Source organism: Gopherus flavomarginatus, chromosome 21, assembly GCF_025201925.1.
Source record: "Gopherus flavomarginatus isolate rGopFla2 chromosome 21, rGopFla2.mat.asm, whole genome shotgun sequence".
NCBI classification, from domain to species: domain Eukaryota; kingdom Metazoa; phylum Chordata; order Testudines; family Testudinidae; genus Gopherus; species Gopherus flavomarginatus.
The window spans coordinates 9366972-9488867 of NC_066637.1; the positions used below are offsets into that span (position 1 = coordinate 9366972).

At 52.5% G+C, this 121896-nt stretch overlaps 2 protein-coding genes across 8 annotated transcripts; one reads left to right on the forward strand and one right to left on the reverse strand.

Annotated features, from left to right (window-relative positions):
- Positions 1–2673: 2673 nt before the first annotated feature.
- On the reverse strand, positions 2674–39509 carry KLHL17 (kelch like family member 17). 5 transcript variants are annotated; one of them, XM_050931423.1, is made up of 14 exons: positions 39421–39509; positions 38268–38401; positions 35551–35706; positions 21574–21837; positions 20606–20727; positions 18557–18778; positions 14783–14899; positions 13056–13269; positions 12649–12793; positions 11699–11866; positions 10987–11075; positions 8124–8197; positions 6629–6810; positions 2674–5830 (listed from the first exon to the last, which is right to left on the reverse strand). In XM_050931423.1, exons 4-14 carry the CDS (start codon positions 21782–21784, stop codon positions 5602–5604), a joined length of 1773 nt encoding a protein of 590 aa, XP_050787380.1. In that variant the 5' UTR covers positions 21785–21837; positions 35551–35706; positions 38268–38401; positions 39421–39509; the 3' UTR covers positions 2674–5601. The 5 variants fall into 5 exon arrangements, with proteins under 5 accessions (XP_050787380.1, XP_050787382.1, XP_050787381.1 ...); XM_050931425.1 differs by lacking the exon at positions 39421–39509 and adding an exon at positions 38949–39100; XM_050931424.1 differs by lacking the exon at positions 39421–39509 and having other exon boundaries at positions 38268–38537.
- A 2081-nt stretch (positions 39510–41590) lies between these two features.
- On the forward strand, positions 41591–121102 carry NOC2L (NOC2 like nucleolar associated transcriptional repressor). Of its 3 annotated transcripts, none has more exons than XM_050931414.1 (19): positions 41591–41634; positions 43846–44025; positions 47195–47379; positions 48319–48422; positions 49960–50080; positions 51396–51486; positions 53306–53384; positions 55547–55657; positions 57258–57371; positions 58162–58350; positions 61877–62016; positions 71685–71796; positions 79107–79220; positions 79619–79720; positions 84979–85122; positions 94885–94998; positions 104259–104394; positions 118456–118557; positions 120647–121102. In XM_050931414.1, exons 1-19 carry the CDS (start codon positions 41615–41617, stop codon positions 120805–120807), a joined length of 2319 nt encoding a protein of 772 aa, XP_050787371.1. In that variant the 5' UTR covers positions 41591–41614; the 3' UTR covers positions 120808–121102. The 3 variants fall into 3 exon arrangements, with proteins under 3 accessions (XP_050787371.1, XP_050787373.1, XP_050787372.1); XM_050931416.1 differs by having other exon boundaries at positions 104259–104376; XM_050931415.1 differs by having other exon boundaries at positions 47195–47372; positions 48315–48422.
- Positions 121103–121896: the final 794 nt, after the last annotated feature.

Below are 121896 nucleotides of genomic sequence, written 5' to 3' on the forward strand. Positions count from 1 at the left end.
ACCTGCGAAGGTAATTAACCAGTCGAACAACTTCTCCAGGCTTGCTCCATCACTGACCGTTTTTAAAATCCAGAGCCAATGTTTTTCTAAAAGAGCTGCCCCAGTTCAGCCAGGAAGTAATGGAAGGCCGTCCTATGGGCTGTGCTATGCAGGAGATCAGACTACGTGATGATACTGGTCCCTTCTGGCTTTGTCATCTCGAAATCGTATATATTTAAATCAGTGCCATATTATCCTGCTATTCCAGAGCAGCCCTACAATAACAAACCAGCGTGTGCTGCCCATCCCTCAGGAGATATCCTCTACTAAAGCCCATCATTTTTTGGCAGGGCAGGTCCCGCAGCCGCAATATGTGCATTGTCAATTCCCTCAAACAAGGAACCCGTGTGCAAGCGTCGCATGGAAGGAAACAAAAATTGTGAGAAGGAAACAGGTTCCAGTTGTAGTCTTTTAGATGCAGCTATTCTTATAGTCAGGAAAGGGACTGTTCTCCTTAAAGGATATTGCTAATGGAAGAAAACAAAACCTACCCAATTTTTTTGTAGGTCCTGCAAATAAATATAGCCACGCTCACAGGGACGCAGCCAATGAATGGCTAATAAAGTGAACCTGTTGGAGCCTGCACTGAATGGGATGTGTCAAAGCAGCCCCTGCTATGGGATTGCTGCGTACATGTCATTTGGAGACCCCAACGTTTGTAGGACTGCAGGGCAGCCCCTTCCCCCCACCCCTGCTTACTCCACTCCCAGTAATAGGAGAGGCTGCACCAGGGTTGGGAGCAGACGGGTTCTGGGAAGCTTTATGCAACTGGCAGTTATTTATAGAAACCTGAGAGCGGGGTGAGGGCCTGGGCAGCAATGCAGAGCAGGTGGGAGGCCCTCGGAAATCGAATACCACAGCATACTCCAGCAGTACTTCTGTGTGGGGTGGTGGGCCCTTGCTGTAAGTGGCAAGAGGGGGAAAGGTTTCTCCTCTTGAGTCCTCACTGGGGGCAGTTACATCTCTCAGCCCCGCCCCCCCCACGAAAGGAGCTCAGCATTTCCCGCTAGGCTGCAAGGCGAGGGGAGCTCTGATCTGTAGCAGGCTTCCCCTGCTGCTCAACTGAGCCAACCGGCCCCTCCTGCCTCTAGGCAGGACCCCGAGACATTCCTAGGTGAAAGGGGGATGTTTCTCGTCTGCTTCTCATTTCCACCCTGGGGCAACAGCTGTCAGCAGCTCTGGGGATGGGGCCTCGCAGGGGGGCTAGCGCTCCCTTCAACCACAGGGAGAGGTGTAAATCAGCAGATTAAAGCCCTTGAGGTTGCACTACTTGGACCCAGTCGTGTTTTTCTGCACCTCTAGCCGACGCTCGTTGCCAGTCGCAGCACATCCCTCGTGGGACCTTGAGGAGGCAGGCGTGGTCACACCCTCTTCTGGGGCATGGGAAAGGGCCACTTTTAGACGATTACATCACAGCGGACTCATGCCAACCTGCCATCGTAAGCAGCCCACCAACAACCACTAGCTGAGGAGTGGGGCAAGGGGCAAGGACGACAACGAACAAGGGGTCTTGGGCCAGTCGAGCCGCTCCTTTAGCTCACCTGGACTCTGCGTACCAAGGTGCAAATACCATCAGGGCGGCCGCCCATGCCCTGGGCTCATGTGACTCCCACATCCCTGTGCACTGGCCGGCGAGGATGGATAGAGCGTCTTCTGGCTTAAGCTGAGTTCAGCTCACTGAGCAGGTGCAACACTGGCCCCGGCCCTGGGGTGGCATTTGCAATGGTGAGTCCAGGGCAGTCCTGGCTGCAGCCTCCCCATCGGCAGCCATCCCCAGCAGCAGTACTAGGCTCTGGTCACATTGCAGCCTGCGGGAGGGTCAAAGGGTGGCACGTTCTAAGCAGAGGCCCAGGAATTCCCAAGTTCTAGCCTCAGCTCCTCCAAAACCGGGCAACCTGCTCCACCTTGCCAAGCACTTGGGTGACTCACTTCCCTGCCTTGGTTTCCCCCCTTAGCAAAACCCAGCTGGGAATAGGTCGCCTACCTGAAGCAAGGTGAAGAAGAGCAATAAGTGGCTGATGGGGCAGGATCCAGTAGTCAAGAAAACCTCTTTATTTTACACACTGGCTTGTATTGCTTGTTCCTCCACCCCCACCCCCACCCCCCCACCCCCTGTAGTGCAAAAATCGAGAAAAAAACAAACAGAGAATCCCTCATAAATAAATCATAACTGACATAAATAAAAATGACATTTGGACAGGGGGGTGAATGAGTCGCCTTCAGCTAGGCCAAGCGTATCTCTTCACCAGGATGGGACTAGAGAATCCCCTTTGGGGCAGGCTCCCTGGGCGACACACGGCAACCCATGCTGCCGCTCAGCCTTGTACCTCCCCGGGGCCGTTGTCTTATTAACAATGCTGTGTGTTAGTCAGAGACCACGACGTAAAACGGGACGAGAAACAAAGAGTTAACAGCGCCCCTGCCCACTCAAATCTCTCTCTCACACACACACACAAGTTCCAGCCCTGGATTGTCACTCCTTGTGCCGGTGGCAGGCACCCTGCACCAGTGCCATGCAGCTGCGGGCACTGTCACCCCCTGCAGGCTGCTTTTTCAATCGGGGCCACGGCTTTTTCCAAGTACAGCAAAGACTCCACTGGGTCTGAATTGCATCACAACTCGGGTAGAGCAACTGCACCCTCCACACGAGGCACTGCTCCCTGCCCCGCCAGCCTATCCTCTCAGCTCCAAGCCCCCTGCCCCCGATTCAGATGAGTACAGTACTTAGCAGCAGCGTCCCCCTCACGCCGCAGTATTGCTAGAGCCAGCTGGAAGGGATGGGGCCATTGCTCTCAAACCAGCAGCGACTGGATTAACCGAGGTCCACTTCCCTCCCTCAGCAATGTCTTCCTGGCCCCTCCACTTCCCTTCCTCTGGCGCTAGCTGGTTCCCTCCCAGGGGTGGGGAAGAGACTGGCCTGTGGTGCCCTCACTCCCTCTGCCCTACTCATGGGCCACAGCAGAAACCCCAGGACTTCTGTCTGCAGCTCCAAAATGCCCATGGAGCTCTGGCTTTGCCTCTTGGGCTCCCTCCCTAGGATTCTCTTCTGCCTCCTTGGAAGAGGATCCTGAAGTCAGATGGGGTCCTGAGGGCGCAGGCTGACATGAGCTAGCTTGAAACCGGGAATCCTGCTGTCGCTTACAGGTACAGCTAGAAGGGAGCAAGAAGTGGTACAGACACACACACACAGACACAGACACACACACACAGGCGGCTCCAGACCCCAGCACGCCAAGCGCGTGCTTGGGGCGGCAAGCCGCGGGGGGCACTCTGCCAGTCTCCAGGAGGGTGGCAGGCAGCCAGCTTTCGGCGGCATGCCTGTGGAGGGTCCGCTGGTCCCTTGGCTTCGGTGGATCTCCCGCAGGCGTGCCTGCGGAGGGTCCTCTGGTCCCGCGGTTCCACCGAAGCACACCTGCTGGAGGTCCACTGGAGCCGTGGGACTGGCGACTGGCAGAGCACCCCCGCGGCATGCCGCCGTGCTTGGGGCAGCGAAATGTCTAGAGCCGCCCCTCCACACACACACACACACACACACACACATGCACCACTAGTTTAGGTGAGACAGCGTCTTGTGACCTAGTTAACCCAAAACAGTGGCCACAAAATAGGTCGATGCTCTGGCTGTGCTAACAGGGAGCTCATTTCAGTCACAGGCTCGGAGGGGTTAGGACGTCAAAAGGGCATCGTCGGCCGCATTCAGGAATGTGACAGCCGCTGAACTGTGGCTGGCTGCTTCAGGGACTTGGCATAGGAGAAAGGAATGAAAAGATTTAAAATAGATTTCAAATCTCTCAAAGCCTACTTAGGCCCGAAAAGCCCAGAACATGTCTTTGGGTACAGGGTGGGGAAAACAGCTGGTGATTTTGGGTGCCCAACTTCAGGCTCTGGAGCTGGGCCTGTTTAACATGCAAAGTATCCATCTTGGGGAAAAAACTGGCCCTTTCTAAAGCGTCTCAACCTGGGCACCAAAAAATCTCCAGTCACTTCCAGAGCTATAAGTCAGCGAGTGTTTTCACAAGTGGAATCTAAAGGATGATGAAGTGGGGAGGAGAGAGAATCAGGGGGAGAAAGAAAAGAAAAGAAAAGAAAGCAACAGTCACAGAACATCCTACCAGTGCTACTGAGGTATCAGTGGTTTAGCTGTTCCTACACACCATGGGGAACACCTGCTAACCTGTCTTCATGCAAACCACACACAGACCACGGCATATGAGTGAAACACATTTTAAGCCACCACTCAGGAGGTTCTATGGTACAGGTGGGTCTATACGGCCAACCGTGTGCATTACAGTACAAGATGATTCAGCCATTAGAGTGGTAGTTTAAGACAGGGATTTGCTAGTTGCAAATGGTCCCTGCTGTGCTGGTTTCACTGTACATATGGCCTCTCTCACACACTTACACTTACCATAGTCATTGTCCAAAGGATCATTTAAAAAAATGCCCCTTGCTCGTTCCTCTCATCCCTTCCCACGTCAGCGGAGAGAACGGGATGGGATAGGGAACACCAGAATAATTTAAAATAATGTTAATAAGAATTAAAATTAAAAGATTAGCATAATAAATACAAATGGCAGACACATTAAATAAATAACACAGTGCGACCCTGCGGCCTGTGCCACCTGCCGGGTCGCACTGTTATAGGGAACCAAGGGCCTGGCCCAAGCCTAGATCCTTCTTTGTGATCAGGGAAGCAACGTGGAGGCTGAACTGTTCCCAGCCGCCAGGTTAACACAATGACACAGACACGTGTGCAGAGGGCAGCAGCACAGTCATTTGTAACAGTGGGACGGTGACTGCCCCCGAGCCGGTGAGCTCATTAAATCCATCTGGGCAGCTCGGGAACCTCCGTAGCGATGGCAAATCCGGATTGACAGCGAGCGGGACGGGGTCAGCAGAGGACAGAAATGCCGGAGGGCTTGGGATGCTCCACACAGTTTTGGGGCCTTCTCCCCACCGCATCCCCCCGGCTGCGGTTTTTAAGGCATCGATCAGACACCCGTGCGCCGGTCATGGAGGCATTAACAGTGCGCTGGAGGCTAAACACAGAGAGTTTGGCTAAGGTAGCATTCTGAGGAGTGGTGGGACATTCAGCGGTTTCCTGGAGAAGCACCATATGCGTCAGTCATCCACCCCCGGCGCTCCCGTCTGCCTGGATCGTTCCTCGCGTGGCTGTCCAGTGTGCAGCACATGTTGGCGCGTGGTAAATCCTAAAAGCAGCAATGGTTTCGACTGGGCCTGGCCAGCCCCAAAAGTCAGTTGAGTCGTGGGCAGGTTTGTGGATGGAGCCAAGAGCTCCCCCCACCGTACACGCTGGCAGAGGGGACTCTCGAATGGAAAGTGCCATTCCAACTCTCAGCACGCTGATCTGAAGTGTGCACCAAGAGAGGCAGAGCCCCCGAGGGACCCACGGAATTGCTGTGGGCCGGGGCTGGAGGCAGCAGCTGGGACCCCCCCATTCCGGTCTACAGAGACTGGCTGCTACAGGGGTCAGGCCAGGGTGGCCTTGCGCTCCTCCATCCGCTGCTGCCCCCTGGAGGTAAGGTACGACTGGATTCTTTGTCAAAGGCTCGTCGAGGACACGGAGAGGGTGGGCGAGGAGGGGGGCGGGAAGTTGAGCAGTTCCAGCACCGCCACCCCCACGCTGCTCCGCCGCGTGAACATGCACGAGGCTGCCACCCACTTGTTGGTGCGGGGGTTGTACTTCTCGATGGAGTTGAGGCTGGAGCTGCCGTCGTTCCCGCCCACCGCATACAGCCACCCGTCCATGGCCACCAGGTCATGGGTGCTCCTGTAAGCGACAGCACAGAGGACGGTGTTAATGAGCCAGGCTTTGGACGTCCCTCGGCAGATCCCCGACCATGGTTGTGGGGGCTCGGCCCTCTGGAAGTCAGGCAGAAGTTGGGCACCCGAAAAGGGAAGCACCCAAATCAGTAGAGCCTTTTGGACTATGTGATTTGCCCAGTGTCTCATAGGGAGTCAGTGGGAAAACCAGAAATAGAACCCAGGAGTCCTGGTTCCCAGCCCCTGGTTCTAACCACAGTTTGGTCCATATTTTAGGCTCCTAAATTACATTATTTGAAGGTGATCCCTCTGCTAGCTTCAGGAAGTGCCAAACACCTGTGCTTAGAATGCTGAGATACTCCCCCAGTGACCATGTCAAAGGCCATGTGCTTCCTGTATTAGGGATTGGTTGGCGGTAAATCAAGAATCATGTAGGATTGTTAGGGCAGCAAAGCCTCTGCAGGCTGCCCCTGCTTGCTCATGCCTATGTGGTTCATGCAACAGGCACTGCTGATCGCGCAACGTTGACAGGTGAGCACACAGCATGGAGGTCCCTGACCTAGCAGCAGAGCTGCCCAGCTGTAGTGACAGCTGGCCAGCCTGCTCGGTTGGTCAAGCTAGGCCTGGTCATTGCTGCACCTTGATGACTGCAGAATGCCATGCTCCAGTGGGTGATGGTTCTCTCCAATCCAAGAAATCACCATGGCCGGTGTGACAGACTGGAGCACAGCCTGGGTCGTCCTCAGACCGGTCTCCCCAACTCCCCAGTTTAGAGGGGAGCTGGGGAACGGGGGGTGATCCCTACCTCCGAATGTTCATGGGGGCCACGCTCTCCCAGGTGTTGGTTTTCGGGTTGTAGCGCTCCACGGAGTTAAGGCAGCTGGTGCCGTCGTTGCCGCCGGCCACGTAGAGCATCCCTTCCAGCACGGCCACACCGGCGCTGCTGCGGCGGCTCAGCATGTTGGCGATTGGGGTCCATGTGTTGATCTGGGAGGAAAGGGGAGAAGCGCCCATGAAAGCACATCTGGGTTAGCGAGCGATACCCGGGGGGGATTATCCTCCCATCCCAGCCGTTCAATGGCCGGTCACACTCCAGATCTTGCTGTCTCTGCTCTGCTCCCCCTTTGCAGCTCTTAACCCGACAGCCCTCCAGGAGGAAGGACCCCCGTAGGACCCACCACCCACATTCCAGCAGGGGGCACCACAGAGTCGGCAGCTAAAGCAAGTTCCGATGACCCCGGCGGAAAATCTGACCTTGGTTGCAGCAGGTTAAATTAGTCAGCCGCCAGCCATCCTGCCTGCTGTTATCAGATAAAGGGCAGAGGTGATGGAGGAGGCTTCCAGAGTCCTGTGGAACAGGCTTTTGAGGGAACACAAAAGCCCCCGCAAGATGGCAGGAGGGGAGTTCTCCTGGAAATGGTTTTCTAGGTTGCACCGTTCCACCCCAGTGCAGCTAGATCCAGCAATTACATTTTGATTCACTAAGTAATGCATATGTCTCTCTCTGCCCCCCCGCATAAGAAACTTACAAACATAATCAGCCCAACTCTGTGCTCACTGTTTACGGACACCCTCCTTTCCTAAAGTATCAAACACAAAACTACTTTAAAATCAAGAAAAAAAAATGTTTAAAACCCAGAGAATTCACACCTCTATTTATTTTAAAGAGACCTCTGCCGGCAGGTTTAAGCAACTTCAGCTGTTAACAACAGGACTCTGGTCTCCAGGTCCCTAAAATCTGGCTTAACTATTGGGAGCTGGAGCTGCCCATCAGCTCCAGGACACAGCCCCAAAGTAGCCACGCATGTAGCTGTGTCTATTTCTACGGCTCTGTCGGGGAGTACCAGCAGCAGCCCCACAGTTAGGGGCTCCGTTCAGAACCTTGTTTCTGACCCCCTTTTTCCTGAGCCAAGCCTTTGCAGGGGAGCCTACCACATCTGTGAGCCCACAGCGATCCGCTGGAGCTTGTCAGCTTGCAATAATGGCCACAGTGCCCGTGCTGGGAAAGGGGGAGGGGTCCACAATGAGACCCCTACCCCAGGTGGAAGGGATCTAGAGAATTGAACAGAGAGTTGTTAACCAACCTACAGAATTCCATAGCAGGGCAATAGATAGCATGGATGGTTTAACCCCTCGCCCCCAAGAGGATCTCATGCTGTTAGGTTCTGTAGCATTTTAGAGTCATTTCAGTAGTCCCCCTGTTGTGTTTTCCTCTGTTCACTTTCTAGAGGCTTTGCCACAGGGTCCTTTTCGGAGAAGGGCCGGGAAGGAAAGCGTTAATTGCACTCGCTTGCCTTTACCTGCGGCTCGTACTTCTCCACCGTGGCTAAGTGGGATGAGCTGTCATATCCCCCGACGGCGTAGAGATTGCCATCTGCAAAACACAGTCATGTACAGAGTCTGCCACGGAGCCCTCCACAAGGGCCGTATTATCGGCAGGGATGGATCCCGGCCTTACGTGCCATGGGTCTGGGCAGCCAGGAACGCAAGGGAGTGGCAGAGCAGCCGACAGGCAAACCTACACCAAGCAGCAGGACCCTCCCCCCCAGGGGAGGATTTGCTCACAGAGCAGCTCATGCAGCTTCCCCCCCTCCCCCGCCAAGCCTCCGCTGTATGGGGGCCACATCTGGCGCAGGAAATCATTAAATATTCATCAGGCCATTTCTCTGCTGTGCAGCGAGGGCTCCCTGCCAAGAGAGCAGCCTGGGGAGCTTGCTCGCCTGCAGCTGCCCCCAACCAGCTCGTTAAGCTTTATTTTTAGCTGGCGAGGCAGCGGTGGAAGGAGCAGCAGGTTGCCGGGGGGGCTGATCCATAACGCAGCGCCAGGCAGAGAGCACACCGCAGGGGGAGAAGGAGCGAGCGCGTGCGAAGGAGCCACTGAGTCAGCAGGGAGCAAGCGAAAGAGCAGAGACAAGAGGGGATTAATGTACGTGCAGCCCAGAACCTAGCACAGCGAGGAGCTGCTCCCACAGCTGGTGCCATTGGCAGCACTGACACGCACCAGACTGATTTGTGCACGGGTGATTATCACCGCCCAGCTCACCCTGTATGGCGGTGCTCTCTGTTTATCCACAGAATAACCCTTAACTCTTACACAGATCATCCCTAGCTCTCAAAACGCTTTACAAAGGAGGACAATATGGGATTATCCCCATTTCATAGATGGGGAAAACTGAGGCACGGGGCAATGACATGACTTGCCCAAGGTCACCCAGCAGGCCAGGATAATAATACCATGGTCTCCCAAGCTCAGTCCAATGCTCCATCCTCTAGGCCAGTGCTTCTCAAAATTATTTGATCTTTGTGTCTATCGTCGTTTATCCCCCCTGGCCACACAGGTACATCTACTGATATATGCAATATCGGTGCTTCACTTGAATCAGTTTCAGCATCTCATTCGAGGTTTATTTTTTCTGTTGCACAAACGAGCCAACGAGCCATTGTAACGAGAGAAAAAGCAAAATGGCCATTGTGGTCCGGGCATCCAATGAAGTGTGTAACAAACGGATTAACGTATAGATGACAACTCCTTCGTATAATGCTAGGCAAGCTTCACAGAAATCCAACAAAATGCGCAGCGCCAGCTGAGGACGTGACATATCTGGAGGAATCAGTGTTGCTAGTTATTCCTTGCTGGGGGTAAAATGTGCACAGGAAGTTTATTTTTCCTAAAACTTCTCACGCCCCCCAAAAATATGTTCTGCACCCCCAGTTTGAGCACCTCTGCTCTAGGCCATTGTTTCTCAACCACCAGTCTGTGGACCGGCGCCGGTCCCCGAGATCTCCCTGACAGTTTAGGAAGGCAACAAGCTGGTCCCTGGTATCAAAAAGGTTGAGAAACTGCTTTAGGGCACATGCTGCCTCCCTACTGCCAGCTTCGCACATGGAGTGGTCCACTCAGGAAGCGAGGGGAACCAGCTGTGCCCACACGTCATTCCACACGGGTCACCGGCCAGCTGCCGGACTTCCCAGGCAGGATTGCTCTGGCCTGGAAGTGAAGCAAGGGGCAATGGGGTCCAGAGTGAAAGTCAGAGACTGGGCTGCATCCTCGATTGTGATGGGCTCTCGGGGTGACCCTGGGAAGTCATTTCCCGCCACCCCTCGGTGTCTCTGTTTACTCATCCATCAAATAGCGATTGTGATGCTTGTCTGCTTTTGCAAAGCGCTCAAATCTATGCTAGGTACGTGCAAAATGTTGATACTTATGACCTTGTGGGGAAAGGCCCAGTGTCCCATTACAAGGATCTCTGTGCCCACGGGGAGACATTTCAACGTAAAGGTACATATGATATCAGACCACTATTGTTATGTTATTTTGACCACTAAAAGCCGGCTGTATCCGGACAAGGGTTATTATTAAATTTATTTAGATCAACGATGCACCCACTCTAGAAAAATCAACTTTTTCCTAGGCTGCAGGGAGTGTTTTTGACAAAAACCTTCCAAACACAGCCAGTAACTGGTCTTTGCACCAGATGTTATTTTAAAGAGAACAATGCTACTTGCATTCAGTTGGGCCATCTGGTTTGGGCTATGCCATTTCACAGCCCCCGCTACACCTCCCCAACTCTCGCCATAGGCTGACACGAAGGCACAGCCCATGGACTCCAATGTTTCAAATATCCAGTGTCCCACCTTGAACCCAGAACCCCTAGGTGGATGCAGAGAGATGGCCTGACGCGGAGCAAGATCTGTAGCCCGTTACCATTATTAGAGTAACACCGACCTAGAGGCCCCAACCAAGAAACCTGTGGTAGTCCAATACATGCAGTAAGAGACAGTCCCTGCCCCAGATCATATGGTCTGCTTAGCTTATAAGTTAATTAAATGACTTTCCCTCAGTCACACAGAGGGTCTCTGACAGAGCTGGGAACTGACTCCCTTTCTCCGCAGTCCTGCTGCAGAGCATTAACTCCACCCTCCTTCCTGTGCATGGAGCCGAGCTGCAAACCTGCTCCATTCTGTGCCCGGTAGGCAGTGCTCTTTGGCTCCCAGCACGTGGTCAGTGGGGGTCCCAGCAAAGTGCAGTGGCCTGTCACAGGCAGCAGTCAGAGAGTGGGGCTGCAGCTGATAGGAAGCAACGTGCAGGACTAGGCAGAGGAAGGGGTGAGAGGTGACAGAGCCTGGGAGAGCCAGGCAGATTCCACCACACTAGTGACCTACCTAGTGTTGCCACCCGGACGTATCGCCTCCTGGTGCTCATGGCAGCGATCGAGGTCCAGGTGCCCGTCAGCGGGTCGTACCTCTCGGCGCTGCAGCAGGCAGAGACACAGGAACATTAGCAACACTGGAGTGCCCTTGGGGAAACCCTCTGATGCAGCCCTGAGAGGCGACCGAGGACACCAAGGGGCACCAGAGTGAGGCAAAGAGCTGCCATGGATCAGAAACCGACTCAGGGATGGGAGCCAGAGGGCAGGAACAAGGGGCCGTTTCCCCATCATGTCACAGGGTTAAGACCAGGGTCCACCGAGGGGCAGGGCCAGGACCAGTGGGGTTTGCGTCTCCACCAGGGATGGAGAAGAGGGGATCGTATTTGCAGCGGACACGTGATGTACTTGTCCAGACTGGACGAGGCTGCGTGGAGCTTCAGGAGGACCCAGGGGTGCCAGGTGAATGGGCCGATGGAGTTCATTGGCCAAAGGGCAGGTTGGTCTTTCCTGGAGGGCCAGGGAACTAGGATGGGGTCAGGGTTAGAGACACCCATGCAGGACCCTGTCGGCGGCCCCACAAGCCTTGAGTCCCTTTGGCTGCTGACAAGCCATCAGGCCTCTAGGAGGGCTAGGCTATGCATGGCCTGCCCCTCCGGAGCAGATCTTGGGGACAGCCGGGGTGTCTCAGCAGCCCAGGGGGACATGGACCCAGGAAATCCCCCTACCTGTTCAGACATGAGGCCCCGTCATATCCCCCCGCTGCATAGAGGAGCCCGTGAAGCGCCGCCACCCCCAGACAGCTGCGCCTGGTGCCCATGGACACCTCCGGCTGCCAGGAGTTGGTAACCGGGTCGTACGACTCCACTGTGGCCAGGTCGGAGGTCCCGTCGTAACTGCGGGGGGATGGAAGAGCGTTAGGAGGCTGGGGAAGCCAAGCGGCAGGGCTGGGAGCTGGGACTCCACCCCAGCCTTCGGGCTGAGCACAACTTAGCCTCAGGTCGGTGCCCAGTCCAGACGTGGGCCACGTTCTTCTCACAATCAGGCCCATGTAGAGCGTCAGCTAGTCGCTGCATTTCTGGCAGGTTCGATCCCCACATTCCAAACCCATTCCGCCCGCCTACCCTTCTCACCCCCTGCAGGCATGATGCAGCCCCCAGAGGGGCTCCCAGCCACTTAACCGAGTCTGTGTGAATTCACAGGAAAGGCTGAGAGGGCCGGGGGCCTGGGTCGCACCTGAGCCAGGTAGTTACTGTGCATTGAACATATCCCTGAGGTTGCATGACATTAGCAGGGCAAGCTTCCCTTGCCAGCTGCCTCAGCCCTAACTGAGCAGGGGGAGAAATGTACCCACAGGCGAGAGCAGCCTCCGTCCCCTCCGCTGGGGCCATGAACAAATGGTGTCAGTTCGCAGCCAGGCTGCCACTGCACAGAGACCCAGCGAACTCACTCCACTGAGCAGCAGTGGGGAGTGGAATGGCTTCCAGTCGTTGCTCCTCCGGGCTGGGTTTGAACCTGTGACGTTTCCCATTACCACTTCCAGAGCCCCGACACACAGCTGGGGGCAGAAATGTCCCGTGGGCCCAGCCTTTGTTCTCCGACCCCAATCCAGAGGGGCTCCACCCCAGTGCCAGCATCCCCCTCTCCGCCCAGCTCAGTGATCTGCTCTCCTCCTTACCCGCCCACAGCGTACAGCTTGTTTCCGATGGCAGCCACGCCCACCCTGGCCCTCCGGGTCGACATGGAGGCCACCATGTGCCACCGATCCGTCCGCGTGTCATAGGCTTCGCAGTCTCCATGGATGGCGAATAGGCTACCCCCACCTGCAGGGGGTGGTGTCACAAGCAGAACGAGTGAAGGGCAGGACCCCTGGGGTTTCCAGGGAGTCATTGGGCAGGGGGCAGCCATGGACATACCCCTCGCTGAGCCCCAGCTCTGCCCAGGAACCCAGTGACAGGCCCTACCTGCCGCCCCTTCCCCGAGGGTGGGACAGATGCCCCATGGGAGGGAGGTGATGGGACCCTCCCCCAGGCTGCACAGCAGGCTCCGTATTCAGACCCCCCCCCTGGCCTGTCTGTCCCTTACCCACGGCGAAGAGCACGGTACTAGCCCCCTCGCACCGCCGGGGCCGGGTCCTGCTGTTGCCGAGGACCCCTCTTTGCTCTGGCATGAGGTGGTACTTGAGGGCCTCGATCAGCAGGTCCTTGCACTCCGAGTGGTGCCGGACCAGGAGCTCCGTGTCCACATGGCTCATCAGGAAATCCCGGCTCAGCAGGGGCAACCGGACGCACTTCATGAGCTGCAGGGTGGAGGGAGGGGAGGGACAGTGCTGAGTCGGTGGAACAGAGACAGGTTGGGGCAAAGATTAGCGAGGGCTCCTTTACCAACCCCAAGAGCCTTGGGACCTTGACTGGACTCGATCCCCCTCCTGCCACCTCATCGTCCTCCTAGCGGAAGGGAGGGCAGGCTGCCCCCCAGCATATGCCTGGCAAGTGCATCTTGGGATGCATATACTCCTATCTGCATATCATTTCCCAGCATTTTCTGCAGGCTTGCAGCTAGTTTCTTAGCAGGCCTGGTAGCAAAGCTCCCAGAACAAACGGAAAGGTTGCCAGGGTACACACAGGTGCATTTTTCCCCGGGGTTTATTAATAAGTGCCAATATTCATACTTGCAAAGCCACAGGTATCCACAAGAGGGCAAGCAAGTCTCATGCAGAGCTAGGGATATTCTGGGAGAATCCCTGTAGGAAAAGGTTTTGTCTGTGGTTAATTTGCTCTAGTCACAGGCACAGAGATCAGAGCACTAGATAAAGGAAAATCCAGACTAAGCCGTTTCAGACTTGCCAAGTTTGGCTTTTCAGAGCAATCCTGAAAACGCAGCTCTGGAGAGCAAAGTCTACCGGACAGACCAGTCACCCTCCCAACAGCCCTGCTGCCCCACTGACGCCCGAGCTCTGCCACGGATTCCTCACATGACCGTGGACATGTCGCTGCCCCTCTGTGCCTCAGTCTGTAAAATGGGGTCATAGCACCGGCCCTATCACGGTGTAGGGGACTTTGTGGGGCCATATTTGGAGGTTTTAGAAATCTTCTGATGTGAGATGGGAACTAAAGAAACCCCAAGTATGATCACATTTCTCTACATATGGAGGAAGATAGTCTAATGACAGGGCACAGGACTGGGACTAAGGAGACCTAGGTTCTAATCCAGGCTCTGCTGCAGATTCCCCGTATGACCTCAGGCAGTCACTCAACCTACCTAGCTTCAGCTCCCCCGCTGTGAGATGGGGATAACACGTCCCAATCTCACAAGGCTGTCGGAAGGATACAATGTGAGTGTGAGGTGCTAGGGAAGCTAGGACATAGACATTCATGGGACTCGAGCCCCTGCCTTCTAGCTCAGCATGAGCCTCTATTTGCAATAGGGTACAATGCGTGCATTGGAAAGAGCCAGGTGCTATAACCTTGTGAACCCAAGCTCCTGTCAGACCAGACCTGGGCCAGTCCCTAATGGCAGCAAGGGCTTCCAGATCACACCATGCTGGGAAACAAACTCATCTCAGTCAAACGCCACCGGGGGGACAGAGCAGAATTTGGCCTTGAGGTGCCTGGATTTGAGACTTTTCTTTGGCTCCCCCCAACCCTGTCTGATCTCACAGCCTGCAGGCTGGAGTTCCCAAGGAGGGCAGGGGTGGGGGTCTCCAGCAGGCTTCAGACCAGGTCAAATCCACATCCATCCAGCTCTTACACTCAGAGCTGGTGAAAGCCCCCTCCCCAGCGATGATCTGCATTCCCAGCCAGCTCACCTACCCTTGGGACGTGCTGCCTCCTGCTATCCACATCGTGTTTGACCCAGCTCAGCACGGCCCGGTACACCTCTTCCTCGGATGGCACGTTGAGGCTGTCACTAGAGATGAGGTCTAGCACCTGCAGAGGCGAAAGGGAAGGCCAGCTCAGCTGTCACCCATCATGGGGAGGGAGTATGGCAGGGAACATGGACACACACACACACAGCCCTGAACCAGCAGAGCTGCACACTTGGAGCCTTACCACACCTCCACAGCCTGTGGGTAGCGCAAGGCTGGTGTGTGCATACTGGAACGGAGAGGTAGCAAGAGCAGAGAGTCAGGACTCCTGGGTTCTGTTCTTGGGTCTGCCTCTGACCTGCTGGGCGAGGCTGGCCAAGCCTGTGCCTCAGTTTCCACGTCTGTAAAGAGGGCAGAACGAGGCCAACCCGCCTCCCAACTGAACCCTAGCACTGACTGGCTAGGGCTTGCATGCGTGCCGATAGCAGGAGGGGCAATGGAAGCCCAGAGTGTCAGTGTAGGCACCGTGGCAAGGGGCAGGGCCTGATTCCCTGCTCCCCTACACTCGTGCAGCTCACACCAGTCACCCCTGAATTACGCTGTGCAAGAGGAGAACGAGCCCCCCGAGCTCTAACTGGTCCCTTCCCCTGGTGGATCTGCTGCGGCAGAGCCAGGATGTGCAGATGGCAGGGAACAATTGGCAAGTGCAGAACCAGGCTTTGGAAGGCAAGCTCTCTGCTGGGCTGCTTGCCTTGCTGCTGGCCGAGGAGGGCTTGGAGCGAGAACTTCTTCACCTTAGCCTCCAATGATAGAACAAGAAACAATGGGCTTAAACTGCAGCAAGGGAGATTTAGGTTGGACATTAGGAAAAAGTTCCTAACTGTCAGGGTAGTTAAACACTGGAATAGATTGCCTAGGGAAGTTGTGGAATCTCCATCTCTGGAGATATTTAAGAGTAGGTTAGATAAATGTCTATCAGGGATGGTCTAGACAGTATTTGGTCCTGCCATGAGGGCAGGGGACTGGACTCGATGACCTCTCGAGGTCCCTTCCAGTCCTAGAGTCTATGAGTCTATGAGTCTATGAGATGAGAGCTCCAGGAGGAAGCCCAGGCCATGCTGGGTGGTAAATAACCCAAGAAAGCAAAGCCGGAGACTGCACGGGCTGCTCAGCATTCCCTGGAGGGGCGTTTCTGAGCCTTTGTGACAGCAGGCTCTGCCTGGCGGAGGCTCCGAGAGCGCGTGCTCGGAGAAGGTGGGGGGAAGACACCTGTGAGGCTCTCTGGAGCAGTTGCTAGGAGACCAGTGAGGCAGGAAGAAGGGGAGGGATGGCCCCTGTTCGGGGGGCAGCCAGTGCAGGCTTTTTCCATCTCCAAGCCTCTCCGTTTCCTCCCCACCTGGCGGGAGACCCTGCTCCTCCTGGCTGCCCTGACCAGGTCTCACAGAGGAGATGCTGCTTTATCAGCCAACCCACCCCTCTTGGGCTCTTAGCCAGGCCAGCTTCCCTCACCCGCTGGACCCAGGGCCCAGCGGAACCTGTTCCCTGCAAACCATCCCCTCCGCCCACTCTCCCCACCCGGGCCATGCTCCCGCTCCCACCAGCCCCTCAGTGATGCACTGCAGGTGCCCTTTGCTGGCGCATCCCCGGGCCGGGCACTCCAGACAGCAGGGGCTGCAGATCTGCAATGGAATCAGGGGCAGAGGGCCAGGAGACCCAGTAGGTTCCCTTCAGTTCCTCCTCTGGGGGGAGCAGGGCTGGCCCCTACCGTGCAACATGTAGCCCTTTCTCCAGACTACATGGTGGAGGGGTAGGAGTTGGCTGCACGTAGGTGGCAGGAGATGGGGACAGGGATGTTTCCACACCTAGAGGTACCATCTCCCTGGGGTGTTCAGAGAGCACGATGGGGTCGTTGCTCATGGCATGGCTCCACTCCCCCACCATACGCAGAGGAAGATGGTGAGTGATCCTACAGGAGGTTCCCGGGGCCGGGCCAGGCCAGCAGCGATGAGACGTGGAAAGCATCTGAGTCACTGCAGACCTGTTCTGTGGCGTCCCCACTGGGACCCGCTTGGGCCCTTTTCTGCCTGCATCAGCCCTCCCCCAGCTCCAGGAACGGGTAGTGCCTGGTACAGATCCCTGCCCCGAAGTGGGGAGAGGGCAGAGAGAAACACAGAATGGCTCGGTCCCCCACCTCAGCCCCACAGTGACTGTCCTGGTGAGCAGGGTCCCACCAGATGCTTTGCTCACCCACAGAGCTCAGCTACCCCAGGGACTTTAAGGGGTTAAATCTGCATTGGGATCACTCCCCCACCCCACGCCACCCCCCCGGCCCCGGGAGGAGTTTGCCTTCCTGAAAGCTTTCACTGTAAAGCCGATATTAGGTGCTGCCAGACTAGTGGGCAAAGAGCAGGACTCGGGGCGGGCTAGAAACAGCCACACTACAAGGAACTAGGCCAAGCAGAATCTCCTTGTACCAGGGCCAGAAACGCCCCAGCAGCCTCCTGAGCTGCCCATCGGCTTGAATCTGAAGCTGCACCCCAGGGCCAGATGTTCCTCTCCCTCCTGTGCGCTTCACCCCCCCCCCCGTGTCCCCAGCTGTGGGAGGAGAGTGCTGAGGTGGCCAGCCCCCTCCCCGGGGGCAGCGACAGCCGGTTCTGATGAGCCTCAGCGAGCTCAGACAAGCCCGCCAGCCTTGCCCTTCAGTGTCACGGGAGGGAACCAGCAGCCCCAGCTGCTCCCAGCCACACAGCCTCCCTGCTGTGGGAGGGATATGAGTGTGCGCACACACGCTTGTGATCCACACGCTGAGCGAGAGGCAAAGGGGTGGCTAAGCAGCTGCTGGGAGGAACAGGGGCATGGTCTATCCTCCCTCCTTCCACTCTCACAAAGTCTGCTGCGCCGGCCCCATGCCAGGAGCCACAGGATCCATTAGCCAAACTGTAAATTAAACATTGTGGCTACCTGCCCTGAAAAGCAGCCCCTGCCTGCAGCAGCAACGGTTCGTAGGCAAGTTCCCCAGTGGCCACGCTGCTTTCTTCTCGGCCTGTATTTCCACAGAGTGGGCAGGCACTGGCTGCTCTGGAGATGCCTGCCGGGTAGACGGCAGCACCCGCCTTAACCCTTCTTGCTTTATGTCCCACTTCCTCCTCTCTTGGGGGTCACGCTCTCTTCCTGGCAGCAGCCCCGCAGAGTCCTGCAAGAGAGGCGGCTTGGGCACAGCCCCTTCCCTGCTCTCTGAGGCTGCTCCCTCCCAGCACCGGCTCCTGGGATTCCTGGAGACACACGTCATGCCTTCCTCCTGCGGAGAACAGCTCTGAGCCTCTCTTAGGGCCCAATCCGCAGACTCTCGCTGACCTCCGGGAGCGTTGGAGGAACTCGGGCAGTGCTGGGTGCCAGGCTGAGGCCTGGATGGAGTAACACAAACCAGCCCTCATCCCGCCTATACACACACCCTGGCCATCTCCTGCCAGCATGGCATCCCCTCCCTCCCCACAGCACTTGGCAGACCCTGTTCCATTGCGAGCAGCTCTGTGTGGGTTAGGGGCTGAAACAGAGAGTGTGCATGTGGGTGGGGGGCTGAAATGCATGATCCAGGTCCTACCTAGAGGGGATGAAGACACCACGGCAAAGCAGAGGTGACCTACCAAGGCTAGTGGGCAGGGTGGGACGCCCCAGCGTGCATGAAGCATCATGCCACGCTCTGCACCTTGAGAAGAAAGTCAGTGGGAGCAGCGCCACAGTGCAGACAAGAGACACGAGGCCTCGAGAGGTGTCTTACCTGCTTGAGCGGCAGCAGCATGAACTCCTCTGTCTTGGACACCTCCACAAAGTGCTGGAGGACGTACTTGTGGGCGGACTTGAGCAGGTCGCTGCAGGAGTGCGTGTCGGCGAAGCCCCGGATGCCCAGGCAGTTGGACGGGTCCAGCTGGCTTAGCAGGAACTTGCAGCAGGCGTCCCGCACGCCGTTGAGCTGGAGGAGGCTGGCGGCTGGAAGCAGCGTCTGTGGGCAGACAGAAAAGAGTCCAAGGCTGTAGCCCTTCCACCACCTCCATCACTGCTTCCCGCGGAGACAGCCCCAGCATCCCTTCCTCCTCAAGCAGGGACCTGTGCTTTCCCCACAGAGACAGGGCCAGCTATCAAGCGATGCCCTGGCCTGGGAGAGCCCTGGGATACAGGTACTAGGAGAAGAGCTACGATCTTGGATCCAGAGTACAGCCCATGGGCCAAGCACATCCCACAGAGAGTCCCACTTGCTCCCACTGACCCACTCTCGGACAGGTTCCTCTGTGGCTTTGCACCTGTATGTGGCTGTCTGGCTTTCTCAGATACAGAACGCAGGAGGGCCCTTCACCCCCCAGGGGACGAGAGGCAAAAGAGCCTACAGAAAGATTCCCATTAACCTCAATGGGCCTGGAACAGGCCTTACAAGAGGCAGGTGGAGTGGCAGCTCCCAAACACAGGGCTGAAGCACCCGCAGCTCTGCAATGGGTTCTCCAGTCCCCCCCCCAGCAGGCTCTGGGTGTCACAAAAAACAGCTCTATCCTTTCTCGCCAGCAGCTGGGTCCCTATAAAATGAATCAGCAGCCACAGAGCGGCTGCCGGCTATTTTAGCTGAGTGCCCCGAATTCTACTCTTCGTTCTGAGCTGGAGGGAGGCTGCATGACGGACGCCCCATCCCTCGCAGACCCTCACAAATATGGGATGGGATGGGGTAGAGGAGGGTCACGTCAGGCCAGCCCAGGGAGCAGAAATTGGAAACAAGCGAGAACAACAACAACAGGTTCCATGACCAGCTGTCTCGTTCTTTCCCGAGAAGGCCCCTGGGCTGTGTGATTCAGTTACAAAGAGCTGAAGACTCAGGGCCATGGGATCAGGGACCAGAGAGGAACCAGGAGTCTGAAAGAAAAGGCAAACTTGCTTGACTCTGATTTTCTCTGCTCCCCCTCCCCCAAATCAGTACAAATTTAATATAAAGCTTTTGCAAGTTTTTCATTCCAAAAGACAAACAGACTCTTTCCTGGCTGCAAAGATCCGTATGTTTTTGAACTGGGGGAAGAAGGAAAAGGACAGTCGTTTTGTTTGATTTCAAGGAGTAGCAAAATGTAAGGGGTCGCAGCCCCCTCCAGCTCCCATACACAGCTACAAAGGCTGGTGCAAGATTTCGTAGGAAACTAACTTTTCAGTTCTGCTTATGTAGGCCAGGCTGCACCTATGCTAGATGTCTTCAGTAAGGCACATCCCTCGCTCACGGTCAAAGCTGCTGATCTGACCTGAGCTGCACTTTATGATTCTGGGTGCCCAGAGTGGCCGGAGCATCAGTTCCAAGGCTGAGAACGACAACTGTCCTTCAGCCTCGTTGCTTTGTTATTTGGTTGCACAGGGCTACAGGATAATAGGATTTTTCCAGCCCTTGTAAAGAAACTCCCCCAAAGCGCCATCCAGAGGCAGAAGCTGAAACAGGCTCAGTTCCAGACCAAGCAGCTGGAGAGAGACCAAAGGGCAGATGATGAGGACAAGCACCTGCAGCTCACTCTGAAGTCAGTGACAGCTGTAAGCATTCAGTGCCTCTCAGTATTTGGTCCAGTTGTTGCAGAGCCCGTGGGGCAGCCGTTCCCAGCACGAGCGACACGCTGAAGCAATCGCAAGCGCTTTGCCTCTGGGCTCAGGGAAAGGAGGAACTCCATTCCCATCCACAACAGCCACAAGGCACTGTCTTGGTGCCAAAGTTTGAAGGTTACGAATCAGGTCCCTAAGGATGGGGCTTTAGTCCTCTCCAAAGGGCAGCAGGGCAGAGGGGTGGGTTGGGGGAGCGAGGGGCGACTCCTACCTGCACGTTCCCTTCACCCACCACGATCTCTGCAGTGTAGGCATACTGCACCAGCTGATCCAGAGCCTGCGGGTCTATGTCGTGCAGCGTCACATGGGTTTGGCGGCTTTCGCTCATCTCATCTGTGGGGACACATGTAAAACTCCCGTGAGGCCCAGCCAGACAGGCACGCGGCCTAAGGACCATCTCAGCCATGTGTGGAACAAGCCAATGATTCTGAACAGAGCAACAGTTTCCCCAGGTATATTACTGGGACCCCCAGACATCGATTCTTGGGGCTTCCCCCCACCTTTAACTGGGGATCTCTCGCTGATTACTTAGGGCTTCTCTGTGTCAGCTTTAACTGATGACCCCTGCTCACCGATTCCTTGGGGCGTCTCCCTTGCCTTTAAATCAGAGGTTCCTCCACCCCTCTCTCAGAATTTCCTCCTGGCATCTCTCGCTTGCCGTTAAGTGGAGTCCTCTCGCCACCTTGTCTTAAAACTAGACATTGAGCTGCAGACAGGCTATCGTCAGCTCTGACATTCCCCACCACCAATGCTCCTAGGTCATCAAAAACTAAAAAGCCTGGAGCTTAGTTAAAACCACGTGACGTCTAGATTAGACCCCAAGCCCTGTTCCCCTCTCCTCTCTGTTCACATCACTGGACTGACCACCATTTCCCCTTGGTGTCAGCAAGAGGGGCCCGGGGCCCGCAGCCTTCAGAAGATGTCTTTGGAATCCCAAACTTCCAGCCTTTTTATCTGTGGCAGGTTGGGGGCAGAAGGCCTGGTGAGGGAAGTGGGTTTGAATGGGGGAAGGGTTTGCTGCTGCTGCAGGAGGAGGAGGCGGTTGAGAGGTGTGGAGCAAGGCAGGTCCAAGAGTGCGAGAGAAGGAGAGGGTTTGCGGTCTGGAGCTCTGCAGGTCCGAAGGGAAGGACAAGAGGGAATGGGGAGAAGGTGGGCTCCTGGGAAGAGTCGGATACTTGCTTGTGAACATGGCGTGGAAGTAGGGGCTGCAGGAGGCCAGCACCACCTTGTGGGCCTTGATCTCCTTGGTGCCCACATGCAGCACGATGTCGCACAGCAGGCCCCGCTGCCGCATGCGATTCATGCACACAAAGGCGTCGTGGTAGTGCCGCTTGGAATTATGGGAGATGCTGTGGCCATCCCGGTTGAGGAGCTGCATGCCGCCCTCCATGGCTGCAGGGCAACGGCGGGCACTCGGTTCTCAGCTGGGCCCCTTCTGGGTCACTGCAGGGGAAAGCCAGGGAGGTCAGTGAAGGAGGAACGACTGAGGGTCAGCCACTTCCTCCAGGCCCTCACCAAGCCATACACTCCTCGGCTCCCTCGCAGAACAAGCCTGCTCCAAACCACCCTGGGAAAAGAGCTTCCCTCGTACTAGGTCCCCTGCAACGGGCCCCACAAGGAGGAAAACACCTTCCTGCCCCCAAACTTTGCAGTGAATTCTCATGAGCAAAAATCACCCTAGAGAAGCATCCAATGCCACGGAGGAACTGAGATGCCATGGGAGTGCCAAAAAGCTGTGGAAACCAGGGCAAAGACCCCATCACCTGCAATGGTCCAACTGAGGGCAGGACTTAGCTGTCTGGGTGTAATTAAAATCAGGGCAATATTCTGTTGGAGACCTGGCTAGAAACATACACAGGAGCTTTTCCTTGAAGTTATAGCCAGGTATCTTATCCAGGTCAGTTTAACAATGTACATTTCCAAGCTACACCAGCATAGGCTTTAATCGTAGATTGCTATCTTTTCCCTTTACCATAGCACGCCAGCTCTGCATTGGTCAAACAGAGCTTAATTAAAGACCCAGGATATTAAAACAAACACGAAGAAAAAACTGAATGATAAAATATATATATATATATATATATATATATATACACACACCCCATGTTCCCTGTATCATACTCAGTGTCCGTGTTGTAGATTATGAAACAGTCCATGGGACTCATTCCTGGCTCTGGGTGGCCTTCAACAAATCACTGCCTCTTCTGTGCCTCAGTTTTCCTCTCCATCAGTTGCCTCTTCAGAGTGTAAACTCTTTGGGGCAGGAGTTGTGTCTTACTACGTTTTTCTACAGCACCTTGCACAATGGGGACCCTGATCTATGGCAACAGAAATAATTCATCACCATGCAACTGGAGAAGAAGCTGCCACTCCATTCCCCTGATACAAGCTCTTTGCTCTTTTCAACCTATAGCACTAATACTAGTCAGTTGCAGTTTAAATAGTCAGTCTGCCCTTTTAGATCTCTGGTCACTTCTCACACAGAACCTGGGGCCATCCTACAACCCAGTTTGGGAAAGAAGCCCTCTCTCCTTTGAAGTCCTTCAGATTTCTTTGGAAAGAATAAAGACCAACGCTCTGTTTCCTTTAACACGTCATATGCTGTCTGTCCAATCAGTATAGTGCATGTCCAACCCCCACCCCAGAGCCCCCCAGCCTTTTCATATCCTGACATAGCTCTGCTGGGGATCAAACTGGGGTGCCCACACACTCAGATGTAGATTAGACCTATTGTTCCCACATGCGGCTGAAGAGGGGCTCCTTTGTACTCTGGCTAACATCCTTGGGTTACCTCTCTTTATATAGAGGATCCCATTTGGGATAACAATACAGCACATCAGTTAATCATATAGCCCATATAGATGTGGGAGAAGAATTTTCCCCTATGGTGGGTAATGCTTCCTGCATCGGCTTGATCTCGCTGGAGTGCCTGGGTCGTCAGAGACACTAAGCACTGATAGACTGACTTCATAGATTTGAACTCTCTCTCTCTCTCACACCCACACCCACACTTTCGCCCAGCCCAACTTGCTGTTTTGCTACAGCAGATCTAAGGAGATGGATCTCCTGGAGACCACCCAGAGCCTCAGTCAAGGTTTTGGAAATTCTCTTTGGCAAATAACTTTGGATTTTTTGCAGGCAGGGCGTGGGGATGGGGTGTCATGCCAAGCCTGCTTTACCCACACTCAGTAGTGTCTTTGACCAACATTGGTGTAGTTGCTTCACCAAGAAAAATCCCACCTGGATGGGGTCACAAGAGCACGCCACAGACATACCCTTTGAATTTCAAGAGTAAGTATTACATGTTGCACCACCCCTAATCCCCATCATCCCTAGTGAATCTCGAGGGGGAGGGGTTCCCTATTTGAGGGATGTGGGAAAGAAAGGTATTTGTTTCTGCTAAGACATTTCCTTCTTCAATTGCCATACTGATCAGGCCACATGTGTTTAAGCTGCCTGCCATGTTTTGAAAGGCATTTGACAGGCTTTTAGATTCTCACTGCAAGCAGCAGAAAAGAAAAAGAAAAAAAAAACCAAAACAGAGAGAGAGCGAGCCAAGAGGGGGAAGGAAAAAGGCAACTTTTAAAAATCATTAGCCACGTTCTGATCAATCTATCTGCCCCCGCATTCCTGCAGCGAGAGAGTCTCCCCAGCCTCTGTTTCCTGCACCACACCTACACGCCACCGACCGTAAGGAGTTTAAAAATAGAACTCCCCCATGCAGCAGTTGCTCAGCCTTGAAGACATCAATTTATTTATTTTTAGCAGCAAATAATGTACCAGGATTGGGGAGAGGGGTACATAACATGCAGGGGAGAAACCTGCAATGCCCTCTGGTACTTCGATTAATAGACACACACAGAGGAAGGAGAGAAATTTCAGACTCTCACCCCATCGTCTCTGGTGAAGGCTCACAGATATAGGACAAAAGCAAAAAAACAAAAACCAACCCCCCCCGATGTTTCCAGTGATGGGTGCGTGTGGCAGGAGTACAGGACACCATCATGCCCTTGAAAGGGGGAAATGCATCAGATGATCAAATAGACCTTCTCCATCGGTAGCTCCCGGGAGCCCAAACGCTGATCATGAGAGTCCTTAGTGAAGCTGCAATATGCATCATACGTGCCAGGCATGTTAATTAACGTGGGTAAAGCGCTGGGCTGAAAGGCGATGTGCTGAACGCGAGGTATAATTACTACCCCCTCAGGCTGGGATCAAGGGCTGTTTTATTGTATTGGACGGGCTCTGCAATAATTGCTTTATTCCCCTCCCCAGGTGCAATCTCCTGAAAACTAACCCCCAGGCTCCCTGGAGAGACCCCTGCGCCTCCTGAAGCTAGTTTACCTTCTTAATCTGCCACCAGACGCGCTTTTGCCCATTACGATTTTAGGCATGCTCCAGTTCTAATTGGAATCGCTCGCCTGCTCCTCCTCATCATCTCGCCAGCAGATGTGGTGGAGGAGGGGGTTACATGAAAAGAGAGAGATGTAGCAAGCAAGTGGACACAGATCTCTCCTTGCGCTCTCCTGAGCTTGCAGCAAGAGCCCTGTAGTGCCAGGCATGCTTTGGCTGAAATTGGAGGCTTGGGGGGGGGGGGTGTTTAGAATTTAGAAAACAGGTCTGGAAGTCCGGACTCCTGGGTTCCATTGCCAGCTCTGCCCCCGAGTCGCTGCACAGCCTTGGGGAAGTGACTTACCTGTCTGTAAAATGGGGAGAACGATACCCTCTTTGCAAAGAGCTTGGCGGTCGGATGACTGGAGGTGCTAGGCAAGTGCTAGGCGTTACCATGCACAGCTTTCCCTGCCTAGCGCTTGTGGAGCAACTGTATCCAAACACCCTCTAGGCACCTTCTGGGGGTGTTCACCCCACGCACTGCATCCAGCACACACAGCAAGGCACAAGCACACTAGATCCCTGGGAGATACCCCTCCCAGCTAGGATCCCAGCCTGGGGACAGAGGGCCAGTTCTCAGAGTATCATGTGTAGGGGCTAGTCCCTTCCCTGGGCTTCTCCCCCTTACAATTTATATGGGGGGTTCTGACTGGTGACTGAATTGCCAGCCTGCCTCAGAACACAGAGCCCTCTTTCTTTCCCAGAGGCAACATTAGCCATCAGTGATTGACAGGAACAGGGGGGCTGCCAGTTGACTGGGGAGGAGTCCCAGAGAAGCAGACCCAACAGTAGTCTTGTAATGCCATAAGGGGACATAGGTCATGGACAGGGCAGTGGAACATGCAGAGAGACCATAGAAGCAGCCAAAGGTGTCAACTCACCCCTCTCCCCGCACCCCATTCCTGCCGAGGAGGTGAAGCATGGGCAGCTAATGGACAATCAGACAAAAGGAAACCAGGTACTTTTTAAACTGCATTATTGAGATGCCCTGGAACCACAGGTTCAAACCTCCTCATGGCCAGTGGGAACTCCCAGCCCTCCCTCAGCAGAAAAACAGAGTTCAGTGCAGTTTACTAAGTGAGGTGTTTGGGGATGGGTCCTTAAAAACATCCTGTGGTCTTATCATGCCCTGGGGTCCTTGCACAAAACATCACTGTTGCCCTGTGTACCGTATATTGATTGCCACTCTCAGTATCACCAACTCCAGCTGCTTGGAAATGACTCAGCCCCTCCAGTAAGGAATTATTTTGGGTAAGTTCTCTGGCCTGTTCTATGCGGGAAATCTCAGGGATTGGCACAGGTTCATGGACTGCTCATTGAGAAACACTGGACTCTTCTGGGCTTGGAATCTATGTATCGAAAATCATGGTTTTTAAGCAAATCTCACAAGAGCGTTTTAGTTCCGTTTCTTTGCCTTCCGGAGGCTGAGCCTGCAGGGACACTCGACTCACAAGCTTCTCTGCAACCCTAAAAGCTCAAAACTTATATATATATATAAAAAAAGCAAGCTGAGATTCTCAGGATATAGCATAACTTCAGGAGCCGGGGCTTTAAGACAAAACACCAACCATCACAAGAGTAGGGATAAAATCAGGAGGGCTGGCAAACACTGCACTCTCCCCTCCATAGGCCACTGCATTTCACTGGCCTTGTACGTATATCACTGGTAGACTGGCTGGGGATCGTTCCTATATGCATGCAGAGTCACCCAGTCAGATTGCTATGGGGCTGTACGTTAGGCCAGGTTGCTTGCAACATGAGACAATGCACAGCATTCCCCACCAGCAGAGGTCAGGCTCTGAAGAAAGGAAACATGAAACACAGCATCACCTGGGGCAGGGCTGCTCAGGTGACCCAAATGGTTCCTGCAGAAGTTAGGTGTTTAGTGCAAGGGCTTGTCTGCATGGGGACACTCAGGGAAGTGACTTAGGGCAAATCAGCTGAAGGGGTGAAGTCAATGCCCATAAGTTAAAGCACATTATTCCCCCCTGCATGGATGCTCTGACCTCAGTTCATTGTAACTCAGTCCTCCAAGACAACCCTGGGAAAGCGGACAGGAACAGTGCTGTCTGTCCCGTCTCACCCAGCTGCCGGGCTAAACAACCGCTCCAGGGTGGGAGCCAACCCTTCCCTCTCAGGGGGGAATTGTCACTGGTCAACATTAAAATGTTAAGGCTGCTAAGTATCCCACAGCCGGTTGTTTGAGCACAGCCATTGGGATGGCAGGTGGAGCACCACCCCTGGCTGTAACTAACAATTAGAAATCTAGTTTTATCTGTTCTTTCTCAATCAGTCTCCAAGAAACCCACTGGGGGCTCACACATGGCTTAGTTTGTGCTGGCTGAGTGCATTAGACACCCCATCCCCAGGGGCTCCTTGCAGCCCTCCATACACTGGATGCCACCTCCCATCCCCATCTATTTCAGGGACTACCCACAACTGCCCCCTGCCAGTGGCTCTGTTCCTCCCATTCCTTGCGTATGAGGGTCCGGCTTTGTCCCTGCCATGCCAGTGGTTCTGTGTTCAAGGGCTTGTCTACATGGGGAAAGTTAATGGTGAATCAGCGGAAGGTGCGAAGCAACCGATCATCTCCCAGTATGGCCATGCCATCCCACATCGTCTGACGGTTAACACAGAAGGGGCCCTTAGAGATAGAGAAGGGATATCTAGACAGGTGTTCATACAAGGTCTGATGGAGAACAAAAACAAACCCTTGCCGGTCACCATGACGACAAGCTGAAGATGAGAAGCTGAAGATCAGAGGCCACTCTAATGGGCACTAATTGGGCCCCCTAGTTAGCAGTCTCAGTGGAGAGGCTAAAGAACAAAGGCCATAGAGATCGGGCTCCCCTATTCCTAGAGGTGGTAGCACCAAGTCAGAATTCATGCACACTGCACTGTCGCGCCTTGTGCTGCGGCTACAGGGCCCGATCCTGTTCGCACTGCTGCCCCTTTGCCTTCAATGGGTGTGGGTTCCCGTCCGTAGAGAGAGGCAGAGAAACAAGGGAATCTTCGCTCTGCCCCTGCTTGCGCTGCGGGCACAGAGGGGGATCCAGCTCCTGGCAGCACTCTTCGCCGAGGTGCCAGCACTAAAACCGTACAAGGGAAAACCTCACGCTCAGGAAGTGAAGGTCTGTCAGCCCCACTGAGAGGGAATGAACAGGGAACAGTGCCTGGACCAGGAGAGACAGCGAGCCAGTCTCCTGAAAAAACGGGGAGAAACAAGCCTGCTCTTGTTGACTGTGCTGATGTCAGCTCGCACGCATTCAGCGGCCAATGAATATTAATTTCTTAGGTTACGACCGGAAAAAAAAACAACAACAACAAAAAAACAGAGGGCGGCCATGCACAATGGCTCGGTTAATGAATGCAAATAATCCTGACCCAAAGGGAGGGCTCTTCTCTTGAACAAAAAGCATATTTTGGAGGGAGTGAATGGAAACACCCTGAGCTGTGAACAGGGCCCAGAGGGTAAGTCCCCCAGAAAAAGGCTCTGGGGTTGCCAGGGAGAACTGGCTTCTGTTGGCTCTGCAATCCTGGCTACCTTGCCAGCTGGGGGCTCTGAAACATTCTGCACAAGATGCCTCTTTGCAAGAACCAGGGTGTCGGGGGACTCCCGGGTGGCTGCTGGGTAGGTCACATTCCCTCCAGCTGATGTACCCGGCATTCAATTTTTGTGCTTCCTCAAGTAACCTGTCATATGGAGCGACGCTACGGCTGGGCCATACACAGATTTGAGTCTGCTACTGTTTTTGAGCGAATGGACTGAGATCTTTAGCTCATGGAGTAAAGGCTGGTGATCTCAGAGCCAGAGTTCCAGCCTCCCGCAGCATCTCTCCACTCGTATGTTGCCTTTGAATCAGTAGCATTTCACGGCACTGCTGGAAAAGACCATTGCTGGGTTTCACTTCCAGTGGGAAGCAGAAGGGTTAACAAAGGAGCTGCCAGGATGCACAATATACTAAAGTGGTGTCTTCTCACGGGCAGTACAGCTCCCTGTCCATCTCGACTTCCTGGCTCCAACTCACCAGTGAGAGTCTTACACTAGCCCTAAAAACCATGCATCAGATTTGTGGCTGACAAGAGGCCAAAACCCAAGGCCTCTTCTGCACCAGTGAAAGCACTGAAATTTCAGTATCCAGTCAGCTGCAATGAATGGGAGGAGCAGGTAAAAACCAGGCTGGGAGATCTGTGCATCCCGTAACACAGCTCACTGGCAGATATGGGACATGCCGAAGAGTCAGGAGTGCACGTCCTCTATTCGACCCCAAAGCCAGCAAGTGCCTGGGACGCTTCTAGGTGGGCGTGTGTATATACACACAGACAGGCGTAAGAATTTCCTTTTCAGGTCTCTGCATTGCACCTAGTTACCCCTTCTTGCACTGCACCGGTAATTCATCCCCATCCTTAGCTGCTGGCCTCATAGTGCCCTTAAAAATCTTTTCAGGACAGGTCCTGCTCCTACAGGGCCACCAAAGCACCCTGGACACAGCATGCTAGGGTGATCGGCAGCACCGGATCCCCACACAGGGCACCCAACAGAACAGCCATCAGAAGGGGAAGCTGGACTGGCTGTAACAGCCATGAAGACCAGAGGAGGCCTTGGGGAACGGGGCATGGAGGGAGCAGTGGATTTGGTTCAGCCTGGGGAGCACCCCTTTCTCCGTAATGCACTGCACCCCTGTAAGCCAGGCGTACTTAGCGCCAACACTCCTGTGCAAAGGGGAGCCAGATCTGCTTGGCAGGGTCTCTTTAACAGAACCCACTGGCCCAGTATCATCCTTGAGCCCTTCCCAGCATTTCCAGCGCAGAGAAGGGGCAAACTGAATCCTCATCAGCCTGACTTGGTCAGGTTCCCCCCTCCACTCACCGTGCATTGGTGTGAACAACTTCACAAGGGGCAGGGTAAATCTGGCCCTGACCCGGTGTCTATATCTGTACCGTTGCTATTAGCTAGTAGTGTTTTAAGGACACAAATGAACTCCCCTCACGGCCCTCACACACACCTCGTGCAGGGATTTTACCCCCTCAGGAATTGCTCACTGCCACCCGTGCTTATGAGCTGTTCAGAAAGAAGCCAGGCGAATATCACCAGGGCGAAGCAGGCATGGAGACTGCCCTCAGCACGGCGCTCCCCCGCTGGGGCAGCTGGCCAGCGTCTCATGCCACTCGAGAATTGGGATGACATGCAGGGCTGGTCCCCTGGGGGCAGCCAGCTCCTCAGTGAAGCCCCAGCTCCTAAGGCTCGGAGGCGATCCAGATGCATTTACAGAAAGGAGACCGGAAATGTGGCTGGCAGGCTGAGCTTCAAGGTGCAGCGGGGGCTAGACATCCAGTCGTTCCCATCCCCTCCCCAGCAGCTCCCCAAACACAGGCTGAGGAGAGGGAACAAGAGGAAGAGAAGAGAGCACGCAGGCACTGGAGGAAAGGGGCTCTCTCAGTGCTGCGTTCGGGAAGGTGATGGGTCTGTATTTTGTAGCAGTTTGCAGGCTATTACCTAGCAGTGATGGCCAAATCTAGCTAAAGGTACTTATATGCCCCTCCCCCTTCCATCACGGTCGTATTAAAGCACCTCAATCTTTATTGTATTCATCCACACACCACCCCTGGGAGGTAAGAGGGTGCTATTACCCTCATTGTACAGATGGGAAACTGAGGCACGGAGCAGCTAAATGGCTTGCCCAAGGTCACCCCGGAAGCCTGTGCCAGAGCAGGGACTTGAATTTGGGTCTCCCAAGTGCTAGGTTACGGGCCTGACCACTGGGCAGAGATACACACTACATATCAGGCACCATCTCCCACCTGTCTGCAGCAGGGTCCTACGGTGAGGCCGACTTTTGTTTCCCTTTCCCACCTACCTCACAAGGCTGTGCAACAGTTCCTGAAGGGGACTGCGGTCAGCCTGATTCCCCCTGCAGCATTAGGGATCTAGGGAGGTACGGAGGGGGCCTGTAGATCCTTCCCATTCCCGAGTCATGGGGTGGAGGATGGGGGTGGGAGGGACGAAGAAGTGGCAAGAGATCACGTGGCCTGTTCCCAGCCCCACCTCCCACAGCAATGAGGAACCTTTTCTGCTCACGCACTTAACGAGCTTGTCCTCCCCACATTTCACCACCTCGGTGTGACACTGCACCTGGTTTTCCAGCCAGTAGACGATAGGTTGCTCTGTGCTGCGCTGCTTGCACAGGACAGGTCTAATGAGTCTCCATAGAGGCTCGGATCTTGCCTTCTCGCCAGTGTCCTCGTGGTGCTCAGCACTGCAGAATGGGAGCGCACGCCCGTGCATAGCACATATGCAGGCAACACGACGCCATCGTGCTCTGGTGCACACGGAGGTTATGTGTGGGCACCAGCAAGGTCAAGCACTAGGTGCACCCTCCTGACCGAGATGCAGAGTCTCAAGCTTCTTCTACAGCTGCTTCCTCGCTTATAAGTGCATGGAGTAGCAAAAGGAGAGGACAGTTTGGGCAGAGAAGGAGGCATGGGCTCAGGCAAGCTCATTAGGTGCTTAGTTCTGGCCTCCCTCCTTTGGTCCCCTGTCTAGGAAACTTCCTTATGAGGGTGTGAGAGTGTGCCAGGCTCAGGTTCGGGCTCAGAGCTGTTCTGTGGACTCACCCTAGCAACCAGACCAAGTGGGTCTCATTAGCTCCAACTCAGGAGGATAAAAGGCGGACTCAATAGGGAGGATTTCTCCCCAGAGGAATGCTGCTCCTTAAGGCATCCCAGGAGGAAGCATAAAGTTTATGGCCTCGATCCTGCAATTGGATGCATGTCAGCAGACCTTGTACCCACAGAGACGGACTTGGGTTCTGATTCTGCCATCAGGTAAGCACAGTCCTGCTTTAAAGGGTTAATTAAATTAAGAACAGGAAAGAGGCATGTCTGGGCAAAAAACCTATGTGTTTGCATGAGCTGCAGTAGGATCAGGGCAGGAAACTCACCCATGTCCACAGGGCTCCACAGGTTGGGATTAAACGTACATGTAAACAGAAAGCTATTTGGTGCAGGGACCATGTTCTTCTTGTATGTGTGCAGTCCCTGTTATTGACTGGGGCACTGCTAGAAAATAGTAATGAAGCCCTGTTTTTTTTCCCCTCTTTAAACATTTTTTATATGTTGAATGCAGTTAAATGCTTTCCCCATTTCCTCTTTTAAAAAGACGCTAATCATTAGTCCTGTCCTAAGGACTTTTGGGGCATTTGTACTGTTCTAGGGAAAACTCAGTTCAAAATCCTCAATTTTCTGCACGTGTGTGTGTGTGTGAATTGCACACAAATGCCTTTTTTTTTTCTTTTTCAGGACATGGACAGGGTTAGAAGTTGTCCTCTGTGTCACACTGAGGCAGAACACAATAAAGGACACAGTACCCAGGAACAATCATGAGGCGTAAATCGCCCTGCTGACAGCATAAAAATAGGCTCTGTTGTGCTATTGCACAGCATTGCCAGAAATATAGCCTGTGCAAATACATCAATAAAACAAACCAGATACCTGGTGTGCCTGCAAATTCGCACTCCTCTCGCCTTCCGTTTGAAGAGCAGCACTGCCAAGAGGTTGCATCAAATTAACACAGGAGTCCGAGCTAGGGTGGTCACCTGTGCAGTATTTTAAGAGACGTCCCTCATTTTGTGCCCAATGTCCTAACGCATAGATCCAAGAAGGAGCTACTGAGGAATATGAGATCAGATGAGATGTTTGCAAGCAATAATAAATTCTAAGGCCCCTCCTCTTGGTGTTCCTGGGCCCCAAAGGACCAGACTCTGATATAAAGGGCTGGTTTTGAACCTTCACCAAGACACGATGAGATTCCGCCCCTTAAAAATAAGCATGATCCCAAACTTTTCACAGACTTATCCTTCGTATCCCTGGAATGCTGGTAGGCACCCTGGTGTATACAGCAGCTCAAATTCTCGCAGCCCCGCTATACAGGCAAAATGCATGAATAGTGGCCACAAACGTCCATGTGCCAGTATTCTGGCAGAGCTAGAGCGCAGCACAAGGGGCCTATGGGAAAAGGACATTTCCTGTGGAATTGCAACTCCCTATCCCCATTTCCTAGGGGCTTGTTGCACAGCTAACCTCCCAGCAAATCCGAGCTGTAACAGTCCATTGATTTCTTCAGATCAGCACAGCTAGAAGCCAGACGACTCAGCAGAGCGGCAGGAGAGAAGATCAAGGGTGCCTGGGAAGGTGGCACTTAAAAGGAAACCCCCGTTCTGCCCTGCAGATGCCATGGATTAGCACAGTTCCTTACTGACAGACGTAAATATGTCGGGACAAGAAGAGTCAATGTCGACTCCCGGAGGAAGGGGAGCTCAGCATCCCCATCTCCCGATTTTCCTCCTCACCCACAGCGAGGGAGGGCAGAAGGAGAAAGCACACAGCCCCTTTCCCGAGCCAGCCAGCAACAGAAGCCAAAAGACTAGAGTACATGTTGCATCTGTCATGGCCTCCTGCTGCCGAACAGCAGATCCCAGCACATAGATGCGTCCTCTGCAGCAAGACCCAGCGAGCTACCACCACGTGCACAAGCCTCTACTACAACCTGGCCTAAAACATCATTGAAAAAGGCCTCTTCTCTTGTGTACCTTTCCCCAAAGAGCATCCTCTATCTGCAGGCCACCAGGACCCAATCCACAGAGTATCTATAATTCTCCCCAAGATCTCTCTCTCTCTCACACACACACACCTATCCCTGCTGATCAGCAGCATTAATCAGCTCTTAGACTTGCCTAGTGTCAGTATGGGGTGCAACGGATAGAGATGACTCGCACTAGCAAGATGCACTAGCTCCCAGCTCTCCCGTTTTTATGAATTAGACATAACGACGCGCATTGAATCCTCCTGTCTAGACATCGGCAAGGCAGTGACAGGCTGCCAGGGAGTATGTGTAGCTTTGGGGGTGGAAAGCACACAATCACCAGGTCTGTAGCATGCAGAGATTGCAGTGGCTGCAGGCAAGGCATAGGGATTGGCACACTGGCTGTTTGCCCTGGGTCAGTATTATTGTTTTAACAACCTTCAGTGGGGCTTCGGGAGTCTGCTCTGGTGGGTGGGGAGGTTTGGTGCCTTTTTCTATTTAAAGTATTTCCTCTTGACATCCCTCCCCTGCACCTGCGTTTTTTAAAGAGGTGCTAATTTAGGGCAACCCCTTAAGGGGGGTGATGGGCGTGCCAGACAGAGCCTTAGCAGCATCTGCACCTCGGCTATGGAACTCTTGCTCCTGCGAGAGAGAAGGGGCTACGGGCCTCACCATGTTATGAGCTAAATGCAAAATCTGTGTCTTTGGCTTGATTTCCCCAGCCCTCCCCAGTACGTTCTTCACACAAACTACTCCAAATCCAGTTGTTTCACCTCCAGGCTAGGGAGAGGCTGTGTAAATACACTGGGGAGGCACTCAGCCCCTGTGGCAATGGGAGTCAGATGTACCCAACAGACAGGGTGCCTCCATGCCTGGATTTTCCCACCCTGTGCAGAAGTGAGGGGAGAGGGGGAGATCCTTCCTCTGATCTAGCCCTAAGCAAGCTAAGGACTGAGATCCAGTAACCAATTACCATGGCCACTCCTTATTGCAGCGGGGATGAAGCCCTCACAGTCCCATGTACCCATCTCAGGGAAGTATCAATTCCACGGAGGAAGACGTCACTCTCCTCCCCCAGGTGCAGTGCTGCCGGCTGTTCTGCTCCACGGCACTTAGTCTGCAGCAGTATTCCAATATCTCAAGGAGAGGATATGTCCATTGAGGATGGGTTCGAAAACCTCGTGTGTATGTTGTCATTACAAACGAAAGCCACAAAGCTGTGGCCTCAAGCACTGGACTAGAACTCAGAAGACTTGGCTTTTATTCCTGGCTTGGCCACTGGCCTGCTGGGTGACCTCGGGCAAGTCACTGTACCCCTCTGTGCCTCAGTTACCCCTCTGTAAAATGGGGATAATGATACTGCTCTCTTTTGTGAAGTGCTGGGTACAACCATGTCCACATGGAGTCCTGAGGCTCATACAGACATCCACATGCATGGATGCAGTTGCAAGCTTAGGGCTAATCCTGTAACAGTGGACTCTTGGGGCCAGATTTTCCGAAGGGCTCAGCCTACGGGGAGCACATTGGGTGCTGAGATCTTTTGAAAATCTAGCTCATAATGTTCAACATCAAACCAACCCATTAAAGGCCCAGAAATTAAACTAAACCTTTTCTCTCTACCTCTTTATGAAATGTCAATGTACCCAACACACAGGCTGTCAAATAACAGGACATGCTGATTAATGTACAAACCCAGAGGGTCAAGTTCTGCTTTCCCCTGCACTGGAAGGGATAGAGTGGGAGTATTTTTACCCAACTCTGTGCACCTGCCTGGAGGCAGCAGGAGTCCATCAACTGGAAGGCAAAGGGGAGCATTAGGGTAGGCAGAGGGCCTGCTCGGCTGCTTTCAGTGGTCCTGTCTTTCCTTCACTTCTGTCCAAGTGATGCAGTGTGGTGTTGGCTCTAGGATTATGCTATCCTTGCATAATAACATTGAGGACAGTAGCCTTGTGCGCAGTCCTCACCTGCCTCTGCTGGGACTATCTTTCACATGAGCCAGAGGAAGCATTAGCTTTAGTTTAAAATATTTGGTTTTTGTATAACAGCCGCCCCAGATGCCCTATCGCCCTGGGTGCTGTACAAACACAGGCAGTCCCAACCCCAAAGAGCTTTACAAACAAAACAGACACGACAAATGACAGGTGGGAGGAGAAAGAGAGGGCCAGGGAACTGAAGTGACTCACCCAAGGTCACACAGCAGCTCAGCAAGGAATAGAACTCTGATCTTCCGACTCCCAGCTTCACTCACAGCTCCCCAAGGTGGAGGACAAAATTAAGTGGGAAAAATGGACAGCCATGGGTTCCTTCTGAGCATCACAGTCTGGGTTACCAAGCTAGGCCTTTAAAAAGAGAGAGATGCTAAAATGGTCTTTTCCTGAACTGTTGTGATGACAAAAAGATATATTATTTACGCAGGAGGCTGTGTGACAGAGCTATCTATCCCAGAAATCTTTTGCAGGTCACGGATCACTCACCAGCCAGGATATAAGGAGTTTTTACACTTTCTTGGGCATAGTAGAAATGTTCATGAACCATTTTCAGCAACACAAAAAAATCCCCAAAGCTGCTCCACTAGTTCAGAAGCCTCAGCACCCTCCTCCACTGAATTACGCCTCCCTTTAAACGAATGTAGCAATGGGTGTTTGTAGTAAGGGCTGGTGCAGAGAGGAGACCTTGCGGCCCCCAGCAGCCAAAAGTGATGCAGAACACGATGGGCCATTAGTATTCCTGTGCTCTCAAAGCAATACCGGCTCCAGTAGGACCCATGGACTACAAACATAGATCCCCGAACAGAGGGTGCAGGCACCACTTCTGCCCGCTCCAAATGACTTTCCCTGCCAGTTCCTGACCAGGAGTAAGACATACCCACTTTGCTGTCACCTGGCTTCATAGTTTAGTCAGAAATCGGGACAGGAATAGTATCTTAGAATCTGCATTCAGTGACAGAGACAGAGCCTGGTGTCACCAATACGTGGACAAAGCAGCCCAAAAGTATTTCACAGCCTCTCCATGTTACTTCATATGCATGAAGGAGGGAAATTCATGAGAGCCTACATGCAAGAACCTTTAGAGAGGAGCAGCAGTTGTCCATCACTTCCTTCCAGGACATCATAAACCCATTGAAAGGTCATTCTGCTCACCCTCAATAGACTACACAGGCAAGTCAACACCTTGCAGACATCAAGGGTGGAAGTGGTGGATAGATCATATCAAATTAACGTGGATGTTTTAGCTGTGTCCATGACTAGAAGGGAATGTCACCCACCAATATCCATTGTCTCCATTCCATAGCCAGATGGGCGGAGATCACAGGCAACCCACGAAATCCAAGCAGAGCAATTCAGCCACAACCGTGTCTTTCCCTAGCAGCAATTGTTGATGCCCAGAGATGGTTTCTTGTGGAAGGATCTATCCACCACTCAAGAGCAGCTGGCAGATTATTTCTCATCGGAGAGGCATGAATGATCAATGTGGGCCCACAGTTTCTGCACTGGCCTTAACCTGCCAGAAAGGACACAGGTCTATTTTGCAAGTGGCTGACTGCCATACCTTCTGTCAACCCCACACCTTGGTGAGCAAGGCCATCCAGCAGCTACTGTGCATTTCTCCCCTCCAGCTCCCTCAGGAACAGCCTGGGTTCCGCCGACCTTATCTGAAAGCTGGCAGCTCCTCGGAGAAGGGATGCTCTACTCGGTTAGCGAGCTGAGGCAGTCTGGATGAATCAGACCGCCCGCTACTTGGGACTGGGTCTGCCAGTATAGATGTCACAGCTGCTACGGCGGTAGCGGGAGATTCTCTCCACCTCAAAGGCAGCCACAGCAGGGGAACAGGAAAATCCTCTTTGATGCAACTGATCGGGCTTGGCGGGTCTCCCCCCAGCAGTACTCCTACCTTTGCTGTTTCAACCGCTCGGCACAGTGGGGAATATCAAGACTGACATGATGGCAGATTTCATCTCTCACATTGTAGAGTTAACATGAATGGAACGGTAAGAACACCTAGAAAGTTGAAAACTTCCCCTCTGTGCCCCCAAATCTCATGAGGCTTCAGCTTAGGGTATTTTTTAAGGAGTTATATAAAAATGATGGAAAAATAAGTCCTATTTAGGACTGAGATGCTTAACTATAGCAGCACAGAGAAAGGCACTGCGATACTGATAGACAGCAATCAGAGACTGCTAAAGCAGATCAGCTAGTTAAAACCCAGGACTTTTTAAAATAACATGCCTGGATCAGCTATACACAGGGGAATAAAATGGATTTTAACCCCCAAAGCGTAAGTGTTAGGGTCCTGTTGGTAGTAAGTAAGAGACACAAAGGCAGGTTTAATCAGAACTTAATTTTCAATGTGTCCTTACAACATTTCACTGGACGAAAGGCATCACGTTACCTTAGGGCACTCCATATGTAATCCCAACCCTCTATCAACTTGCAAACAAATTCACTAGCTTTCTAGTGTGGAAGTTACATATTTTTGCTATATCAGTCCTAGGGCGAAACACAATCCTTTGAGAGGGACATCACACACACAGCAAATTCACTAGAGACTCTTCTGCTAGCCAGGAGAAAGTGCCTGGTTCATCAGAAGCTATGCATGGCCCTAATGTCGGCAGTGCTATGGGAAAGTGCGTTTCCCACTTATATAATTCAGAAAAAAAAATCATCCCACTTGGCACACAGCTCAGTTTTGCAACCAGAATTGATGACAGTAGTAAGACAGGGCACAACTTCTCAAGGAGAAATTGTGACACTATGCCCCCTTTAAAAAATATAATGCCATTGTTACTAACAGAATATGAGGGGCAGAAATGCATGGTAGGGTAAGAGAATGCTTTGGCATTATTTTTTTTTACATTTCCCTTTCCCGCCTTCATAGACTCTCTTTGCTCGGTCATACTTACAGATATAGGTGCAGGGAGATGGCTCATAACTAATCTCTAGCGCCCGGGGCTCCTACGAGGATGCTGTGTGTGTCTGTGCTGGCCCCAGCTGCTAATTCTTCAGGACCACCCAGCAGCCCCTCTCTCGCTCCAAGCTGTGCAACGGGAGGCAGCAGGTTTAAGATGGTCCGGGGGCCTCCAGCTCCCGATTCCTTTGTCCTGAGCCCCCCAAATTCTACAGGGCTGAAATTGACGCAAATGTAAACCAACCAGGTGCAGGCAAGACTTTTAAGGCCGCTCCGCCTACTTCCCCAGCAGAGAGTTGGGCACGACACGTTTGCCCCCTCTTTTAAAAGCACAGTCACAGCAATGGGCGTGATGCGCGATGTGTGCTGCCGGGGGGAGCGGTGAGCCTGCCCGTACCCATCCCAGGTGTGCACGGGCAGCTTCACGGTGGGAAAGAGGCGGAATCTGCCCCTGCTCGTGGGAGTTCCTCCTTAAAAAGCCGGTCTCCTGGAGGGTGCAGTACTGCAGGCTTTTAGCCACTGGAGTCGGGGGGGGAGGGCAGGGGAATTTTAAACTGCCCCCTCAAGGCTTTTGCAAACATGCAATATATTCAATATGCACAGGGCTTAAAATCCGGCAAGTCCCGATTTGAACCACGCCAGGTCGGAAAGCTGCAGCGCTCCACAAGGAAGTCACCTGAAATAACCCCGCCAAGCAGAGCCGCTCGTTCGATAACATGCAGATCCGCAAGAAATCAGGGTCTGTCCGTCCGCCTCGCCAACCAGAGCTCAGCCTTGCAGGCTCCACACCAGCCCTTGCCTTGGCTGACGCTTATCCCACAACCGCAGCTGCTCCAGCATCAGAGAAACAACGGTCTGCAAAAGTGATTGATGGTCCGGCTAGGTTGCAAGGCAAGATAATGGGGGACTGGGAGAGAGGGGAATCATAGCAGACAGGGGGGTTGCATTGCACTATTCCGCATCACCCTGCAAAAGGAGTTAATCGCAGGACACAGGCTGCATGCATGATGGAGACAGGAGACTGCAACAAGGATGTGTGGCTCTGCAGTGAGTCCACCTTAAATCTCCCTCCCCATTGCTCAGTCCCCAATGTCTCGCTCCCCTTCCGTGCAAAAAATAATAAAGAATCTTTCCCAGATCACACTCACCCAAGTGAAAGTTGTGGGGGACTAGGAGCTAGCAACGCTGGCTTGTTCAAACAGGACGGTATCCAAATGGCTTAGCTAAGCCATAGTTGCACTCAGTTCAAATCCCCTCTTCACCCTCCCCTTTGCCTATGTCACAAAGGGGCTTCCTTTTCTGCCTAGTGCACCTTTCTAAGCTGTGTCTGGAGCAATAACAGCTCTTTCCGTGTAAAGTCGCCGCCTGCTCCTGAATTGCAACCCTATATAGCAGGGCTGTATGGTCTAGCTCCAAACCCTTCCCTTTCATGGCTGTGTTGGAGACGTCGGTCGGCGTTCTTAAAAATCCTAACAGAAAAGTGGCACGTTCTTTAAAGAAAAAAAATCCTCTAAAATAATTAATATCAGGGCAGGCAAACTGGGAACAGGATGGATGAGGGTAATTCTTTTAACAAAGAGGTGAGATTTGAAAGGGTCCCATTGCAACAAACACATCACAACCCCCTTCACAATGAGGGAAGTACTTAAAAACAAAACACCAAAAAGCAGCCTGTAATATGGATCCAACATCATTGGAACCTTCCTCCACAGGAATGCAATTTGTCTGTAAGGCCCCAAGAGGGATAGACTCCTGCAGAACCTCATTGAATCCAACACACTCACCTGAATTGCTGCCTAAGGGATTAATATGAGTAAGTTTTTGCAGTATTGCAATCTTTATATATGTGTCTGTAAATACAGAGGGAAATAGATGTTAGCGTTATAAAATAGGTGTGAGAGAAATTTTAATAGTCAAGAACATACATTAAATATTAAACTATATGTGTTGTAGAAAGTGAGAGATAGATAGTAGTTTGGTATTAGATTATAAATATTCAATCTTGAAACATGTTTGCTCTGAGCACTTTTAAAAAACCCACCTTCCTACCAAAACAAAACACTCAATTGCCGCACTATTCTCTCCCTAGGTAGAGGGTAAGAGAGAGAAGGAACCACAAATGAGTGAAAGTTGCTCAGTGTATAAGAACTTATGTAGAATAGAATAGATCTCTTTGTGCAGATATGGTGATTGATACCCAGAGATATCATAGAGAGAGTTCTATAAAGATCAAGTCAACATTTTCCAAAGTAATTTGTTACTAGGGTGCCCAATTTGAGGCACTTTAAAGAGGCCTGATTTTCAGAAAGTGCTGACCACCAGGCCCCTAGGAGGAGTTTCAGGCTGGGCACCTACACATCCTAAATCACTAGTCACTTATGCAAATCCAGCCTATCACCTGATATCTTTAAAAAGCAATGTGCTTCAGGGTTTGGTGTTTGCTGTTTAAGACTGAAATCTCAGTCTCTATATCAGTAGAAACAACGAGGAGTCCGGTGGCACCTTAAAGTCTAACAGATTTATTTGGGCATAATAAATCTGTTAGTCTTTAAAGTGCCACCGGACTCCTTGTTGTTTTTGTGGATACAGACTAACACGGCTACCCCCTGATACTTGACACTATATCAGCAGAGAGACTCAGAGCTCAAAAAGCGAGCATATCTCCAGTTTCAATCAGTCCTTGTTCTGTGGCAGAGAGGTCCATCAATGGCAATTAGCCAAGATGGTCAGGGAGGCAACCCCATGCTCTTGGTGTCCCTAAGTCTCTTAGCGCACGTCTACACTAAAAACACTGCACCAGTGAAGATGCTGCCATCAGCATAGATACTCCACCACCATGACAGACTTAATGGGAGAAGCCCTCCCATGGACATAGCGCTGTCTACACTAGGGCCAATTTACCTGCCTAGCGCAGGGGTGTGGATTTTTCACATGCCTGAGGGACATAGTTCTACTGACTTAATTTCCTCGTATAGACCTGGCCTGGCTGGCTGCCAGAAGCTGGGAGTGGATGACGGAGGATGGATCACTGAAAAAATTCCCTGTTCTGTTCATTCTCTCTAAAGCATCTGTCCCTGACCGCTGTCGGAAGACAGGACACTGGGCTAGATGGTGCATTGATCTGACCCAGGATGGTCCTTCTGTTGTTCCTCTTGAGTTTAACAGAGAGAGAGAGAGCGCTTCCCCCCGCCCCCGACTCCTAGATTACTCCTGCAACCGCAGCGGCTTTCATCCGCCCTACCGCGTGACTTATTCTGTACGCTCACCTTCGTAAACCAAGGAATCAATCCTCCCCCTTGGCCGCTGCATTGTGGGAGAGGCCGGGCCGCACGTTGCAGCGCCATGGCGGCTGGAGGCAGGAGGTGAGTGCGGCGCGGGCGGGCGCGTTCGGCTCCCAGCTGGAGGCGCGGGGCCCAGGGCTCGCAGGCACGTGCGCGGGGGGTTCCGCTTGCGCTGGCTCTGCGCGGGGGGGCTGAGAGCCAGCGCTGGGCATGAGCCGAGGGGATGTGTAGGGCCCCGAGCAGCTGGGGGGGATTAATTGTTAGTATGTGTTTGGGGGGGGCTTCCAAAATATCCCTTAGGCCCCCCCATGGGCTAGCACCTGTGACTGGGGGGGGATCTTCCAAAATATTCCTGCTTAGGCCCCCCCATGGGCTAGCACCCGCAGTGATAGGGGATGAGGGGCTTCCAGAATGTTCCTGCTTAGGCCCCCCCCATGGGCTAGCACCTGCAGTGATAGGGGATGAGGGGCTTCCAGAATGTTCCTGCTTAGGCCCCCCCCATGGGCTAGCACCTGCAGTGGCTGGGGGGGGCTTCCAAAATATCCCTACTTAGGCCCCCCCATGGGCTAGTACCTACAGTGGCTGGGGGGGGCTTCCAAAATATTCCTGCTTAGGCCCCCCCCTGGGCTAGCACCCGCAGTGACTGGGGGGGGGCTTCCAAAATATTCCTGCTTAGGCCCCCCCATGGGCTAGCACCCGCACTGGCTGGGGAGGGGGCTTCCAAAACATTCCTGCTTAGGCCCCCCCATGGGCTAGCACCTGCAGTGGCTGGGGGGGGCTTCCAAAATATTCCTGCTTAGGCCCCCCCCCCATGGGCTAGTACCCGCACTGGCTAGGCTGGGGGGGGGGGGGGCGGGGTTTCTCTCTAACTGCTCTGACCCGAAGGGAGTTTGCACAATGCACCAACCAGGGACTCCCCTCTGGGGAGGGGACATTGGGGAGAGGAGTGCCCCATAAGGGAGAACTCCCCCCCCCGCTGCCCCCATAGGCGGTGTAGGGTGCGTTCGGAGTGGGGGGAGGTGTATGGGAAAGGGCCTGTGTTGGGGGAGTGGAAGAGTGATGTTTGCATTTATAGTTCCTAGCCAGGCTTTGGGCCAAGGAAGGGGTGTCCAGACCTGGGGGGCCGGATGAAGCCCCCTAAGGGCCTAACTGCAAAACTTTGAGTTGGGTGGGAACCATCCCTGCTGTTTGTGGGTGCTCAGCTTGGGATGCAGCTGAGATTTCTGTATCAGTTAGTGAGAGGTTTGGAGTGAAAGATGCAATGTGCATAGCAGGTTTATTTGCTTCTGGGCTGGGGTCACTGAGAGCCTGGAGCTGGGGGCACCACTTATAAATATTGCATACTGGCATAAATTATTAGCAATAATAATATCTATTGTGATAGGGCCCTGGGGCACCAGTCACATATCAGGGCCAGCACCTGTACAAACACAGCGTGTGGAAGTTTAAATTTGTATTTGTATCCAGTCGCCTCTCTTCAAACCAGAATTTCTTAAGGTGATGTCCCCTGAAAAGTGAGCAGCATTTAGAAAGATATTTATCCCTTCTCATCCTTAAGGAGTTACAGTATTTCTGGCATGTTTTGCAAAACAGCATGTGACATGGGCTGCGAAAGAGACTTGTGCAGTTAACTTTTTTTAAAGTGTGCTGTTATAAACTAGTTATTAAGTCAACAGGCTGTTCATCTTATTATTCCTTGTCCTGGTTGAAGTAAAACGTGAGAAGGCTTTAAATTAAATAGCTTTTGGCGAGCTGCAAAACAGAAAGCAGGTGGTCTTTGGTGTTGTAAGAGCTTCCTGCACTCTCTAAAGGATTTCTGGGGTGTAAAGCACTGTGTTTTGTGTATAACCTTGTACCTACTGGATCAGGTAAAGTCAGACCTTATAAGTGTACTGCAGTTTCAACAAAAGGTGATTGTTTGGGAATGTCTGCTCTGCTACTGTTCAGAAACACGCAGCTCCTAAACTAAAGGGACTGTATATCTTCTTGGGTCAGATATTTTGCAACCTTTATGAATAAACCAGGTGAAGCCTGTGAACCCACCGTATGAGTAAAATTTGGGATGCTGAGATCTTATATTAACTAACTGTTGACTGTTTTTCTCTGGTAAATACTTCGGATCATGCTGAGTACATATTCTTTTTTTAGTTGCAGGGTGGGAATGGGCATATGATATGCTGTGTGGTATGAGTGCTGTATGATATGAGCATCAAATCAATTTAATTTAAAACCCTGAATCCTCTTCCCTTCCTCCCTCTTCCCACCTTGCTTCTCTTCTCCCTCTGGAACCAGAAAACTGGCGGAGCTGAGTGTTGATGAATTTTTAACTTCCGGATTTGAGTCAGAAGATGATGGTGACTCAGACGAGGAGACGACAGAGCTTGTGGAAGAGCCTGCTAACGGGAAACAAAGCCAGAATGGGCAGGCAGGAGGAAAGAAGAAGAAGCTGCTCAAAGTTAAAACTGCAGAAAAGTAAGTGTGGCTCCTTGTTGATTGAGGAAATGTGAACAGTCATTTAAGGTGTATTAGGAAAAACTTTTTCACTAAGAGGGTGGTGAAGCACTGGAATGGGTTATCTAGGGAGGAATGGGTTATCTAAGAATCTCCTTTCTTAGGCCACGTCCAGACTAGGAATTAAAATCGATTTTAGATACGCAACTTCAGCTACGTGAATAACGTAGCTGAAGTCGAATTTCTAAAATCGAGGTACTCACCAGTCTGGACGGCGCGGCATCGATGTCCGCGGCTCTCCGTGTCGATTCCGGAACTCCGTTCGGATTGATGGAGTTCCGGAATCGATGTAAGCGCGCTCGGGGATCGATACACCGCGTCCAGACTAGACGCGATATATCGATCCCCGAGCAATCGATTTTAACCCGCCGATGCCGCGGGTTAGTCTGGACGAGGGCTTAGAGGTTTTTAAGGTCAGGCTTGACAAAGCCCTGGCTGGCATGATTTAATTGGGAATTGGTCCTGCTTTGAGCAGGGGGTTGGACTAGATACCTTCTGAGATCCCTTCCAACCTTGATATTCTATGATTCTTCCACTCCACTGACCCACTTAAAAAAGTTAGTCAGTTCTAAGCACGTCATCTTAAAAAAACCTGAGATACTGGTGCTTTGTCCCCAGTATGAAAATAATAATATCTAGCTCTTACATAGCCCTCTTCATCAGTAGATCTCAAAGTGCTTTACAGAAGAGGCCATTAGCATTGTCCCTATTGTACTGGTGGGCAAATTGAGGCACAGAGAGGTGTGACTTGCCCAGGGTCACCCAGCAGACCAGTGGCAAAGCCGAAAGCACTCAGCCCCAAAACCCTCTGCTCCAATCTACACAGAGCTTTGTTTAATCCATGCTGAAGCAGTTCTTTGTGTCCATCTACACAACAATAGTAATAGAATCCAGGGGCTCAGCGACAACATCCTTGACCCCTGAACTGATTTTCCTAAATTGGTTTGTTCTAGCTATAAATGTGGACAGGATCTAGCCATGTTTTAAGCATATCCCCTAATTGGTGGGTACATGTCCTGGGATTGTAGCCTGGCAGAGGGACGCACTAAAGTCCTGTTTATGCTACAAATATGAACTGGATTAGGGAGCAACTGTTGTTGCTGAGCCCCCAGGCTTGGTACTGTGTGTAGAATTAATGGACCTTTAAACTTGGTTGGAAAATCTGGCATGGACTTTTGGCTGTTCTCACTGGCACCCTAGAACATTGCCTCTCCATTAGCAGAATGTCAGGGGGGTTGTAGAACTAGAGCTAGCTAAGGTCAGATTGTCGTTGTACTCACTTTTCACTGAAAAGTTGCTGGAATTTATTTAAGTTGTTTTTAAATGTCACATTTCACAAATTGTTTTCCCCATGACAACTTTTAAAAAAGATGTTTTTACCTGGTGTGACGTTCCCCTCTGGTGTTATCCAGGCCTTGGCTACACTCACACTTTACAGCGCTGCAACTGGGGTGTGAAAAAACACCCCCCTGGGCGCTGCAAGATACAGCGCTGTAAAGCGTCAGTGTAATCAGGGCAGCAACGCTGGGAGCGCGGCTCCCAGCGCTGCACGCTACACCCGTAAGGGATGTGGTTTACATGCAGCGCTGGGAGAGCTCTCTCCCAGCGCTGCTGCTCTGACTACACTCACACTTCAAAGCGCTGCCGGGGCAGCGCTTTGAAATTCCAGATGTAGCCATACCCCCAGACCAGCGATCTGCTAGGTAGCTCCAGTCCTTAACTCTGAGAGCCAGCCTTGCCCTGCTCTGCTGTGAGAACCCCCACCCCTGGACTGTTCATGCACAGCCTCTGGCACGTCAGCTGCTCCTTGGATTGTGCAACTGAATGACAGTAGCCAATCTCTCCAGTCCCAGACGCAACCCTCGGAACCTCTGTCTTGCAGTGTCCAGTTACGCCCGCTGCAAGCTTATACGAGTTTGTCAGTTTAACAAAGAAATTGATATGTCCCAGGCTTGTTATCCCTGGGGGAGTCTCTGACACATTTCAAACCAAACACACTGCTTCGGGTAGAATAAACGGATTTATTAACTATAAAGATAGATTTTAAGTGATTATAAATCAAAGCACAAGAAGTTGGATTTGGTCAAATGAAATAAAAGCAAAACGCATTCTAAGCTGATCTTAACACTTTCAGTGTCTTTACAAACTTAGATACTTCTCACTACAGGCTTGCTGGCTGCTCTTCAGCCAGGCTCTCCCCTTTGATCAGCATGGGGTGTCTGTAGATGTAGGTGTGTGGGGGCGGGGAGAGAGCGCACATGGCAAATGTCTCTCTCTTTTATCATTTCCTCCCCCCTCACCCCATTTTGGTAAGCTTTACCTCATGGCAGTTCCATACTGACCAAAGGAAGGGGGATGACTCCCTGGAGAGCCTGACAAATTCTTTTGTTGCTGCCTAGGCCAGCAACTTTTGTTCCTGTGAGGCTGGGCTGGGTTTGTCCCATACCTGCCCTGATGAGGTGTGAACTGCCTCTCTGCTCTTGGAGAGTTTTTGGCTGGGCTTGCTTTAAGCCATGAGGACACATTTTCAGTTTCATAAGTATATACATGAAATTATAACCTGTAACATCACTGTAACAATTACTATAACAACCATGCTCAGTGTTTCATGAGCCTTCCAAAGACACCCGACATGACAAAATTGGCATTGGATACCACAACATCATTTTATAAAGATGAACCTGAGGGTGTAGGGTGCTCCCCTGAGGTACAGAGCGTCACACCTGGGTTGTATTATAAGGTGATATGATCTTATGGCCTGTGTCTTTGCCAAGTTTCCAAAGTGATGTGCTCCCTTGCAGATTCCAAAGACAGCGTTTTTAGCTTCCCTGTGCAATTTGGAAGAACCTTCCTGAACAAAGGATGTCAGCAAAAGATGTGAATGACCACTTATTTTAACTAAGTCCAATGGGTTTTCTCCCAAAGCAAGCAACGAAAGATTCCCAGAATCCCATGCACTGTGGCCCTCATTCAGGAAAGCCAACCTTACTTATGACAGCATTTAAGCACATACATTTTAGAGTCAGGGCTTTTGTGAACAGCTTAGATTCATTTGCTTGTGCAATTCCTAACTTACTTTCCACTCTGAATAAATAACCAGATCTTAATTCTTCTGATCCCCCTCAATCAGGAAAGTGAAGAAAGGAAAGGCAACTGAGCACAAAGACCAACTCTCACGGCTGAAGGAACGAGATCCTGAATTTTACAAGTTCTTGCAAGAAAATGACCATTCCCTGCTGAACTTTGATGACTCGGATGGCTCTGATGAGGAGGAGAGGGGTCTGCACACATTGCCTGAAACGCTGGAGGTACTGGGTTCGCCTGGAGGATGGAGGAGTATCCTAGGCGCCTTTAAAATAGGTTACCTTCATGGCATAACTATTGCTTGCAAGTTTCAGTGCAAGGGCTGAATTTGCTTCTTGTGCGTGATAATACAGAGCAGGAGGAAAATGTCTCCTCAAAGGTTTGCAGACAGTTAGAGCTAGTGGCCTGGAAACCAGTTGTGGATTTAAATAATAATAATACAATAATCTAGCATTTCCAGCAGCCTGTTCCACATTTCCTAGGCTTTATGCGCTTTCCCACACACACTGGAAGAATCTCCCACTTCCCATATGCAGACCCTTAAACTCCTCCAAATCGCTCCAGACAGCCCCCTTCTTCCTATTTATTTATTTTATTCCATAGCTGTTAGGAGCCCTAGTTGTGGACCAGGACCCCACTGTGCTAGGCGCTGTAAATTTCTGCACACACTTGGGTATTTGAACTGTCCTGTATGTCACATGTACCTGCATAAGGCCGTGAGCTCTTTCTAGGGTTAACGTCTGTTTGCCATCGTAGGTGGCTTTGTTCTTACTGCCTCTGAGTCGAACACATGTCTAGTGACAGAGACAGGAGTAGAATCCACTGCTCCGAGGCCTGGGCTACACTTAACTTAGGGTGACGTAGCTACGGCACTTGAGGGGTGTGGATTTTTCACACCTAATGCCTGGTGTAGATGCAGTTAGGTCCTGGGAGAGGCAGTGTTCCTGCAGTGGCAGAAAACACCCCTTCTGTCACAGCAGTCTGCGCCTATACTACTAACTTACAACGTCACAGGTACAATCAGCCCATAGTATAGACATGGCCTGACCTGTCAGCTGCTCTAGCCACTTGGTTGGTTTTCCTTTCAAGGGGCTGTGGTGGGCAGGGGAAATGGAGGCTGATCTGCAAACTCAGCATCAGCCTGCGGGTGTCTCTGACCGTTGTAGGAAGCAAGTGACGATGAGGAGGAGGAGGAGGAAACGGTCAAGCGGAAGAAAGCTGATTTTATCACCGTGACCTTGAAGATGGTGGAACAATGGAAACAGGCTGCAGAGGTGAGATTATGTGTGTGTGTGTGCGCGCATCAGCAAATACCGAGGGCTTCGGCCCGATTGAAAGGCCTCCCGCCAGCACAGCGCTGAGATCCTTGCTTTTTAAAAACACATTGACACTAGGCATCAGGGAGATGTCCCAGGCACCTCCTGCTGTGCACTGGGCCTACCAGCTGGGAGGTGAAGTGGGTGAAATGTCTGTGCCTTGCTGCCTCTTGGTCTGTGTTTGGTTCCTGTCACTGCTAGTTAAAAGCACAAGTGTTGTTCTCTTCAGGTCTGCTCTCCACACAGGCTTTGTACAGTACAGCGATGTCCTGTTTTATTGAAATAGTTAAACTGATGCAGCCTCCCTGCAGATGCAGTTATGCCAGTATCGCTTATGCCTCTTCCCCTAGGGAATAGTTATACACACCTGAGGCACCTTTATGCCAATATGGGGCGGGCAGGGAGGTTGTACTGCTTTAACTGCATCATCTCCTGTTTGTCCTTGTAACAGTTTGTGCTCACCACTGTGGCGCCTCCTGCTGGTTGCTCTGGGAATTAGCTCTGCACCCTCCTCTTGTGCGCCTCTCTCTGTTGCTGCTTCTCTGCTGTCCCTGGGGACCTGCCTCGCTCCCAGACCGCGGTGTCCTCTTCAGGACATGGCCCTTTGGCTGTGCCCCTAGCCCATGCTGCCTGTGCTGCTGTGTCCACACTGCTATATTTAGCGTGCTAGCCTGAGCTGAGCTAGCGTGTCTCTTTTCCTTGGCTCGGAGGCTCGCTCCTAGCTGCAGGGTGTAGACATACCTACAGAGTCCCATTGATTATATGCTTTGGGAACAGGCTTCCCTCAGTCTCTGAGCGTTTTCTGAGTAGTGTAAAGACCCTGCTTGATAGTTTTCCTCTCCTAGGCTGTGGCTATAATCCTCAGAAATCTGGAGTCCCGATCTACTTGGTTTTTGGATCATCTGGTCTAGAATCTGTGGCTGAAGGGCTATTGGAGCCCATGTTCTGGGAAGGCTGATCTCCAGGGTAAAGCTGTGTGTGACAGATGTGGGGGAGAGAAATTTGGTGCTGGTCCACCTCAGTAGCATCTTTTCACCCAGAAAATTGTGCACAGAACAGCATGATAGAATGATCAGGCTGAGCAAGACTGTTCTGCCAACCGTGTGATGTGCAGATGAAGCATCTGGCTTGTATAAGTGTGACACTGGAGCCTGCACGGTTACTGGCTTGACCAGGGTTTCTCAGCTTCAGTTTGTGGGCTGTGTTAAAAGGCCAGTGAGACTCCAGGGTTTCACATGAGGTCACAGAGCGAGTGAAGTCGCACATCTGTTCTTGACTTCCCAGGTTTTCTCCCAAGTGCTCATTTCTCCCCCGTCCTGTGCCTTAATCTCTCCAGCTATATAAAGGGGATACTCATTCTTCCCTGCTTCTGTGAAGCACTTTGAGATCTAGCAATGAAAAGTGCATAATGAGGGTTGATTATTAATGAAGGAATACAGCTACCTCCGTTCTCCCCTTCCTTTATTGCTAACATTTCTTTATTCCTCTCTCCCAGAAGGAACTGACACCCAGACTCTTCCATGAGATCACTCAGGCCTTTAAAGCGTCTGTGGCAACTACCAAAGGAGAAGACAGTGGGGCCGATCCCAGCAAATTCAAAGTCACTGACAGTGCCGGTGAGAGCTTTTGTCCAGGCTAGAGGCTGTCTAGACTTGTTTCGTAGGGGGCAGGTGGCATGGGATAAGGGCCTGGTGAGGAGGTGGGTGCCAATTCAAGACCTATCAGGAGAAAATGAGAAAATAAAATCAGTGGAAACGAAAATGATCTTCATCCTAGTTCCATGCATCTCTCGTGGCTTTCAGTTTAACAGCATAACTCCTCCAGATGAGACAGGATCTACGTGGGGACAGCCCCACCTTGTATAGTGCCCGTTCCGGAAGGGGGTCCTGAAGCAGCAGGATTTCAACTAATATTTTTCTGGCAGACCCGATACAGCGCTGAGGGGTGTCGGCAAAAGCAGCCTTATCTAACAGCTCCATATGCTGCTATGGTGATGACCATGTCCCACCTAAAATTGTGACTTAGAGTCAGCCACTGGTTCTTCCCTTGCAGCGCTAATATTTATTTATTTGAAGTATGAAAGAATTGTCCCAACTCGCGTGCGTCCGTCCCCTTGAAATTTAGTTGTTGCATATGTGTTGGGTTGTTTCTTTTTTTTTTTGAGAAATGTAGCTGCTGGAAAAGCTTCTTAATGCACCCTGCTTAGAATCAGCCCTGGATCATTGCTGCATTTCAGAAGCAATTGAGGGTGTCCTCTCTCCACTCCATAGTGCCCATGTGGGGAACACTGCAGCCGCTCAATATGGCTTCCCTTCCAGACAAACCTTTGTTTTCTAATTCAGTAAACTATGTAGTACCGAGGTGTTGTCCGATGACATTGCTTTAAAAAACCACCACCAAAACATGTAATTCCTGATTTTTTTGCCTCTTATTGTTCTTTGTATCACAGTAGTGCCTAGCAGCTCCAATCATGGACTAGGGCCCCAGTGCGCTAGACGCTGCACCAAGAGAGGGACCTCATGCGTACAGGGGTCCCTGTCCAAAGAGCTTGCACTCTAAGGAGTCTTACTCTTCAGGAAGGAATTGCTGAGTGGGAGGAGAGAGAATAGACTGATACATGCAAACCTGTGAAAGACCCCCAAACCTATCTAGCCCAGGGCTGCCCAGAGGATTCAGGGGGCCTGGGGCAAAACAATTTTGGGGCCCCTTCCATTAAAAAAAAGTTGCAATACTATAGAATACTATATTCTCATGGGGGCCCCTGTGGGGCCTGGGGCAAATTGCCCCCCTTCCCCCCCAGCAGCCCTAATCTAGCCTAGGTCCTGTTCTGAGCTCACTGGGGAGAGTTCTGTTTCAGGTTAGCAAGGGGACAGGGAAGTGAATAGGAAACCAGTTGTAAGTATTTTACTGACATGTTCTTTTTTGGTCCAGTGTTCAATGCCCTGGTGTCCTTCTGCATTCGGGATCTCTTTGGCTGCCTGCAGAAACTGCTTCAGGTGAAGGTACCGAAAGACAAATCAAAGTAAGTTCAATACAATTGCACTGCAGATAAGTGTCATCTGAGCCTTTCCCAGCACTGAGGCCTGGGCATGCAAGTGGAAGAATTGGCAGGGATGCAGCTCTTCCTGTATAGTGGAGAAAACATTTGTCCGTGCCTATGGGCTTCTTATCCTTGAGCCTCGATCCTTCTGAATTCCCCAGTGCAAGAGGCGTCCAGCGTGAACCTTTTCCTCCTGCACCAGGGAATTCTGAAGGATGTGACATTTTTATTTGGGGTGAAGGGAAAAATGGTTTGTGACTGACCTGCTTGCCCTTGAGATGCGGCTTGGTAGTGATTCACCCTACTGCTTTCGATGTTTACTGCTGCAGATGTGCCAGGCCCCAGATCATGGTGGGTTGAAAGCAGAGCTTCCAGGTTTGACCTGGTCAGCGTTAGCTAGCGGGTGGAATGGGGAATAGCAGCGCGCAGCTGGGCTAGTGAGGGTACAATTAATCCCTTGTTCCTAAATGTAGGCATCAGTCCAGAAGCTGTGTTGCATTCCTCCATGCTGTCATCTGATCTGACTAGAGCCTTCATTAGAGACGGGGGAATTTCTGACTCATGGGCCCAGTTTTGTTCACTGGAATTCTAGTTGGCTGCCAAACTGCCTTGGGCTAGGATCGTGTATTGATCCAGGATAGGCAGGGTTGGGCTGGAGCAGTACTTGGAGGGGCGACCTCCAAGGGTCATCCAGGGCTGCTGGACGCTTGGTAGGTACCATTCTTAGCTCTGAGTCCACCCTGGACCGGGATGATGGATAAGCACAGTGGTGCTGGAAGTAAAGCTCTGACCACCTGTTAAAAGATCCCCAAGCGCTCTCTGCAAGATATGTTAGTCCCTCTATCCTGGCCATATTCTGCCTAGGTATCTGTGTTCGTCGTTTACCAGAATCTTCGCTGTGGTTTCAGCTGCATACAGTTTTTTTTCTTCTCTTTCTGTCCTATAATCTTATGCAGTGTTATGTAGCAGGAGTGTTCCACCCCAGAGGTGATCGCACTAGCACGGCGGATAGAGTAATGGCTGTGTAAGTGTGAAAAGCACTTAGGTATTCTAGGCAGGTTTTAATGCAATTATTGCTAATGTCCCTGTTTGGCCTGGTTAGGGACGGGATGGGGGTTGAGGTCAACTCCGAATTTCCTGTTGGCATTGGTGGCGAAGCACAAGTCTCAATTCCTTGTGCTATTGCTATCTCAGAGCAACAGCACATATTGCTGATTGCAGAGAATAGTTCCCCCTTTCCTCCTTGCAGTCCTTACTGATGCAAACTCTATGTGAAGTCCATGGTAGGTTTGGCTGGCAAACACTCAGCACTGCAGTTATTAGTCCATGTGGGCGTGAGCTCATGAGTGGCACAAGGGAGATCTGTGCTTTCTTCCCCACGCCGGCTAGGCCACCCATAATCGTACGTCATAATCCACGTAACTCCAGCCATCTTGCAATACAAATCAGTCCTATTTTTAAGCCCTGGCCCCAGGATGCCTGAGCAGAAGGCAAATGGGGCTGAATGCCAGACACCTCCACTCTGTTTCAGCATCTGTTCTGGTAGCCAGATGGAGAGGGATGCGGGGGAGCTTCTCCTTGTGCACTGGAGTAATGTCGTGCAGGCCTGGGGCACCCTTTGGATGACACAGCCTCACTCCTTTATAATGAGATTGTAACGCTTTTACGCCCCCTCTCCTCGCCTTGTGGAAGATGCTGGTTTCCTGGGAGTTTCCATAGTGTAATGATTCATTGTCGCTTTTAGCTCTGAACTAAAAAGCAGCTCCCACTCAGCTTGTGTTATCTCCCTGCTTATTCCTAGGATGGTGCTGCCCTCTACCAGCCCTCTCTGGGGCAAGCTGAGGCTGGACATCAGAAGGTACCTGAGCTGCACCATCCAGGTAAAGACCTGCAGTGTGTCTGTTAGGACACTGTTGTCCTGGGCACCGCTGGGTTTCTCTTGGGAAGCAGGTTTGTATTTTGGGGTCATGTGTCTAGGATCAAGGGAGATACACTGCTTGCTTCTAGCTAACAGTCCCTTTAAAGGTGATATCTAAACACAAATGAGCCAGTTGACTATGTGAGTGGCATTAATTGCTTTTTATTTCACAAACTTAGTTTCCTTTGGGGAGGCAGTTCTCAGGTCACACCAGCCCCCTGCTCAACTCAAAATCTCATCAGGTTAAAGTCGTTTCAGGTGCTGGGCCTGCTCCTATGTCCTAGCAGCGCTGTTTTGTTGGCTTCATAATTGATGCTTCTTTTCCTACAGTGAAACCTGCAAGAAAAGTTATGTTTCTCAGGTGCCATATCCCAGCCTCACCAACTATAATTCTGCTGCAACTTTATTAGAGGATCCCACCCGTGCTGAGTTTCTGGTGTCTAGTTTTCCAGGGATGGTCCACCTGTGTTTATAAAACTGGGTTCCTCTCCTCCTAGATCAAGATTTTTCGGGAAGACTTAGGGAAGCCAACAGACTGTTTCGTTGTGTATCCCCAAATGAGAGAGAATTGGACTTTAAAAAACCCCCAATAAGACAGCATAAATTGTTCAGTCTCCAAGGCAGTGGTGGGGTTTTTGAGGGAAGGGAAAGCAGGTAAATAAAGTGAAAGCGCTGACACCCTTCCACTGCATAAGCCAGCAAAATGATTCAGCAGAAAAGCATTCCGGAGCAGCAAAACCATTTACTCAAGGGGTAGCACTTACTGCAAGCAAGCTCACTTAGGATTGCAATAGAACAGAAAAAGGCATCTGTAAGATGGGGATAATTATACCCCCCTCCCTTGGAGAGCTAACAATTAAAAGCTGTAGATAAAAGCTAGGTATTGTTATTAAGAAGTTTCAAGCTTATAGAACAAGAAGCAATGGGATTAAATTGCAGCAAGGGCAGTTTAGGTTGGACATTAGGGAGTTAAGCACTGGATCAAATTGCCTAGGAAGGGTGTGGAATCTCCATCATTGGAGGGTTTTAAGAATAGGTTAGATAAACATCTGTTGGGAATGGTCTAGCTGTGGGGTGGGCAAACTACAGTCCCTGGGCCACATACGGCCCATCAGGGCATTTAATCTGGCCCTCAGCTACAGCTGGGGAGCGGTGTCGGGTGTTTGTCCCTCTCTGGCGCTCCAGCTGGGGTGCGGGGTTGGAGTCTTGCCCCGCTCCGCGCGGCTCCCAGGAAGCAGCCGGCATGACCTCCCTCCGGCTCCTACGTAGTATGTGGAGGTGTGGCCAGGCGGCTCTGCATGCTGCCCCGTCCCCAGGTGCCACCCTCGCAGCTTCCATTGGCGCTCTGGCTGTGCCTCGAAGCTGGAGGGGGGGACATGCTTCATGGTAGGCGCTGCCTGGAGCCTGCACCCCTGAGGGCCCTCCCCCTCGTGGTGCTCTGATCCCCCTCCCACCCTCCGAACCCCTCGATCCCCAGCCCCACCCCAGAGCCCACACACACACATCCCACCCCCTGAACTCCTCATTTCTAGCCCCAACCCAGAGCCTGCACCCCCAGCCAGAGCCCGCACCCCCTCCTGCACCCCCTACCCCCAATTTTGTGAGCATTCATAGCCCACCATACAATTTCCATACCCTGATGTGGCCCTTAGGCCAAAAAGTTTGCCCACCCCTGTGCTAGTGCCTCTGCTCTCTGCCAGAGGACTTCTGGGGAAAGCCTATAAATCACTGGATCACTGCCACTTCCACGGCCCAGCCCGCCCAAGACCCATGTTGACTGGCCTCGGCCTCGTATAGGCAAAGGCATGCTTAGCAGTATTCCTGGCCAAGCCTTCTGCCCCCCCATCGGAGATAGCATCTTGCCTTCGCTAAGGCTCGCGAGCCAAGTGTGGCGAGACCCTCCTAGCCAGGTCCCTAAAAGCAGCTAATTTCCCACTGTGCTGACCTGGCTCCTGGATTCGCTCCCAAGTTCTTTTGGGCTTGGCTTATTGTAGCCCAAACCCCAGAGTGCAGGTTAAGCTGCACCACGCCTGACCCCCAGGAAACATTTGGAGCTAATGGAACGGAAGGAGTTGGTGGGAACCGGGGGTCTGACCACCATCTCCTTCTGCCTCCCCCTTGTAGCTCCTGTCTTGTTTAACGGAAGCGTCTGTCGGAGCTGCTGTGCTTCACCACATCAATGCCATAGTACCTTATTTCTTGTTGTTCCCAAAGCAGTGTCGCATGCTGCTCAAGGTAAGGCACAGAATCATGGAAGCTTAATTTAGAGAGAAGCGAGACCTCTGTGTGCATCCCAGGTGGTATTGGCTATTTGGGGTTGGAGACCCTGCCAGAACACTGTTTGGGGCCCTGAGCTCAGTTCCCTGTTGCTTTCCTGGGCTGTTCTTCCGTTAAGCACCCAGGCCTCCGTTTGTCATGGTTGGGTGCCAGCCATCACCCTTCCACCGAGTTCAGCGGGGGCTTGGATCCGCCTGCGCGTGGCCATGAATCCCCACGGCATGTCATGTGGGAGCGGTACCCGTTCTGAAGAGACGTGATGATGTTACAGTGAAGCTGTTTTCCTAATCGCCTCAAGAGTAATTGGTGTCTGTGTATGCGCGATAGCGTTTTCCTCTGGAGGATTGGGGGTGGAATATTTGTGCAGTGACTTAGTCACAACTGCTGAGTGTGAGACACACAAAGCGGGAGGAGTGGTGGCGTGTGGGCAAAAGGGCAAGGGGAGCGTTAAATCAGAGAGGTGTGACAGTGCGGCAGGCGAGCCGAGCAGGAGACACATATGGCCGGTGATGTCTGTGGTGCTGCATGCTGAGATAAGGGTAATTTAAATCGCTTGTTTCAAGGCCTCTCACTAGCACTGTCAGGGAGGAATTTTCTGTTCTGCACAATTGATCAGGGTCTGCAGGGGATTTTTTGCTTCTCTGAGCTGCTGTGAGAGACGGGATACTTACAGTTATGTGTGTTCTGGAGGCCTCAACTATGATCACATGTACCAGATGGTTAATTAGAGAGAATCCCTGCCGCAAAGAGCTTGCAATCAAACTCAACTAGATCATTTCCATTTGACAAATGGGGAGCACAGGTCCTAAGATTAAATGACTTGCCCCAGGGAGTCTGGCAGAGACAGGAATTGAGTTCAGGTCTGTTGAGTTCTGGTCCAGTGCCCTTAGCCACATCCTGCATCTCAGTACTGGACCTTGATAAGCCAGTGGTCTGAGATGGTACAGCAAAATCCTGTCTCATATGCCTCTCTATTGTGTGTTGGGCACCTGTCTGTTCATTAAGGCCAGGGAGTAGATTGAGAAGTAAGTATTCGGAGAGCATTTGCTTTCCAGGAACCACAGTCTGGTTGGCTCTGGCCTTATGTTGGGTGTGCTCTGTGTAAAGTGACATGACAAGCAGATGACTTCCTTCTCATGGGGTTGGCAGAGTGCTGTGCGACACAGAGAGCTGCTTGTAGCTAGAAGAGAGGCTCCTAGTTTGGTCAGGAAACACCTGGGGGGAAGTTGAGTTAAACTTCAAATGTAGGTGCCTAATCTAGGCATTGAAGTCCACGTGAAGGCCCCCATGTCTGAGTGGCTTGACTTTCAGTGGTGCTGAGCACGTTAGCAGACAGGTGTGTGTGGTTATGTTGATCTTGGCGCGTAATGTGGAGGTGGCTTACGGCCAGGCTGTGGGGATGGGATAGCTGCTAGTGCTGAGCTAACTGCTGCACAACCTGCCCTTCCCCTCTGTCTCTCTGAAACGAAGGGTCAGGGAAAGCTCTGGCCTCTCTGTTGATGGGACGGGATCCTGTCCTTTTGCTCACCTGAACCTCTCTCCATCCTTTCCTCTTTAGCAAGCCATCCGTCTGTGGAGCACAGGCGAAGAAACGGTGAGAGTGCTGGCCTTCCTGGTACTGAACAAGATCTGCCGCCATAAAAAGGAGCTGTACCTGAACCCCATGCTCAAGGTAATGTCGGGGTGTGCTCTGATAATATAACAGTAATACTTACCTGTTAACATCTGCAGATCTCCGTGTGCTTTGCAAAGGAGGCCAGACGCATTATCTCCATTTTGCAAATGGGAAACTGAGGCACTGGGCGGTAAAGTGAGTTGCCCAAGGTCAACCAGCAGGCCAGTGGCAGAGCTGAGAGTAGAAGCCAGGTCTCCCGAGTCCCAGCCCAGTGCACTGTCTGCTAAGCCATGTGGCCTACCTTTGTGTGCTGGGGCTATGCTGCTGCTCTGTCTCCGAGGGCATGTAGACACACAGGCATGCAAGTGTCCTAGGGCGTGGGCAGCAATGTAGGTGCCGAGCAGAGGCTGCGGGTGACGTGTGCGGCTGCCTGCAATCAGAAAACACTCTGCGCCCTCAGCAGCTGTGTGTGAAGGTCACGAGGCCATTGACCAGCTGAGTGAAGAGAGTTTGGTTTCTGCCAAACGTCCATGTCACACAAAGCACCCCCACAGCTGACACTGTCCGTTTGTGCTGGGGAGACCTCAGTGTGAGCTCCCCTCTCACCTGGATGGGTCAGGCATGAGGCTTGCTGGCAGGGGTACCATGAGGAGGCTTGCTCTGCCTATGGCACGGCTAAGAAGAGGGCTTCAGTTGCCACAGCACTCAGGCTGGCCCCTGTCTCGAGCAGGGATGTGCTGGAAGCCAGGTGGTGCCGAGTTGTTGGCTGAGGGTAGTTGGAGGGACCTCCTTCCCTGCCCGGATTTTCATTCTGACTCCTCCCTTCGTGCTTTCCCTCTTCCTGCAGCAAATGTACATCTCCTACGTGAAGAACTCCAGGTTCACCTCCCCCAACGTCCTCCCTTTGATCAACTTCATGCAGCGCAGCCTGACAGAGATGTACGCCCTGGACACTCAGGTGTCTTACCAGCACGCCTTCATCTACATTCGCCAGCTCGCCATTCACCTGCGCGCTGCCATGACCCTGAAGAAGAAGGTAGGTTCCAAACCCCAGCTTGGGGAACGAAGTCCATGTGGGGAGCTTTGCAAGCTGATGTTACATAACACCGATGTCGGCTTGAACTCAGATTGATGTGTGGCCTTGTGCATGGTGAAACGGGGGGAAAAAATCCCGATCCCTGCTTCAGTGCTGCTGGTCGTGACAGTTTGGAGACGTGGTCAGTGAAGGAAGCAGATTGTCCTGTTGGAGCATTGTGGCTAAAATGCCTGTTCACTCTGGAGCCTCAAGCTGGACCCTGAGCAAGGGCATCTCGTTTCTTTAGGCAAGCTGTGCGCCAGACCCAGCACCAGGAAGGGGGTGGGACGCTGTGTAGATGAGACCTTTAAAACCAGGGTCAGTCTGCTCAGCATAGAGCTTTAAAGATCTCTGAGTAGGAGTTTGCCCCTGCATCCTTGGCTAATACCTCTTCCCGCTCGGTACCCCCACTCCAGACTGCTGGGAAGTTGTGCACCTGCCTAGCCTGTTCCAGCCTAGTCCAGCAAGATGTGACTTGCCCGTGTGTGTTTTGCAAAGTGCTTCAGTCTCTTTGGGGTTGAACGGCATTGTGTACATGGAGACAGGATCTCTATTCTCTCTCTGAGAGAGACTCCCTACCGGCACTGGGGAAGCGTGGAGTTCGTAGGGGATGGGTGGATGATTTACTTCGTGATCTGGTGTCACTCCCAGGAAATGCCTTCCCTGGAGCCTCTGATGCGGTATCTGGGAGAGCCCATAGGTGCTGGAACTAGGGGTGCAGGAGGTGCTATTGCACCCCCTGGCTTGAAATGATTTCCATTATATACAAGATTTACAGTTTGATGCAATGGCTCTCAGCACCTCCACTATACAAATTATTCCAGCACCCCTGGGAGAGCACTGACTGGTGCGTGTTGGGGACCCCGCTGGAGTACATGGAGGAAGTCAGCTGGCACGTGGGGGGACATTCTTGGAGAATTCAGGGGAAGGTAGTGCTGGTGGGATTTCGGTAGCATTGGGCTTGATAGGCACATGTTCCACGAAACAGGCAGACAAGTCAAAAGGGGACCAGCCTGTTTTGTGATGCACTAAGGAGCCAGCTGGTGGCTGTTCTGCCAAAGGAAAGAGAGACCCGGAGTTCTGCCAGCTGCTCATGGGAGGATAAATGCTTCCGTTTGTGTCGCTGTTTGGGTTTTGTAGCAAGGAGGTGGAGAGCAAATACTGGCAAGGTAGTTATCTCTTCCCAAGCTATGTAGATCCTGGCAGATGTTCTCTGTCTCTCACCCTGGGCATCTCTCTCCTTCACCCTCCCATGTATGTGAAATTAACATTTTGGGTGCTTAGCAAAACCCAGAGCAAAGAAGATTATAAACCACCCATTATTTGTGGCTCTTTCCAACTGCGGTGTCTGCCTGGTGCGTCTCCCCATCAGCCTGTGTCACCTGCCCAGGCCATTTCTGATGTTTCATTGAGGCAAGCAGCTAAGTCCCTCTGAAGCAGGCCTGATTTGGGCCATGTCCAGTCTGACTTGCCTATGCTGTCAGGTTGCTAATCCCGTCCTTATCGGGGTTTGAGAAAACATACCCTTGCGGATTAGTGGTTCGGTTGCTCCCGTGCAATACAGGATTGGTTACCATTAAATCTCCTAGATGCTCAGACACAGGGATAAATCTAGCCGAGATAAGCAAAGTCTGGGCCTGTGCATATGGCCCTAATTGGATTGTATTGGCTTCCTACACCTTCAGCCCTGGACCAGACAGTCCCCAAATCCGGTTGGTTTCCCAGTAGGGGTTTGAAAGCAAGGATGGAGGGAGAGATTAAATTACAGCGGCATGACTGGTATGCCCAAATCCCAACAACAAGTCGATTAGTGTGAAATGAGCACCAGGCGCTTACAGAAGCCATCGGCTGGCCTTGACGCATGGACGGGAGTGCGACCCGACCGGAGCGGGGAATGTTTACCTAAGCCCTGCCATAAGGTGCTGGGCTTGTGTGTAATTCAGGAAGGCTACAAGCAGGCAGTCCACTGTCCGCTCCATGCACACCCTGCTCAAGCACACGTAAGAGGAGCTGAGCCGTAGCCATCGGAGTTTGGCCCCGTTAGCTGGCAAATAAACAAAACTCATTTGGTGAGAAGAATCTGGAGCCAAATGCCCCTCGCTAGGAGCAGCTGTGGAAGCCACCAGCAGCTGGGATTTTTTTCCAAACTCTGAGCTTCTTGGGTTGGCAGCTTCTGGCTGAGAAGTCCCCGGAGAACTGGCTTCCACATGGACTTTATCTGGTGCTTCTGGCTGGGTGGGAGATGGAGGGTTTTTGTTTTTTCTGGTGTTCCGGGCTGCTCAGAACCAGGCAGGGAGGGGAGGCACTTCCCAGGTTTATTTTGAAACTAGAAAAAACACCTGACTCTTGGGCAGAGGCTTGGGCTGGTCTTTGCAATACCACTTGGGCAGGCTGAGCCAGCCTGGGGGATCTGGGAGTGCAACGACACTGCATGTATTAATTAGCCAAGTGGCCTCTTGTGGTGTTCTGTCTGGTAACTAGGAAGGCAGCACTTGGGAGACATGCAGGCTGGACCTAGAACTAGAGCTGAAAGCTCTCTCTGGGCCCTGCTTTTTTGTGTTTCCCTCGGTTCTGTAAGAGGAACCCGCTATTGTGTTGTCCCCTTGTAATCGGGTCTGTAAACTCCTGGGAGGTGGGTGTGCTGGACGGACTGGTCATGGCGGCGTGAAGCTCTCTTTGATAGAGTGCACATCGGCTCGTCTTCAAAATAAATAGCAGTAACGCTCCCTGGGGCTCTAAAGTGCTGCCCGTCCTTGTGGTGTCTGAGCGATGGAGGTTCTCTTTTAATGTGATTGAAGGAAGAATCAGAGCCCCCTAGTGGCAGCAGCTGGGCCTTGTGTCCTGCTTTGCCTGGGGAAATGAGATCATATTGGTTCTGCAGGTCACTTTGTAGGGGCGGTGGGTTCAGCGGGAACCTTAGAGGACAGTTGCTGGAGGAAGCTGGTTCTGCCCTGTACCTTTTAGAGGTTCATTTTTCTTCCCTCCAGTGTGTGTGGACCAGGAAGGGAGTCAGCTCAGTTGTAGAAGAAGGATCTCCCAGCCTGGCTGCACATGGTAGATCACAGTTTGTCCCTGTTAGCCCGTGGACGGGAAAGGCCCATACACAGCATGACCCTGCCCCTCCGTATGCTGTGGGCTGAGATGTTATGGAGACAGAGCTCCACTTATGAAGCATTGCTGCAGATAAATGACATGAGGAACAACACACCTAGGGCAGTACTTAGCATTTCCAAAGTATCATGCAAACCTCTAACCACCCCGTCCTCCTGAATCTGGACTAGTGCCTTAACAGCACAGCCCCCCTTCTTCCCAGTGTAAAGTAACTAGTCGCGGCCAGAACCAGGGTTAGAATGCAAGAGTTCCCGGTTGTGTGTTCCTTCCACTAGACCCCACTGCCTCTAGAATACAAAGGAGCTAATGAAAGTAGATTCAACTCCTGTCTCAGCCATTCGTTTTCCAACCGTGTGCACCTTTCTTTTTTCTGTAGGAGAACTACCAGTCTGTTTACAACTGGCAGTACATCCACTGCCTGTACTTCTGGTGTCGGGTCCTGAGCACTATCTACCCCAGCGAGATCATGGAGCCGTTAATTTACCCTCTGACCCAGGTCATCATTGGCTGCATTAAGTAAGTAGGCATGGATAGTTATCCCCCAACCCTTATAAAACACTTGGCTCTGGTTTCCCGTCTGACAGATGTGGGCCATATGGTCACATAGGGGATGGGCAGGAGGGTGTACATAGATTTTTAACCCTTTGTTGTAGGAGATTGGCCTGTTGCATACTGGAGGGCTGCTCTCATGAGCTGTGATTTATAGAAATCACTTGCTGCCATGTTGCTTGAACTTACTATGAGGCTTTATCAAGCTACTTTTGTGTCCATTAACTGAGATCATTGGTACAACCACATCTGTGGCCAAGTGGCTAAAGCACTGGACTGGGACTCAGGAGACCAAAGTTCTGTTCTGGGCTCAGCCACTGGTTTGCTGGGGGATCTTGGGTAAGTCACTTCACTGCTCTCTGCCTTGGTTTCCCCATCTGTAAAATGGGCATCATAATTCCTCCTTTGTAGAGCATTTTGAGATCGTCTGATGCAAAGTGCTATCTATGAGCTAGGTATTATTGTTCGTATTATTTATTAGGTTAGCAAGCAGCTTCAGAAGGGGGCCAGGGGAAGGTGACATGTAGCAGACTGGGAGGAGTGGGTGGCCCCAGTGTTAGAGGCACTTTTTGGGCCCGTTAATCAGAAGCACTTGCACAGTCGCTTCTCCGCTAGCAACTGACATTTAAAAAGCCTCCAGAGAAATGCAGCCCCTCTGCTTTCAGACGTACCCACGCACCTCTGCTGAGCCAGGCCTGGTCTGTGCTTGGCTTTAGCACCAATCCAGCAACCACCAGAACAGCTCTGCAGATGCTTCAGTGCTGGCAAGGAAACCTATGACTGGCAGTGGCTGGGCCAGGGGGAGCATCTCACCTGGGGGTTCACATTGGGGCACCTGTGGTCATAGCGGAATCCCAAGCCGTGACGGCGAACAGAACAGCTGATACCAGCACCACTGCACTTCCCACCGAGCGCCTGTGTTCGTAGACCTGTTGTGATTTCTCATTGGAAAAGAAACCAAAGCAGCCCAGTCCCTTATTGAAATGAGTAACCTGGGCCTTAGTCCAGCCTGCGTCTTTCTAACCTGAGCAGGAATTTGGCTCTGTCCTGTTCTTTGTAATGGCCTAGCCTGCGACCTGGAGCTTCGGGAGCCCCTTTCACTTCTGGAACTTACCCTTGCCTCTTCCCTTGTAAAACGGTCCCCATGCTACAGCAGGCTCTTGAGTGGATAGTTCTTACCCTTCCCCCTTCCCCCCCACCTGCATGCGCAATATGGGCAGTGTAGCCTAGTGGATAGAGTGTTGGACCAGGGCTCAGAAGACCTGGGTTCTGTTCCTGGCTCTGCAACTTCCCTGCTGGGTGAGCTTGGGCAAATTGCTTCCCCTCTTTGTGCCAGATGGGGGTCGTGATACTGACCGTATGTGTCAAGTGCTCTGAGATGCACTGATGAAAAGCACAGTATAAGAACTGGGGGATGTTGCTGCTGCTGCTGGTCTGTACTGTGGCATGTGTCTTTGGCAACCTGGAGCCCAGTTCTGTAAAATCTCCTATGCCTTTTGTCAGGTGCGCAGCACCTTTCGCTACCATTGAAACCACTTGGCAGGCTGAGGCTCCACCTAGAGGCCAGCCTGCTAGACTGCGTTCCCTAACCCGAGCTCCCCACACCTCTTGCACTGCAGCAGCAGCTAACAATTGCAAGCCCCAGCTCTGTGCCCAATCTTGCTGGATCAGCAGAGATGCTTGTAGACAGGAAATTGAGGTAATCGAAATGGAGCTAGCTTGGTTTCTCCCTGCATCAGAGCCTCGGCAAGAAGGTGGAAGCAATGTTTGCCAAATAGTAGCTAGCAAGATCGATGGGGAAAGTAATTCTCTTGTCCAGCTTCTCGGAGAGGGCTGTAGACAGTTGAGGGTAATGGGAATTGCATTCTCCCAGCATTGCGTTGTGTTTATGTTCGTGCTTTTTCATACACCCCAGGCACGCTGCAAAGCAGTGTTAGTGCAGAGACTTCAGAAGTAGAAGAGAAAGTGCTTACGGGCTTACAGCGGCTCACACAGGGTCGGGCATTAGAACCAGTTTCTAGGAGAACAGGTCATTGTGTGGTGGCGGGAACAGCTGATGCCTTTAATTTCCACCAGGGCAGATGGGCTCTTGGTGTCGTGCCTTATCCGAAGGGTTCCTCTTTGAACAACATCGTGTCCCCTTAATAGCATCAATGCTAGGAACATGCTGAAGTCCGGCTATGGGACATAAGCCCTGGCTGCTGCTGCCTCTCTAAGGATAATGTCTAGGCCCTGGCACTGCAACTGTGCTGCTTCCTTCATTGAGGGAGAAGCCTGATAGAAGTTAGTGGGAGTTATTCCATTGACTTCTATGGGCGCTGATTGGATCAGGACCATAAACTCTATATTGTGGTCACATCATCCGCTGCTGAAATGTAGCTGCTTCTGGGGTCGAACACAGCAGCAGCATGAGAGCGCACAGCCACTTCAAACAGGACACGGAGAGTACAGCCAACCCCTTGATGAGCCTGTTCCTTAGAACCATAGAGTTCGAAGGGACCGCAAGGGTCAGCTAGTCTACACCCCTACCCAGGTGCAGGATTTGTTGTGTCTAAACCGATGGCTCTGCAGCCTCCTCTTGAATCTGAAACTCTTCTTATCCAGGCTCTGATTCTCTGGAGGTGTTGGATGTCCCTGAGCCATTTTGGGTGATCCCTTTCTTTGTACTGTTGAAAGGACAGTAGACTTGGAGGCAGCATAGTCTACTGACAGGGGTTAACCGTGGTGTCTGGGTCTGATTGCGGTGCTGCCCCCTTTTCATGTGTAAAGAGTGACCTGGGACCCTCGGGGTGCGGTGCGTGAGAAGATAAAACCTCAGTTTTCTCTCTGCAGAAGTGTTGTGCCAGGAGCACAGCACCCCCTAGCTTGGGCAGTGGCACTCTTTTTTTTATTGACTTGAAGGAAAGATTGTCACTGACAGCCCTTCCCACAACACTGTGCCTGCATCCACTCACTGGCCCAGGCCAGTCTAGCAGAGCTTATCGACTCTGATGCCTCGTGGCCTTGTTTCACTGAGAACTGTGTCCCACAAGTCAGCCTGTAGGCAAAAATCCAGTGCAGGAAATAAACAGGTTAAAAACAATGCAGTGCCTGGGAGGGCTCGTGTGGAAATGCAAACACGCTCTCTCGGCTATGCCATTACAGGAATAAGCTTCTAGCACCCCTGCAGAAAGGGAGAAGGTGAATTGAGAGCCACGGGGTTTCAATACCCTGGTGTGGGGTCGTCTTGCTCTGATTGTCTGCGTGTCGTGTGCTTGTGCGTCTTGAGGTGCAAACAGCCTCTTATTTATTTGCACACTTTGTCCCGGGCAGAGCAGCAACAGCAGGAGGCAGCGTTGCTATGGCACTGGGTTTTTATTCCCAAAGGTGATATATCTCCTTTTATTTCCCTGGAGAAGAGAGAGCTATCCTTTCGCAAACACCTGAATGGGTCCGTTCATTACCGCATCTCAGAGCTCAGCTGCTGTCATAGGGGGATTGAAGCCTTGTTGACTTAGGAGCTTCTCAGTGTAATTAGCCTCTGATCTATTTTTTTTTTTTATTTGCACGCCAACGAGAAACCCGGTTGTGTGATGGGAGAACTTTGGGGTGCATGGTGACTATTTGCCTACTTCCAGCAGACAGGCATAACGGGCCAAATTCAACCCTGATGCAACTCTGCTGATGTCAGAGGAGTCACACCAGTGATAGATTTGCCCCACTGCTTTTTGCAGTTCATCTGGGGATCTCTCTTAAATCTGAGCAGCTGTGAGTTCAGCAAGGTGGGGTAATCAGTTAACATTATTATTATTATTATGAAGTAGTGGAGACTGCAGGCCCCAACTGAGATCAGGGCCCAGTTGTGCAAGGCACTGTACAGATATAAAATAGGAAATGGTTCCTGCCCTGAAGAGCTTACAGGGTAACCAGACAAGACAGACCCAGGGTGGGAGGAAGGAAGGATTGCCCTCCCCACAGAGAGATAGAATCATAGATTATCAGGGTTGGAAGGGACCTCGGGAGGTATCTCGTCCAACCCCCTGCTCAAAGCAGGACCAATCCTCAGATAGATTTTTACCCCAGTTCCATAAATGACTCCCTCAAGGATCGAAAAGATGGAGTCACTGGCCTAAGGTCACACTGGGAATCAGTGGCAGAGTCATGAATCAAACCCAGATTCAACTACAGATAAGGTACATCTACCTTGGATGATGCTTTCAGCAGCCTATAGACCACGTACGTGCATAGCCCAGCCTCCACGGGTATAAATCTCAGGGTAGCTGGTGAAGCACGGCTTAGACATGGGTGTGGGTATGAATGCGAGTACATAACCTACTCACCTAAGCCATGCTTCCCCATCTACACTGCTCTTAGCAGCATTGTGTGCTGCCATTGGAGCCTTCACCAGCCCCAGAGAAAGACTCCAGTGGCAGAGAAGGAGCCTTTCCCTGTTACCTCCCCTCTGCCAGAGCCTTTCACTTGCGTTACACTTTGCTGTGTGGACGCAACCTGCTACATGCTCTCTACGCGTGGCCGACGCTGGTTAGCGCTGTTGTAGCTGTAGGTAGGTACTTTCCTAACTCTGCCATCTTGAGTGACTTCACTGTTAATATTTGGATTCTGTGGGTATTTGACAGCATCTGGCCTTGAAGAAGTGTGACTTCCTTTTTTTTTTTTTTTTTTTTTCCTGCTGAGAACTTGACGCCATCTCCCTCTCCTACCCTCCCAGTTTGGGAAGGAAAAATGTACTCTGTACTTTGAAACTGCTGGCAATCATGGGCAGGTGATGACTTTGTGAAACTGGTGATCTCTGAAATCCTGTGAGCGCTGTAACCAGATTCTCAGCTCTCCAATGCCACCCAGCTGGTCTCAGAGCTCCCAGGGGTGATGAAGATAAAAACAGGTTTAAATAATTGTCAGGATTCTTTTTACCTTCTCCTCCCACTCCCCCGCCATCGCCTCCAAGTGTCCCATTGCTGTTACAGTGTTTTAATTGTCCTGCAGACAAGCCTAGTCAGTTTTCCACCTGTCTGGGCAGATAAATCTGCTGTCTAGGGCCATAGAAAGGTGAATTTGGAAAGTCCCGGGGAGAGCGGCAAACAGAATTTGCCGGCATGTGTGATGTGCAGAGCCTCCTGGCGCATTGTGCAGCAAGCACATAACGAGAGCAATGAGGGTTTGTGACCCCATCCGGAAATGGGCTTTGGGGGAGGAGACCTGGGAATAGATCCTGTGTTAGGTCCAGTGGTGAGCAAGCCAGTGGTACATCCAGGCCGGGGTGTAAGGGAGGACGTATACTGTCAGCAAACCTGCGTGAAAGAGAGAATGCAGTGTGATAAATCATGGGGTCTCATTCCTTAGTCCCTTGCTGCTGGACTCAATCCTCCAGTTCCAGCTGCTGGGCAGAGGGCTTCTCTGGGGCACCGGGTCGTGGCTGCCTTTTTGGAACAGTGGTAGCAGCGCAGAAATGAAACCCAAGGATCCGTCAGGACCACAGCAGGGGGTACCAGTGAGAAGTGCTTAAGAATCATAGAATATCAGGGTTGGAAGGGACCTCAGGAGGTCATCTAGTCCAACCCCCTGCTCAAAGCAGGACCAATCCCTAGACAGATTTTTGCCCCAGATCCCTAAGTGGCTCCCTCAAGGACTGAACTCAACAACCCTGGGTTTAGCAGGCCAATGCTCAAACCACTGAGCTATCCCAAGGGCCTGCAAAACATTCAGCAGGGACCAGGCTCCTGCATGCTTCTCTGTCCACCCTCCCACCCCCTTCCTTATGGGTAACACACACATGCTGGTTGGATTCCTACGTGGGCCGTTGGGTTATTTCTCCTCATTGTAACTTGCCATAGGCATCTTCAGTCAGCATCAGCATCTCAAATCAGTGGAGAGATGCAGTTTCTCAAAGTTGTATGTTTAGGGGTAGGGGCTCTCCAGGGAGTGGGGGAGGGGAACGATGCAGTCCATTTAGCTTTCGCAGGGTTTTGTATCTTTTACTCTCTCTCAAATGTAGGGCCAGATCCTCAGCTAGCGTAAGCTCGTTTGGTGGCACTTTGCCCCATTGCATCAGCTGAGGATCTGGCCTTAGAGTCTTTAAAAGAAGAGGATTGATTACACCTGCTCCCCTTTCCTTACACACTTGCTCCCAGGAGCATGAAATCGTGCTGGGGGGAGTGTGCAGAGGAAAGCGTGAAGTTACGTTCGCCCACATGCTCATCAGCTCCTTGGGGTGGTGTTATTTTTAAAGCCGTTGTACTGCAAGGAAAGCAGTTCCATTATTGCCCATTTCTCCATCGCTGGCTCTTTAGCGAATAAAACCTGGTCTTGTGGGGAAATGACACCCTGTCAGCCTGGCGTTCTTCTGGGGAGGGTCAGTCTGTCGAGTTCGAGCTGCATTAAACCATGCTCAGCCTGGGGAAGAGAAGGCTGCCGAGAACACTGGTCATGGCTTAGATACACCTGAGCCGGTCCCTGTGCCACCTGGGTGCAGCGGCTGAGCTAGCGCAGAGTGGAGTTTAACGTGTTCGAAGGGCCATGATATACCCCCCAGAGTGGGGGCCACTAGCGTCTGGGATGGATAGAGTGGCAAAGAGTCCTGTGACACCTTATAGACTGACAGACGTATTGGAGCATGAGCTTTCGTGGGTGAATACCCACTTCGTCAGGGGAATAGGGTATTCGCTCACGAAAACTTATACTCCAATACGTCTGTTAGTCTATAAGGTGCAGCAGGACTTTGTCGCTTTTTATAGATCCAGACTAACACAACTACCCCTCTGATACTGGGATGGATAAATATCTCTTGGCTATGAGCAGGCGTCTTTGCAGGAGGCAGGGAGTACGCTGTCCGTCTTCGCTCTGGTATTGTTCTGTGTTTTGTCGTACTCAGCATTGTGGGATTCATGCTGCACCTCTCCTGGAACCTTAAATATGTTCTGATCTTGGTTTGGCTGGTTGTTCACGGGCGTACCTTGAAACTAGCGTAGCACAGGAGCAAATAAAACAATACCGAAAATGTGGAGAAAATAATTTCCTCCTGTTGTTTTTTTCTTTTCCTTCTACCAGAAGGTGGCGCTTTCTTCCTGCAAAAGTGCCGGTGGACAGAGACAAATGGTGGGGAGCGGGGGTGGGGGGGCAGTCGGTGTGCAGTTCCTTCTGCTACACCACCTCATTACGGGAGGGGACTGGGGAGAAATTAACATCCATCGAAGCCTTATTGCTCCAGGCGGGGACCAAGGCAGAATTTAAAATGTGCTTAAACAAGATAACTAGTAGCAGACGGCTGCCTGCTAACATCAGAATTAGCTCCCTCATTTTCTTATTCCCTCTCCCCACCCCGCCAGCCACTCTCCGGTGTATAAAACACATTAAAAATGTATTTAGAAGGATGCATTGGAGAAATGGACCCAGCGCGGCTTGAACGTACACGTGATTGGGAGCAGATGGGATCCAGCGCAGGGAAAGCGGAGGGTTGGACGGGGAGAGGTGATGCTGGCCCAGCTGCAAGGGGGGAGAGGACCTGGTCTGCTGGGGGTGTCCCATGAGATTGCCTACATCGCTTCTGCAAATAAAGAGCAAAAAGGGAGCAGTGGGTCTCACTGGGCTGGGGATCTCCAGACACTGGAACACAGGGAGAAGTTTGCTCCATTGGAGCTCCTCTGATTCCTTCTGCTGTCTCAGGTGCCTCTTCCTGCCCTCCCCCCTTCTGCCCCAGTCATTTTGGGGTGCCCTCCCGTTTGTGTGCAGCTTTCAGCTTACCCTGGGACTGCCCAGTGCTACCTGCTTTGGGGCTCTTCCAGCACATTGAATAAATGCCAAGCTCTGCCAGGCTGTGCGTGTTAGAGGGCAGGAGCACCCCCTTCCGTGGAGATGGCCTGGCATCTCGGGAGCAGCTCGCCACTTGGTTGGGCTTAGATGGATGTTGGAGGTGGCTTCCTGCAGCCTCCCCCGTCAGGCAGGTTGTGGCAACCCAGCAGTGTAACAGGAGTTGCAGTGAGTTAAAATCCTCATCAGGCTGTCAGTTTCCTGTTGTGCCACGCCCTGGGCCCTGGCGAAGCTGGGCAGGTTTTCAGAGGTGGGGGAAGGTTAGGGAGCGCTCCCCTTTGCAATGGGAAGCATGAGCTGTAAACTCAGCAGCCTGAGCTAGACCCCTAGCTGGGCCTTCAAGGGACTAGCCAGCCATTCCCCACCTTAGTGTAGTCTGGGGCCCTGCTGCGTTTCTCATTCTGCTTCCGTCCCAGCCCTTGGGAGGTTAAGCTGATTGCTGCTCCGCGGAGCACTCTGAAATTAATGGCCTGGGTTTACAATAAATCTATACCTTTAACAGGTTTATCCCTCGATCAATTAATTCCTGAGGAAGGCTTTCGTCATCTCCAGCGGTGCCAGCATGCGGGTGCAAAGTAGATTTATTTCCATAATGGATCCAGTGATAATTATTTCACTATTTGGTGGAAGGGGGGGTGGGGGAAGGGAGTGATTTATGTCACCCAGTGATGCAGATTCTCTCTGCTGCATTGCTCGAGGGTCTCTCTTTTGGGGGTTCACTTCTCAGAAGTAAAGCTGTTCTCTGGGAACCGCATTAAAAAGCACCTTTCTTAGCGCTAAGAGCATCAGTATTAGGTGCAGTTCATAGCAAGTGACTTCCTCCATGGGGCTGGTGGATCAGAGGCCTCAGCCTAGTGATGAAAGCAGAGGGGGGCCCGGAGTTGGTTTCTTTATTCCCAGCTCTGTCCCCCACGCATGTTGCGGGCTGAATCGCGCCTCTTCTCTGTGGCCCCACCTCTAAAATGGGGCTGCTGAGGATCCTGAGATGAAGGTGCTGCATAAGCACTAATGAGTTACGAACTGAGATGGGCCAGAGAGAGATTGGGACGTTACCTTCCTAGTTCAGTTTCCTTAGCCATAAGCCCTGCGCTGCCTCTATTGAGGCAGCCGGGGCTGGGAAGGCTAATTATAACCGTGGCTTTTGTGATTGTAAATTACATGGCATGCACTTACCGATGCCAGTCTCAGCCCTTGTTTCCCCAGAGGTGGTGGGAGGACTCTGTCCTGGAATAATAGTAGATGATGGTAATAAGGGGGAATATTTCCCATAGTGCCCTGGCGGTCCATCGAGGAGCAGTATTGACTGATTCTGAGCAGAGCCCTGAGTGTCCCTTTTCTACCTGTTTGGCTCTGGTTTGGTGGGCAGTGGAGAGAATGATGCTATTAGGGATGGCAGCAGCTGAAGAAGGTACATTGATAATGTGGGATTGCCTAGAACAGTGGCTTTCAACCCTTTTTCATGTGCGGACCCTAAAAAATTTCCAGTAACAGTGCGGACCCCTTTGGAAATCGTAGACATAGTCTGCAGACCCCCAGGAGTCCACAGGCCACTGGTTGAAAACCACCAACCTAGAAGGAGGAAACTGAGGAGTTGGGATCCTGGTCACAAGAACTCAGGGTGTTCAAATGAGCGAGGAGCTGAAATCCTTATCTGCTGGCATAGCTCGTGATATCAGGTCTCCCTCTATGGGCCAGCCTGAGCAGCTTGAACAGCCTCCTACTCAGAGCAAAAACAATTTGCCTTTTCAGCTCACGTGGAAGAGGCTTGTGTCTTTAGCCCTGAAGAGTGTAGATTTGATTCCGCAGTAACCTTCCCTCTGTCTCCGCTCCAGGTTGGTGCCCACGGCTCGTTTCTACCCCCTGAGGATGCACTGCATCAGGGCCCTCACACTGCTCTCTGAGAACACCCGGACCTTCATCCCGGTTCTTCCCTTCATCCTGGAGGTAAATCAGTTCCTGTTCATCTAACAGCAACGAACAAAAGCTGTCTAAACGCACACTCCCCCCGGCATCTGCAAACGGCTGCTAACGCTGCACACTTCCTCGGCTCCTTGCAACCCTGGCAAGCAGCGTCATATACCCTGGGTCCCATCGTTGATAAATAGGGTGGAGTTTTCACCATCTACGTGCAGCTTAGGGGGCTGCCTTGGCTGTTAAGACCTGATGGGCACAAAGCATCTCTGTGACAGCTTCCAAACGGGAATGAGCCCTTCCCCAGACGATGCAGAGTTGGGGATGCACTGTACTGCACGGCTTGCTGCTGCTCTGTGGGGAACACTGGGCCATCCTTGAGGAATTCTTATTGTTTCTCCCCTTCCCGGGGCATGCCCCCACCTCCAGCAAACTCTGCCTATTGTGTTTCTGAAAGGAATTATCTGTATTGAGGCTGCGGGTGTCCCATTCATAGATGATAAAACCAGAAGGGACCATTGTGATCATTTAGTCTGACCTTCTGCTTAGCACTAGCCTGAACTGATTCCTGTCTGAAACTGCCAGTGGTGGAGAAATCCACTTCAGTCCTTGGTAAATAGTTCCAATGGTTAATTGTAGCCTTGTTCCACTGTTATAGCCCGGCACTGGACTTGCATCATCTGGTCTGTCCAAGATGCCCCATCCAGCACGTTGGGGATGTAACTTCACATTTGTCTCTCGCGCTTCGATCTGGGTTTCAGCTTTCCCAAAACGTGGGGTGGAAGGGTATATGAATTCAGGGGGCTGGCTTTTTCTTGGAGCCAGAGTTGGGGTTGAAAGGCCAGGAGCTTATTGCTAAAATCCAGCTGTGCTTTCTGTATTAAGGACACATTTATGCGTAGGCAGCAGAGAGACCTGTGGCACCTTATAGACTAACAGATGTATTGGAGCATGAGCTTTCATGAGTGAATACCCACTTTGTCGGATGCTTGCATAGCTTATAGCTGATTAATAGGTGTTTAACAGTTATAGGGTCCAGCAGATTAAGAGGTGGCTTATAACTGCCTGCAGCACCTTTGAGCGATGTGCTTATAACCATGTGTAACATATTCTACTTGTGCTGGCTGTGGGTTTGCAACACACCACTTGCACATTCACCCTTTGTGAGCTATTTAGAAATGTGTAACCTTAACATTAAGTGTGATCATTAGGCCACACCCCAGACACTTGGTGTGAACAATCACTTGTGTCAGTGATGTTCCGTCTAAAAGTTAATATGCAGAATTCTGCTTCCTTCACATGGTTTTTTTTTCTCAGCTGGGCATAGATATTGGCTTGTGACTAACCACGCTGGCCGCTAGATACCATTGGATGCATCACAGGATTGCAACTGCAATGACAATGCACCCAAACTAACCGAAGGGAGAACTTGAGTTTGGGTATCTCTCGCATCTGCATTTAAAGTAGCTACAAGAGGAGACGTCAGCTTTGTTCTCAGCTCTGGGCTGTCGTGCTCAGGGCTCTGTACGGACAAGAGAGCAGGTGGTGGCCTGGCGAGAGAGAAGCCTTTGTGTTAAGGCAGTTGAAAGCAGCAGTTCCAATGGGGGGCGGTCGGTCAATAGGCTCCTCTCTAGCTGTCTTTGGATGGGCGCTCTGTGTGTATGCTGGGGCAGGACTGTCAGCCCTGGAGACTGAAGGCCACTGTCCACAGAATAGGCCCAACACAGGTAGTGTCAGGCCAAGCATCTCCCATGTGCTACCACAGCCTGGGGCTGCAGGGGCCACCTGGAGGTGTGGGAGGGGGCTTTGCTCTCCATGGTGCAGATAGGCCTTGGCATCTCCAGGCTGCTGTAAGGGGCCCAGATAGCACCAAGAAGTTATACGTCAAAAAAAGCCCGTTAGACCTAAAAGGCTGCTTAAAATAGCTGTCTGCAAGCGAAGTCTGTTCTTAGCTGCCCCCCTCTCCCCCTGGGTGTGGCGGGGCTGGCAAACGGTCAGCGCCTCACACCATCCCTCACCCCGCTCCTAGCAAAAAGCGCCCCCTCCCTTCCCGCAGACCTAACGAACTGGCCCCTCTTCCCCCAAGCCTGGCTGCGCTCCGCTGCTGTGGAAGAGCGAGCGAGTGGTGCTCCAGGGTGGGGCGAGAGCCCTGGCGGTCAGCGCGTGGGGAGGAAGAGGGAGAGGCTGGAGGAGGATGAGGCTTTTCAAACAAACAAGCCCTGGGCTCGTTGCTAATCGAGTTCTGTTGAAGCAAAGGCTCTTGCGGTTTCATGTTGTTGTAAACGTCCTTCGCAAACCACATCCTCTCAGCCGGTGGAAACCAGGGCCGTTTATAACTCTGCTCTGGCCCCCGCTTCCCTTGCCGCTCCCTGGCTCGGGTGGGCTGCTTGGTTCTTCGCCACTTTCCTTCCTCTTGCCGTCTGTTTTTTGGAGCCGCTGCCAGCACGGTGATGCGATAGGGGCATCTCCCCTCGGCGCTATGTGGTGGTTTTTGCTTTTCTCGGGCTCTGGGAGATAGTGTTCCCCCCCCCCACCCTGTGTCCTGTCTTCCCGTTCCCTCCCTCTTCCCCCCCACCCGCCGCCACCACGACCACTTCGGTGGCAAGCTGTGTATCAGGCCCTAGCCAGACGTTACCGCACTGCACACTGAACTTCCTCCTGACTTCCGCAAGCCTGCGACCACATCCGATGCTGGGGTGTGTGTGTGTGTGTGTGTGTGTATGCATGCACTGCTCAGGCTCACCTCATCCAGGTGGCAGTGTTTAGTGGGGGGTGTTATCTGTGTGCTTATTCAAAATGCTGTCTTTCCCATGAAAACGTAAGATGATTGAAATGCAGCAAACCTCTCTGATCTCCCAGCAGCCAGCCAACACCCCCCTAGCATTGGCAAATAATGCATCAGGTACTCCGTCGAGTCTCCAAGAGCTGTCTTTTTAGTCTCTTCACACCTCAATACTCCTCTATTCCTTGTTGTTATAGTATCCGAGCACCATATGATCCCGAACACCTTTGCCTTCAGGACACTTCCCATCCCTTGTGAGGTAGGGAGGTGTAATCCCTGTTGTACAGATGGGGAAACTGAGGCACGGAGCTGTTAAGTGAGTTGCTCAGGGTCATACCAGGTGGTTTGTGGCAGAGCTGGGAAATGAATCCAGATTTCCTGAGTTCCAGTCCAGTTCGTTAGCAATGAGACCATCCTTTTAGGCCCTCAGCTTCACCAGTGACTTAGCTGGTCTGGTCTGGTCTGGCGTGAGGTCATGTGGGTGCCCTCTGCAAACCTCCAATCACACCCAGAGTGCCAAGATCCATTTTAAGCCCAGCTTCCATAGCAGGGCAGATGGGAGGGTCCCCGAGGGTCTGTAGATACCAAGGGCTAGCTCTGGAGTTCATGACTTCATTGTTTTGTGCCCACTCTTGCTATTGTGCTAGTGAACGCCCCCATGCATGGGCCTTGACGCTGCCTGTGCCTTTTGGAACAGTTTCTGCATGGCATCAGAAATCAGATTCCCTGGAGCATGGTGTGTGTTGTTTTTTGGTGTTTTTGGTGAGAGGTGATAATGCTAATTTCCCCTGCATGCAATCAAGGAAATCCAGCAGTTGCTGCCCCCCCCACTTCCCCCGCCTCTGTCACCGCCAAGCCTTCCAGAGATGGCAGATTGAATGTTTGCACGATTCCTCTAGGCACAGGAATTCCCCAAGGCCCTGCCACTGTAAATGAGAGCTGGCTCCCTGATTCATCTTGACAAGGGCTTCTGCTCCTCGGTGCAGGCAACCAGACGGCTCCTCTCCACCCCTGCTCTCCAGGAGGGGGAGGGAGGGAAGCCTTCCAAAATTACCTGTTAGGGGAAAGGGCAGGGAGAAGAGGAGTCTGAGAAGGGGGCTGGAGGGGGGGACAGCTTTTTGGATTCTTCCCCTCTTACAGGCCATGAGATCCCAATGTCTTTTTGGTGCTTCCCTTGTTTGGTGACAGGCGATAGTTTCTGCAGCGGGATAATTGGCGGCTCAACCGCTGGAAGGCAAGTGTGGGTAAACAAGGTGGAAATCTCCCCATGGGAAGTCTTGGTTTGCCAATTTAAATGTAGCTGCTCCTCAGCGGGGTCAAGGGGGGGCGCCATGGGCTAACCCTGACATGCTTAGAAAGGCAGGAGTTTTTTCACTCCGCTGCACTCCTCTCAGGTGTGCAGTGTGCTATGGTGGGAATCTCCAGGGCCTCCAGATGCCCTGTTGGTGGGTGTGGGGAAAGGGGGTCGGTTCTCCGCAAGGATATCCAGCGGTGCAGGGGTCATTTGAGCAATGAGAACGCTGGGCATATGTGCAGCACTTCTCATCCATGGATCTTGAAGCACTTCTCCAAAGATGTGGGCACCATTGTTGCAGCTATGCAGCTAGGGAAACTGAGTCACAGAGAGGGGACATGCCTTGCCCGAGGTTACCCATGGAGGGTGCACGCTCCAGGTTTCCTGACTCCCTGTCCTATCCGCTGCCAGCGTAGCAGTGTGCTAGGTGTTCTCTGGAATAAGTTTGTCCTCAGTCCCGTTCCCAGCAGGCAGGTATCTGTTGCTACAGCTGGTGTTTGTGGGCATACAGAGAAAGTCCTTTCCCTGCGGAGATTATAAGGGGAGAGGTGGTCAAAGGGGTGAGATAAGCCCCTGCAGGAGCATTTGCTCCTGGAATGTGGCTTGGGGCTGGCCAGGGGGAGGGAGGATGAGCCTCATTCTGGGCAGCAGCCCGTAGGATGACTGGCTGGAGTTAGCTGGCCTGTGCAGGGCCCAAAGGGGAAGGTAATGGGCGCTGGACGGGGTGGCAGGGATTGCTGTAAATTGGCTGCTCTGGGGTGGTGCTGGCAATGAGCACTGTATATATTTATGTATAAGAGAGACCCTCTAGGTGTAGAAATGAGTGACCCTGTATATAAGCCAGATGGTCCATTCCTGCCGCCTTAGCTTGCCACGTCCTTTCCTCTGGCCAAAGATGTTATCCTGACTTCAGCCAGATCATTTGCCTCTGAGTCTTCTGGCCCTCTAGTGTCGTCCTTCTGTCCCCCCCACCCCCCCTGGTGTTCTCTCCAGCCTGCCCCGGGGTGTCTACACTTCGCCCCTCCCTCTCAACCCTGTCATTGGCCTCTGTCCCTTCTCCTGGCCAATTGTCTCCCTGGCCCCTCCAGCGAGTGCCTCAAAACGTCTGCTTACATTTCCCCCCTCAGCCGCCAGCATGTACGGTCCCACAAAGCCCGACGCCTTCCGCTTTCATACATCTGACCGAGGGGATCGATACTGCTGTTTCAGCCAAAGAAATAATTGTGCATAACGAGGTTTGTTGCATCGATTCCCTGGAGAGGGGCTCTTTGTTTTCACAAGCCACCGAGCTGGGCCCTCCCTCCCTGATAACCTGGCCTGACAAATCAAATGCAAAGAATCGATCGCTGACAGCGCGGTTTTCTGGCCTGGGGGCAGCTGTGTGACCTGGACCATCTTGTTCCAGCACCCAGAGTCCTCTGCCCTGACTTGCAATACTGCTTGTCCCTGGGGCGATGCGCTCCCACGGCTGGGTTCAGAGCAGGAACAGTCAGAGGATGCATGGTGCTTGAGCGCAGCCTCGGTGTTGTGTTTAAGAGGTAGGGAATCCCCATGGTGGAGGAGAAGACCCTGCAGCAAAATATTCTGAGGCTGCTAAATGTGGGCACTTGAGCTGGATGGCTCCTGCCCTATCAGGCTGGGAGTGACTGAAAGTTACCACCTGTCACCTGACCTGGCTGAAATTAGACCTCTTGCCAGGGGACAAATATCCACCTCCTCAAACTCTCTCTCACTGGCTGACTCTGCAGAGATGCCAAGGGTCCATGGGGGAGTGAGTTGCCGCCTTACTCCTGGGCGGAGCAGCTCTCAAGCAGGGCAGAGGCATGTGGCGGGTAACCAGGCACTACTGACCCCTGTCCCTGGGGGCTGACATCGGCCCCTTTCAATGGCACAACCCCGCCCCGTAGAAGAACCCATGTACAGTGTGCTGAGTATAACGTGGCTATCGGGACAGGGCAGCCCCCACTCAGTGCTTGCGCAGAGATGCAGAGAAGATTCCTGGGCCAGCTGTTCGGCTTCTAGTGGATTTCAGTTAGCAACAAAGTCTCGTCTTGCTGAGCGTGACCTTTCTGGGAAGCTTAGAATAGAGATTCTTGTTGATCCCTACTTCCCCTCCTCCTGCAAAGCTGGGAGGCTCCTCCAGGTTGGTGAGCAGCATGGGCTTGGACCTTGATTACAGTGGCTAAAGTTTTACAGCTCTTCTCAATTAAAACCAAATGTCTGATGCCGCCGCAGACATCTGCCATTTTAAAAATGCCTCTCTTTTAAACCAAGGCCCAAAGCCTGCCGTTCTGATGGTACATGCTCGTGCACTGGGATTCCGGACGAGCTGCCAGAGCTCTCCTGTTTTGATCTCAGACTGTGTGGCCGCTGCTCTGTGCCCGGAAAGGGAGAGGTTTTCACCGTGTCTCTAGCGGGTGGATCCAGATTTAGCCCTGGAGAATAATCTGCGTTTTCTCTCTTGTTTGAAGGCCAGGATGTGATGGACACAGCATCCTCTGCTGGTGAAGGGTGGCTTGTGAAATGTACTGACTGGTCTTTCTGCTCCTTAGGAAAAGTTGGGATGAAGTTTCAGTGGGAAAAAAAAAGATGCTAGACATGGGCTGTTTGTTAATGAGCATGTCCTAAACACAGCCCTAAGTCCTGCTGTTGGTAAAGAAGCCCATTCGTTAAGGGACCACTGGGAAGTATTCTTGGGCTGTGGTTAGTTTGACCTCGTAAGGCTCAGCTCTGCTCAGGAGCAAGCTTTTGATTTCCAGCATCGCTGTGCAAGGAGGGGTTTCGTCGGACAGCATGCTTCTGTAGCATCTTTCACGTACGCGTCTCCAAAGCTTTCGCCAAAGGAGACGTTTTGATCACAGACTTGCTCTGCAATCTGCCAAGAATGTGAATAGGATACTTAGGAAGAAATGAAGGCTAGTGGTTAGAGCAGGGGAATGGAGTGTGGGGGATTCAGGATGTCTGGGTTGTATTTGCAACTCTGCCACCGACTTTGTATGACCTTGGTTTACCCATCTGTGCGGTGGTGGATAATCCTTCCCTGCTTTGGTGGAGCATCACCAGGCTTTGTCTGTAAAGCAGTTTACTCTCACCCAGGCTCAGCGCTGCGCTGTTGAAGGCAATGAGAGTTTTGCAAGTGACGTCAGCCGATCTAGGACCAGGCCTGTAGGCCTTTCAGCAGGCTGTGGTCTCATTAGTGTCTCTCTCTCTCTCTCTCTGCCTGCTGCAAGTTTTATCATCTTTACACTCAATTTTCTTCTGTTGCAGATTTTCCAGCAAGTGGATTTCAATAAGAAGCCAGGCCGCATGAGTGCCAAGCCCATTAACTTTGCGGTCGTCTTGAAGCTGTCCAATGCTCACCTGCAGGAGAAGGCTTTCCGGGTGTGTGGAAACCCCTTCTCTGTCACGTGGAACCTGCCTACCATCCCAGGGTTCATGCTCTAACGCCCAGTACAGAGTGAGCAAAACAAATCCCTGGGCAGCTCCTTTGAAGTCAGCGCGGTTGCGCCTGGGGTGGATTTTGTAAGGGGTTAATTTCCCCATCTAGATGCCTCTAGATTCCAAATGGAGTTTGTACCTGGTTTAGCTGGGGTGATGAAGGCACGAGAAGGCACGCGCAGTGCATCCAGTGTCAGCTCTTGGGGTGGCTTATTCTGTGGTCTGTGTACTAAGAGAGATTTTCACATGGGCCCATCTCACGTCCCAGGGCCCTGGCAATGTGGAGATAGTTTGGGATTTGATTTTTCTCATTTCTTTTTCCTTCCATCCTCCTTACCCAGGATGGCCTCATTGAGCAGCTGTATGACCTGACACTCGAATATCTCCACGGCCAAGCCCACAGCATTGGATTCCCAGAGCTGACCCTGCCAATTATCATTCAAGTAAGGCGCTTTCCTGTGCTGGGGCATGTGAATTTGGGGCAGGCTTGAAACGGTGCTGGTGGCTGGTGGGAGGGGGTCTCTCTTTTCTCCCAGTGGTGATTTCCCTTGGCATTTCTCCAGATGATTTTCGCCCTGGTTTCACTCAGGGGCTGTGAGCGGAGAGAAATCTCAGGCTAGCAGGAGGATGAGAGTGGGCAGGGAAGTGGTTCTGTATTTCACTTCTCCCCTGGGAGATATGGGAGTGGGACAAAGGGACATCTAATTACTGCAGATGTGTCCTTGTGACTGACAAATGCAGGTTGGCTCTGGATGCTGTAGCTGTGTCCAAATTGTAGCGTGTGGGTGCGCGTTTCCCAGAACAGGCGTGAGTTGGTAGTTGTGCCTTGTGAGGCGATATGCTTCCCTGCCCCACAGCCCCTCACACGCCCACCGCAAGATGGGGCTCTCTCCTCCATCCCTTCCCCTGAACCAGTGCTCTTCCCCTCATTCACCCACCACAAAATAACACACACGCCCCTTTCCCCTCGTCCTCGCAGCAGGACTTACTGTCCCTCCCCACGGCCCCTCACGCCTGTGCCATGAGGCAGTCGTCTTTCCTTGTCCCCTGGCAAGCAAGCCGTGCTTTGCTCCTCCGTGCTCTCTGGCGCACTGCCCTGCCTTCTGATCAGTGTGGCCCAGGCAGATTTGAATGTGTTCGCTGATACCTGGCGCAGCTGAGGGACCGGATGGCTTGTATTTAGGTAGCAGCAGGTCACTGGTTCTGAACAGTTAAATGGAGCTCCTAGCTCAGTGAACATGTAGCTCTCTCTCCGTTTCCCCCTGGGCTCCCTTTTTTAACTCCCTGTTGATGGGTGGCGTATGGGAACTGGCTTAGGTTTGCCGCCCTCACGTTGCTCAGTACCGCTAGCATCTTTGCTCTGCTTAGATGCCATTGACTAGTGGGTGACCATGCACCTGATTGCTATGACGCCTCTGGCTGATCTGGCAGTGACTTCTCAGCTCGGGAACCGTTGGCCATTTGGGAGGTGTATCTGCTCCTAGCTTCAGTGTTGCAGACCAGCACCTGTCCTGCACACGGTCGTGGGCTGGGTCACAGCCCTGGCCTAGCCACCCCTGGTGGAAGCGAGGTGATGGGCTCTTCCGTGCTAGGAGCGCAGCTCCCATTCTCACCCCAGTGTTCGTTTACTGATCAACAAGAGACACATGAAAACTTTTGCTCCCTGCATCGTTTCCAGCAGCTGCTGAGGGCATCAAAGCCATCAGGAGCCGGTGTTGTGGCGGGAATGGAGCGTGTCCTACAGCCCCCTGGCACCGAGCTCCCTGTAGCTTCCAGACACCCCACATCCTAGCCTGCCTTTCTGCAGATAATTAGTGCTGTGTGCGCAATGTGGTGCGACAAGCGCCCGGATAGAACAGCCTGTTGATTTCCTGTGTGGCCACCGCTGGCCATGGCCTTAGGGTGTCTGCTGGGCCCAGGCGCTGGGTTTGCATTCCCAAAAGCTGAGGTCCTGAGAGGCAGGCTATGTCCCTGGGACACCTCCACTTGGTGATTAAAAATCCCTCCGTCCTGATGCTTGAAGCTCACCTCCTCCTAATGCCTTGGCACTGGGGTTGGATTCCTGCTGGCAGAGGGCGGGTTCCATAGCTGCTGGTCCGTGGCTTTGGGAGAAGCTCGGCTGAATTGACCCCAAACGGAACTTGACAGCCCAGAAACCCGGAAGCGTGAGGGCAGATCAAAGAGAAGTGGAGCCAGCAGGATGGAGAGGGTTCAAAGGTTTCTCTTCTGCCCAGCGCCTCGGGAGTGACCGGGGGAGACTGCTGGTTGGCAGTGAGGGTTAAGTGCCCTTCTGAGGAGGTGCCGGTCTGGCTGCCTCTGCGCACACCCTGGTGTCTGGTTCTCAGATTTGAATCAGAACTGACTTTAGAGGAGGCTGCTTCACCCTTCCCTAGCTCCCTGCCAGAGGGAAAGCACCACACAGAATGGGCACAGGAAAGGAGGACAGCCACCAGAATGAGGGGTGGGGGACAGGCAGGGGAGGGCATCATCTGTGGCTAGGCAGAAGGGCAGGAACTGTGGATGGTCCTTGCCACGTGCCGCTACAGCTGCCTTCCTTTCTGCTCTGGCTCGCATGCTTTCACTCCTTTGTTTTTGGGGTGGCGGGCTGGGGTTGGGTTGGTTTGCCTGGAATACACAAGCCCAGCTGCTTCAGATCATTTATAGCTCCCTGCATCATTTCCAGTAAGGAGAATGGGTTTTTTTTTTTGCTGTGGTCTCCGCTGGTGTAAGCCAGTGGTGTGGCAGGCTGACAGAATCAATCCTGCTAATCACAGGGCTGCTTAGCTGGGAGCTGGTGTGAGATGTCGTTTGTCTCTCACTCTCACACGCACCCCCTGGCTTCCCATATTCTGGGAAGATACAGTTGTGCGATTTGGCAAAGGGGAGACGTGCACACACATGTTCACCCACTCTCTCCCTCCTCGCTGTCTGCTCCAGCCTTCTGGGTTGTCTCTGTCTTTTAACGCAGGAGCCAGAGCTGGAGTGAGATCTCATTACCTCTCGTTAATATCCGAGGCAGATAGCAGGGGAACAGGGAGGGGGGGGTGGGATGGCGGGGAAGGGAACGAACAAGCCGCGCTGAACTGCACAGATAGGGCTTGAGATTTGGCAGGATTTCTGGCGACACTTCTGCAGCGAAAGAAAAATGATAATGTACATCGCAACGGATGAAATGGATCTTGAGCTGCAGCTGCAGGGATCCAGGGCGATAAATAAAATGACAAATGCATCCCTGGGTGAAGATAAATATGCAGCACCTATAAAGATACATATTTTAGGAGGAGTTGGGGGGGTGGGGATTTGAGCAGCAGAAAAACAGTTTTACTGACCGGTTTTTAAACACCTCGTTAGGGAGAGGGCAGGCAATGTATATTAACCCTGTCGTTTCTGCAGTTGAAGGAGAACCTAGGATCATGCAGAATATGGGGGGTGGTGTGCAGCGGACGGATGAGTGACGGGAGAGGATTCACCATGTGAGTTGCAAGCTTGAGCCAATGACTGGCTCTTCGTGCAGTGCTGTGTGAGGTGCCAGTGGTGGAGAATAACAGCACAGAGCAGGTGTGTCGCCTCTCCGTCACAGGGGTACCTGCCTCCTGAGTGATCCAGTTTGTGGGACTGACAGAGGGACACCTCCCTCCCTGTTTTTCTTGTACTCATGCAGGACTTCTAAACATCAAGTCGAGTTTGTCAATCGGAGACTTATGATCTGTGTTACAGTAACATCTGCAGCCCCCAGCCGAGATCAGAGTACCATTGCTTGTGGCACTGTATGTAGGTAGAGAGAGAGAGAGCAAGAGACAATCCCCTCTCCAAAGATAGCCAAGACAAAGGCTCAAAGGGGAAACTGAGGCACAGAGTGACTAAGTGACTTGCCCAAGGTCACGCACACAATCTATAGTGAAACCAACAACTGAACCCAGATTTCGAGTCCAGTGCCTGAACCTCAAGCCTCTGTCTCCTCTCAGCCCGTCGTCCTCCTCAGTTCTGACAGTTTCCCAACTCCCTGGTGAATCAGGATGAGGTGGAAGTGGCCGTTGCAGTCCTGCCTTTGGGGCCCAGCCCCACTCTGAATAACGAGTGTGTGAAGTCAAAGTAAAACAAGCCTCTCCCCCACGCCTGTGTGTGTTTCAGAGCTGTTAGTGGGCACTGGAGTACTTTGTCCCATCATGCTGCTTTACCTGTTCCAAGCTCTCTCTGAACATTAACTGATCTAACCCTCCCAACACTCCCCATTGCATTAGGCAGGTACAGAATAAGCCTCATTTTACAGATGGGGAAACCGAGGCAGGGAAGTTGCTTGACTTTCCCACAGCCCCTCAGACAGTCAGTGACAGAACTGGAGCTAGAACCCCTGTCTCTTGACCTCCCTTTCCTTGCTTTCACTGCTAGACCACGCCGACGCTGGGCTCAGATTAGTGAGGCATACGCCTACAGGGGAAGCGACCCGCTGGCTTTTCACTCTCTGCTTTGGATTCCCTGACAGTTAGCCATTTGTCTGCCCTGGCAGGGTTTCTCTTTGCATGTGGCTCTGGCCAGGAGCCTGCCTTGGAGAGCTCCCCTCTGCTGAGGGTGGGAGCATTTGGCAAGCAATGTAATGTACCTGGGAGGAAATCTACTTGTCAGTCCATCCACCCTGCTTCTGCAGCCCTTTGCCAGCAGGGACACCCGATGTTGCCTCAGCTTTTCTCAGGGGGAGGGTGGGGTTGAGCCTTAAAATAATGGGGGCAGAGCCATGGGGAGACTGGTTGGTATTGGGAGCGGGATGGAGGGGTGTTTAAGGATGAGGCTGCAGGCAAAAAACACATTTCGATCTGATTGGAATAAAATACCCTCATTGTCTAGTGAAACTGAAGTTTGTTTCCTGGCCAGAGGGAGGCCAGGGCAGCTCCTTGGTGACTGGGAGGGTCTCTGCGCAAGCCGTCGGCAGCGTCTGTGGTTTCTGAGCTGCAGTGGCTGGGAGCCCAAGGGTTCCACATAAGGCATTGGGTCCAAGAGGAAATAATTGGCTGGTTGGAGGCCTCCCAGCTGCCCACAGAGGTTAATTTTGCAGATGTTGTGGGGAGGGCGTGTGGGGTTTGCACTCAGGAAAAGTGAGAGGCATTGGCTGGAATGGGAGGCGGAGCAGTCGGGTCCTGTGCAGATGACTCTTCTGGATGCAGCTCAATCCTGACCCACACCCTCCCCTTGGAATTCCAGTTCTGCCCCTCCCCCAGCTCTGCCAATGCCCCTCTATCTGCCCCTCCCCCTTGGTATTCCAGTTCTGGGCTCCCCAGCTCTGCTAGTGTCCCTCTATCTGTGCCCTCCCCCCCACCCCCCCTTGGTATTCCACTCCTGCCTGAGCCGGGACCAGTTGTGTTGATTATACGGCAGCTGGAAGCTCTGGTTTCAGGCTGCGGAGGTATTTCCAGCCTGATGATTAGATGCCCTGTCCAGATATGAGCTGTGATAAGGGATGCCAGGAGCAATCTCTGAGCAAGGCGGTTTAAGTTGACCTCCGTGCTGACATCCAGTGTATTGGTCCCTGAAGCACCGTGGCAGCGGAGGTGGGTAATAGCTGGGCCGTGGCTGTGAACAGAGGGAACGAGGAGTCCCTTGCTGCCTTTCTCCGGGGGGGACGGCTTTGTTTGTGGGATCAGTTAATGGAAACTATTACACGACATTCATTTTCTGCCTTTCTCCCCTTCCCTTCTTCTCGCTCCAGCTCAAATCTTTCCTGAAGGAATGCAAGATCGCCAACTACTGCAAAGCGATCCGGCAGCTCCTGGAGAAGTTGCAGGAAAATTCTGCCTACGTCGCCAGTAGGCGTCAGAAAGCCACCTTTGGCGTGGCCAGCAGGGAGGCTGTGGTGAGTCGGCAACCTAAATATCGGCTTCCTGGAAAGACACTCTGACTCCGCAGTGGAGGTTAAGACTGGCAGCGGGAAGAGGGGCGAGGTCATGGAATTGGGCATGCCCGGGGTGGGTTGGATGTTTGCAAAACAGAGTGGGCTGAGCTTGGCTCTTGTGCTGTCACTGGCGAAATTCCCCAGCCAACAGCATCATGGAAAACATAGTCCCTAAATTACACCCGTTGTTATGGATGTGTGCTCCTATTAGGGACGCTCCTTTTCTGTGATACCCGTCTGGGCCTTCTCCTGTAGAAGTCTCTTGCAGCTCGCCTGTCCCACTTCAGATCTGTGAAGGCCACCAGATGAGTGACAACTGGAGGAGGGACCTCACCTCCTATCTAGGAGCTTTGCTGGCTCATGATCCTTGGCTGCCTGCCTCCAGCCGAGGTGGGGGAGGAGGGGATAATACCTTTGTCGCTCAGCTGATTTGCAGCACTTTGTCTTTGTTAAACGAGTGCCCTGGTTAGATTCCCCTTGTTCGCCTGGTGACGGCAATAAATTTTAGGTTGAGAGCAGGACTTCTGGGTGTTGTGCCTCTGCGGCTGCTGGCCAATGGGCTCTGGGACGTTTCCCCTCCCTGCAGCCCGAGCTATTGCGTGTAGACATCTCTACACGTTTGACACCGAGGAAAGCCGCCAAGGCCTGGAGGAGCTGGTGTGCACTGGGTTGTTCTGCTTTAAACTTTGGGGACAAGTCGGATGTGGAGCGGAGAGGAAGGAGAGCGGGTGCCTGAGATGTCGGAGCCCCCTACCCCCACACTGCATGTTGTGGGGAATCGATCCCTGTGCAGGCAGTAGCTGCTGAGGGAATGTGCGGGGGGCTTTTGGCCTCTGGGCTGTGGCTGCAGTGAGGGGTTTTCTTTACAGATAAGACTGATAGTGGGGACTATAAGGCCCAGGAAGGGGCGGGGCTGATGGTTCCGCAGGGGGAGGGTGGGCTTTAAAAGGCCTCACGTTGCTCCCACAGGAGGAGCTGGGATTTTTACCATTAGCTTCAGTGGGAGCAGGGTGAGGCTGGTGGTCAAGCGTCGCCTACCTTGAAAGCCCTCTCTGCACAGAGCTGGCCCAGCACAGATGAGCCTTCCTTCCAGGCCTGAGAAGGGAGTTCCAGTTTCCTGGGGCCGTTCTAGCTCCGTCCTCGCTGCTGGGACGTTCAACAAGGATGTGGCTAGTTTTGTTCTAAGTGGGTACTTGTCCATTGGGAACTGGACTGAGACCCACCTGGCTCACTTCTTACAGGCCACCGAGCAGCCCTGGGGTGGTAGCAGCTTCCCACGGCTGCTGGGCTGGATTTGAACCGTTGGCCTAGTGATCAGAAGCTCCCTGGCGCATTTCCCGCCCGATCTTCCTTTCTCGTGCCTTTTAATGTGGGCCTGTCTTAGAAGAGCAGCCCGTACAGCAGGTCTGTGAGTCTCTTCTGGTGGATTCGCTGGAACGTGAATTCTTTAAATCATGTGTTCAGGACGTCAGTAACTCAGCCAGAAGTTAGAGGTCTGTTACAGTGAGGTTCTGTGGCCTGCGATGTGCAGGAGGTCAGATTAGATGATCACCATGGTCCCTTCTCCCTTAGAGTCTATGAGGCCAGGAGCAGGGCTTTGAGAAAGAGAGAGCAGTTTTGGACGGTCTCTTTCTGGGCTATGAGGTGAAATTCCCTCCTATCTTGGCTTGACCAAGACTGAGACCTGCTTGGCATGATTGTGGAAGAAGATGGGAAGGTGGAAATTCTATTCCATCATCATCTTACCCTCGAATTCTCTGGCTTCCCTGCGCTGAGCTCTTCTTAGAATGGTTCTTGGCTGTGTGGTGCTGGAGCTGCTGCTTCCTAGCATCTCTCCCTTGTCTGCTCCAAGCTAGGCCACCAGAGAGGGGAAAGGGGAGAGAGCATGGCCAGGGAATTCTCAACTCTGCTTCCCTCATGCTGAACACATTAATTTTTATTTCTCTCTTGCTTGGGCCAGACCCTCTCCTGGGACCCATTTACCACTGAGTCCTGGAGCATTTGAAACCCAGCTCCGAATCCAGGCTCTCAGTTGCTGTCCCATTAACAGATTTTTGTATGCTGTTGTGTTGGGCGTCTGGGGTGGAATTTTTCCCTTCCAGGCAGGGAAGGAGAGGTGAAAATATTTCATCCTCCAGAAGAGCCCGTGGAGTCGGAGTGAGCTGGCTTTTGCCACTCTGCGCCGATGGAAATTGGCTGAAGCTCTGTGTTGGGAAAGGCTCCACCTGTTAGCGCTGGGCACGGAGCTGGAGTTCCACTGCAGAGAAATTTATCTTCAGATGCTCAGCTGCGTGGACTGCAGGGAAATTATCCTTTCAAATCCTGGTGTATCAGTGCCAGGCCGCAGCAGCGTTGTTCTGAGATTAAGGGGCTGATGGAACTGGTTTTGAAGTGACTAAGTATTCTTTGGTTCTATAAATGCCTTTCTGGGTCGGACTGTCTTGCCAAAGGGATTAGGTTTCCCATCTGGAGCAAGGCTTTTTTCATTTTATTTTTTCCCCCTGTCGATGCCGTGACCACCCACCCGCTCTGCAGAGGCGGAGATTTCAGCCTCTGGGGCTCTCAGCGAGGTGCGGGGCCGGGTTTCCAGCAACTATGCAATTATCTGCTCGCTCCCAGCAGCTCAGGCTGCAGCCCCATTTATCAGAACAAGATAATTAATTTTAACACTTAGTTGCCTGCACAGCTCCTGGGTTATATATCGCACCTGCAGCGGCTGGCTGCTGAAAGGGACGAGAGTCGATCTGGGCTGACCCCCGAAGTGCAGCGGCACATGGGCTGCACTGGGAAGGCTAGGGGAGCACTAGGTTGCCATGCAAGCTTTGGGGGGTTCTTGTGTGGTGAGTTACAGGGATACAGCAGCAGCTTATGGCTCTGCTGTGCAGGGATGTGTGGGTTCCCAGCAGAACGTGTGATTGCTGCTCTCCGCACTGAGGAGAGGCGGGAGCCATTCATTGCCCAAAGAGAAATGGGGTGGGGTGTAGCATGTGCCTCCTCATGCAGATTAGCAGTTGGTAGTGGAAGAGCATTGCCCTCTGGGAATGCGGAGAGCGGCAGGTGCACACTGGGGGTGGGAGGGAATGATGGCCTATCGGATGCACCTGGAGTCCTCTGTGGACAGTAGCCCTGCACTGCTCCACACAGCCTTGCGAAGCAATGGCATCGATTTCCGAGAAGGGGCAAGAACCTGATCGAGCGCAGGGGCCCCGGCTTCCCAGAAAGGCTTGCAGTGCCCCTCTGCATGTGGGTTGCGTTCACCGGCCTGCCTCCAGCCTCACAATGTATGTGGTAGCAAATCCCTGCCAGAGAGGGTGGAGGAAGGGAGGCCAAACATCTGCTTGTCTCCCTTGCCAGCAGAAGCAATTGAAAGCAAATGCTCCCTGGAATTCCCATCCATGCACGTGTGCCGGGGAGGGGCCCTGAGTCGCACACTCCGCAGCGGCAAGCAGAGCCCTGGTACTTACACCCCAGGACCGTCTGACCACCCGCTGCCCGTACTCTTCGTGCCACAGCAGGGAAACACAACCACCCACCAAGGCAGCTGCTAACCAGCTTGCTGCAGAGCTGAGGGAGTCCTTCCCTGGACATGGAGTAACTCCTGCTGTCCTGGGAAGTGCTTGTTTAACAGGGAGTTTGTTTGAGTGGGGGAACGCTGGACTGGAAGCCACGAGACTGGTTCTCTCCCTGGTTCTGCGTATGACCTTGGAGGAGTCATTTTACCTCCCTGTGCTCTGCTTCACTTCCCAACCTTTGTCTTCTCTGTTCAGACCAAGCTCTTCAGGCAGGGGCTGTCCATCGTGTGTGTGTGTGTGTGTGTGTGTGTGTTTGTGTGCAGCACTCACCACAGTGGGGTCCCAATATTAGTTGGGGCTCTAGATGCTACTGTAACTTAACAACATGGCCGCACAGATCAGACAAGACCCAAGCTCTAAGTTCTGTCACAAAAGGCCCCGCCCAGAGAACAGGCAAACTCATCTCACTTCCACCTCTTTTGACATCATGGGCTCGGAAAGTCCGTCTTGGACCACTAGCTTTGCATCCTGCTTAGGGGAGAGGATGAGAAGGGAGCAGAGAAAAGCAATCCAGTGCAGGTGGGGGGTGGGGAAGGATAAGGAAAAAATGGAGAAGAGAAGGGGCGGAGGAGTGAAAACAAACTCAGAGAGATGGAAAAAGGGGCAGAGGAAAATTCTGCTTAGAACTAAACCGTATCTCTAGGGCCTACACTTTTCCCAGCTCGGCTTTTGATTCAATTCATAGGCAGCTCTTTAGCAGAGAGAAATTATTTTTTAAGAGATGTGGATTTGTGGGGAATGGCTCTACAGGACTTTGTTTCATGAAGATGTTTCTGCAGTCCCCGGGAGTAGTGAGTATGTCTGGGAAAACTTTGAGCTTCACCCATCTCTGCTATACTGCATGGGCCTAGATTATCTTCTTCTAAAGGTCCTGCCAGGATTTGAACCTGCCACCGAAGGGAGACTAGAAGTGTCAAACCTGATGCTTCGATTGCTAAACTACCCTTTCCATTTTCGTGAGCTGCTTGCCATGAGGAAGCAGCCATGCTGGATGTGTGCCCACCTGCCCCCATCCAACTCTGAATCATGGGTGATGACTCACGTTAAATCTTTTTTTAAGTGCAATATTCCAGAGCCCGGGCTGCTTTGAGAAGCCGACTCCGATGCTAATAGGATTAATGCATTAATGAATATTTTACTGGGGGGAGCCAGGCAGAGAACGGAGCCTGCTGCTAACTCTTAATCCTGGAGCGCAGCGTGCCAACCCTGGCCATAGACTCCTTGGCACCGGTATGGGTCTCTGGTGCAGTGACATGAAATGCAGGCAGGGGAATTAGTGCACCGGGGCCTGCAGCTATGTCTCTGCAGAGATAGCCAGCCTGTCTGAAACCAGGATAAACTTACTTTGTTCTGTAGAGGTTCTGACCCCTCCGCCCTCAGCCAGCCATCTGAGCACCTTCCATTAGGTCAGTAACATCCACACCTCTGGTTTGTTCTGTCTCACCTTGACTGCACTTATCACTCTTCCACTCAGGGAGCGTTCTGGGTTTTCTTTTGTGTTTTGAATGTCCACTCCACTGTATTTGTATTGGAGAAGGCAGGTCGGAGGAGAGCGTCTGGCCCTGGGATGGGAAGGTGGTGAGGTTTGTGACAATCCTTGTGAGAGTTTGTTCCACGTTCTCCGACTGGCCCCCGAGAAAGCTCCATCTCCTGCGCAGCGAGCTGTGTTCGGCGCCGGCAGCTGTTCCCTTCTCCCTTTCACCTGGAGACTTCATTGAACACCGTGATGAAAATGAGCTGCTCCTGAGACCTTTCCCAGCACAGCCAGCATCTGCCATGGTGCTGTCCCTCTCTCCGTGCCCTCTCATCCATTGTACTCGGCCTCTGGTTTATCACGAGTCTCCTGATTCCTGGGAAAAAGGTGGAAAAGGACAGGGAGAGTTTGGAGGAGAGCTGCAAAACTGGTGGAAGGGGCTTGGGAGCAAAGGAGACCTAGGAGAGATTCAGCATAGAGAAAAGAGAGAGGGGAGAGCAAATGCATCCCTCCTGCCCCTCCCACCATAAAGGCACCGTGAAGGGAATGGGGATCAGCTGTTACCTTCAGTCTGAGAGCTGGACCAGAAGTTATGGCCTTCATCTTCAGCAGGGAAAATGTCGGGAACTTTGACACTAAGAACATCTGTGGTCCTGGAACCAGCTGCTATCACTGGACAGGAGGTCTGAGACTAGACCCCCAGCTGGGATGGCAGGGTTAGGGCTAGTGTACTCACTCTTGTCCCCGCGCGGGGGGATCCCGTCCAGGTTCTTGCACCATACTCCTTGTCGTGGTATCTGAGCATGCTCTGTGTTTTATTAAAGTCCACGCACAAAGGTCCCTGTGACCCAGGAGGGGTCCTGGACCAATTGGTGACTTTCTGTAGGAGCGATGCTGTCCTTAGATCTGTGCTGACATCACAAATAAACAAGACCTTGGTCATCACTGTGCTGCTGGCACCTCATGGGATCGAGGTCACGGCTCAGAAGCAAGCTTGGCATTGCCTTGAAAGCACCCCTGCTAAGGGAGGATGGCAGCAACCGCTTTGGGCTGTTTCATCTAACAGCCTGTCCCAGTTAATGAAGAATGACTGACTTCTGTATCTTCTTGCTTCCTTGGGCTCCCCATGTCTTGCATTCACTGGTTGCCTGTTGCTTCCTACTTAGGTTGGAAGCTCTCTGGGGCAGGGACCATCTTTGTGTTTTGTACAGGGTTTAGCATGGTGGGGCCCCAATCCATGCTCAGCACCTCTTGTCCCAAATAATTAATAGTGCTGGAGGGAAAGAGAATTGCAAGCAGCTGAGATGGACTCGGTGTCTGACCCTCTCAACTTTTTCCATTGAAGTTCAGAATGAAAAGTCAAGGGGAATATTTTCATTATTTTTGTGTCTTCCCGGTCCATCACCAATGAAAAACAATAGATGTCTCTGCACACTGGACAGAACAAAGAGCCTCCCTCCATGAAAAGAGTGTCCTGTCCGTCCTCCCCCCACCCCGGTGAATGATTGGAGGCTTCACTGAAATGCTCAGTTCTGGCTGGAAGCCAGGAGTAGCCCTGATCTGAGCGTAAAGACGACGACTCTGTCACCTTTGCTGTTGTGATGAGCAGGACTGAAAGCAGAGCAGAGCTGTCTGACAACAGGCCTGTCTGCTGGCCTGCGCCACCAGAGACCACAGCGTGTCTGTCAGCGTGTTGAAGAGCAGAGTAGATAACTGGCAAGCAGGCCTGGACTCACGCCATGCAGTCCAGAGCTGTGTGTTTCCAATGCTCCAAAAGGCTGGCATAAACTTGGGGCCCTTCGTTACAGGAGAGGGATTGTTTGGTTTGATGCTGTCGTCCCTATTCTTGGGTGTATAATCATAGCGTTTAAGGCCAGAAGGAACCACCGGATCATCTGGTCTAACCTCCTGTGTATCACAGGCCACCAGCACTACCCGGCACCCGCAATCTAAACCCAACAACCAGAATTGGACCAGAGTATTACAGCCCCCAGGAGACTCAACCAGGATGTGCCACAGGCAGAGAATAGGAGGGACCGAGGTGCCCCAATACCTGAATTAAGTGAGATATATGCAGATAATCCCAACAAATGACCTGTGCCCCTTGCTACAGAGGAAGGTGACCCCCCCCCCCCGCAGCCAAGGTCACGGTCAATCTTACCTGGGGAGAAATTGCTTCCTGACCCTACATATGGTGATCAGTTATTCCCTGGGCATGCGAGCAAGAACCAGTCACCCATGTGACTGGTGAATGCTTGGTGCCACCTGGCCCACTCTCTCCCGTGTCCCATCTCCAGATGGGGCCATCACTGATGCTGCAGTGGAAGGAGACTGAACCCTCCTTCCTTCCCCAGCTCGCCCCAATAAGTAGATTCCAGAACATTAGAATGTGGGTGTGACAGGCCGGTTGCCATTTATTTACCAAAGTGCATTCATGGTGCAGAGACCATGGATGCGCCTTCTTTTCCCTTCCCTGCTATGGGCCAGTTCCTGAGCTGGTGCAAATCAGTGTGGCCCCATTGAAACCTTCAGTAGATACATGCCAGCTTCCACCAACTGTGGATCTGGCCTGCTGCAAATTAAGGAGCTCCTGTCTCTCTGCTCTCTTTATCTGTCTGTCTTAGCAATGCAATACTCTTTAAACTTACTTTTCCCCGGTGGACTCTGCTCTGATTGACACCAGCAGCCAGTGTGCTGTCGTGTCTGAGTTGTGATGAGCTGCTCCCAAAAGGCCGACCTGGCTTTCTTACAAACTGAAGCTTGGTGTTTTCAAAACCATGCCACTGGAGAAGCTTATTTGAACTGCCACCTCTGCTCCTCTGCTGCGCTGCCTGTGCATTCCCACGGACGGAAACAGAATGTGCCGTGCAGCTGCTCAGTGTGTGCCGGTTTTGCTTGTGACACTTGAGTCTGGATAATCCTCCTTTCCTGCTGGCTCCTGAACGGCTCTGTGTAAACACACATTCCTGTCGCTCTTTCCCTTGTCCCCCTTCACCTGTTCCTTCTGATTTGTTACCCACATGATGGTCTCCCATCTCACATTATGCTGCCTTTTGCCATGTGCTTGTGCAGCACCTCGGGGTGCTCCTGTAATACAGATGACAAGGTTCCGATCTATGTGTGATCTATGGTAAAGGGATGCTGCCAGGTTAAAAAGAATGCATTTGAATTTAACATACCCTCTCACCGATCACAAGCCAGGTGATCAAAGCCGAAAGACCTTTTAATCATCTCATTTACTTTCCGCTGTTTATGAGACTTACTTGCCCTGTTTCTCGGGACAGTGAACGTAGATTAGTCAGTCGGTCTCACGTTATGCCTTTGCCGGACTGTGATGTTTGGGTGACAGACACTGCTGTGGGATGTTTGTTTAAAAACTAAACACTTGAGCAATAGAATTAAAAACAAACCAGGCAAACATCTGTCAGACTTATGCATTGCAAATGTGGGTGGGTTTTTTTGTTTAAAAAGCTTCACACAAAACCATTTTAGGGGGCCAAATTTGCCCCAACAGGTCCCAGAAATGAAAAGAACAGAAATCCTGCTGAGGTCCGCCTACTGCGTCTGTCTTTTCTCCCCTGCACCCAGGAGTACGAGAAGTCTAGATCCAGGGCCAAGAGCTTAACAGTAGAAGTGAGCCGACTTTCAGAGATGCCCAATGAGTGCTGCAAGTGCTCAGCACAGTTGAGGATCAGGCTGCTTCTGTTAGGTACCGAAATATGGATTTAGGGACAAAACCTTTAGGCCACCAGACTTGAGTCCTCTGGCCCGAGGTTATGCCTGAACCCCCCTGTCCCGTGTGCTAGTGTGTGGGTGCTGCTCTGTGTGGAACAGTTCCGAAAGTCCCTAGTGTGTGTTGCATTCCCCTGCGGATCTCTTCCTTTGTCAAGCCCCCTGCTCTGGTCTCCCAGGCTGTATCTCCACTGTAGGTACGAAGGGTAGTCGTTTGAACTCTGACTGTAAGGGCCAGAATTTCCAAAGTGACCAGTGATTTTGGGGCTGCCCAACTTGGCATCTAAGAGGAGGGTGGATTTTGGAAAGTGCTGAGTGCCTGTGGAGGGTCCCATTCAGGTGTTTCCAGCTGAGCACCCAAAACTAGCAGTCACTTGGGGAAGATCTTGGCCCTTGTCTTTATGTCAGTGGGTAGGTCTACACTACAGGGGGAAAAATCCCCAACAAACCCTCAGCAATGAGTCACTGACCCTGGGTCTACAGACTTAGGTGTGGACTCTGGCACTAAAAACAGCCATGTAGATGTTCCTGCTCAGGCTCTGAGACCCATCCCCTCGCCGGGTCTCATGGCCCAAGCGGGAACGTCTCTGTTGCTACTTTTAGAGTCCATGCAAGCCTGAATCTGTCGACCCAGGTGCCGAGATGCGATAACGCGGGGTGGTCTCTTTTTTTTCCTGCTGTGTGACATACCCTGTAACGCTATGTGTGATACTGTGGTTGCCTTAAGTGACTCTTCTGAATTCACACGTCGCCCTGCCCTTGCTCTGCAATGTAGAATCTAGGTTCCTGGGTGGCTCGTGTCTGCTTGGAACAGGACCTAGGACTGCAATCTGTCAGCCTCGGTCCCGCTCTCTCCGTGGCCGTGTTACATAAAGCCTGCTTTGAACCCCTGCTTTGACTGCCTCTGGTCCTGGCCTAACGTCCGTCTCCTCCCTCCCCACACAGGAACAATGGGAGAAGCAGGTCAAGGAAGAGGGGACACCTCTGACCAAGTATTATGCTCAGTGGAAGAAGCTGCGGGAGAAAGAGATCCAGCTGGAAATCAGCGGCAAGGAAAGGGTAAGGACTGCAAGTCACCGGCTTCCCTGGTTAACTGCAGTGGGAGACCAGAGATATCCCACGTGATGGCTGCTGAGCAGAGTCGGCCCCTCAGCAGCATGGCTGAGAAACCTTTGCCCTGAAAGGGGGTGTGATTTGGGGGCTTGCCTGGCAGAGAGCTTGATTGGGTGGCCCCAGCCAGTTAAATAGTGAACGGCCTTCAGCTCCCTGTTCAGCCTCGATGCCTGCCTTTGCCAGGATCCCGAGCCCAGTGGCAGCCTTTGCATCAACTTCCTGGCTAAAGTGTCTTTCCCCAGGTTCGCCAGGCAGGGATGAGCTTGGGAGGCTGGGGCTGGGACGAGCCTCCTGTAATGGCTGCATTGTGCCTGGGTAGGCTGACGTTCCGCTGTGCTGAGGGCAGTTATAAGGGGGGATGAAGCTGAGTTACTGAGTTCAAACCTGGGTCCAAACTTCTCCCGGTGTTCAGCTCGTGGGCTTTGCTTGGCTCCTACCTTTAAATATAAAGCTGGGAGGCGGCTCAGATCAAGTGCCTTTTATTCTGTGCACTGATTATTTTTCAAAGGGATAGTGGCGCTGAAACAGTCATACTGGGCATGCAGCCGTCTCCCCAATGTAGTGCAGTGGGCAGGATCCCGGACAGAGAGTCAGGCCGCTTGGGTTCTGTCCCCAACGTTGCTGTCTACTCACTGTGACAACGAGGGCAAGTCATCTCACCTGTGTGTTCCCCTGCCTGTAAGACGTGGCTAGCGATCCGTGTCCTTTCCTGTAAAGCACTTCGGAGCCTGTGGCTGGAAGGAGCTGCAGTGGGAAGTGCTGTGGATGATGATGGGTTGGTTCCGCAAGTGAGAAGAAGGGCGCAAACGGAGGGTACGTCGGGCAGCTGGCTCTCGCAGCACACATCCTCGTAGTCTTGGGAAACCTATTCCAGACTCCCAGCCTATTGCGGGCAGCCACCCCGCACGCTGAGGGTTTGAGACCCTGCCACGTAGCAAATATTGGAGATTCCTGCTTTCAATACGGAGTGAGAGCTCTTTGAACTGTTTATGCACAGGGTCAGTTAAAAATAGTATCTGGTGCCTTTCATCAGTAGACCTCACTCAAAGTGCTTTACAAAGGAGGCCAGCATCATTTATCTCCCTTCTACAGATGGGGAAACTGAGGCACAGAGGAGCGAGGTGGCTGGTCCAAGGTCAGCCAGCAGCCATTCCAGGAATAGAACCCAGGTCTCCTGATTTCCAGTCCGGTGCCCTGTCCATTAGACCACACAGCTGTGTAGTAGAGAGCTTACAGGGAATGCATGCTAAGGACCCAGGGATTTGGAGTGTTACTGGAAGACACTGTGCCAGGGAGGTGGTGTGTGCAATAGAGTCCGTTGTACAGAGTGCCTGGGTGTAATAACCGTATAGCACATCGAGGGTGCTGATTTAGGCCCCGCCATGGACTTCAGCCTTGGTGTTTTAGACCTTCTGCTGGTGCCTGCGTAGTGCACTTGCAGCCATTGTAAAGAGAGCTCTCCTGTTGCCTGGGCAATCCACAGCCGTTAAAACCACCATCCCGTTAGCGAAGCAGAGAAACGTCGCGGGACTCCTGTCAAAATAAAAGTTGCATGAAGGGAAAGAACAGCACAAGCTGCTGTGCCATAGAAGATCTGTCCTTTCAGACCAGGAGGTTTCCTAACTGTGGTGGCTTCAGGGCAAAATATGCTGGGCTGCTTTGCAGTCTGTTTAGCCGCTAATAGCTCGGGGGAAGGGAGGCAAGCGCTGATTATGTAGCTTTATAATGCACCAAATTGCTGCAGCTGTGATGCATGCATTTAGAAATTCCTGCAGTGAATGGGATGCATGAGGCTTTCGGCAAATTCTTTGTTCTCCTAAATGGGGAGCCCTAGAGCTACTGCCAGCGGTCTCTTGTGAACTTGCATTAACTCTTCCTTTCTCCCAGGCCTATTCCAGGTGTGGTTAGGGCCTGGCTGGCCGGCCACACCTCTGGAATGCGATTCACGTAGCTCCTGTGCTGGGTGTGCCGATCCCTTTGCATTAAAGGCAAAATAATGACGGGGCAGAACATAAGAAGGGTTCAGTGCAGATGCCCGAGTTTGAGATTGCTGGGGTTGTGGGGGAAAGCTTTGAACAGGTCCTGGAGACCTGCACTTCATGTCACTACCGTTGGAACCCTTGAATGGGTGTATGCAAGCAAATGCTTAGCTCATTGCCATAAGACGAGTGTTGAAGCAATTAACCAACAGCCCCCACCCATAATCCCTTGCCAAAAGAGAATCCGGAATTGGAGATTAAATCCCGGGTTGCGGTTAGTCGCTGCCGAGTTAAACATTGGTGCCTAGCTGTTGGTGAGAGGAAAGAGCCTGCTGCCTGTACTTGTCGGAGGGGAGTCCTTTGCAGGTTGTCTATTAATTATTATTATCTGTATTACCGTAACACCTCAGAAATGGTCTAGGACCCCATTATGCTCGGTGCTGTACAAACAGAGCAAACAGATGGCCCCTGTCCCCAAGAACTTAGGTTTTTTTCCCTGTTGTTTTCAAGGTTGTGATAGTAATTGTCAGAATTTACTGGAGAGGCCTTTTAAAAACCCCCAGCACCATAGACTGTAGCCTCAGGGCATGGCAGCCAAAGGGGCTGGTGGGGGCAAGGATCAGCTCTTGGCAGAGTGACAGGTATACAAGCTTGACACTCCTTGGAGCGTAAAGGAATTATTTAGAGACCCACTTACTGGGATCGGGGCCTGAAAATAAGTCCCGTGGGCTGGATCTTCAGCTGGTGCAGATCACTGCAGCTCCCTTGCAGTCCTGGAGCTGTGCCGATCAACACTATCTATGGGGCAGGCCATCTGCCTGTCTCAGAGATGCATCGGAGGCCTGTCCTAGTGCTGCCGAAAGTATGACTTTGTGAGACAGGGTCAGCCACTCCCCAGTCTGTAGTTGTGAGCCGGGGTGCAGCTTAGCCAGCAGCCAGCCAAATCCTCCGAGCATTTAGTAGTTCTTCTCCAACTCCTCGTTTCAGAGGTGAGGACGCTAGGCTGGGTGGTTGGTTTGTTTTGCAGCAGGCGTGCCAGTCTCAGTCAGGCCTTTCCTGATGGCAGAGGGGAGGAGCGAAGGGTTGGGGTGAGGACAAAAAATGATCTGAATTGCCTGCATCTGAGCAGTGTATCCTGGAGGGTAACCATCTAATGCAAGTTAGCAGCTGTCTGCTGGTAGGATGCTGTCATCTCTGTACTCTCCACCCCAGTGTCATATGCCTACATGGAGAGGAGAGGGGTCAGAGCACGAGAAACCTGTCCCCCACTCTGCCTCGGGACTTCCTAGCTGACTGTGGAGGGGTCACTTGGCTGCTCCATGCCTCCAGTAAAATGGGGTGATCTGCCTCACCAGGCTAAGTTCGTTGTCTGAAGCACGTTGAAATCCTCAGGCAGAAGGGGCTGTGCAAAGGCAAACCCACCTTACGTTAGGACAGAGCCAGTCATTTGGTGTCTTGGAGGAAATAAATCTTTGCAATGGGGTGCAGAAGATCAGGAGACCAGATCAGTGGGAAAGAGATTGCTGTGCTCCTAGTTCACATGTATATCTCTGATGCTTGGAGGCTGTAGAGGGCTGTATAAGTGCCAGGCATACGTGGCTGAGAACTGCGACTCAGCTAACTGGGGGAAGGGGGTCATCGGATTCCCTTGATGCCGCTGGCTCTTGGTTTTGTCTGGTTGCTCTGTGAAACAGGGCAGCTTGCCCTGCACTAAACCAGCCCTGATTACCGAATGAGCCGCACCTGGGCTGAACCAGGTGGTCCCCATGCAAAAAGAACTGGAAACTACAGTGAAGGGGGAAAGCCTAGGAGACCACAGCTAGGTTTGCAGGTACTGCAGGGAGCAGCAAGGCCTCCTGCAGGGCCCAGAACCAGCAGGAAAAACACTGAAGAAGCAGGAGAGAGTGGGACAAAGCTCTCCAGGCAGAAACAGCAAAGGGCCGGCTGGATGCAACCTGAGTGACTTTGTGTTCAGTTAATCAGGAGAGAGACACCGAATTGGGCTTGAGGCCTACTGGTGGGGGAGTTGTTAAAGGGCCCTGAAGCGGGGGGAAGGGGAGACAGACAGAGGCAGGGTGCCGCAGGGTGATCTCTGGCTGCAAAGGGGTGTTTGTATTAAAATAGCGCCTCTGAGCTCCAGCCTAGAGCCAGGACCCTGGTGCGCTAGGTGCTGTGCAAACCTAGGACAGATGTTTCCTACCCCAAGGAGCTTACAGTCTTATGCTTGCTGGGGATGTAAAAGCCGAGTGAAAAGGTGAAACTCCCCAGGGTGGGCGAGCACAGGGCCAGTGCCAATCAGCCCTTACCTATGGCATTGTGCAAAGTCAGCAACGACTTCCCCTGGGGGAACACATCATTTAAGGGGACAGTGCGGAACAGGAGTCTGGACACAACCACTGCTAACCTTAGACTTGCCTATGTAGATAATAGTGTGGCTTCCTCGTCCCCCTGCTCCATCCCACGTGCGAACGCTCTGCCTGCTGCTCTGGGCACAGCACTCAGCATTTGGAAGCTGGATCCGGGGGGCTCACTCATGTCAGGACCACAGAGTAAAGCTGTCTGTATGCTAATATGATTAAAAGAGTTGAGCTGGGATGCTCTTCTGGGGAGCAGGAAATGGATATAATGGGCATCCCCAGGGTATGGTGAGGGACGATTGAAACAGTTGACAGGACGGGGTGGTGGTGGTTGGCTCCAGGCCAAGTCACAGAGGGTGGGAGGAGAACTCGGAGATCTTAGATGCTTTCAAAGTCACGCTCCAGGGAGAAATTTGCCCACAGGGCTGTAAGCCCCCAGTGCAGCAATCTGGATGGAATGGGGAGCGCCCCTTACAGGTGGTTCAGGTTGGGAGATAGAATTCAGCATTGAATGCAATGACAGCTTGCAAATCCTGCTAGGAAATGGAGAGCTGTGACTTGCCCAAATGGGGCTGGTCCCGCTGGTGCCAGGCCTGGCTTTCCCTGCCTATGCTCGGGGGTCACGCTGCTGGAGCTACCCCAGCGGCTAGCCGTTGATGGGTGACAATGAAACGAGCCTTTAGACTAGAAAAGCAAGCAAGGATTTCCCTGGGCAGCCAGGAGCGGTGGGGTGTGAGATTCCCCTGGAAGGGGCTCCTGCAGTGAGGGTGAAAGGGTAGCTGGGTAAAGCCGGGAGTTGTGGTCAAAGGGAAGTGGCAGGGCTTTGTTTCAGTCCCGAAGGAGCGCGAGATGAATAGAGAAGAGGGCAGGGAAGGGTGAATTTTCAAGTGAGATTTCAGAAAAGCCTGTCGCTGCCTGAAGATCTCCGTGCTTTGAATGGGGCTGTTGTCTCCCTCCCTGAGGGCTTGCTGGCTTAATGATGCAGCATTGTGCTTCCCGGCGGGATGCTGAGCACCATGAGGCCCATTAGGGCTGAGAAAAATCCACGTCCCATTAACAGCCATTGAAAAAAATCAGCCTAGTTCTGAGGTGAAACTGGCCTCATCTAACAACTCTGACCTGGCTGCCTGATTCCCACCCCAGCTCCCCGGCAGTTTCTAGCAGCACACGCACTAATCAGCTTCATGGGAATCTGAAGAGGCTGGCTCCCAAGCTGGGCCAGCCCCAGCATTACCACTCTCTGCCCCTGTCTGAGGCACACAGAAGTCTTGGATCTGCATCCTGCGTCTGTTGGCTTACGGTCTCGAAAGTGACTAGTCGTTGGGGGTGGGGGGCAACTTGAGACATTGTAAAGGAGTTATTTTCTAACAGGGTGGGTGCTCAGTAGATTCCCAAAATGGCCTCCTTTTTAAGGTGTCTGCAGTTGGACACCCCAGAAATGGTCACGCGAAATCCTGAGTCGTTTTTGAAAACCTAGGCCATTGTTGTTTGTCCCTGACTGAGCTCAGGATTATGCCAGGTGCTGAGCAGACCCATAGTAAAAGACCGTCTCTGCCCACCAGACTTATACTCTCAAGTGTTGTGCAAAATGTCGATTAAAATAGCGTCTGTTCTTCCCCACCCCCTTAGTTTGAGGAAGCAAACTTCTGCGCATTCGGGGCATGAGGTAAATTTTGCTCGAAACCAAGATCCATTTCCACTTAAACTCTACGCTGGGCAATGTACCCCTGGGAATAGGCTCATATTGGAGCTCATAATGCAGTCAGAGGGAAAAGATAAAACCATAAATCAATATTGATTATGAAATGCAAAAATCATCAAACCTAATGTTTAGCTCCTAATTTCTCCCTGCTTATGTTACAAAAACCTGGTCCTGGGTGCACCTCTCATTCCCGAAAGACTTTGCCAATCTTTGGAGGACTGGGAATGGGACTGAAATGTGAGATTGAGCCCCCCTTGTCCCCAGCTAGCCCTTTGAGTAGCTATGTGATAGGAAACTGAGTCTTAATAAACAGCTGCTGCTCAGCGTGGAGTGAAGCTCACAAGGTACCCTGGAGGTTGGTACTGGGACCAGGATGCGGTAACGTGTTTATGAATGATGTAGCGGAGGAAGTTGATGGCTTTCTCCAGTAACATTACTGTTTAGCTTAATAAAACAGCAGAGCATTGCAAGGAAGTCCCAGAGGTTTCCAGTGACGTGAGGGAGATGGGCAGCATGATGCGTTCGTGCAGTGCCTAGCACAATGAGCGTTCGCGCTGGGGCTGGGGCTCATAGGTGCTATAAATAATTATAATAGCAAATGAAATATTCACTGGGATCAATGTAAGGCAACGCCCGTTTAAACTTCACATCTGTGCTGACACATGGCGCCTGCAGGATACTCAGAGAAAAGAGACTCGGGCGTTTTTCTGTGTAGTCTAGTGAGGGCGTCTTCTCAGGTGCACTGCAAAAGATTGAGGGTAATACGGAACGGCATAGAGCCAGCTTTGAACCGTAAGGGCCCGGTTTGTTTGCACGCTTACTTTGCACACAAGCACTGCTGTATGCACAAGTCTCCTGCTCTGTTTGCATGCCTGGCCAAATGGGCCAGTATCTAGTATTCTGCATGGCCATTGTGGGCTATGTGGAAAGTTAGTGCACAGGGATGCCCAGATCTCAAGGCTGAAAGCCAGCCCGCTTTTGTTTTTAGATAGGAGGCAATGATGCAGCCTCCTCTGGCCTCCTGTATATACTTTGAGGGTAGGTCTGCACTGCAGTCGGGGGGCAGCTCCTGGAGCTAGCTGTGACCTTGCTCACTCAGCTTCTGGTAACAGTGACGCTGTGGACACATGGACCAGCTATCCGAGTACTTATCTGGGTGCGAGGCAAACTTCACTGCCTCTGCTGACGCTCGTGCTACCATGGCGTCACTGCTGCCAGTCTGCCAGCCAGCTAGCTAGATGGAAGGTAGCTCGGTTGTGTCTACATGAGCTGCAGTCAGACACTTTGATTGCAGTGTAGACGTACCCTCAGTTGTCTTGCTTCAAGCAGGATAAAGAGGAGACTGATGCAGAGGGAAGGGGCACTTGCAAGATTTGCCCATAATGCAGCCTTACAGAAGTCCTGAAAAACGTAGCAGCCCAGACACCAAATCTATTCGCTTGCCCTTGCAGTGATGGTTAGAAGGAAAACAGTGATGTTAACTCGCCTGTCCACAGGGCGAGTGGAATTTTGCACAACTGGGAGATTGCAAAGGCAAAGAGTATCTCAGCTAGAAGGGCTGACTGGGTGTGTGGAGCTGACTCCCGCCGGGGGATGCTGCCCACATCTGTTCCATGGCATGCTGCGATTTTAAAGCCGGTCACATGCTGCTTTCTCTGCGTGCCCTTGAAACACAGGTGACTTGGGAGATGTCTGGAGGGGCCGCAGGAGGGCAGGCCACACCATAGTGGATGGGGAGGCGGGAGACCATTTAAAACCAAGACCCTGCAAGTGGGTGGTGGTTCAGCCCTGCCTGGCCAGCCTCTGACCTTCAATCCTAGTGTTCTTGGTCATTGTTTGTGAGTGCTCTGCTCCCAGAATCAATATTGCCCAGCTGGGGTCCACAGCAGTGAAGCCAACGAGCTGGAATTGGCTTTTGGATGAGATGTGCCTCTCTCTCTCTCTCTCTCTTTCTGCTGAAGCTGCTTTTGTATCTGGAGAGTGCTTCACTGCCTCTCCTAACCTGTTAGTTCTTGTGGAGATGCTGAAGTGGTTCTGCCCAGAGATGAGCACCTCGGGGGAGGCCTGGAAGGTGGGAGCTGGGAGAATTATTCCCAGCAGGCTATTGAGCGTGAGTGATTCCCCAGGAGGTGTGTGGCCGGGCCCCAGCAGGGCAGCTGGTGTTCGGAGAGCAGGTGCGATTTGGTGTGCACAGAGTTAGAATTGAAGGGCAGAAGGGACCACATCTCCGTCACAGGCCCCCCCGCCTCCCCCCTTGCCTCCACACACTAAACCTGGCACCCAGAATGAGACCAAGGTATGACAGCCCGCAGGAGACTAGACCATTGTGTGACCCACACAGTGAATAGGAGGAGCTGAGGGGCACCAGTGCCCGAGGCCCCTGCAGTGGCAGGATAGACCCAGATAATCCTGGCAAGTGACCCACATGCTGCAGAGAGAGGTGAAAAACCCCTATGGTCACTGCCAATCTGACCGGGAAATTGCTGTATGTGGGGTCAGGAAGCAATCAGTTAGACCCTGAGCATGTGAGCAAGAACCAGCCAGCCAAGCACCCGAGAGAGAGGATGCTCCGTGCCACCTCAGAGCACTTCCCCACCCCGTCCCGTGTCCCATCTCCAGCTGTTGCCATCTCTGATGGTACAGAGGAAGGAGACAACCTCCACCCCTCTGCCCAAAAACCATAGAGGAGGGGGAGACTCCCTTCCTGACCACTGCACATAATTGTCCAAAGCCCTGAAGCATGAGACTTTAGGAACATCTGACATGAACCATAAGGCTGGCTAGTCGCCAGGGCTACACTTTTTGAATTGGGGGTGGGGCGTGCAAGGAATCACGTGAATAGCTTTTCTTGCCTGGAAAGCTGCAATGGGCCATTTCCTGCAGAGGGACCACTGCCAGCAGTTGTTCCATGATGGGGTCACTGGAGTGGCACTGCTTGGCGTGCAGTCATTTGCTTTTGGAGCTGGTTCCTGGGCGTGTTCGCAGGCGGCAGGTGTAATAGTCCTTCGCAGACAGGTAATGCGGATTTTAGCGGCAGTGTGAAGTTGTGGTTTTGGGGTTTAAGCTGCGCATTGGACGTTGACCTGCAGACCACGGTGGGCCCGGCACCACAGCTGGAAGGCAGAGACGGTTTCAAACGCTGATTTCATTGGTTTTTGTCTCATCCAGCTCGACGACTTGAACCTCCCAGAAATCAAACGGAAGCGGCTGGAGGACAGGAAGGAGGATGACAAGAAAGAATTCAAGGACCTCTTTGAGCTGGACAGTGACTCCGACTGGGAGAGCGGTGGGTTCTCCGTGCAAGGTACGGGGCTGGTAGAGGTTTGATTGTGTATTGCAAAGAGGCGGGGTCAGATTCATCCATGGTGGAAGATGGTGCAGCTCTGACTTGGAGGAGCCGCATTACAGCTGAGTGTGGCCCGTCAGGCTTGGGGACATGGAGAGAGAACGGTTTGGGGTTTCCTTTTGCAGGTTTTCAATCAGCATAGGAAAGCTCATTTAGAGCCTTTCATTTTGCCCCCATGTCTTTTTGCTTCGCCTCTCTCAAGCTCATTCTGGAGTCCTCACTAACCTTCATCTCCCTTCCTGACCCTCCACCCCGTTCCCCAGCACCTGCCTTTTGCTGCAGATGCTGACCCTTGCCAGCGGCTCTCTGGTAATCCAGCAGCAGGGGGCGCTCATTGTACGGTAGTGCCCACTGTCTCAAATGTTCCTGTGATATGGCTGAGATTCAACTGCTGTAAGGAGTTCTGCGGTAGCTCTCGAACGCAGGTCTCTGGTCCTCTGTCTCCCTATCCCTTCTGTACAATGAGAATACTAGCGTGGCCTACCTCACAGGAGCATTGGGATAAATATGGTACAGACTGTGAGGTCAGTACCCAAAGATAGGCCCAGCAATTGCTGGTTTCCAGAACAGACTGTCTTTGAGAGAAGGGTTAACTCCTCCCAAACCCAACACCCTTTCTGTTCCTGGGATCTTTTTAGACACCTCTTTAATGACTTAAGGACTGCAGAGGTCTTTGATGGGACAAGAAATTTTTGGTCTGTGGAGAGAATAGTGGTATAATTCACAAATTAACCACTAGGGGTCCGCTACAGAACGTGCTTAAAAACTCCACTGGACAACTCAGAAAACTGTCAAATTCTTCTTTTAGAGTCTTGTATTTGTCTTGCGTTTTCTGATTGTTATTGCTAGGGGCATTTTCATCAAAACAGGATAATTTTGTTAGTTCAGGAGCTCACCTGGCCGCCTTTCTTGCCCCCCGTTTAAAGTTCTGACCTCCCACGTGGGATAGTGGTTATGATGTGTCAGAGTAAATTCTGACATTTGCTGGGGAATTATGCCACAGAAGTTGATGAAATCCTGGTTTCGTTGCAGGTGTTCCTAATAAAAAGGGTGGGAGGGAAAGTTCAGAGAACTTTTGCTACATCAGCCACACATTTAAAGCAAGGGATTTTACAGGGATCCTTTGTAATAAAGAAGAACAGGAAAAATCAAATGCACCACCAGAACTGGTGAATACTGGGACACCTACAGCTCTCCCCAACACTGGACTGGGGCTTGTCATGAATGCTTCAGGAGAAAGTCTCAGTCATTTCCAAAGGGTCAATAATATGTGTAATCAAGGGAGTGGGAGTCCAGGACTCCTGGGTTCTGTTCCTGACTCTCCCACCAGCGTGATGTCGGCATCATTGGAAAAGTCACTTAACCCTGGGACTTATTTTCGATATTTCTGTCAAGTGCTTTGAGATGCTCACATGAAAGAGGCAATATCAGTCTCTGATGATTGGAGATATACACTATACGGCCATCCCTTCATCTCCTGGTTCTGGCCACCTCTACCAACCACTCCTGCTTTTGCTCTGGCTGCTTCTCTGCTCACCAGAAAATCCTGATGAATGCCAAGCTTTGTGCGGTACAGTGTAGAGGAGATGGCTCTGAGATCAGCATAGGCCCCTACCCAAAGTGAGCCAGACGTCACTGCAGAGCTGTGGGGGCTGAGGTGGATATCTTGGGAGAGGAGCATAGGACGCATGGTTGGGCCTGTGAAGCCCAGCGGCACTGACCCCCTCGTGGAGAGTGACGGGGGAAGCCTGATAGACCATGGCAGGCTGGCAATGTGAAATGAGCTTTTGTACTGACACGTTTCAAAGCCCTTTAGACACCAGTCATCCTCCCTCAGAAGATGAACAGTAGTGGCTGCCCGGGCTGAAATCTCTGCGCAGATCCACCAGGGCCCTCAAATGCAAGTCTGGCCTGTCAGCCAGAGTTCCCGGCCCAGCCTGCGGTGGGGGATAGGGAAAAGCACCAAGTCCTGCATAACGTGAGGTCGGCTGCGCGCCGGGGAGTGCAAACACTGCCAGCTTCCCGCATGGCAGCACTTGGCGGAGGCAGTGAGAGGGTGTTAGCTGCCTCCTTGCTGCCACAGCTTTGCCCTGCTCTTTATTTCTGAGGTAAGAGCAGGTGCCCTCAAAGTGGCAGCGAGAGTGGCTAAGAAGCGACTTACTCCCCTTAAAGCCGGTCTGGGGGGCTCTGCATTTTAATTTAATTTTAAATGAAGCTTCTTAAACATTTTCAAAACCCTTATTTACTTTACATACAACAATAGTTTAGTTATATATCATAGACTTATAGAAAGAGACCTTCTAAAAATGTTAATATGTATTACTGGCACGTGAAACCTTAAATCAGAGTGAATAAATGAAGACTTGGCACAGCACTTCTGAAAGGTTGTGATCCCTGCCTTAAAGTCTCCGCAAGTGAACCAACGCCCTCAGCAGAAGTTCCCAGCAGTACTGGGGCTTGTGTACATGCCCCAGCGGTCTGGGCCACAGTCGCAGAGCAGGGCCTGTCTCTTTCCAATAGCAGCACTGTCCCCACATCTTACCAGCCGTGCACCAGCCTCGTCCTTTTATTAGACTCTGTGCTAACAAGCAGAACGTCATTAACGTTTGTATTGGCTGGTTGATATCAAGTTATGGTTTTGGCTGGCCAGAGAGGAGCACGACCTTGCTGGCTTGGCATACACCTGGGGTGTGATTTTCAAAGTGGTCGAGGTGATTTAAACATACATCTTTCATTCCTTGTGCTTTGAAAATTTCAACCCAGACTTAATTGCTCATGTCTGTCTCAGAACCGGAGAGCAAGGAAACTGAAAAGTAGCAAATTAAAAACGGATATAAGGAAATGGCTTTTGAAACAGCATATAATAAGACTACGGAACTCATTGCCACAGGATGTCATTGAGGCCAAGAATTTGCCAAGACTGGTCATTTATATAAATAACAAAAACATCCAGGGTTATAGCTAATGCTAAGGAAGTAATATTGGGAGGAGATAAAACCATGTGTTTCAGGGTTTTAACCAGCCTCTTAACTATTAGGGATTAGGACAAGACTTTATGGGGGGAGCTTTTACCCGGCAGTGGCCAACTGTGGGGTTCTTGCACCTTTCTCTGAAGTATCTGGTGCTGGTTAGTGTCAGAGACAGGATACTGGGCTAGATGGACCTTGGGTCTGATCTGATCTGGTGGTCCCCTTGGTTGTACTGTGAGCAGAAGAGAGACCTTCCTCACCCACCCCCTTTTAATTTCCTTAATTGACCATAGCAGCATCTGCAACTGGCTCCGCATGTCTGTGGCTCGCTAGTGCGATGCAAAGAGCTGGACTAGAATAGAAATTCTTCCCATTCCTAGCCAGAGACGAGGCGTTTGGCATGGGAACCCTTTCCCTTTTGACAGCATGGTCTTCTTTCCATTTGTGATTCAGTTTTGCCTAGACAGATCCCAGTCTGCGTTCAGCCAGTGGAAAATCAGCTGTTAATAGCTAGGAAATTAGCAATTTTCTGTTAATTAGCTGCTGTTCAAAGCCCCTCTCTCCCCCACCTTTTTTTTTTTTTAATTAACTATTGCTGTAGTTAAGTGCTCATTAGGGTTTACAGTGACTATAATCTCCCTGGAATAGGTTAGCATGGAGAACAGCAAGATTCCTGGGGTTAACTACAACTAACTAACTACCTCGCTTGTTAACTCATGTCTAACAAATGTCAGGGCGGTTGGGGCACAGGAGAGCAGGTTACTGAAGAGATCTGTCCCAGTGCAAACAGTTCACTCGCTTTGAAGAAGGCTTAAGATGCAAAATGAACAGTAAAGGACAATCTAGTCCAGCAAGTAGCAGGGGAAAAGTATAGTGAAATACCAGCCTCTCGCTCTCATTCCCAGGCCTCGTAATCAGAAAGCAATTAATTGCAAAAGGAGAAGTGTGGCTAATTAGCGTAGCAAATGAATGACTTCACATGCACAGCCACAAAATCCATGTTGTGCATCGTCTTATAGTTCCCCATTTCTAGGCTGAGGTAGAGGAGGGGACGTGGCTGCTTGGATGACAGCAATCACTTATTTCGACTGCTTCCTTAATGACCTGGCAGTCCTGGGGTGAGCCCCAGCGCAGCATGCTCCCTTGGGGTGCTTACCTTTACGCCCTGGACTTGCACTTGGTAGGATTGCGTCCCTGAGCCGGATTAAGCAAATGAATGTTTGCAGGATTGGGGCCCCTGCCTGCCCCAAAGCTGCGGGTGCAGGAGGCAGGTGGACCCTGAAGAGCGAGGTTTTTGCCAGGCGTTCATGCGTGCACAGCGCAGCTGATGTTACATCTCCCTGGGCTCTGTTCCCCGCAGGGTGCGGCGCTCTGTCTCCATGGCTTTGTCAGTTGATCACAGGATAAGCAGCACCCATCTAAACTGCTCTGGGCACTTCAGTTAAAATCCTCCCAACAGTCACAACAGCAACTGAACAAACAGCCCCCAAATCTCTCCAAAACCCACCAAATACAATTCCCCATTGCTTGCTCTCCCCTACCCTGACCCCACCAAATGCCCATGGTCCAGCGCAGTGGTACTGGATGGAAGTCGTTCTGTCTTCTGGCTCGCGTGTTCCCTTAGGAATAACTGTGTTTAGGCAGGGCCTCAGCACTGAGACACACGGGAGCAAGTTTGCCAGGCTTCGGGCAAGTGTGCGGGGCCAGCCACCGTGCAGAGCCTGGCATGAAATTGGGCTCCGTGGTGGGTGGGGCAGCCTTCCGCACCCCTGAAATGCCAGGAAGGAGGGGAGTGGAGCTGGACGACTTGTTGGGGAGTTAGGGTCGGCGGGATCCCAGCCATGCGGAAGCATGGTCAGAACGTCAGGCTGCAGTCGGTCCTGCTAGGAGGGTGGGTACGGTTCCTTTCTCTGGCAACCCTGTGTGGTTTATTGGGGTCAGGGAAAGGAAGCTGTGCCCTCCCCCTCCCGCGTGTCTGGCCTGGCTTATAGCAGGAGCTCTGCTGGTCCCTCACCTGAGGGGGAGGCCGTCTAACCCCAAATGGCTGGGAATGGGGAGGGACCCAGTGCCCTGAGCTTCCCTCTTCTCCTAGGCTCCTGGAGGGGCGGCTGCAGGGGATCAAAGTACAAGCTGACCTGCTGGCAGGGTTGTGGGGGTGCACCCCAATCTCTGCTCTGGTCTTGGTGCAGGGGGCTGCAATCCCACTGTCCTGCAGCCAGAATACGTGCCACCACCTTTCCCCACGTGAGAGGTTATGTACCATCTCCTGCCCCCACCCCAGAGGTGCACCCCCTTCTTCTCCAGCTGCACCTGGGGGAGGGTTATACACTGCCTCTTCCCCCCCCCCCTCCGGGGGTGCAGCCCCTTCTTCTCCAGCTGCACCGGGGGAGGGGATATACTGCCTCTTGCCCCCACCCCAGGGGTGCACCCCCTTCTTCTCCAGCTGCACCTGGGGGAAGGTCATATACTGCCTCTTCCCCCCCCCTCCGGGGCTGCACCCCCTTCTTCTCCAGCTGCACCGGGGAGGGGATATACTGCCTCTTGCCCCCACCCCAGGGGTGCACCCCCTTCTTCTCCAGCTGCACTGAGGAGGGGATGTTATATACTGCCTCTTGCCCCCACCCTGGCAGTGCACCCCCCCTTCTCCAGCGGCACCGGGGGGGGGAAGAGGCAGTATATACCCCCCCGGGGTTGCACCCCCTTCTTCTCCAGCTGCACGGGGGGCAGGGAGGTATATACTGCCTCTTGCCCCCACCCTGGGGGTGCGCCCCCTCCTCCAGCTGCATTGGGGAGGGGTCAGGGATTTGCTGCTTCCTGGTCCAGGCTCTGCTGCACGAAGCAGCTGTCAGCAGGTTGGTGTGTGCAGCTTGGCTCTGCACCACTCTGCTCCCAGGTGGGAACCGGCCTCCCCTCCCGGGTGTGGAAGCAGCAGCAGAACATGCAGGAGCTGTTGTCCTTGGAATCCTCCCCGGGGATCTCTGGGAAGTAGCCCCACCCTCTGGGGAGACAGGAGCGGGGGTTGCTCCCCCTTATGAATAGATTCTGGAGAGCAACATTGAGGGTGCAGACTAGGACGGCGGGGAGTGTGGGGGGCGCTCTTTGTAGGGGAGAGATTTCTGTGACATGGAGCAGAACAAGATTTGGTGGGTCCCTGTGGGCTGAAGTGGCAACTATATAACATGGAGGGCGGGGGGAGATGTGTGGCAGGTACGTACAGAGGGAAGGGCTCCTGCAGGGTCCAGAGTATCCAGGATGGGGAGTGCCTTGCGGGCAGAAGCAGCATGTCTATGGAGCGGGGTGTTAGAGGGCCATGGCTCCTGCAGCCCATAGAAAGCAGAGTAAGGAGAGGGAGAGAGGAACTTGCCCATATGATTCCAGATGTTATGGTGGCGCATCCACACAAGGTCTCCATTTAGCAGGGTGAAAACCCAGGCTGTCAACAGGGAAACGGAGCTATATTTAAAACTAAAAAAAAAAAAAAGGGGGGGGGGTCCTGCACCCTTTTTCTATGATCGCTGCTGCTTTTGCTTCTCTTTCATGTTGCTGGTCTCCCTGAGTCTTGGAGGTTGCGTCTCTTTAGTTACAGTGATAGACAGAGCTGCCGCTGTGTGTATGTTCCAGGCAGGGTTACATGGAGATCCCTATAGACTGAGGGACAATGATAAACCTTTCCAGATATCAGGACGAGCTCTCTCTGCTGGCTTTGCAAGTACTATAGACCAGCAAACTGCGTTTGGGGGAGGGAGGAATTGGAGGTGCAGTAGTTGCTTAATTGCATCACTTATTGGTGATTTTCTTTAGGGTCCGCCGTAAAATAATGAGGAATTGATTGTTTTTGCTGTAAACACATGTTCTCGCCCTTGGCTGCCTCTGCGAAAATACTTCTTACCATAGCAAATGATTAATTGTAGCGCGAGAATGTAAATACGTATTGTGCATAAACCGTACACAGCTCTGTGTGCGCGCGCGCGATAGGCACGTACATTATACACATCCATATCCATTGTGTGTGTGTATACAGTGTATGTACAAAGTGTGTGTATAAAGATGATACGGGTTGAGTAGCCATGGTGAAGCGTACGATACAAGTACCTAGATGCTACCATCATGTAGAATGTGCCCATAGATGGTATCTACGTCTGTTGTGATTAAAGGGGTGAGGACACTATTTAAAATGTTGTGTATATGTACATGTAAAATACACACACACACACACACACACACACACACACACACACACACACACACACACACACACACACACACACACACACACACATACATACTCTCTCTCTCTCTTCCTCCCTCCCCCCCCAGATATAAGCTGTATGCTGTGGTACATATGCTAATACATATAACCACATGTAAACACTTCAGTGGTACATGGAAAATATTCACAATTGGTATGAGTAGGCTAAAGAAAACAGTAGAATTACCCTTATGCTTCAGGGCTGCTATGGGTCAGGAAGCAAATCCTCTGTGGGCCAGGCTGCTCCAAATTGTCCATTGCAGGGTTTCATGTTCCTTTCTGTGAAGCATCTGATGCTGGCCACTGTCAGAGCAGAGATACAGACCCAGATAGCTCAGTGGTCTGGTTGGGTGTGTCTATTCTTGTGTTCCTGTATAAAGTCATTTCCCCCAAATTAGATACATACAGGGCAACTGAGAGATGAGACGTATTTAAGTAGACTGAAATGGCATTGTGCTGTCTGTAATGTGATAACTCTTGGATACTGCATCTGATCAAACCCTGTTTGGGTTTCTCTCAGTGTCACTTAGGGGGACGGATATGGTTTGTGTTGTGTGTTGCATATGAATATGGCAGCATGCGTTGTGTGTGGAATAGTATGGATATGATATTGTTCAGCGTGTTATCTTTTTGCCTATTAAGATACAATAGCTCTCTGAAAATACTCCAGAGCCAATCCCAAAGGTTGGTCTTGTCTCGTCTTTAGCCAGGAATTCGCTTCCATCAGCACTCAGTTCCGGAACCCTGTTGATTACAAGCAGAGCATGGTGGAACTCAGCAACTTTCTGCAGCTGATATGGTCAAACTTTTTTTCCCCATTTTTATGTAAGATCCGAGACATTACAGACCTGACTGTACCTGTGTGTTGGAGAAGGGGACTGTATGTGCCTACGCTTAACTATAGGCATAAAACACGAGACATGAATGTAGGGTGCTGAGCGCCCTCGACACCTGTGTCGCGGTGAATGTTTGCCATCCTCCTTCCCCGTGCCTCAGTTTCACAACCCTAATGATTCTCCCTCCCCCATCCCTTCCTGTCAGGTCAATCAGGGGCTGTAAAATTAGGTTCAACTTTTGCTCGTCTCCACTCTGGAGTTGGACTTCTTTGCAACGGAAGACCCAGAGGAAGATGATGGAGGTTGAATGGCCCTGGGTGCTGAATCACGTTGAGATCAGTTGGTGGTCGATTTTGCATAGGGAAACGTGAAATTTTTGACTTGTTTGCCTGGGAATCTAACAGACTTCGTTTAGGCTACCTCCCCCCCAGAATAAAATCAAACCACCACCGCCGAACACTCCTTCTGTTGTGATTTCCCTACCAGCAAATCTCTCTGCTTCATACCTGATTTGAACCTGGTGAGGCAAGTTGCCGGGCAAGCGTCAGTGCATGCAGCAGGTACAGCTGCATGTTTGGGGTGGGGTGGGCGGTGGGGGGTAGAGGGAGCTTCTGGTATTGGTTTTTAACCAGTTAAACCATCTGCGTGAAAGGGAAGAGCCTCCCTTTTGGTTTTAGCCGTGGTGGTACAACTGCCTGCCAGCTTCTGCAGGGCTGGAACAATGCCCGAGGTGCAGGAAAGGTGGCTGCTACATGGGCTAGGTGGACCAGTGCTTGCTGAGGAAGGCAGGCTGGAGAGGGGCCATTTGGTGCCATGAAAGGTCTGGTAGGGAATGGGGGTGGGTTGAGCACTCCCAGAACCATACTGGTTTTCAGAGGGCGAGGCTGGAGGGGGCACATGGATTTGATCGATTGTCTGTCTAGGGCGGGGGGGGGCCGCAGTGGCCCACATTCCTCTCATTTACCAGCTGACGGCTCTCTGGGAGGGAAGACGGTTGCTCCTGGAAATTATTAATGGCTCGGGGAGAGGTGCTGGATTGCCTCGTCATGAGGCAATTAATGGTGAGAAGGGAGCGTGGCTGCATTCTCTCTCCGGGCCGGGCCATAATGAGCAATCTGTCCACATTAGGTGGTGGTATGCCTCTAATGAACCTGAGCAGGTTTCTTCGTTTATCCCTCACGTAAGCATATTACATCAGTTGGGGGGGTGGGGTGGTCCAGATGTTTTCATTTGTTAAAGGAGTGACCGTGGCCCTTCGAGCTGGCAGATTTCCTGGCGTGTGCGTCTGCATGCAGGATTAGCCAAGCAATCCATAGGCAGTGTGTTGTCTGGGATGGGGGGTAGGAAGAGGGATTATTCCTTTTATTGGGTAATTAGTCACCCCAAGTGTTGCTGGGTAGAGGCGGGGGAATAGATTATATTATAACAAGAGATGATTATCAGAAATGTCCTCCTCGAAGCTGTTTGCCTGCTTCCTCTTGGCTTCGATCTCTTTCTCTGCTTGGGTTTTCGGTTTGACTTTGCTTGATGAGACGCTGTTCCAGAAGAATGTTGTGTATCCGATACAGGCGGTGGTCCCAATTCTGCAGTGACTGCTGCTCGGGCAGACCCCTTTGGGGGTCCTGGGGGCCTGTGTGGGTGCAGAGCCCACCCTAGTGGAGCTAATCGCAGGATCGGGGCCTCTATTAATGCCAGGTCTCTGGGATGGTGTAAGGGGGTGAGAAAACCAGCCCCCACTACTCATTGGGTTTGAGTCTCTCCATCCCTGGTCCCTGGTAAAGCCCCTGGGAGCGGGCAGGTGAGGGAAGAAGGGGCACAGGGAAGCAGAATGCAATTGTGCGTCTGATAAACTCCTTCCTCGGAGAGCTGCCGGCATTTCCAGAGTGTGGGGAGGGGGCACTCCCATCTCCCTGGCAACAAGGAGCCGGCCCCGGGGCCCTGTTTTGGGGCAGATCAGGGAAAGCAATAGATTCAGGGCTAGCAAGCATGTCTGGGAGCCCTGCGAAGGGCCTGCCGGTAATCTAGGTGGGTGAAACAGCCCCGTGGAGAGGGGCTGCACGGCATACTAGTTTGGTAGCGATGCAGCAACAGAGCTGTGGCTCCGGCTGGAGCGGTGTATGCTTCTAGGTCCCCCGTTTGAACCCCAGTGTATCAGCCGCCATGGTGGCCGTCATGTGTCACCGCTTACATCCCACTGCAAGGTTTGCCTGGCGCTGGTCTCCTGCACAGGTATGAGTCCTCCCCCTATACACACACCTGTGCGGCAGCCTAAGCATTTGCATCAGGGTTGCAGGCTGAGAAATGTGGATTTTATTCCTCCAACTCATGCATCAGTCACTTCTCCTCCCAGCCACCCCACTCTCTCTTTGCCTGATCGCTTCTCCAGGCGCTGGGCGTGAGACCCAAGGTGGGAGTTTGGGTTGCTGAGTGATGGGAGGGAATCCTAGCTCTGGCAATTCCCTCTTCCCAGGCATGTCTGGCTATCACATTGGGGAGTGGCCCACGTGCATGGGAGAACACGTCTAGTTCAGTATAGCCACCCAAGTGATCTCTGGCCATCTGGGTCCTCCAGCTCTCCCTTCCAAACACTTACCATGTGCCCTTGAGCATCTCCCTGAGGGCCACCTGCATCCAAAGTCAGTGACAGATGCAAGCCGGGCCCTTCTCGTCCAGTCCTGCAAGGTGCTGAGTGCTCTTTGGTCTCCCTGACAGCAGCATGGGCTAAGGAGGAGGCTTGGCACCATGGCGATGGGTACAGCATAAATTGGGCCTCTGCCCTTTGTTGTGCCTCAGTTTCCCCATGTATAGAACGGGAGTAGTAGTGCTCCCCTGCCTTCCCAGAGTGCTCAAAAGGCTGAGTTCACTGTGCAGAGAGGGCTTTGGATATCCTGGGAGGGGGAGCGCTATGGAAAGGTGACGTGTACGGAGACAGACACGGACTTGTTTTAAAATGAAGTTATGTGTAATGCATTTCTGGCCTCTTAATCAGAAACGTGTGTTGGAGGCAAAGTTATCTCCAGCTGCTGCAGAGGGATTTATCCCTTGATAATGGGTGGAACATCTTCTTTAATTTCTTTGTTTGAGGCCAGCTTCCCCCCTCCACCCTGTGTTTATTCTTCGTTTCACGTCGACCCAGCACTAAAGGATCTTGCAGATGATCTCTCGTGTGAGGCAGAGCTCAGTGGTGCAATAGATTGCCCTTGGGTGTGTGTAACTCAGCACGTAGACTGAAAGGGTATCTCTGTGCTCCTGTTGCATGTCATGTCCAGGAACCAAATCCTTGAGCTAAGCTGCTCCACTGGACGAAGGGGCCCCAGCGACGCCAGGTGAGAGGACTGTGAGAATTGTCATAGTGCATCAGACCCATGGTCCAGCTAGTCCAGGCTCCTGTCTCTGACGCTGGCCAGTACCAGATGCTTCAGAGGAAGAGCCCTGCAGTAGGGAGTTATCTGCTCTCCCGTCCCCCTCAACGTTAGGTCTCACTCTCATCTCTGATAGCTAGAGATGGGCTTGAAGCATGAGGCTGAAGATCTGTTCCCAAACTGGGGGTGTATTAACTATTCACACACTGTCTGTCTTCTTCACCCAGCTGAACAGCCAGGCCCCTTTGGAACCTTGTTCAGCCTTCGCCGGGTGATGGTTTTTCTTTAACCACATGCATTTTGCAACCAGCTAGTTTGGCAGCCAAGCCGGGCAACTCTTCAGAAAGGCTGCAAGTTCCCAGGAGCGCTGGTGGATTTCCTGTCCTGTCTGAGCTCTGCCCCCCTCCCCCAGCACCAGTAACAGCTTCATCATTAGAGTGATTCATGCAGACTTTACAGCACCCGCTTTTTGACCAAATTGTATTAAATTAAAAGTCAGGCTAATATCTCCAAGTGGAGTCAGCAGGGACTCCTGGAGGCGGGGGGGGGGGGGGGGGGGGGGCAGAGGAGGAATTGTGTGCAGATTGCTCCTGGCTCTGAAGAGTGCAGGCATCGCTGCTCCTCTGTTTTATGCAAGCTTTGTGCCGGCATGCAGCATCCGGGCGCCATGCTGGTGCTTAGGGTTAGCCTGCTGTTGGCTGCCCTGTTCAGCTTCCCAAAGGCAAAGAGGCTCTGGACTCCCCCTCACCGGCGGATTGGCCTTCTGACTGGCTAGTTGGGTTGAGCCTTGATTCCACCTCCTGGCCACTGCTCCCCCCATGCACGGTCTGTACCTCCAGGCCAGGCACAGATTATTTCTGTGCCCTAAGGCACAAGAGGGACCAGATGGTGACTGATCAAAGCTTGATTCGGGCCTTGCTCCGGGAGCTGTGCGCTGCCCCTGGCGGGGGCTGTGTGGTGAGGTTATAACCCAGCTCAGAATTCAAGTTGGGTCGTCCCTGTGCTGATCCCCCCTGCCCTCAGGAATGATTGAAAAGTTGGTGTTTTGAGCCATGGAATGGGGGAGCTCGAGCCAGACGTCTGTGGTAAAACAGGTCACTCGCACGGTCTGTTTACCATGGAGCTGGAGCTGTAAGGTCTGGCTCGGGCAGACATACCTGAGCTAGCGCACTTGATGTAGAAATGCAGCTGGGGTGGCGAGTGAGGCCAGCAGCCCTGGCTGAGAGCCGGGGTATGTACCTGGGCAGGTAGCACAGGTCTGTCTCCTCGAGCTCCCAGCTCCAGGGTAGATGTTCGCTAACAGGAGTCGAGCGCAGGCAGCCCGGCAGGTGGCTGAAATCCTTTTGTTGCAAAGAGCCGGCAGGGGAGGGTTTTTTGGTGATTGCCCTGAGCCCAGTGCCTAAACGTGAGGAAATCAATCAAAGGCTGGTAGCCAGGTCTGCGCACAGCTGGGCTCAGGAGCTGAGCTGGCTCCTCTGGTCTCTATCAGATCAGTGCTCGGCGCCGCTAACCAGCGCTGGCAGCTCCTTTTGCGCTCGCTCCGTGATGAATGGGCGTGAGCTTTTGTTCCTGCCTAGTCCTGTGTGTGCAGAGAGAGGCTTCTCAGGTGCCCATCAATATTATCTTGTATGGTGGGGAGCGTGGCTATCCATCTTCTGCCTGGCCTGCCGCCCAGGGGGAGCGCGCTGCCTGGCGACAGGACGCAGGGTTGAGCTCCATTAGTCGGATTGTCTCGGTACCCAGCAAGCCTGATGCATGGAGGCCAGAGGCAGCCCGGTTTCGGTTCAGGGGGAGGGGGCAGCGGGAAGCACTCGCAACCAACGTCTCTGTATGCAGCTGAGTGAGTAGCACAAGTCAGCGGCTGGCGCTGGGGAGTTGCGAGCATGGACAGAAGAACAGTGCATGGCAGGATTGCCAGGTGGCATCCCACAGCACACGGAGACACAGTTCCTCTGGCAGCCTGGGCTGGAGGGGCATTAAATCCCTGGGTTTAGTGGGAGGTTGATGGCTGGTGTTGGGGGCTATACGACAATGCCAGGAACTAGGCTCTGATGCTTTTCCCATTTGCAGGGGGTGGCGCCCCCGGGGACGCACAGATTGCAAGTGCCTAGGGGATCAGACGCTGTTTCAGGGTTTATCACCTCCTTGTGCTTCCCAGTTTTCTCCCTTTGGTTCATCGCTGTAAGGGCCATTTCTTCCTGCTGGGCGTCCCTCCCTGTCTCCCCAGCCCCGGGGGGAGCTCTTGTCTCCTGGAAGCTGCCGGGCAGGGCAGCTGTGCGCTACCTGAATACCTACCAGTAATCAGACCTGGGCCTTGGCTCTCACACCTGGCCCCAGACAGAACTCCCTGCCCCTTGCAGCTGTGTGGGAGTCTGTGCAGCTCTGCACTCAGTTTCCTCGCGTTGGCCTCTCCAGTGCAGCCGCTCATAGCACCTGGCCGTTAGCCAGCGGGCACGTGGCTCTGGTACTGTCCCTGTCACTTCCCTGTCTGCCCCATCATCCCAAGGGAGGTTGCACACGGCCCTGATTCCCTGCCGGTTCCCACTGCCCGAGGGACCGCAGCAGGGATGTGTGTGTAACCCAAAAAACCAAATGAATTGCAGGAAAATCAAAGGCCAAGAAAGCGCAGGGATGTGTGGGGAGCCCGGCCAGTGCTTCGGACGTGAGCAGCGAGGACGACGAAGAGGAAGCCAGTGACTCGGACGGTGAGCAGCCCGGGGGGGACCAGGCTGATTGCGGGGGGCAAGGAAAGGGAAATGTGGATGGGTCTATAGGTTTCAAGACCATCCTCCAGCCTGGTTTTTGGGAGCTCACTGAGAAAGGCAAAGAGCCCCCGTGTGCAAGGCACCCGGCTCCAGGCGGGGGCATGGGAAGGGCTCTCGCGCCTGCAGTTCAGGCTCAGGCTGCAGCGTGAGCTGGAGGTTTCAGAGGGATGAACAGGCTGCTGGTCCCTTTCATCTCCTTTCAGGGGCCGCCTGCAGAGAGGCTCAAAGGAATTTTGCGCAGCCTCGCCCCCCCCCCCCACCCCCCCAGGGCCTGGTTTCCAGGCTCTACCCAGGCAGCAAGCACGTAACTCTTCACCTGCACAGAGCAGTGGTGATGCTTAACCCCCAGCAACCGGTTCTCTTCCGTGAGGGGAACACAGCTGGCCGAAGCTGCCGGGGTGTTGGTGTTGGAGCGGAGATGCCTGGTGCGATCATGGAGCGGTTAGTGATGAGGTGGTCATGTGCACAGACCAGTGCTGCATCCATGCTGTGATCGCTCCTTGCCTGTGTCCTGATTGTGCTTTCCCGTTAGCCGCTGGTGCCCGGAGGGGCGAGAGGGCCTGCTCCCTGGCTGACCCCAGTGGATAAGCAGCAGTTTATACCAACTGTGCTACCTAAGAGACCCAAGCTGCCCACCATGAGCTGGGTCACCAGGGGCCAGCTAGAACCTGACACAGCCAGTTGCTTGTCTTGCTCAGGCCCAGGGCCCCACGTCTCTCTGCTCCCATGGCATATGCTCAGCGTCTCTCTTCTGGCAGCGTTACCCACGTCACACCTGCTGCTCAGCTGGCAAAGCAAAGCCGGGCCTGTCGCGCCTGATGGCACCTTAGCCTGGATTGTTGCCATCTGTAAGCGTGGGGGCTGGAGCACCATCTCAGAGCGGCAGAAGAGCCAGAACCGCCATGGCCAAAGCCAGGTGTTACGGGCACTGGTAGGAAGCCGCTGCAGTGCTAGCTAGGGGACATCTAAGCCAGAGCATTGCCCAGAACATATCTGATTCTGCATGGCAGATGGCTGAGGCTTGGCACACGCACTCCAGTGCCAGTGCCCAGATTAGATGGGCATTAAATACATGACGGGACAATGCTGCGAAGGCAAAGATGCCTGGGAGCACTTTCCTGTCTGCTCCAGAAGGGCTCTTTCCCCTGGCCCCACCTGGCTGGAATGCTGGCGGGGGGGGGGCAGCTGACTGACGTAGAGCACTAGTGTGTCCCAGCGGGACCTTTCCCCAGGCCTTTGAGGCCCGTCCCCTGAGGCTGCGGGAGCAGAGCTGGCCTGGTGCTGAGCCCCAAACAAATCCTCACGCTGCGGTCCTGTCTCCCAGAGCACAGCGCACGGGCGGGTCCGGCTCCCGCTGCAGGGTTGTGTTCTGGCCTCAGCTGAGCTGCGTGCAAAGGAGCAGCAAAGGGCAATTTAGGAAAGCTCCAGTGCCTGCTTTGCCGGTCTCTCCCAAAGCTGCCTGGTTCCTGGCGGCAGTCCGCCCCCCCCCCCCCCAGCGCTTCTGGCTGTGACGGGCCAATCGCTTCCACTGAGGTTTGTCCCCCTCGGAGGGTGGGGAGAGGCCAGGAGGTCACTTGTGCTTTATCTCTCAGGTTTGGTTTTGGTTTTTGGTTTTTAGCGTTAGCTCCTGCTGTCAGGCAGTCCAGGCTTCAGGCCCCCAAGGTTCTGGCGTGAGAAGGCACTACCCAGGGACCTGGGGCTCAGCCTGGGGTTAGTTTTCCAGCTGGGGTCCAGAGCCTCTGTGGCTCCAACCCCCAAATGAGATCAGCAGTAGAGGGAAAAGCGGCTGGATTAAGGCGAACTGGGAGGAGAGGGCTCAGGGTCTTAGGAGCTCTGCTTGGCTCCCTCTTCCCTCCCTGCTTCGAACACTGCGTTTCTCACGCACACAGCCTGGATGGGAGCAGGCGCTGCTCCGGAAGCCCCGCAGGGCTCTCCCTGCCGCTCTCTGGGAGCTGCACGTTAATTAGCGATGGGTCGCCCCCTCCTGCTAGCAGCACGGGGTTTACACCTCTGCTCTTTCTGCCCGCAGGGGTAGGTGAGGAGGGGCCCTCCACCTCGGAGGGGACCCTGAAGCATCCGGCCCATGCCAGGCGGCTGTCCTCTGCCGACCTCAAGCTGCTGGCCCAAGGGGAGGAGGACATCGTGGAGGACCTTGATGATGATTACTTCGACAACCTAGCCGGTGACTGAAGACTCCGCAAATGATCTGGGCTCGCTCCCTCTGCGCCTAGGAGGGCGAGCTGGTGCCCTCACCGACAATCAAAGCTGGTCGTGATGGGAACTGGCTGAGGGGAAGCCCCGGAGGAGGTAGGAGCAGCATGGGATGGGCAGCCCTAGCAGGACAGAATTTCTCACTGATGCAGCAGAGATGCTGCCTGGACCTTTTCCACCGGAGTCACATTAGTGGTAATACAGTGAAATGTGTGGTCACATCAGGACCAGTGACACTGCTCTGTAAAGGTAATAATAAAAAGCCCTCATTAAACTCCAGTGCCTTAAATAATGCAGGATTCAGTGCCAGCCTGCTGCAGCCCAAAGAAACCAGTCCCTGGAGGGACAGACTCCTGCCCATGGGCTGGGAACGCTGCCCACAGGGTGCTTGCCATGTGTGTCTTTGTAGTTTCCTGGTCCCTGGAAACTTTTCCCACTGTCATTAAAAGCAGTTCAGAGCCGTGTCCACACACATGAGCTGTGGGAGTGAATAGGGATGGTCATGCCGACTTGGCAGATGAAGGGCGTGCACCGGTTGCCGGGTCAGTTTGCCTGGGGGGGACGTGGCAACCAAGGGAAGGTTGCTTCTCCCAGAGCTCCCTTGCTTGTCTGCAGCCGGAAGTGCTGCTGTGTAGGCACCATTGAAAATGGTGGTACCAGTAGTGCGGCTCGTGTGCTGCTCACCTGGGTGACGAGAGGGTTTTTCATATTGTCCCTCCAGCACAAGGTCTCAGTTAGCAAACTGGGCTGGCTCTCACATCAACCATCTTGCTGTTAACCAAGTTCCAGTTCCAGGCTCTCCGGTGCATCCTTCAGCTCCTCCCATGGTTAATAACCTCGGGGGATTCCTTCCATGGGGCTGAGGTTCAGCGGGGGGCAGGAGGAGATGCCAGCTTGAATGCCAGACCCCATGTTTAGTTTGCATGGCTGGCAAGCAGGCAGATTTGATAGGAAAATGTGTTGCGATGCTAAGTGTGACGCCAGGACGTGGCATTTGGACCACGTCACATCTCTGCGGTTTGAAGGAGTGGGGCTATTTTTATAAACGTTTCGAATAGTACCTGAGCA

Coding starts and splice junctions, on each gene's coding strand:
- KLHL17 (XM_050931423.1), bottom strand. CDS start 21,784: ATGGAGGGCGGCATGCAGCTCCTCAACCGGGATGGCCACAGCATCTCC. Junction 12,794..13,055: donor TACCGTGCTCTTCGCCGTGG/GTAAGGGACAGA, acceptor CACCCCCTGCAG/GTGGGGGTAGCCTATTCGCC. Junction 5,831..6,628: donor GCCCCCATGAACATTCGGAG/GTAGGGATCACC, acceptor TGTCGCTTACAG/GAGCACCCATGACCTGGTGG.
- NOC2L (XM_050931414.1), top strand. CDS start 41,615: ATGGCGGCTGGAGGCAGGAG. Junction 50,081..51,395: donor CAAAGTCACTGACAGTGCCG/GTGAGAGCTTTT, acceptor TTTTTGGTCCAG/TGTTCAATGCCCTGGTGTCC. Junction 85,123..94,884: donor TGGCCAGCAGGGAGGCTGTG/GTGAGTCGGCAA, acceptor CTCCCCACACAG/GAACAATGGGAGAAGCAGGT.